Here is a 130,653-nt window from a genome sequence, read left to right as displayed (position 1 = left end):
AGTGAGCTTTGCCCCATTTTACGAGCTTGTTTGCCATAGGTAAGGACGCAGTGGCTGAGTGGCTCAGACGCTGAGCTTGTCGATCAGAAAGGTCGGCAGTTCAGAAGTTCAAATCCCTAGCGCTGCATAATGGAGTGAGCTCCCATTACATGTCCCAGCTTCTGCCAACCTAGCAGTTCGAAAGCATGTAAAAAAATGCAAGTAGAAAAATACAGACCACCTTTGGTGGGAAGGTAACAGCGTTCCATGCGCCTTCGGCATTTAGTCATGCCGGCCACATGACCACGGAGACGTCTTCGGACAGCTCTAGCTCTTCGGCTTTGAAACGGAGATGAGCACCGCCCCTTAGAGTCGGGATCGACTAGCACATATGTGCAAGGGGAACCACAGTTGTTATGGTTTTCAAAAATAGCACCATGTGCCATGCAACTGGACTAGCCATATCGGGATTTCAAAAATCTAAACTTCTAAAACCCAACTGTGGCTCTCTTTATGGCTGGTGGACTTCAACTCCCAGAATACTTGAGCCAGCAATGAGCTCCTATTCTGGGAGTTGAAGTCCGCAAGTTATAAAAAGGGTCATTGTTCCCCACTCCTGCTCTAAAACATCCCTTTGCTACTCCCTAGTGGTGATCCACATTTTTGCAGCCTAGAGAAACCATGGGTCTGAAAAAGAGAAGCCTAGATGCGTGAGAATCTGTTATCAACTCTGCTCAACTCAACTCCATACAGGCCTCATACAGGATTTCGTAGAAAATATAACCAGTTGCAGGTTCCTGCCCAGTAGCGTGTATGTGGAACTGTGTCCCCTTGCCTGGAGGTAGGGAAGTCAAAAATAATTGTGATGAAAGAAATGTCCTTCTGGGTTCGGCTCCAAGTGGGGAAAAAGACACTGGAGACATGGAGGCTGCTTGGAAAGATGGTTTATTGTTGGACAGGGCCACATGGCTTGAGCCCTGAACAGAAAAGGTGCATGCTTCAATGTTGGTGGAGAAGAAGAGAAGGGCTGAGGGAGGGGCTTGCTAGGCTTTTTATACCCTGCTTAGTCCCACCTCTCTGTTTCCTGTTCCTGTGTAAGAAATGTATTCTGATTGGTTGTCAGACTCCCTTGGGACTGTGCAGGGGCTACTCTCAAGGCTGTGATGAGTTCTCAGATGCCTTGTGGTCAGTTGAATAAAGTTCCAACATTATCATGCCTTTACTCCCATCCCCCCCTGGGGCTGCAGTGGAGAGGTCTTTATTATGTAAAGTGGCTAGCCTGGCCCTCTCAATGGCCCATTGACAAAGTGGGGATGGGCAGGAAGCTACAGGCAACTATTCTGTCTCTTAAAACATGTTTCTTTCTTTTCACATCCAGAGAAATATTCTGCCTTTTCAATATTTCCTAGGATATTTCATTTTTCCGGGAGAGGGCTGGATGATAACTTCCCACAATTGGATGTGGTAAAGATGATTGCTGGGCCTGGAAAAAAACAGCATGCTTTTGGGTGCTTAGCATGACAGCCATTTTGTGCAATAGTCATAATCACCCCCCTCCTTTCTTGGCAGCCATTTTATGGGACATTCCACAGCATCTCCCCCAAAGTCCTCAGCAAAGAAGTGCAAGTGTACAATCAACATTGTGCATGCACACAAATCGTGATGTGCACATGTGAGTCAATGCATACACTTTGTTCCAGGTGTGCCCATGAGGGCAGTCCAATAGGCCAAGATAGACCTATCAGCAAAGCCCCGCCCCTTTTATGCATCTGGGTTTTAAAATGGGAGGAGCTCTGCATGCTCATTAAAAAAAAAAGGGGGGGGAGCTTGGGTTACATGCAGTGATGCTATCTTGTTTATTATTCTGACCGAGGCTTCCCAAGAGCAGGAAGCAAACTCCTTGTCCCAACAAAAAACCCTTTTATTAATTGACTGTGAATTCTGCTCATTCGCATCCAGCAAAGTCTTTCAAGGGAGGATTTACAGTCATAGACCTTATCTGGCTTGGAGAGCTGCCAGGCCGAGATCTGCAGAAATTGGCAAGGAGTCTCAGAGAGTCCCGAACCGATTAAGCGAACGAATTGTCTCCTGCAAACTCCCCTCCCCTTTCGCTCCTCTTTTATTTCCTCTGGGAGGGGCCATTCATCGTCCACCTGTGGCTTTACTCCCAAGTCGATTCTTGTTCTTTAGCTGTTCCCTTCCTCTGGCAACTCTGTGCATGCGCACGCTGAGAACAGGCTCCAGCTGTTCATCTGCCTCACTGATGTCTGACTCCGGAGGCAGCACATAACTACCAGATGGCCCTGGCCCCCTCTCTGCCTCCGACACAGAGCCCTCATCAGAGCCTTCCCCAGACTCCAGGACTGGCCCAGGTTCCTCCCCAACCTCCTCACTGTCCGAATCTGCTGCCAGCTCTGCTGGTCACTGACGGGCCATAACATTGATATCAACCTCCTCCGTGGCACAACAAAACCGCGCTCGACTAAGCCGTGCCCGATTAAACCGCATCGCTGATGTCATCAACAGGGCGACAACAGCGAGCGCGGAGAAAGAAGGGCGCTTTAAATAGAGCTTTGAAAGCAAGCCGATTCAACTAAAGGTAAGGGTTAGGTTTAGGGTTAGCTTTAGGGTTAGCTTTAGGGTTAGGTTAAGGGTTAGGGTTAGGGTTAGGGTTAGGTTAAGGGTTAGGGTTAGGTTTAGGGTTAGGTTAAGGGTTAGGATTAGGTTTAGGGTTAGGTTAAGGGTTAGGATTAGGTTTAGGGTTAGGTTAAGGGTTAGGTTTAGGGTTAGGTTTAGGGTTAGGTTTAGGATTAGGTTTAGGGGGGTTAGGTTTAGGTTTAGGTGTTAATTTTAGGTTTAGCGTTTACAGCGTGCTTCTGTCTCCGCCCTGTTGTCGCCCTGTTGATGATGTCAGCTACGTGGTTTCGTCGAGCACGCTTTAGTCGAACGCGGTTTTGTGGTGGAACCAACCTCCTCTACGGATGCCTGTCATTTCCTCTCTCCTCAAAACTGTCTTAGGACTGCTGTGTCTGTGGCTATGTTTGTGTATCAATCCAGCAATCATGATTACTCTTGGACTCTCCTAACTGCAGCGAAAGGGGCTGTGATCTATCACAAATAATTACAGGAAGGAATATAATGTCCTTTCTCATCAGCAGGGATGGCTGGGGAATTCTAGGAGTTGAAGTCCACAGGACTTAAAGCCATCACGGTTGCCCCCCCCGCTCGCTCTACATACTTTTGGGGCACAGTTGTGATTTTATTTTTTAAATTCTCTGTATATATTTTTTTTTATTGTTTAGACAGTCAGTTGCCCGGATTCATCGGACGTCTAGAAGTTTATGAATGACAAATGAAGGCAATTGGTTTATGAATTGTTTAAACCAGTGTTTCTCAACCTTGGCAACTTGAAGATGTCTGGACTTCAACTCCCAGAATTCCCCAACTGGCTGGGGAATTCTGGGAGTTGAAGTCCAGACATCTTCAAGTTGCCAAGGTTGAGAAACACTGGTTTAAACGGTTAAATAAATGAGGAAGGGGAGCCCACTTGGATATAGCAGAGAGCTTGTTTCTGAATAAATCTGCCCCGCATTTGGCAAAAAAAAAAATGTTAATTGAATCGGAGAGTGATCCCATCCGGCATGCCTTGCCTTAATATTTACTGCTTTTCTAGATTGGAAAAAGAAAAGCATTACTCTTGAGGGGCATGTAAAAAATGCAAATTCTATGTGGATCAATATACTGACCTTGTTTTCCAGCAAGATCCATCCCAGGCCCAATTGTGGACGTACGACGAGAACTACATGTACTGTACAATCTCACTTCCCATAAATGGTCTTGTTTTTCAAGAGATAAGATGTCCCAGTGCATTCTGACTCTCTCGGATTGTTTCAATTCCTGCAAAATTTGGAGTTCTGAACTCAAGAATCTCCCAGCTGAGTATGGACGGAGGTGCTTGGACTACATTTGACTCACAATTGGGAGAAGATTGTTGGGGCCTGTCAGCCGTCGGCCCCTCCAGCAGCCGAATCAGAGGAGGAGGAGGAGGCGTGGAAGTCAGGGTCAGCATCAAGGCAACCTGAGACCTCCGAGGGGGAAGAGGGAGTGCAGGCGGCAGAGAGAGAGACAGAGCAAAGTCTGGGCTGTCCTTCAGCCCTCAGATGGAGTCAATAATCCCCAGGTCTGGAGGTGGCCGATGAGGAAGAGGAGGGACAGCTGGGTTCATTGCCTGGCACATGGATGCACAGAAGGCAGAGGAGAGGAGAGCAGTGGAAATCTATGGGCCGGTCCTGCGGACGGAAGAGCCACCACTGCTAGCAAAGCCCGCCCTAGCTCTGGAGATAAAAGGCAGGGGGTGGAAATGAATTGATGTGGCAGGCAACTATTCATCTTCTGGCCTTGTTAGCCTGTGTTGAGAGAGAAACCAGCGCTCCTAATTAAAGGAATCTTTGAATTCAGAGAGTTTGGGGAGCTAGGTTAGAACAAAGACACAGTCAATAGGGCTGAGAATGTTGTATGACAGCAGCCATTATGTTTTTGATGGGCGGGATAAAGATGCATCCGAAAGACCAACGGAGAAAGTCTCCGGGTCCTATAAACTTTCGATCCTCCAATCCGTCACGTTAGTTTAGTCTCTGATCTACTCAGTCCCAAATCTGCCTTTCAAACCCCTTTCTTTTCGTACAGAATTATAGGATAACAAAGCCGGAAGGGACTTTGGAGGTCTTCTAGTCCAACCCCTCCAACACAAGCAGGAGGCCCTGTACAATACAGAACGGCCTTATTAATTTGTTTCAGGTTTGTTCACGTGTCTCAGTTTTGCGGAGTTGTTGAATGATTCTGGGCCAGCGAGGACCTTTGGTTATTTATTTATTTATTTATTTATTTTTTAAAAGGATTTATGAGTTTTCAACTCAGACAACGGCTATTTGGACTGCATCGGTGGTGGGATTCAACATTTTTTTACTACTGGTTCTGTAGGCGTGGCGTGGCAGGCGTGGCAGGGGAAGGATACTGCAAAATCCTCATTCCCTCCCGATCAGCTGGGACTCGGGAGGCATAGATGGGGGCGGGGCCAGCCAGAGGTGGAATTTACCGGTTCTTCGAACTACTCAAAATTTCTGCTACCGGTTCTCAAGAACTGGTTAGAACCTGCTGAATACCACCTCTGCACTGTATTTCCCAGTCATATCTGCCTGATCAACCAGAGCAGGGAGGCAAGGAATGCTATATGAAGGACCCATAGAAGAAGACCCTTCTCCATGGTGACTCCCTTCCTGTGAAACATCCTCCCTGTGGAGATAAGATTGACCTACCATTCTTGATCTCTTTCCCAAGGCCTGAAGACACAGTTCTTGCCAGTGGGTAGATGTGGGACCCATCCAATGGTTTATCAGAGTGTTGCCGCCGAGGGGCTGCAGGAAGTTACAGGATTTTGTATTGGGGTTTTATCTTTATATGCCGCTCCAGGTCACTGAGAGTGAGTTGAGCGTATAAATTTTCTAAATAAATTGTGGGAAGTTATCATCCAGCCCTCTCCCAGAAAAATGAAATATCCTAGGAAATATTGAAAAGGCAGAATATTTCTCTGGATGTGAAAAGAAAGAAACATGTTTTAAAAGACAGAATAGCTGCCTGCAGCTTCCTGCCCATCCCCACTGTTAATGGGCCATTGAGGAGGCCAGGATAGTCCCTTTTACATAATAAAGACTTCTCCACTGCAGCTGCAGGGGGAAGGAATGTTGGAACTTTACTCAACTGACCACATGGCATCTGAGAACTCATCCATACCTGGATTCAAAACACAGCCTAGAGAGTAGCCCCCTGCATGACCCCATGGGAGTCTGACAACCAATCAGAATACATTTCTTACACAGGAACAGGAAACAGAGAGATGGGACTGAACAGGTTATAAAAAGCCTAGCAAGCCCCTCCCTCAGCCCTTCTCTGCTTCTCCATCAACATTGAAGCATGTGATCACCTTTTCTGTTCAGGGCTCAAGCCATGTGATCCTGTCCACCAATAATCCATCTTTCCAAGCAGCCTCCATGTCTCCAGTGTCTTTTTCCCCACTTGGAGCTGAACCAGAAGGACATTTCTTTCATCAAAATGAAATTGGGTAATCAAAATGCAAGATAAAAACAGAGCCGTTAGCCAGCAATCCAGGGTTTGATGGAACCTTTATTTGATAGAAACGCTACAGAACCTTAATTTATTTTCTGCCCTTATTATTTTTACAAATAACTCAAGGCAGCCAACATATATGCAATCCAAAGAGACATAGGAACAAGGCTGCAGAGGGAAGCAGCGATGACTTGCCCATTCAGAAATGTACCACAAACCACGCAGAAGTGGTGAATATGTAGTCCTTGGTTTGCGACCACAACTGAGCTCAAAATTTATGTTGCTAAGTGAGGCCTTTCTTACATAGGTTTTGCCTCATTGGGTCTGGTGGCTTAGCTACTTAGCCACTGTTTTACAGGTAGTCCTCGACTTACAACCACAGCTCAGCCCAAAATTTCCGTCGCTAAGTTTTGCCCCATTTTATGATCTTTCTTGCCAGTTGTTAAGTGAATCGTTGCACCTGTGATACTAGTAGCACGGATGTTGAGTGACTTTGGCTTCTCCCATTGACTTTCCATGTCAGGTTGCAAAAGGCGATGACATGACCCCGAGGGACAGTGCAACCGTCATAAATATGAATCAGTTAGCCAAGCATCTGAATGTTGATCATATGACCACGGGGATGCTACGACGGTCATTAAGTGTGAAAAACGGTCCTGTCATTTTTTTTCAGTGCCATTGTAAACCTTGAACGCTCCGTAAAGGAACTGTTGTAAGTCGAGGACTACCTGTAATAAAGGCAGCCTTGAGACGAATGTTTTCCTTTCCGTTGTTTGCATCTATTCCTGGAGTTGCTGCTTCTCCCGTTATGCTTCCCTGCCTCCAGCAACCTTATGCTTTACAAATCCCATTATTCTCAAACTGCCCAAGGAGCTGCTGATTCAGTTCTACAGAGGAATAGCAATAGCAATAGCAGTTAGACTTATATACCGCTTCATAGGGCTTTCAGCCCTCTCTAAGCGGTTTACAGTCATTGAGTCTGTCATCTGCACCTCGATAACTGTCTGGTTTGGCTCTGCAACCCAACAAGGCAGACACAGACTTCAACGGATAATCAGAACTGCAGAAAAAACAATTACTACCAACCCTCCTTCCATTGAGGACTTGTACACTGCAGGAGTCAAAAAGAGGGCTGTGAAAAAATCTGCAGACCCCTCACATCCTGGGCATAAGTTGTTTCGACTCCCACCCTCAAAATGATGCTATAGGCCACTGATGATTAACTTTTTTGGGATTGGGTGCCAAAAGCAACGGGAGCACGGGGGGGGGGCATATGCATGCATGCCCATAATGCTATGCGCGCCTCCCCAGACTGCAATAGGTTTCCCATCACGGCTATAGGGCACTGCAGACCAGAGCAACTAGACACAAGGACAGTTTTCTCCCCAACGCCATCACTCTGCTAAACAAATAATTCCCTCCCCACTGTCAAAACTATTCACCAAGGCTGCATTACTATTACTATTAGTCTTATCGTTCCTATCCCGCATCTCCTCCCACTTATGACTGCAGGACTGTGACTTTGTGGCTTGTATCCTTACGATTTATATTTTTTTAGAGTTTTTTTTTTAGAGTTTTATTGGGATTTATATGCCGCCCTTTTCCCTGAGGGGACTCAGGGCGGCTTACAACCACAAGGGAGGGGGGTGCAGTGTCAAAAACAGAACAGTATGTGAACAAAGAAAAAATAGTAAAAACACAACTTTCATTCAGCAATCAAACACTCGGGCGGGTAAATTGGGAACCTATCCCCAGGCCTGCTGGGAGAGCCAGATCTTGAGGGCTGCGCGGAAGGTCTGGATAGTGGTGAGGGTACGGATCTCAACGGGGAGGTCGTTCCACAGGGTCGGAGCTGCAACAGAAAAGGCTCTCCTCCGTGTGGTTGCCAGTCGGCATTGACTGGCAGATGGAATTCGGAGGAGGCCCAGTCTGTGCGATCTAATTGGTCGATTTAGGGAGGTAATCGGCAGAAGGCGGTCTCTCAAGTACCCAGATCCACTACCATGGAGTGCTTTAAAGATGGTCATCAGTACCCTGAAGCGCACCCGGAGACCAACAGGTAGCCAGTGCAGCTCGCGGAGGACGGGTGTAACGTGGGCGAACCGCGGTGCGCCCACTATCACTCGCGCGGCTGCATTCTGGACTAGCTGTAGCCGCCGGATGCACTTCAAGGGCAACCCCATGTAGAGCCCATTGCAGTATTCCAGCCTAGAGATCACAAGGGCTCGAGTGACTGTTGTGAGAGCCTCCCGGTCTAGGTAGGGCCGCAACTGGCGGACCAGGCGAACCTGGGCAAATGCCCCCCTGGTCACAGCTGACAGCTGGTGGTCAAAAGTCAGCTGTGGGTCCAGGAGGACTCCTAAGTTGCGGACCCTATCTGAGGGGTATAAAATTTGACCCCCCAGCCTAAGCGTTGGTGTATTAGCCAAATTATTGGGAGGGAAGCACAACAGCCACTCGGTCTTGTCCGGGTTGAGTACCAGTTTGTTAGCACTCATCCAGTTCCTAACGGCCTCCAGACCCTGGTTCATCACGTCCACCGCTTCATTGAGTTGGCACGGGGCGGACAGATACAGTTGCGTATCGTCCGCATATTGGTGGTATTTTATCCCGTGCCTCCGAATGATCTCACCCAGCGGTTTCATGTATATGTTAAATAGTAGGGGGGATAAGACCGAACCCTGCGGCACCCCACATGTTAGGGGCCTCAGGGACGATCTCTGCCCCCCGACCAACACCGACTGCGACCTGTCCGAGAGGTAGGAGGAGAACCACCGTAAAACAGTGCCTCCCACTCCCACCTCCCGCAGACGTCGCAGAAGGATACCATGGTCGATGGTATCGAAAGCCGCTGAGAGGTCAAGGAGAACCAGGATGGACGCATAGCCTCCATCTCTGGCCCTCCAGAGATCATCGGTCAATGCGACCAAAGCGGTTTCTGTGCTGTAACCAGGTCTGAAGCCGGACTGGAAGGGGTCAAGATAACTAGCTTCCTCCAAGGCCCGTTGAAGCTGGAAGGCCACCACCTTCTCAACAACCTTCCCGATAAAGGGGAGGTTGGAGACAGGACGAAAGTTGTTTAGAATGGCTGGATCTAAAGATGGTTTCTTCAGGAGGGGTCTTAAGTACGGCGGGGAAGTGCCCCTCCCGAAGGGAGGCGGTCACAACCGCCTGGATCCAGCCATGTGTCACCTCCCTGCTGTTGGCAACCAGCCAGGAGGGACACGGGTCCAGAATACAAGTGGAGGCACTTACAGCTCGAATGGCCTTGTCCACATCCCCAGAGGCAACATCCTGGAACTCAACCCAGAGATGGTGTGGCAAGTGGTCCTCCTGTGTCTCGGCTGGATCTACTGCGGTGGAGTCCAAGTCCGATCGAAGCCGAGCTACTTTGTCCGCCAAGAATTGAGCATAGTCCTCAGCTCTACCCTGCAAGGGGTCTCCCGCATCCCTCCTATTGAGGAGGGAGCGGGTTATCCTAAACAGGGCGGCTGGGCGTGACTCGGCGGACGCAACCAAGGCAGAGATGTATGATCTTTTTGCAGTTCTTAGTGCTCGGACATAGCCCTTGGTGCAGATAGTTAAAAGTGCTCGGTTCGACTCGGACTTATCGGACCTCCACAGGTGCTCTAGGCATCTCCTCCGGCGTTTCTTCTCCCGGAGCTCCTCGGTAAACCAAGGAGGCCTCCGGGATCCACTGACCCGGAGGGGCCGTAGTGGCGCAATCCGGTCAAGAGACTCCGACGCCGCCGAATACCAGGCGGCGGCCAGAGTCTCCGCCGAACTGTGGGCGAGAGTATCAGGAATAACCCCAAGCTCCGTCTGGAACCTCAACGGGTCCATAAGTCGCCTGGGGCGGAACCACCTGGTCGGTTCCTCCTCCCTACGGTGGGGGTTTGGCCTCCGGAAGTCAAGCCTCAGTAGGCAGTGGTCTGACCACGACAGGGGTATGATCTCATTACCCCTCAGACCAAGATCACACATCCACTGCTCCGAGAGGAATACGAGGTCGAGCATGTGACCCGCTGCATGGGTTGGGCCCCGAATTACTTGGGTCAAGCCCATGGCTGTCGTGGAAGCCATGAACTCCTGCGCCCCATCAGAGCGTTCACCGAGCGATGGCAAATTGAAATCCCCCAGAACTATAAGCCTGGGGAACTCAACTGCCAGCTCGGCTACTGACTCGAGGAGCGAGGGGAGGGATGCTGCAACGCAGTTGGGAGGCAGGTACGTTAGCAGCAAACCCACTTGACCCTTGAGGTCCAACTTTATCAGCAGGGACTCACACCCGACAAGCTCCGGAGCAGGGACCCTACGAGGTAACAGAGACTCCCGGATTACAATAGCCACACCGCCACCCCTTCCCTGGGCTCTCGGCTGATGAAGCACCTGAAATCCCTCTGGGCACAGCTCTACAAGGGGGACTCCTCCTTCTGTGCCCAGCCAGGTTTCAGTAATACATGCCAGGTCTGCCCTCTCGTCGACAATTAAGTCCCGGACGAGGGGAGCTTTCTGAACAACAGACCTGGCATTTAGCGACAACAGCCTGAGACCAGGGTCCTGACTGCTCGCGCCATCTGGTCTTGGAGTGGGACTCAAAGGGCCGGAAGGAGGGATCTCTGTGATGTAGCGAACCCTCCTTCCCCGGTAATGGCCAGCCCTAAAGTCCCCGCCGTATCTGCCTCTCCCTGTCATGACCGCTATGCTCCGACCCACTCCCGTGGCCGTAGTCCCCCCAACCACCCCGGTACCCCCCGCCTTCCCTAGCAGGTCCTCCGAGCCAAGCATACTCAGACACTCACACAACCAGTCCCCACGTAATTATTAAAATACACAAATGCAACAATAATAACAATAAAAGTGGGTCACTCACACACTTACATACAATCCCATATACTCAACATACTAAAGATAGAAGGAAAAGGGAGAAAAAAAAGGAGGAAATAAGAAGAATAAAAGTAGCGCAAAATTGTTAAAGTGCGAGTTCAGGGAGAGCCAAATAGTTCTCAGCAGATGGCTCTGCAACAGACAGATTCTGGGAAAATCCAGAAAGTCCAGAGTAGTTGAAGGAAGCAGGGGGCTTTCTTGCATACTGCAAGTACCCCCGCTCATCTAATGGTGGCGCTCTCTGAGGCCAGAAGTCCAGGGTGGTATCAGGTAGCAGTGGCCGTGCCAGATGGAAATGCAGTCCAGAAGCCGCGCTCAAAAAAGAGTCAGATGTCGAACAGCAGAAGGCCCTGTAGAAGGCCCTGCAGCAGCAGCAACCAGGTGGGGGGGAGAATTCACCGAAAGGAGGGGCCAAGCCGAAGGGAACAATATTGATATTGTTTCCTGATTGCTTATTTGTACCCTATGACTATCATTAAGTGTGAATGATGATCCTGATGATCCTTGATGAATGTGTCTTTTTTTATGTACACTGAGAGCATCTGCACCAGAGACAAATCCCTTGTGTGTCCAATCAAACTTGGCCTGTAAAGAACTCTATTTCGGGACACTCTGCAATGCATGGCCTCCGCCGAAGATTGCCTTGAATCCCCTTGCAAAGGAAGACCCGTATTTTTTAAAAAAAAGCATTCCAGGTACTTGCAAACAAAACATATTAAGACAGTGTTTCTCAACCTTGGCCACTTGAAGATGTCCGGACTTCAACTCCCAGAATTCCCCAGCCAGCATTCGCTGGCTGGGGAATTCTGGGAGTTGAAGTCCGGACATCTTCAAGTGGCCAAGGTTGAGAAACACTGTATTAAGAGCTGCTTCCCACTTTCATCCCAAGACTGCAGCGTCCGTAGAGCACGCGCCATACCCGGGCAAGGCGGGGCCTCGAGGCCCCGCCCACCGCCGTTTCCGTGGAGAGAGGCCCCGCCCCCTCGCGCTGCCCCAATCACCGCCTCCTCCTCCTCCTCCTCCTCCTCCTCCTGACGGGACAAGATGGCGGCGCCCTTAGCCGCGGAGTTGGAGCGTCTCCTCAACCCGCTGCCCCGCGCCCAGCCTGACCCGGAGGACGACCCCGAAGAGGGTGAGGGCCGGCGCGGAAGTCCCCTCCCCCGGGTTGGGTTTTGCTCCTTCGACTCTTAAAAGGGGTTGGGGGGTTGAGATATGTTTGGGGGGGGCGGCTTCCACGTGGCTTTCCGACGTCGCCTCTGTACACGTGTTGTGTGTGTGAGAGAGCTGGGACGGGTGGGGGGGGGGCGCCTGTTTCGAACTCTGCTTCACCCTCTGTGCCCGTGTCTTGGCCTTGGGAGAGATCGGTGCCTTCCCACTTGGGGATGAGCCAAGGGATGGATAACTTGTGAGGGTAGGAGAGGCGATGGGTACGTGTGAAAGAATAAGAATAATAGCAGTAGACTTATATACCGCTTCATAGGGCTTTCAGCCCTCTCTAAGCGGTTTACAGAGAGTCAGCATATTGCCCCCAACAATCTGGGTCCTCATTTTACCCACCTCGGAAGGATGGAAGGCTGAGTCAACCCTGAGCCGGTGAGATTTGAACCGCTGAACTGCTGATCTAGCAGTAGCCTGCAGTGCTGCATTTAACCACTGCGCCACCTTGGCTCTAAAGAAGAAGAATAACAGAGTTGGAGGGGACCTTGGAGGTGTTCCAGTCCAACATCCTGCTTAGGCAGGAAACCCTGTACCTTTTCAGACAAATGGCTATCCAACATCTTAAAAACTTCCAGCTTCTGGAAGCAAGTTGTCCTATTGATTAATTGTTCTAACTTGTCAGGAAATTTCTCCTCAGTTCTAAGTTTCTTCTCTCCTTGATTAGTTTCCACCCATTGCTTCTTGTTCTAGGCCGAAGTCAGCTGGCCAGTGTGCGCATGCGTGCTGGAGCTGGCAGGGCAATGCCTCGCATGCCCTAACAAATGGCTCCATGTGCCACCTGTGCCACGCGTGTCATAGGTTTGCCATCACGGCCCTATACCGTTTCAGACAAATGGCTATCCAACATCTTAAAGACTTCCAGTGTCACAACTTCTGGAGGCAACTTCTGTTCCACTGTCAGGAAATTTCTCCTCAGTTCTAAGTTGCTTCTCTCCTTAATTAGTTTCCCTCAGGTGCCTTGGAGAATAGTTTGACTCCCTCTTCTTTATGGCAGCCTCTGAGATATTGGAAGACTGCTATCATGTCTCCCCTAGTCCTTCTTTTCATAAGACTAGACATACCCAGTTCCTGCAACCGCTCCTCATTTGTTTTAGCCTCCAGTCCCCTAATCCTCTTTGTTGCTCTTCTCTGCACTCTTTCTAGAGTCTCCGCATCTTTTCTACATTGTGACAACCAAAACTGAATGCAGTTTTCCAAGTGTGGCCTTTCCAAGGCCTTATAAAGTGGTATTAACAGTTCATGTGATCTTGATTCTCTCCCTCTGTTTATGCAGCCTAGACCTGTGAACTTCCTTGTAAAAGTGAAATGTCTCTGGAGAGTCCCAGTCATCCAGGTCATGGTTGTCCCAAAGGTGCTTTTTTCAAGAGGCAACTGGACTTTCTGTTTTTTTCTTTCACATTTCACTTCTCTGTCAAACTATGTAGTAAAGCTATATTACTATTACTATTAGACTTCTCCTCATTCCTATCACCCATTTCCTCCCACTTATGATTGCAGGACTAACTTTGTTGCTTGTATCCTTACAATTTATATTGATTGTTTCCTAATATGATTTGATTGCTTATTTGTGCCCTATGATTATCATTAAGTGTTGTACCTTGTGATTCGTGATGAATGTATCTTTTCTTTTATGTGCACTGATAGCATCTGCACCAAAGACAAATTCCTTGTGTGTCCAATCACACTTGGCCAAGAAAGAATTCTATTCTATTCTCCAATAAGCTTCTTCAGCTCTGATTGATCCTCCCATTCCCCACCATCCAGTCAGAGCTGAAGAAGCTTCTTGGAGGAGAAGTGAAATGTCTTCAAAGAAAAAGCAGAAAGTCCAGTTGCTTCTTGAAAAAGCATCTTTGGGTGTGAAAGAATGGAATGGAATAGAAATAGAAATAATAATAGAAATCGAAAAGAAAAGAGACTAGAACAGAATAGAACAGAGAAGAAAAGAAGAGAATAGAAAATAGGGAATGGAATGGGAATGGAATAGAAATTTAGAATAGACTAGACTAGAATAGAATAAGAAATGGAATAGAATAGAATAAGAAAAGGAATAGAATAGAATAGAATTCTTTATTGGCCAAGTGTTGGACACACAAGGAATTTGTCTTTGGTGCATATGCTCTCAGTGTACATAAAGAAAAATAAAACGCATTCATCAAGAATCATAAGATACAATACTTAGTGATAGTCATAGGCAATCAAATTATCCTAGGAAATAAATAAAACAATATAAATCGCAAAGATACAAGCAATAGCAATAGCAGTAGACTTATATACCGCTTCATAGGGCTTTCAGCCCTCTCTAAGCGGTTTACAGAGAGTCAGCATATTGCCCCCAACAATCCGGGTCCTCATTTTACCCACCTCGGAAGGATGGAAGGCTGAGTCAACCCTGAGCCGGTGAGATTTGAACCGCTGAACTGCTGATCTAGCAGTAGCCTGCAGTGCTGCATTTAACCACTGCGCCACCTCGGCTCTAATGGAGATTAGAGCACAAGCAACATGGTTATAGTCATAAGTGGAAAGAGATAGGAACTAGAAAGGAAGAGAATAATAATAATAATACTGTCTTAGTAAATAATTGTTGTGGGAATTAGTTGTTTAGTAGAGTGATGGCATTCGGGAAAGAATTGGGAAACATGGACTGGAACTGGAACTAGATTTCCCCTGCTAGATGGAAGGGGCAGGGATAGGTTTCGAAGTTACGGTATTCTGCTTAAAGGACACCGCATCCCTTATTCTTTATTGTATGAAGGTTTATTTTTCAACTTTCTACCCCAGTTTTCAGAAAGCCTTGAGGTCTTCTGATAACCTAACATCCAAATATTAACCATCTTCAACTCTTAGCTTTTCTTCATGCTCAGCAGGCTTGATTGGCTGCTGCCACCTGGTGTAAAATGCTGGTCTTTGGCTAGATCAGCAGTGTTTAATTGACGGCTGATTAGATTAAAAGGTTCATTATTTTTAATTAGCAAATTGGGTAGCTGATTATCAAAGATACCTAGATATTACAAAGATAATATGAAAAATGGCTGGGTCAGGCCTTTTATTAGAAGAGGCCTCTTCTCTCTGTCCACATGAAGAAGAATGACTCTTCTCAAATCACGCTGGCTGGGACAAATGTATGTATTGTCCTTTTTTTAAATGGCATTTTAATCATAGGCTGTTTTATGACAACTCATCTGGCATGATTGAAATTAATCAGCCCAGGCTTCCCTGTTTGAGGGATATTCATACTTTACACCATTTGTGTCTGAACCAGTTAAGAGTCAATAGTACTGCCTCTCCGAAGCAAATTCTTTCTCCAGTGGTTAAACACAGTTCAGTGGTGGGATTCAAAAATTTTTACTACTAGCTCAGTGAGCGTGGCATGGCTTGATGGGCAGGGCAGGGGAAGGACACTGTAAAATCTCCATTTCCACCCCACTCCAAGGAAAGGATACTGTAAACCCTCCATTCCCACCCCACTCCAGGGCAAGGATATTGTAAAATTATTTATTATTTATTTCCATTCCTACCCCATTCCAGGGCAAGGATACTGTAAAATTTCAATTTCCAATCCCACTCCAGAGTAAGGATACTGTAAAATCTCCATTCCCACCCCACTCCAGGGGAAGGACACTGTAAAATCTCCATTCCCACTCTACTCCAGGGGAAGGATAGTGTAAAATCTCTATTCCCTCCCCTCTCCAGGGGAAGGATAGTGTAAAATCTCCATTCCCTCCTCACTCCAGGGGAAGGATACTGTAAAATCTCCATTCCCTCCCCACTCCAGGAGAAGGATACTGTAAAATCCCCATTTCCACTCCACTCCAGAGCAATGATAGTGTAAAATCTCCATTCCCACCCCACTCCAGGGGAAGGATACTGCAAAATCCCCATTCCCTCCCCTCCCCACTAACCTGCTTTCCAGCTCCGTTCTCCTGTGCAGGGCAACAGAAGAAGTCCTAGCCAATCAGCTGGGACTCGGGAGGCAGCCAGAGGTGGTATTTGCCGGTTCTCCGAACTACTCAAAATTTCCACTACCAGTTCGCCAGAACCGGTCAGAACTGGCTGAATACCACCACTGATAATGTTAGATTGGAAAGGTTTGTTATGACTTCCTTGGAAGTGAAGGGGGGAAAAATCTTACATCAGATCCAGCAATCCAGGTCAAGCTTTTAACCTTGAGAGCCATTTTACAAAGTTTTGGTAGAGGAAGTCTTTATTACAGTGAGATGGTGGCAAACAAATCTAATAAATACAGCTCGACTTACAACTTTTCATTTAGTGACTGTTCAAATTTACAACGGCACTGAAAAAAAGTGACTTAGGACCATTTTTCACACTTACAACCTTTGTAGCATCCCCATGATCATGTGATCAAAATTCAGATGCTTAGCCACTGGTTCATACTTATGACCGTTGCTGCGTCCCAAGGTCACGTGATCCCTTTTTGCAACCACCTGACAAGCAAAGTTAGTGGGGAAGCCAGATTCACTTAACAACCGGGTAACTAGTTTATCAGCTGCAGTGATTCCCTTAACAACTGTGGCGAGAAACATCATAGAATGGGGCAGATCTCACTTAACAAACGTCTCACTTAACAACATGTGATTTTGCCCCCATTTTTATGACTTTTCTTACCCCAGTTGTTAAGTTAGTAACACGGTTGTTAAGGGAATCTGGCTTCCCCCATTGTCAGAAGGTCTCAGAAGCTGATCACGTGACCGCAGGGCCTGGCAACCGTCATAAATATGAACTAGTTGCCAAGCATCTGGATTTTGTTCATGTGACTGTGGGGATGCTACAGTGATTGTAAGTATGAAAATTGGTGATAGGTCACTTTTTTCCAGTGCTGTTGTAACTTTGAACAGTCACTAAGTGAACTGTTGTAAGTCAAGGGCTACCTGTATATCTTTTTTGGGGGGGGGGGTGTCTAGCAGAGTTGGCAGGGAACATATTCAGGGATGCCGAGTTTTTTCTTTTCCTGCTATAATATTTCCATGCTTTTTTGATTGGCAACTTGGGTGCTGAATATCCCAAACCTTGGAAGATGGAAATATGCTGGAAATATTGCAGGAGTTGTTGAAGTTCACAAATCTTCAAGTTGTCAAGTCGGGAGACCCTGGGATTAGCTTGAGACTTGATTGCTACCTTTGTAATACCACCCTCAGCTTGATAATTGAATTAACCTATTTGTTCTGACCGAGGCTTCCCCAGCAGCATGAAGCCGAGTCCTCGTCCTGATAAACCCCTTTTATTTAATTGACAGTGAATTCCTCTCCAGCAAAGTCTTTCCTTTCCCACAGTCTTTCAAGATAGGTCACAACTACCAGGCTTAGAGAGGGGCCAGGCCCATATCTTTCGAAATACTTGCCAAGAATGCAGGAATAAACTAATTGTCTCCTGCAAACACCCCTCCCCTTTCGCTCCTCTTTTATTCCCTATGGGAGGTTCACTGTCCACCTGTGGCCTTACTCCCAAGTCGACCCTTTTTCTTTAGCTGTTCCCTTCGTCTGGAAACTCTGCGCATGGGCACACTGGAAACAGGCTCCAGCTGTTTGTCTGCCTCACTGATGTCTGACTCTGTAGGCACCTGATCACTGCCAGACAGCCTCGGCCCCCTCTTAGCCTCCTCTCTGCCTCTGACGCAGAGCCCTCGTCCGAGCCTTCCCCAGCCTCCAGGACTGGCCCATGTTCCTCCCCAACCTCCTCACTGTCCGAATCTGCTGCCAGCTCTCCTGTTGGGCACAACCCTTATTTTCTGGAGTTGTAAGATAATATTGCATCACAACGTATTAAATTGATGGGACCCATGGCACCCTGCTACAAGGATCTGATGAGAAAGGAGGAGATTGGATGACCCGGAATCTGAAACTCACCACCTCTCGGTTTTTCCTCTGTACAGCTACGGCAGCCAAAGTGATCGACAAATTTGATGAAGGAAACCTCGATCAAGATATCCTTTCTGTGGGTCGAATACGTAAAGGAGTTGCCTCTCAGCTTTTGGATGCTGATAAGCGGTACCAGGGGAAAGCCACAACCCGCAAAGCCTTAGAAGAAGAGTTGTGGGGCGCAGCTGAGCTGCCAGGTGAGTTGTTTGCCTGGTTTTATTTTCTAGCCAAACTGCTGTGGTTTGGACAGCCACGGGCAGGTTGCGTGACCCGTCAAAACTGCGGTCGACAAAAGCGCGCTCGACAAAAGCGCGTACCTGACGTCATCAGCAGCGTGATGAAAATTTTTTAAAAACAAATTACATTAAAATTAAAATAAAATTAAAGCAAGCCGATTCACATAAAGGTAAGGGTTAGGTTTAGGGTTAGGGTTAGGTTAAGGGTTAGGGTTAGGTTTAGGGTTACGTTAAGCGTTAGGGTTAGGGTTAGCGTTAGGTTAAGGGTTAGCGTTAGGTTAAGGGTTAGCGTTAGGTTTAGCGTTAGGTTTAGGGTTAGGTTTAGGGTTAGGTTTGGGGGGGTTAGGGTAAGGTTTTCGCTTTAATTTTAAATTTACCGCTCACAGCGCAATGTTTTCGTCGCGCTGTGATGATGTCACGTACGTGCTTTCGTCGAGCGCGCTTTTGTCTACCGCGGTTTTGTGGTGGAACCGCAGGTTGCATCTATCTTGTGGTGCTTCGGTACTCATCATTAATTGGTTCCAGGAGGTGTGAGGAGCACCAAATAATTTTTCCCCGTAGGAAATAATGTGGTCAGTCTCAAGGCAGCCGACACTGAAAAGTTCTAGCTGGTGTTGTTGAGTTACCAAGCAAACGATGACGATGAGGACCAGGAGGAAATTTTTGCATCAAAAAGCTTTTGAGTACCAAATTCAATGAGTTTCAGAGTATTTGAGTACCAAGGTACCACTGTATTTATACTGTCCTGGTTCAAAACATTTCAGGGATTTGTGTTGCATAAAGTAGCACGTGAGTCTTTTAAGAAAATGATCCAAGATTATTATTATTATTATTATTTTCAGGAAAAATCAAAATAGCTAAAGCAGCTTTATCTTACTGCTTTTAGAAAGTTAGTTAAAAAGTTTCCTTGTGTGTGCTTTCATATCCTTGCTGGTGAGGGAGAGGCACTCTGACAGAACGGTTGCAGTTGGAAATTGCTGTACAGGTAATCCTTGATTTAGTATATTGTAGTGTAATTTAGTTTTGTTTTGTTTATTGTCACTGCACATCGCACAACGAAATTAAATGCCATCTTCAGTGTACGTTATACTATAAAAATAGAAACATAAACACACATCCTTCACATGCTGTATAATTGAAATTGAAAACCCAATATTGCATTAATATTGCATTATACCATAGAATTCAATATAGTTACTGCTCTGGGATAGCTGTTTTTCAGTCTATTTGTCCTTGTTTTTTATTGCCCTGTACCGTCTGCCGGATGGCAATAGTTCAAAAAAAAAAAAAAAGGATGAGATGGATCTTTAAGAATGTTTTGAACTTTCTTAAGGCAGCGGGAACTATTAAGCTCTTCCAAGGAGGGGAGAGGGCAACCCACGATCCTCTGGGGAATGACGCTGACCCTCTGCGCTGTCCTATCTGCCACTGTGCAATTGGCAAACCAGACACCAATGCAGTAAGTTTTGCTGTACAGGTAATCCTCGATTTACAGCCACATTTGAGCTCAAAATTTCTGTCATTAAGCAAGGCAGTTGTCTTAAGCGACTTTTGCCACAATTATGAAGTGAACCATGCAGTTGTTAAGCAAATCTGGCTTTCTCCCCATTGACCTTGCTTGTCGGATGTTACCTGGGAAGGTTACAAATGGTGATCGCATGATCCCTGCGTAGGACAGTCTTCTTCAGAATTGTTTATCCAAGGACTCATGCGATCACCCATTTGTATGCAGAATCCCCCCCCCCCCAAATGCAGGATACTCACAAGATTTGGGATCTGCAAATCATACGTACGTGCCAGTTGCCAAGTGCCCGAATTTTGATCATATGGCCATGAGTAGGCTGCAACAGCCGTGAGTATGAAAAACAGCTGTAAGTCACTTTTTTCAGTGCTGTTCTAACTTTGAATGGTCACCAAACAAATGATTGTAACTCAAGGACTAACTAATTTCCTGAGCCACTTCTTAGGAATGACACAATGGTTCGGCTCATATTTTAAAATTTGCTTTCACAGGAAGAATGATGTACAGGTAATAGCAATAGCAATAGCACTTCAGACATATATACCTCCAAAGTGCTTTACAGCCCTGTCTAAGCAGTTTACAGCCTCTTGCCCCCCAACAATTTTACCCACCTCGGAAGGATGGGAGGCTGAGTCAACCTTGAGCCGGGTGAGATTCAAACTGCTAAATTTCAGGCAGCCGGCAGGCAGCAGAAGTAGCCCGCAGTACTGCACTCTAACCACTGTGCCACTGCGGCTCATCCTCGACTTGCGACCCAATGGATCCCAAAGTTTCTGTTGCTTAAAGCTAGAGATTTGTTAAGAGAGTTTTGTCCCATTTGGGCCCTTTTTTGACACATTCGTTAAGCGAGTCACCGCAGTTGTTAAATTAATAACATGGTTGTTAAGTGAACCCAGCTTCCCTACTGAGTTTAGCAATAGCACTTAGACTTATACACCGCTTCACAGTGCTTTTACAGCCCTCTCTAAGCGGTTTACTGAGTCAGCTATATTGCCCCCAACAATCTGGTTCCTCACTTTACCGACCTCGGAAGGATGGAAGTCTGAGTCAACCTTGAGCCAGTGAGACTCGAACTGCCCAAAAATTGAGCGCATGACCTTGGGACAGTGCAACCGTCGTTAATATGAATCGGTTGGCAAGCGTCTGCATTTTGATCACGTGACAATGGGGCTGATGCAATGGTTGTAAGTGTGAAAAACAGTCGCAAGTCACTTTTTTCAGTGCCTTTGTAACTTCGAATGGTCTCTAAACAAACTGTTGTAAGTCGAGGACTACCTGTTGCAAGCTATCCATGCATAAACGGCCTGGGTAGACATGCCAGCAAGAGGAATTTGGACTGCAATTTTTTTCCTCTTGAGACCTAGAGAGATGAATGCCAACGTGAGCAAATGACCAGTGGCATTGTTGGCTGGCATCTCCTGGGATTAAATTTATTCTCTTCGCTTCTGTCACCTTTTGGGGATCTGCCAAAGAAAAACACACGTTTGGCAGCCCTTGACCTCTCGATGCCATATGTTGGGGGAGGGGTGTCATATAGGGAGCAGGAGGTGTACCCCATTTATGCCCAAGTGGCTGGTATCTGGCATCAGTTCTTTCAGAGCTGAAGTTTCTTCAGGACTGTTAATGAACCGTGGGCAGCGTGAAATGATAGCTGGTTCTATCCCGTCAGACTGCTCCGCGAGTTTAAAGCAGGGGTGCCAAATTCAAGGCCCGGGGGCCGGATACGGCCCGGGGGGTGCTTAGATCTGGCCCACAGGGTCTCTCAGCGAAGGACTAGCCTGTGGTGCCTCTACAAGCGAGAATGGAGCTTGGAAGGGCCACGGGCGACCTTCCCGAGCTCTGCTTTCGCTGGCAGAGGGTTGCAGGAGGCCGTCGCAGTCAAAAACGGAGCTCGGGAGCCTGTTTTTGCTGGCAAAGGGCTTGGGCTGCCACAGCACACACGCACACACCGACACGAGTAACGTTGAGCTGGCAACGCCCAGCCCAGCCATACCCGCGCTGACCCCCTGAGGTCAAACACAATCCTGATGCGGCCCTCAGTGAAATCGAGTTTGACACCCCTGGCTTAAAGTGAGGGAGGGAAGGGTCTTCGGGGCCTTCATTAGAATTCTCTCTTTAAATATTCTGGTTTAAAACAGTGTTTATCTTCCCAGGCTCTTTAATTTGAAAAATGTCTTCTCCTGCCGCACGCCTCTCCTTGCTGCCTCGTTTTATTAATGGCGTGACTTTTATGATATATTTGAGTTATTCCTCCGATGTCGTAATATCTGTTGCATAACGGATGGTATGCAAACACTTTAAATAATAAAAGGATAACAGAGGCCTGTTTCTTATTGACATAAATTGACCATGTTATGATGTGGAGCACTAGCAGAGAGCATTCTCTCCCATGGCCCTGTTCTTTGATCAGTCACACCATACCTGCAGCCTGGAATACAAATAAAGTAAGTTCCCCATTTTTTTTCAGAGTATAGATTTTATCGTGACTGGTGCCCTGCCAGACGTTTAAAGATAAAGGTTCCCCTCGCGCATATGTGCTAGTCGTTCCTGACTTTAGAGGGCGGTGCTCATCTCTGTTTCAAAGCTGAAGAGCCAGAGCTGCCCAAAGATACCTCCTTGGTCATGTGGCCGGCATGACTAAACGTCGAAGGCGCACGTAACGCTGTTCCTTTCCCACCAAAGGTGGTTCCTATTTTTCTACTTGCATTTTTACCTGCTTTCGAACTGCTAGGTTGGCAGAAGCTGGGACAAGTAATGGGAGCTCACTCCGTTATGCGGCACTAGGGATTTGAACCGCCAGACTGCCAACCTTTCTCATAGGCAAGCTCAGCATCTTAGCCACTGAGCCTCCACGTCCCTGCCAGACGTTTGCACATTAAAAATCAAAATTTATATCTGTAGAGTCTATGCAGGTAGTCCTCAACAACAGTATATTTAGTGACCAAAGTTACAACTGCATTGAATAAAAAGTGACTTACGACCATTTTTCACCCTTGTGACCCTTGCAGCATCCCCATGGCCACGAGATTTACATTCGGATGTTTGACAACTGCTTCGTATTTATGACGGTTGCAGTGTCCCAGGGTTACGTGATCACCTTTTCTAGCTTTCTGGCAAGCAAAGTCAACGGAGAAGCCAGGTTCACCCAACAACTGTGTTACTCACTTACCAACTGCTAGTGATTCACTTAACAAGCAAAATGGGACAGAACTCACTTAACAAATTTGTCACTTAGCGGCATAAATTTTGGGCTCAATTGTGGTCGTAGGCCGAGGACTACCCGCATAGATTTTCCTTACAAATTCCAAGTAGTCCTCAGGTTACAACTGTAATGGAGCCTGCCCTTTATCGTCTTCAGTCGTGATGGTCCTAAAGGGGATCACCCATGTGACCAACCTGATTTTATATCCTTTGTGTGTGCGTGTGTGGTAGTCGTTAAGGGAATGTGGCAGTTAAGAAGTGAACCAACGGTTGGCCATGGGCTGATTTTGCTAAAAACCAGAAATAAATGCCAGTTTTTGGTAAACCCGTTGTAAAATGCCGTCACATGACTGCAGGACTCTACAAACTGGCATAATGTGGGCTGGTTAATGGGGTTGAGGACCCAGATAGTTGGGGGCAATATGGTGACTCTGTAAACCATTAGAGAGGGCTGTAAAAGCACTATGAAGAGGTATATTAAGTCTAAGTACTATGCTATTGCTATTGATGAGCACTCCAGTACTTCACAGGACCAGGGAATAGTGCTTGTTGGAACCTTGGAACTGGATTGTAAGAACTCCCAGGGAAGTCCACTGCTATTTGAAGTAGCTGCTAAGTGACCGGCTATAAGTCAAGGACTTAGTTTGCTGGTCCTTCTTTTCAGCCCAATCCTTGGGTATTTTAATTGCCGCAATGGTATCATCGGCACTTTGAGGTAATTTGGAAGAACCAAACTTCTAGCAGAAGAAAGTAGCTATTTACCGAAGATCAGTACATTCTTGGCGCAATAGTTCAGTTGGTTAAGATGCTGACATCCTGAGTTTGAGACCCTAATGCCACACGATAGCAGTAATAGCAGTAGACTTATATACCGCTTCATAGGGCTTTCAGCCCTCTCTAAGCGGTTTACAGAGTCAGCATATCGCCCCCAACAACAATCTGGGTCCTCATTTTACCCACCTCGGAAGGATGGAAGGCTGAGTCAACCCTGAGCCGGTGAGATTTGAACCGCTGAACTGCTGATCTAGCAGTAGCCTGCAGTGCTGCATTTAACCACTGCGCCACCTTGGCTCTTCGATGGCATGAGCTCCTGTCCTTGCCTGCTAGATCCTGCCAATCTAGCAGTTTGAAAGCATGAAAGTGCAAGTAGATAAATAGGTACCACTTCGGTGAGAAAGTTACAGCGTTCTGTGCGCCTTTGGCATTCTTGTGGCCCGCCAGCAGAGCTAGTGGCAGACTCAGATAGTGAGGCGGTTGGGGAGGAACATGGGCCAGTCCTGGAGTCTGGGCAAGGCTGTGACGAGGGCTCTGTGGGAGGCAGAGACCGGGCCATGGCCATCCGACAGTTATCAACTGCCTTCTGAGTCGGAGATCAGTGGGGCAGAAGAACAGCTGGAGCCTGTTCCCGATGTGCGCATGCGCAGAGGTGCTAGGAGAAGGGAACAGTTGAGGAACAAGGGCCAACTCGGGAGTAAGGCCACAGGTGAATGTGAATGACCCCTCCCATTGGGAATAAAGAGGAGTGAAAGGGGAGTGGAGTTTGCAGTATAAGATGCACCAAGATTTTGAAGTGGCAAATTTTTAAAGGTTTTGCACTCTGCAGGCCTCCCAAAAATGGCCCATTTTTTTGTGAAAACGGGCCCGTTTTTCTTCAACAAAAGGGCATGAATAGCCTTTAGGAGGCTTGTAGAGTGTTCCTGGGGGGTGGGGGGCAAAAACAAGGAAAAACAACCCATTTTTTTCAAAAACAGGACCGTTTGTTTCCAAAAAAGGGCATGAATAGCCTATAGGAGACTTATAGCATGCTCCTGGCAGCTGGGGGGGGGGAGGCAAAATTGAGCAAAAAAAAGGTCTGTTTTTCATCTATTTCTGCCCTCTCCAACCCCCAAGAGCACTCTTGAAAGCCTCCTAAAGGCTATGCAGGGCCATTTTGGTGAAGGGGGCGGGGTTTCGGGTGGCAAAAAATAATAATGCTGTATTCACGGTATAAGACGGACCCAGATTTTCAGCCTCTTTTTTGAGGGGAAAAAGGTGTGTCTTATACTCTGAAAAATACGGCAGTTTGTTTAATTAGTGTGAAGATTTGTTTGTGACTCTCAGAGACTCCTTGCCAAGTATTTCCGTTTGGAAGATATCGACCTGGCAGCTCTCCAAGGCTGATAAGGTCTGTGGTTGTAAATTCAGCCTTGAAAGACTGTTTGCTGGGGCTTTGCTGGATGTGAACGAGAGGAATTCACATTAGCTTAATCAAAAGGGGGTTTGTCAGGATTAGGAGTCTGCTTCGTGGTTTTGTGAAGCCTTGGTCAGAACAGGCATATAGCCATGCTGTGTTTGGACAATGCTGGCTCCCTTGACTAAGAAAAGGAGGTGAGCAATGTTCCAGCTGCTCAGCAGAGCGTCACACAGGTGCTGTATGTGCCATGCGCGGAAACGCCAAAGACTTAAAAAGGTTCCACCACAAAACCGTGGTCGACTAAAGCGCGCTCGACGAAACCGCGTACCTGACGTCATCACAGCGCGACGAAAAAAGCACGCTGTGAGCTGTAAAGCTAAAATTAACGCGTAAACCTAAACCTAACCCCCCGAAACCTAACCCTAACCCTAAACCTAACACTAAACCTAACCCTAAACCTAACCCTAAACCTAACCCTTAACCTAACGCTAAACCTAACGCTAACCCTTAACCTAACCCTAACCCTTAACCTAACCCTAAACCTAACCCTTACCTTAACGTGAATCGGCTTGCTTTAAAAGCGCTTTTTAAAGCGCCCTTTTTTCTCCGCAGTCGTATTTGTTGCACTGCTGATGATGTCAGGTACGCGCTTTAATCGGGCGCGCTTTAGTGGACCGCGGTTTTGTCGTGCCACACTTAAAAAGACCGATAAGGAGTTCCGGCGGGCTGGTGGGCCCTCCGGAGCACTGTAACGGAATAGTATCCAGTGCTCCGGGCAGGCTCCGGTACGCCTATACTGGGGCATACTGCCTAAACCCACCACTGATACATACAAACACACACACACACACACACACACACACACACACACACACACATGGATCTTGCAGGAACTGTATCTTTCTCATGTATAACACCTCCTACCCTCTTTATGAAGACATGGGTAAGGGAATCACTTTGTAATGCTCACCCATTATCTCATTATTCAATGGGAAAGGCTGTCAGCTAATCAATGGCTCTTTTAATCAGTCCGGCTCCTGCGGTGGATAAGCGGGAGTTTGAGATTTTAATCTGCTGGAGACTTTCCAGTGGTCCCTTTGGGCCAAAAACCCTGAGGTTGGTATTCTACGTGCCTCGTAGAGTGGAAAATGTAAGAAGTGATGCTTTTGGGACGAGATGCGTGGAATGTACCCTGTTTCCCTGAAAATAAGACCTCCCTGGATAATAAACCCAATCGGGCTTTTGCGCACATCCCCTAAAATAAGACACCCCCCAAAAAAATATTGCAATACAGCAGCTGCCATGAGGTGACCACGCTGGCCACCTCCTGTACCTCAAAAATAATAAGACCTCCCTTGAAATAAGGCCAAGTGGTTATTTCGGGGCGGGGGTGTTAAAAGAAAATAAGACCATGTCTTATTTTCACAGAAACACAGTATGTATAATTTCTTTAACTTTAATAGCCCCAAATCTCTAGAGGGTATTGTATGATTAATTAGGTTTATTGAAATTTCCAGGCTTGTCAACATTGTAAGGCAGGGGTGTCAAACTGGATTTCCTCGAGGGCCACATCAGCATTGTGGTTCTCCGTCGAGCCGGGGGGTGGGAGTGGGGTAGGAGACGGGACGAACGTCTCCTGCAGCACCCTGCCGGTGAAAACGGGGCATGAGGGGGGCCCTCGCGCAGTTCCTCTGCACCCCGACTTGGCCGGCAAAATGCTGCAAGAAGCATCCAGACTGAAAGCAGTGGGCCTCGTGCCCCATTTTGGCTGCCAGAGGCACCACGGGCCGATCCTTTGCTATTTCCAGGCTGGCCCCATGGGCCAGATTTAAGCACCCTGTGGGACAGATTTGGCCCACAGGCCTTGAGTTTGACACCCCTGTTATAAGGGAAGAAACATCTACAGTTTTTGAGGTAGGGGTTAGGGCAATTTTAAAAGAAGGTTAGATATGCAGGTGAGAATCAACTGGTAGATTTCAGCTGGCTGTTGGTATCCTTAGTTGTATATGATCCTGCAGTTGTGGTATAAAATACTCACATCTATTGTGTACAGTAATACAATACAATAGCAGAGTTGAAAGGGATCTTGGAGGTCTTCTAGTCCAACCCCCTGCCTAGGCAGGAAACCCTATACCAGTGATGGGGAACCTTTTTTGGCTCGCGTGCCAAAAGCGGGGGGAGCGCAGGAGAGTCATGCATGGGTGTGCCACACCCATAATGCTATGCGTGCGACCCAGCATGCGTGCAGGCACAACCAGAACTCCCCCCCCCCCTGCTTTTGGCACACCTTTTTCGCCCTCCCTAGGCTTCAGAGGCTTTCTAGGAGCCTGGGGGAAAGCAAAAACAGCCTCTCCCCCCCCCCCCCCCCCCCGCCTGGAGGCCCTCTGGAGGCTTCAGGAGCTTCTCTGAAGCCTCCGGAGGGTGAAAAACTGTCCTACGAGCAAAGCGGAAGTTTGTTCCCAAACTTCCGGTTTGCCCGTAGGGCCAATTTTTCGCACTCCGGAGGCTTCAAGGAAGCCTCTTGAGGGTGAAAAACAGCCTCAAAAAAAATGGCCAAAGTCAGCTGGCCAGTGTGCGCATGCACGCTGGAGCTGACAGGGCAACGCCTCGCATGCCCTAACAAATGGCTCTGTGTGCTACCTGTGGCATGTGTGCCATAGGTTTGCCATCACGGCCCTATACCGTTCCAGACAAATGGCTATCCAACGTCTTCTTAAAGACTTCCAGTGTTGGGGCATTCATAACTTCTAGAGGCAACTTCTGCTCCACTGATTGATTGTTTTAACTGTCAGGAAATTTCTCCTCAGTTCTAGGTTGCTTCTCTCCTTGATTAGTTAGTTGCCATCCGTTGTTTCTTGTCTTGCCTTCATGTGTTTTGGAGAATAGGTTGACCCCCTCTTCATTGTGGCAGCCCCTGAGATATTGGAAGACTGCTATCATGTCTCCCCTGGTCCTTCTTTTCATCAAACTAGCCATGCCCAGTTCCTGCAACCATTCTTCCTATGTTTTAGCCTCCAGTCCCCTAATCCTCTTTGTTGCTCTTCTCTGCACTCTTTCCAGAGTCTCCACATCTTTTCTACATCGTGGTGACCAAAACTGAATGCCGTATTCCAAGTGTGGCCTTACCAAGGCCTTATAAAGTGGTATTAACCCTTCACGTGATCTTGATTCTCTCCCTCTGTTGATGCAGCCTGGAACTGTGTTGGGTTTTTTGGCAGCTGCTGCACACGGCTGGCTCCTATTTAAATGGTTGTCCACTAGGACTCCAAGATCCCTCTCACGGTTGATACTATTGAGCCAGGTACCACCTATACTGTACCTGTGCATTTCGTTGATATCCTTTTTTTTTAAAAAAAATATTTTGTTTATGCAAACATCACATCTTTGCAACACATTACACTTCTTTTACATATCTGTTGTGATTCTTTTATCTGTACATACTATATAACTATAACTATATAACTATAACTATATAACTATGTATGTATGTATATATGTGTGTTTGTATGTGTGTGTGCATTTTTATACTATTTCATAAATCTTTTTTCTTCATTCTATATATAACATTCTATATATTCTATGTATAACAACCTTTATTACATTTGACTCATTTTCTATCCATTTCCTATTTTTTATTTGCTACAGTCTATTTCGTATTTCTATCTTTTAATCGTTTTCCGGTTTTGTAGTTGTTTTTTAATTTGTTGATCATTCTTCCTTTCTTGTTTTGCCTTCCTACTCCCCCCCCCCCCTTTCCTCTAGCCAATTATACCATAAATCCTATACGGAGTAATATCCAGTCCTTGATTTACAATCTTCTGAAAAGGTGGTGGGGGCTAAACCTTTTTCACCAAAAACATATTTCCTTCCTTCCTGGATTCAGAAACCAGTGCCTTTTTTGTGTTTTAATATAGAGGCAGTCCTTGACTTACAACAGTTCATTTAGTGGCCATTCAAAATTATAACAGCACCGAAAAAGTGTGACAGAACCGTTTTTCATACTTATGACCATTGCAGAATGGTTACGTGATCAAAATTTGGATGCTTGGCAATATGGTTCATACTTATGACGGTTGCCATGTCCCAGGGTCATGTGATCCGATTTTGTGAACTTCTGACAAGCAAAGACAATGGGGAAGCCAGATTCACTTAACAACCGTGCTACTAACTGAACAACTGCAACGATTCACTTAACAACTTTGGCAAGAAGTGTTTTAAAATGGGCCAAAATTCTCTTAACAAATATCTCATGTAGCAACATAAATTTTGGGCTTAATTGTGGTCGTAAGTCAAGGACTACCTGTACAAGTGTATACTTATTTATTTACTTAACACATTAATGTTACAATCGGGGGAGAAAACCCTGCTGGCATCACTAGAGTCTTTATAAAATCTAATCTCTAATAATTTGAGAGCTGGTTCATCTTGCATCTCACGTGTAGGTTATTGCCCCTGAAATAAGCAAGAAAAGAATTATAAATATCCTCATTTGTTACTTTCTGGTTTCTTAAAAATCATATTCTTGGTCAAAAATTACCTTGCAGGTTACGAGTAGTTGCAATTGTAAGTCCGTCTTTTACCAATCTTTTTGTTTTATTTATATAACATTCAATTTTCATCCGACAGTGTGTATTCTGGGTATAGTTATGTTTAAATAATCATATTATACATCTTTGTTGTCATAATTCCTTGCCATCCTATTAATAATATAATAACATAATAATATGACAATATTAACACTTAACATTTGATATCATCTTCTTGAACAACTCTCTACAATTTCCTCCAAATATATCTCCTCCTTTCAAACCTTAACCATTAACCATTGTGTTTTCTTATTGGTAGATGAAGAAACATCAGGTGAGGAGACAGGTGAAGGTGATCTTGACAGTGAATCTTTAGCTGAAGATGAGAGTCCAGAAACAGAGGAGGAAGAGGAGGAGGAGGAAGAGGCAGCCAGTGATACCGAAGAAGACAAAAAGCTGAAAAAACCAGCCTTCAGTTTCCAGGCCATTGACGATTTTGAGAAATTTGCCGACGGGATGGATGACCTTGGGAGCGAGGAGGAAGAAGAAGAAGCCAGCTCTGGAGAAGACTACGAAGGTGAAAGTGATTCACAGGAAGGCGTGAAGGAGAGCGAGGAGGAAATGGCAGAGGTCGATAGGGATCCAGAAAGCGGAATCCTCCTGACACGCTCTCAAGGCGAAGCAGCGGAAGAAGTAGCAAAGGGAAAAGCGGTGAAAAATCAAATAGGTGAGTCGGAGGTTCCCCTTTGTTTCTTAGGTGAGGTCTTTGTGGCTTCCTGGGTCGGGAGTCAATAGAGACCCCTGGCAATTCACACCCACTTTCGGCACACAATGGCAAAAAGATTAGCCATCACTGGTAGAGAGTTTCCTGCCTTAGCAGGGGGGTGGACTAGAAGTCCTCCAAGGTCCCTTCCGACTTGGTTATTCTATTCTATTCTTATCTGATTTTATGACCTTTTGTGCCAGGGTTGTTAAGCAAACACCAGGGTCATTAAGCAAAGCAATGGTTTGCCCGGGGATGGCACTTCTGGCCAAAAAAACCCAGAATTAACTACTGATTATTATTTTTTTGGCAAAACCATTGTAAAACAGAGTCACATGACTGTGGGATGCTGCAAACAGTTGTGAAGGCAGCCCCGTTGCTGAGCACCTGGTGTGATCATATGACTCGGGGGGGGGGGCAACCATTGGAAATTTGGATTTCCTCCAGGTAACTCTGTTGTACCTTCAGTCATTAAGTGACCGGTCGTACGTCGAGGACTAACATTTTCTGTGAAATATTTATTAAATGGATCACATTTATGACTTGCGATCATTCATTCTGTGACCTTTTGAAGTTACACCAGCACTGAACAAAGAGAGATGTGATAGGTTGTTCACAGTTATGAACATTGCAGGATCCCACGATCAAAATGGGAACCCCCTGGAAACTAGCATGTGTGTACGACAGTCATACTGTCCTAGGTCACGTGATCACCATTTGTAACCTTCCCCCGCCGGCTTCTGACAATCAAAGTCACTTGGGGGGGGAGCAGCCAGATTCACTTACTGACCACGTGATTCACTTAACAACCTCAGTGGTTTGCGTAACAACTACGGCAAAAAAGTGAGATAAAACGTATTTAATAACTCCTTTGTTTAGCAACAGAAATGTTGAGCTCCATTGTGATTGTAAGTTGAGGACGACCTGCAGCGCTAGGATAGGATGAATACTGTATTCTGTTAAAATTGCTGAGAAGATTTCTGTAGAAGATTTTGCGGCTGCTTTTTCTTTCCCTGCATTTTTAAAAAAAAATTTACTTCCCTTGTTCTGATACGGCTTCGTTGTTTTAACTGCCCCAGGAGTGGATTTCACCTATAATCATTTTAAATACATGAGGATGGGGTGGGATATAAATGGAAGAAAGCGAAGCTGTTTGTATTTTTGCTTGGATTGAATAAAAAGGACTACCGTGCTCGGAAAGACAGTTTCTACTTTCCCCTCCAAGGAATTTAGATAAGGCAAGGAAAAAAAATTGAAATTGTGAAACTGTTCTTTCTTTGTGAGTCATCCGCTCTTATTTAAAATTACGGATACAACAAATGAATGACGGCTAATGTTTTGTGTTTCTCTTCTCCCCCCCCTTCTTTATTTCTCCCAAAAGCCCTGTGGGATCAGCTCCTGGAAAGCCGAATCAAGCTGCAGAAGGCCCTCTTAATAGCCAACCAACTTCCCCAGCCAGATACCTTCCCTGAATTCAAGAAGAAAGGAGGGCAGGAATATTCTAACGTGCTCAAGAACAGTAAGAATCTATCTGTGATTATGTACTGTATTTTTTGGACCATAAGATGCACCGGAGTATAAGACACCTGAAGATTTTGAAGAGGTAAATTTAAAAAAAAAAGTTTTTGCCCTCCTCTGCAGGCCTCCCAAACCCTCTGCACGCCCCATTTTTTGTGAAAAATGGGGCATGCAGAGGGTTTGGAAGGCCTGTACAGTGCTTCTGGAGGTGGGGAGGGCACAAATGAGCAAAAAACGGGGCCTGCAGAGAGTTTAGAAAGCCTGCAGAGTGCTCCTGGGAGCTTGGGAGGGCAAAAACACCCCGATTTTTGTGAAAAATGGGCCCTTTTTCACTTGTTTTTGCACTACCCAGACCGAGGAGGCCTCCTTCAGGCCTCCTAAACCCTCTGCGTGTCCATTTTTGCAAAAAATGGGATGCGCGGGGCGGGGTTTCGGGAGGCCAAAAATGCTGTATTCAGTGTATAAGACGCACCCAAAATTTTCACCCTCTTTTTGAGGAAAAAAGGTGCGTCTTATACTCCAAAAATGTGGTATTTTTATATTATTCATAGCAATAATCAATAATTATTGACAGTATATAGAATTCTTTATTGGCCAAGTGTGATTGGACACACAAGGAATTTGTCTTCGATGCATATCCTCTCAGTGTACATAAAAGAAAAGATAATTCGAACCAATGTTTATTGTTACCGCATATTCGCAAGTTCCTGGTCAGTACACATAGTATTTGTCGGTTCATCTAAATCTGCAGAGGTATTTTCAAAAACATTCTAATCCGTGCAATCAAGGCAAGCCTGTAGCTTTGCCTCCTCAATCCAAGTCCTCACAGATTTAATTGTTGGTTTTGTGGTTTTAAGTCTTTGTCTGTAAACAGGTACAAGGTGAATCATGCAATGCATTATTGATAATGCATTATGAAGTTTCTTACATGGACATTTTGCATACTTAAGAGAGGAAAAAGAAAAACTGGGGGCTCCATTCATCTCAGGGTATTAGAATAGAATAGAACAGAACAGAACATGAATAACAGAATTGGAAGGGACCTTGGGGGTCTTCTAGTCCAACCCCCTGCCTAGGCAGGAAACCCTAAACCATTTCAGACAAATGGTTATCCAACATCTTCTTAAAGACTTCCAGTGTTGGAAATTCACAACTTCTGGTTGTTCCATTGATTAATTGTTCTAACAGTCACAAAATTTCTCCTTAGTTCTAAGTTGCTTCTCTCCTTGATTTGTTTCTACCCATTGCTTCTTGACCTACCCTCCGATTCTTGGGAGAATAGCTTGATTCCTTTTTCTTTGTGGCAACCCCGGAGATATTGGAAGACTGCTATCACGTCTCCCCTAGTCCTTCTTTTCATTAAACTAGACATACCCAATTCCAGCAACCGTTTTTTGTATGTTTTAGCCTCCAATCTCCTCATCCTCTTTGTTGTTCTTCTCTGCACTCTTTCTAGAGTCTCCACATCTTTTCTACATCATGGCGACCAATACTGAATGCAGTATTCCAAGTGTGGCCTTACTAAGGCATTAATACTAAGGTATTAACCCTTCACGTGATCTTGATTCTATTCCTCAATTTATGCAGCCTAGAACTGTGTTGGCTTTTTTGGCAGCTGCTGCACATGGCTGGCTCCTATTTAAATGGTTGTCCACTAGGACTCCAAGATCCCTCTCACAGTTACTACTATTGAGGAAGATACCACCTATACTGTACCTGTGCATTTCGTTTTTCTTGCCTAAATGTAGAACCTTACTCTTTTCACCGTTGGATTTAATTTTGTTAGATAGTGCCCAATGTTCAAGTCTGCCAAGATCCTTCTATGACTTAAGCTATGCCTGCCAGCTTGGTGTCATCTGCGAATTTGATGAGTTCCCCATCTATCCCCTTGTCCAAGTCATTGATGAAGATGTTGAAGAGTCCTGGGCCTAAAACAGAGCCTTGGGGTACTTCACTGCATACCTCCTTCCATGCAGATGCAGTTCCATTGAGGGCTACACGTTGAGTGCAGTTGGTCAGCCAGTTACAAATCCATCTATTAATTACACAAAATTAAATGCCCATTCCTAGATCTGCTTATTCTACATACAGTCCTCATTTAGTGACCGCTCAAAATTACAATGGCACTGAAAAAAAATGACTTATGACAATTTTCCACACGGATGACTATTGCAACATCTTTATGTTGTGCAACTGGCATGTACTTGTGACGGTTCTAGTGTCCTGGGGTCATGTGATCACCTTTTGCAACTTTCTGACAAGCAAAATCAATTGGAAAGCCAGATTCACTTAACAACTTGGTTGCTAACTTAATGACTGTCGAGATTCACTTAACAACTGTGGCATAAAAGGTCATAAAATGGGGCCAGATTCACTTAACAACTCTCATTTAAATTTGGGGCTCAATGGAAGTTGTAAGTTGAGGACTACATGTACTTAAGAGGAAAAAAAATTAAAATTGGGGGCACTAGCTTTTTTCAATTAATTACACAAAATTAAACATCCGTTCCTCCATCTGTTTATATAATTCAAGGGGTAAAAGAGATTTGAAATGAATGTAGAATCGCCCTTAACTCAACTAGTAAACCTGCTTGACCATCTTTCCAGGTGTTTTGATCATTTTATCATTTTTTAAACTCTGTTTTTAAGACCATGTCTTTAACTCTTGCCTCTTCTCAACCAATTGCCAGCTGAATTTTTTTACTGGGAAAACTGGGAAGTGAAGGAGTCAGTTGTGGGGGGGGAAGTCAAATCTGAGGGAACATAATATAGCAATAGCAATAGCAGTAGACTTATATACCGCTTCATAGGCCTTTCAGGCCTCTCTAAGCGGTTTACAGAGAGTCAGCATATTGCCCCCAACAATCTGGGTCCTCATTTTACCCACCTCGGAAGGATGGAAGGCTGAGTCAACCCTGAGCCGGTGAGATTTGAACCGCTGACCTGCTGATCTAGCAGTAGCCTGCAGTGCTGCATTTAACCACTGCGCCACCTTGGCTCTTGCCATAAGAGAATCATAAGGCCAAACACACAGGTAAGTACAGGTAGTCCTCGACTTATGACTGCTCACTTAGTGGCCATTTAAAATTGTAACTGACCTGAACGAGGGGACTCATGACATGGATTCGAAGTTCCGACAGTTAGCCCCTCCCTGTAGTCACTTGATGGCTTTCGCTTAATGACGACCACAAGAAACCTAACCCTATCTAACCTGTTTTATGACCATCATAAATGTTCAACTGTAATGGGCAGGTTCCATTTATATGTCGAGGACTACTTGAACTCCAAATTAGAGAGGAAAGTTTTGGGTTTTCTGAAAAAAGGTTTTCAGTTGAGGCACTGAAAATGACTTTAATTACCTCATGGAAGAATTTGTTCAGGGCAGCTAGAGTTTTATCAGTTTTTTGTGTGACGGATTGTGATGTAATTAAACAATTCATACAGGTAATCTTTGATTTATTGCCATTATTGAGCCCAAAACTTCCATTGTTAGCGAGACAGCTGTTAAGTGAGTTTTGCTCCATTTTATGATCTCCCTTCCCACGGTCGTTAAGTGAATCATTGTGGTTGTTAAGTTAGCAACACGGTTGTTAAGTGAATCTGGCTTCCCCATTGACTTTGTTATTTAGCATTCGGGGTCATGTCCCTGAAATGTTCACTATATGTCAAAACATTCAAATGCAAAGAGCATTGAAATAAAGGCCCATCTGGGGATTAAGGAAACAAGTTGTCCATTGCTTCTGTAATCTAAACAGCCAGGGGTTAATAAGCAATACAAGCCTAACATTTTTTGGAGTATAAGACGCACTGGAGTATAAGACACACTAAGATTTTCAAGAGGCAAATTTTAAAAAAAAGTTTTTGCACTCTGCAGATCTCCCAAAAACGGCCTGTTTTTCACGAAAATGGGCCTGTTTTTTCTTTCTTTCAAAAAAAGGGCATGAATAACCTTTAGGAGGCTTGTAGAGTGCTCCTGGGGAGTGGGCCCCCCAAAAAACGAGGAAAAAAGGCCCGTTTTTCACAAAAACAGGCCCATTTTTTGTTTAAGAAAAGGGCATGCATAGCCTTTAGGAGGCTTATAGAGTGCTCCTGGAGGATTGGGGGGGAGGCAAAATTGAGCAAAAAAATGCCCCGTTTTTCACTCATTTTTGCCCTACCCAGCCCCCAGAAGCACTCTGGAAGCCTCCTAAATAGCAATAGCAGTTAGACATATACCGCTTCATAGGGCTTTCAGCCCTCTCTAAGCAGTTTACAGAGTCAGCATATTGCCCCCACAGTCTGGGTCCTCATTTTACCCACCTCGGAAGGATTGAAGGCTGAGTCAACCTTGAGCCGGTGAGATTTGAACCGCCGAACTGCAGCTAGCAGTCAGCTGAAGTGGCTGCAGTACTGCACCCTAACCACTGCGCCACCTCGGCTAAAGACTGTGCACAGCCATTTTGGCGAAGGGGGCCGGGGTTTCAGGAGGCAAAAAAATCCTGTATTCGGTATATAAGACGCACACAAATTTTCAGCCTCTTTTTTGCGGGAAAAAGGTATATACTCCGAAAAATACGGTAATAGGCAGACAAGAAAGAACCAGAGAGAGATGTTTTGTGAAGGTTGTTTCTTTTTGGCTTAGCATCTTGCCAGAAGTTCGCGAGAGGTAAATCCCATGACCTCAGGACTCTACGGCCATCATAAATACATGCCAGCTGCCAAGCGTCCAAATTTTCACCACATAACCACAGGGAGGCTGCAGTGGTTGTGAGTCACTAAACGAATGTATAAGTATTTGTATTTGTATAAGTTTATTTATAGGCCGCCCTTTTCCCTGAGGGGACTCAGGGCGGCTTACAACTTATATAGGAGGGGATACATACAATGACATATAGCACAATACATAATTAAAAGAATAAAGCAACATTCATCATTCGGGCGGGGACAGATTATAATCTTTAGCCCCAGGCCTGGCGGGATAGCCAGATCTTGAGGGCTGTGCGGAAGGTCTGGAGGGTGGTGAGGGTACGAATCTCCACGGGGAGATCGTTCCAAAGGGTCGGAGCTACTACTGAAAAGGCTCTCCTCCACGTGGTTGCCAGTCGACACTGACTGGCAGATGGAACTCGGAGGAGGCCCAATCGGTGGGATCTGATAGGTCGCGAGGAGGTAATTGGCAGGAGGCGGTCTCTCAAGTACCCAGATCCACTACCATGAAGGGCTTTATGGGTGGTAAGTAGCACCTTGAAGCGCACCCGGAGATCAACAGGTAGCCAGCGCAGCTCGCGGAGGATAGGTGTTATGTGGGCGAACCGAGGTGCACCCACAATCACTCGCGCGGCCGCATTCTGGACTAGCTGAAGTCGCCGGATGCTCTTCAAGGGTTGTAAGTCAAGGACTACCCATAACTGCAACGGCTCCTCGGTGTTTGAAGACCTGTATCAGGTGAGACGTTTTGTGTCTGCACTGCCTTCTGCTTCTTTAAACCCTGACTCCTTCTCCCCCCCCCCCTTTGGTTTAAAAGGCAAAGTCCCAGCAACAGTAAGGCTGACCTTTTAGTAAAACGTATGCTATTAACGTATTTAATGAGATGCATTACAAACGACAGCAAACGACGTGTTTCATTACTAGTCCAAAAACTGTGATATCGTTAAGACCTTTAACAGAAACAATGGTTGACATTTTGATATTTCCCATAAGCAAAACTCAGTTATGAACATGGGGTTTAATACATAAATCCCATAAAGAGGTAGAAATTCCTATATAGGATTTTTTTTTTTTTAAGGCTTTGCCGGGGTGATAAAAAGAAGATTCTGCACTTTAGCATGGCTTCCGCTGATGATATCTTCAGCTAGTAAAGTGCTAAATATTGTAAAGGATTTAGAAATAAAATCCTCACTGGCTTAACTATCTATTTCTACCTGAGAAAGTTCTGTGTGGCAAACATAGATCTCACATAACCTTCCTTCCAAGACATTATTTGTCCTCTAGTTAATAGCGCTCAGAACAATCCACAGTAAAAACACAAATAAAACACAAATCTGTATAAATCAAAGCAAAAGGAGCATAATAAAGCAGTCAATTAAATGGCAGTGGCTAAAACAGTAGGTACTGGTATTATAGAAAGTATTATAAAGTATTATAAAAATAAGGCTAAATTTAAAGCAGATTCACAGCTATGGAAGGGGTTAAAAGGCCCGAGAAGAATAATAAAAAGTAAAACATTATAAGTTATGTCTGATGAATTTCACAGATGCGACCAGAGAAAAAATAGGGAAGAGATAAGAAAAATGAAAAAGAAAATAAAAGCTATGGATACAGGCATAGTAAAGTGCGTTATAAAATATCAAAATAATAGTGATATTAAATCTGCCTACAGGCGTGACCCGACAAATGCGTGCACGACAAAAGCACGCCGACAAAAACGCGGCACTAAAACCGCAACATCATCAACGCGGCGACAGCGCGCTGACAGAAGCGCGAGTTAAGGTTAGGGTTAGGTTTAGAGTGCGCTTCTGTCGGCGCGCTGTTGTCGGCGCGCTTCAGCGCTCATTCGTCGGCACGGTTTAGAACTCACGGTTTTGTCACCGCGGTTTAGTCGGGCGCCCTTTTGTCGGTGAACCGCCTATAGGTAGTCCTTGATTTAGGACTGTAATAGAACCTGACAATTACAATCATAAAGTTGTGATGGTCGTAAGGCAGGTCATCATGTGACCAATCTGATTTTGCAACCTTTTTTTGCATAGTGGTTGCTAAGTGAATATTGCCATTGCTAAGCCAACACATTGCTTGCTATGGGTGTTTTTGGTCGAAACCAGAAGAAGGTGCTAGTTTGTGGCAAAAACTTAAACCACAGTCACAAGACCACAGGATGTTGCAGACAGCCATAAATCCAAGCCAATTGCCAAACACCCAAAAGGTCTCGTGACCAGGTAGGAGGGCAATCATTGGACCCTTGGAATGTTGTAAGTGCCTTTAGGGGACGGACCGTTGAATAGTCGTTAAGCGACTTGTTGCAAGTCCGAAACTACCTGGATTAAAATCAAATTCAAATCAGTTGGAAAGTTTGAAGGAATTAAAATAAGTCAGCCTTAAAATTAGATTGTTATGCAATAATTAACTGTGGCAAATAGCAATATCAGCAAAATCTTTAAAAAATGCAATAATGTGTTCCTAATCTAGAAAAAAGTTGAAAAAAAATTAAAAGTTGAATATTAAAATCTAAAATTATAGAAAATAGAAAACTTTGAATGTGACATCCCATCACATTGAATTAAACACTACCGTATTTTTCGGAGTATAAGACGCACCTTTTTCCCTCAAAAAAGAGGCTGAAAATCTGGGTTGTCTTATACACTGAATACAGCATTTTTGGCTCCCAAAACTCCACCCCCTTCACCAAAATGGCCGTGCATAGCCTTTAGGAGGCTTTCAGAGTGCTCCTGGGGGCTGGGGAAGGCAGAAATGAGCGAAAAATGACCCATTTTTTGCTCAATTTTGCGCCCCCCCCCCCAGCCCCTAGGAGCACTCTACAAACCTCCTATAGCAGTGTTTCTCAACCTTGGCAACTTGAAGATGTCCGGACTTCAACTCCCAGAATTCCCCAGCCAGCATCTGCTGGGAGTTGAAGTCCGGATATCTTCAAGTTGCCAAGGTTGAGAAACACTGTCCTAAAGGCTATGAATGCTCTTTTTTTGACAAAAAAAAATGGGCCCGTTTTCACGAAAAACAGGCTGTTTTGGGGAGGTCTCCAGAGTGCAAAAACTTTTTTAAAAAATTTGCCTCCTCAAAATCTTGGTGCATCTTATACTCTGGTGTGTCTTATACTCCGAAGAATACGGTATATCCAAATTGTTTTTCAGATGCGAAGTTTGTTTTGACAGCAGCCTACTTATTTGCCATCCTGCAGTCAGGGCATAAAACAGCAGTCCAAGCAGCAGACGGAGGCAAAGACATGGGGTGGGGGTGGGGAGGCGATCTGGATGTGCTGTGCGGGACAAGGGAAAGCTGTGAGTCTGTGGGCTGGAGCGGGCGACTGGCTACAGGAGGCTCGTCTTTCCATCTTGACTTGCCTGTGGCCCCCCTGGCATATCAGAATCGCCTGCCTTTTGCCCTTTGCCTCTCCCTCTGTCTGCTGCTGGTGCTGCCATGTGAAGACGAGTTTCCCCCGGCCACCCATCCATTCCACCCACCAACTCTCGGCTTGCCCGCAAGCATGTCCAGATCGCCTCTTCCCCTCCACGCCTCTGCCTCCGTCTGTTGCTTGGACAGGGAATCAACTTACCTGCGTTTAACGGGCTGCGCAACCCCAGAGTGTGCCAACTGATAGGTCAGCAGATTGTAGCTGCTGCCGAATACCGTAGATCCCCACGTGCTTGCCGCCTCTTGTGCGTACTTTGGTTGCGGGTGCGCCTAGCCGGACTGATCACTCTGAAATTGGGTTTCCTGAAAATAAGACCTTAGTGCTTATTTTGGAGTCCGAGTCTTATTTTGGGGGAAACACAGTTCTATGTAGTTTGAAAGAACAGGAGGTTTAGAAATATTTAATAAGAAAATAACAAGCTGAAACAAGAAATCTACTTTTCAATTTGTTTTATCCTTTAATAAATTATTTTCTGAAATTGTTGAACTTGGCAACACTGCCACCAGAAATAAAGAAAAAAGAACAAAAATGCTTCTTAATTCCTGACCTTTTTAGAAAAGCAATTGCCTTCTTTACAAGCAATATTGGTTTACACCAACAGTACGAATTCTTTTTACCAGATTTCTCTAAGTGTAGTATTTGCTGTGAGTTTGCCATTTTGCCATTGATAGCCTATTGTTGACTTTCAGTTGTTCTATTTAAAATTCTGCATCTGTTTAATCATATAGTATTTTACTTCTTCACTTTTTGGACCAGATTTTAATCGCAGCATATAAATTGGCCACAATAAATTATCTGCATTTTTCGGTGAGAAATGTTTCAAACTTAATCAGATCTCTTGGAATGCCACTTTCTTTTCACAATTAATTTTGGACTGCCAATTGTTGTAGATACTGTTGTAGTATTTAGTTCTCACTATTTTGAAGAGAGACTCTTGAAGGATTTCATCTTTTTCTGATTAATAATTTTCTTGCCACCTACATGAATTATTGTCTCTTCATGAATCAATTTTTTAATGCATTCTTCTTCATGCAAATAAACAATATCATGATAAAAGATGATAAATATGGAACTTCTTTTCCTATTTATCTGTTGCTTTCAAAACACTGCTTGTTAAGTAATTCTTTAAACAATAGATTTTTTAAAAAAATTAAAAATTAATCATTTCAGAGATGTTTGTAAAAATCACCCAGGTCTCCTGTTCCTTCCATAGAAGCACTTCAGTCATGAAAATATTATAATCCTATCTATTCTCAAAATTCAGCAACTGGCTTGGCAGAACAGTTTAAAATTCGATGCTGCTCCCAACTTTTATAAAATCTTGATCTTTAATGTCGGGTATTTTCTTAAGCCTTATAAAATGGGAATGATAGTGACATGTTGAATAGAGGAATTGAAACAAATGTTGTAAGTGTGCCTTAAAAATCGGGGCGAGGAAGGCATAAAATGCTGGGACAATGTTGATAAATGATGATTATAGATGACGTAAGAAGAAATATTAAAACACTAGCTGGATACCTGTGCTTCGCGACGAATCTATATGTTGGGCTATGCAGGAGAAATTTGGTTCACAATCCATTGGCTCAGTGGTGGTCACTGATTGAAACACATAAGGGAATATCACTCCTGCCGCTTTGAATCCGGAAGCAGTTCCTTAGGTTGAAGGTGTAGACATCTTGGTGAGGTACCGACATTTAGTACTGTAAGGCGCCTCAGACTGCTCCTAAGTGAAGGAGTGGAACGTCTGCCAATTTGAACTGAGGTAATGGAATGTGAGGCAAGTGGAACAGAGTTCTTTTCAGGTGGGAAGGGGGAGCAGAACGTCTAACTCCTTAGCATCGGAGCGTGTTAATATCAGGAAACTGGCAGTTGGAATTCCCTTTGGACCAGTGCTGCAATGCAGTGGTGGGTTCCGGCTGGTATACCCTGGTACGGGCATACCGGTAGCTGCTGGGAGCAGCAGCCACCGTACCGGAACAGTGCTTTGAAGGGCCCGCCCGCTCTCCTTACCTGTATTTAAGCCAACCGGCCATTTGCGCATGTGCGCACAGCGTACGGTGCCCGCGCAATGCTCCGCCAAGCAGCTGGAGCATCGCAGAGCAATGCATGTGTGTGCAACGTGCATGCCCGTGGTGGACGCCCGGCCCTGTCGCAGCGTACTGGTTGCGCCGGGATCCGGAACCCACCCCTGTTGCAATGTGAGCACCACAGGTTAGCTCCTCTTTTATGACAACACCCAGAAACCTAAAACTGGCCACTTGCTCCACTCGGTCTCCATTGATAAGCAAGGGCTGGATGTCTGATCCATTCCTTCTATAGTCGACTGTTCTGACCCCACCCCCCCTCCGTACACCGAGGCACACTGACACAAGATTACTGCTAGACAATTTATTCACAGTAAATTAACACATCGACAAGACTTTGGCAGCAATCCAGACTTCCAAGATAAGAAATGCACACAAGAGCTTCTCCAGCGTTAGTATATTAGTTGAATACTGCAAACAGCCTCCTCCCAAAGTCTCTTCTTATATACTCTCTTGGGAGGAGGCTAATTACAACCATCTGTGTTCAATTGTCTTCTGTATCTGCGTAGTTGCTGTCGGCGCTTATCTGCCCGCCTTTGCCTGGCGTCCGGACCAACTCCTTAGCTCCTCCCCACTGCTCCAGGTCCTGACGTCAGGGACCAACTCGCTTTGGCTTTCACCGCTGCTCCATGCCTCAGGCGCCTCCTGGTGGCCAACCAGCCTCTCTGGTCCCTCCAGGGTCCTCCACATCTTCCAGAGCTGACTCGTTGGGCTGTTTGCAGCTCCAACGGCTCCTGCTGGGCCACAACAGTCCACTATAAGCTTCTTGGTCTTATTGGTGTTAAGGACCAAAATTATTTTTTCTGTACCACAAAAGCAACTGGTCCACCTCATCTTGATAGACAGACTCATCCACGACGATCGCGCAGAACATCGGAACTTCCCCCCATGCTTTTTTAAAGCATTATTTTCCTGCCTATTTGCCCGAACCGGCAGGAAAAAATGCTTTAAAAAGTGAAAAGAAAGTTGGCCATGCCCACACGGTCACATGACCTCCCCAACCAAGCCACGCCCACCGAACCAGTAGCAAAAAAAATTAGATTTCACCACTGCACGCCCCCCCCCCCCCCCCGGAGATGAAGCCAGAATACTTAACAAGGGTGTTACTAACATAACAATTGCAGTGTCCCCTTCACAACTATGGCAAGAAAGATCCTCAAATGGGGCGAAATGTACTTACCGTATTTTTCGGAGTATAAGATGCACCTTTTTCCCTCAAAAAAGAGGCTGAAAATCTGGGTGTGTCTTTTACACTGAATACAGCATCTTTTGCCTCCTGAAACCCCGCCCCCTTCACCAAAATGGCCGTGCATAGCCTGTATGAGGTTTTTAGAGAGCTCCCGGGAGCTGGGGAAGACAGAAATGAGTGAATAATGGCCCATTTTTTGCTCAATTTTACCCCCCAGCCCCCAGGAGCACTCTATAAGTTTCCTAAAGGCTATGCATGCCCCCCCTTTTTTTTACAAAAAAACAGGCCGTTTTTTGCTCATTTCTCCCCCCCCCCCGAGCACTCTACAAGCTCTCCAAAGGCTACTCATGCCCCCCCTTTTTGGGGGGGAAACGGGCCCATTTTTGGGAGGTTTCAGAGTGCAAAAACTTTTTTTTTCCTCTTCAAAACCTTGCTGCATCTTATGCTCCGGTGCATCTTATACTCTGAAAAATACGGTAACCACTTGTGTCTCGCTTAGCCACAAAAAGTTTGGCCTCAGTTGTGGTTGTGAGTCTACTGTTGCCATCCTTCTTGTGTGCAGCACTGCAAGCCTGAGAGAGACCCATATCCATGGTTGAACAAGGGGGACTGGGCTGCACACAATTTTAAACTGGGGAGGTGGGCATATGGGGGGGGGCACTCTTCCTCTCCCCCCCCCCTGTTAGCAGCCCCCCTTTTTTTCCACAGCTGCACGGCCTGGCTGTCACCGGCCTGCGGATCTCCGATTCTGGCGGATGATTTACTGCAAAATGGCTTATAAATTGAAGTAGAAAGTGTTTTGCCAACGTGGCAGCTTTCAAGCTTCGCACCCATTTGTCACCCAGCATTTCCCTTTGTGTATGGAACAGGAATTAATTAGGCTGCACTGCGGGGTGAAGAAAAAAAAAACTTTATGGCCATAATTTATATAGGATGGCTTTTTTTTTTTTTTTTAAAGAGGCAGTGTCTCTTTGTTTAGGCTTTAAACCCTTGAGAGCAGAGGGGCTGTCCACACAACACACACACACACCCCCCTCTCTTAAATGCAAATTCAGCCGGCTGTGCTGAAGAAGGCAAAGCTGGGTGGTTTCGTAAGAACAGATCGTTGTGGGTCAGCTGGAAGCTAATCATTGGATCTACACATTGTGTTGCGTTTTGCTTACCTTTGAGGTGGCATATGTATGTGGGCCAGTCATTGTAATCCTACGCACCGTCAGGCCTGGGAGTCATCTTTTACACTGGGGCATTCAGGCCTGCCACATTTTCTACTGTGGGAAAACGGGAGGCGGGGATTATATAGACTGTGGGTGAGATATAGTCAAAATAACATTCCTTTCTCAGAGAGTCAAGGACGTCTTGCCCTGCACCTCGAAGGGTGTGACTGGGAGGCATCTCCAGTTGGGACGGTGCCTGATTGGACCACGTGATGGACATGTGGGTACTGGTCAGGGGCTTGGACTTTCAATTGGGTGGGGAAAACCTGGAAGCTTTCAGATTCGGGTTTTCCCAGATGTGCCAACATGACATCTCTCATAAAATGGAACTTTGGGGAACTTTTAAGTCTCGGAGTCTTCTTTTGTTGGGGGTGCTCCTTGGATCCCTGACAGCTGCTCCCTCTCGGTCCACCTAACCTTGCAGGAAGCAATTTACAGACAGTCCTCGCTAAGCGACCAATCGCTTAGTGACTGTTTAAATTTCCTTGTTAAACTTCTGGGAGGGGGCTCCATGGTATCCGAAGCCGTTTTGTTCCATATAGCATCAGCCTTGTGAACTCTCCAGTTGACTCTTCTTTCGTTGGGGGTCTTATTGGAACCCTGACATGTACCTGGTTTATTCAACAGCCATGGTTAAAACACAACCATGGCTTGTCAGAATATAGGAATCTGTTGTGGCCCAGCAGGAGCCATTGGAGCTGCCACCAGACTCCGACAGCAAGGGGCCCTATGAGTCGGCCCTGGAGGATGTGGAGGACCCTGGACAGGGTTCCGACTCCGAGCAGGGCGCAGAGAGACTGGTTGGCCAGCAGGTGGCGCTTGAGCCTTGGATCAGTGGGGAGGAGACAAGGGAGAGTGATCCAGAAACCAACAGTGAGTTGTTCCGGGATACAGGCCATCGAAGAGCTACTGGGGTCAAGAACAATTATGTAATTACAGGAGGTAATTATGCTCAGCTGATGGTCATTAGGCTCCTCTCCAGACTATAAAAAAGACTGCTTGTGCCACGCCCTTTTTTGCAGAAGTCAACGCTTCAACTAAAGAAAAACTAACTTGGCAGGCTGGATTGCTGCCAAGGTTTGTCGGACTTGCTGCCAAGGTCCTTATCTGTTTGTTTGCTTGGCTTTCAGCCACCGAGATTCTGGTCTTGTTATTAAAAGGACATTCTATTTAAGCTTGTCTCGGCTTTCGTTACTGGACGGAGGAGGGGGTCAGAACAGGAATCCTATATATATAAAGTTGAAATGGGTTTTATGCTAAGAGGAAGGCTCAGCTGTCTCTCAGCTCTTGTTGAGGAAAGACCCCAGTTTATAACCATCACTGGATGTTTTTAAGAAGAGTCTAGTGCAGTGATGTCAAACTTGATTTTGTTGAGGGACGCATCAGGGTTGTGTTTGACTTCGGGGGCTCTGGCGGGGGAGGGCAGGGCCAGCTTGACATCACTTGTATTGGGACCGGCTGGGGTGGCCCGAGTGCTCTGCCAGCGAAAAGGGGCTCCTGAGCTCCGTTTCCTGCTGCCACGACCTCCTGCAACCCTCTGCCAACGAAAACAGAGCTCGGGAGCTGCCTTTGCTGGCAGAGGCACTGCGAACCAGTCCTTCGCTGTTTCCAGGGTGGCCCCACAGGCCAGATCTTAAGCACCCCACGGGCTGGATTCGGTCCTTAAGCCTTGAGTTTGACACCCCTGGTCACTTATCTGAAATGGTATAGGTTCCCCTGCTTGAGCAGGAGGCTGGATTAGAAGACCTCCAAGGTCCATTCCAGTTCATTCTATCCCAGTGTTTTTCAACCACTGTGCCGTGGCACACTAATGTGCCGTGACAAAGTGTAAGGTGTGCCGTGGGAAAAACACTTTATATATAGTCAATATAGGCACAGAGTTAAATTTTTTTAACATTTTCTAATGGTGGTGTGCCTCGTGATTTTTTTTCATGAAAAAAGTGTGCCTTTGCACAAAAAAGGTTGAAAAACACTGTTCTATCCTATCCTATTCCATTCCATTCCACATTTTCTATTCTATTCCATTCCATATTTTCTATTCTATTCTATTCCATTCCATTCCATATTTCCTTTTCAATTCCATTCCCTATTTTCTATTCTATTCTATTTCATTCCATTCCATATTTTCTTTTCTAATTCTATTCCATTCCATATATTCTATTCTATTCTATATTATTCCATCCATTCCATATTTCTTTTCTTTTCTATTCTAATTTTATTCTATTCCATTCCATATATTCTATTTAATTCCATTCCATATTTTCTATTTTATTCCATTCCATTCAATATTTTCTTTCTATTCTAATTCTATTCCATTCCATATATTCTGTTCTATTCTATTCTATTCTCTATATTCCATTCCACTTTTTCATTTAACAACCATTGGAAATTAGGAGGGCACTGAAAAAAGTGACTTAACAACCAGTCCTCACACTTAACAAATGTTACAGCATCCATACAATCCCATTATCAAATTTTGGATGCTTGGCAACCACGCATATTTGCAATTTGCAACCTATCTTAGGTGTCTTCCAACAAGCAAAGTCATTGGGGAAGCTAGATTCACTTAAGAACCATGTTGATTCTTTTAAAGACCATGTCAAAAAAGGGCGTAGAACAGGATGCAACTTACTTAACTGCACCACTTAGTGATGGAAGTTCCAGTCTTAATTGTAGCCATGTGTCAAGAACTACCTGTATTATAAACATGGTTTTTTTACTGCAGTTAGACTCATAATGTTCTATATAAATACAGATAGTCCTCAACTTACAACAACAATTGAGTCCGAAATTTATATTGCCAACCAAAACATTTCTTAAGTGAATTATGCCCCATTTTACGACCTTTCTTGCCATGGCTGTTAAGTGAATCATTGCAGTTCTTAAGTTAATAACACAATTAAGTGAATCTGGCTTCTCCATTGACTCTGCTTGTCAGAAGGTCGCAAAAGGGGGTCCCACAACCCAGGACACAGCAACAGTCATAAGTATGAGTTGCCAAGCGTCTGAATTTTGATCACATGATCACGGGGATGCTGCAACAGTCATAAGTGTGACAATAGTTCATAAATCATTTTTTCCAGTGCAGTTGTAACTTTGAATGGTCAGTGTTGTGACTCGGCAGAAACCTCCTGTGAGTTGTTTCGGGATGCATGCAGGAGAGGATGACAAGCAGCTGTGGCTCGTTAAGATCTCCTCCTGCGGATAAAAGACGGATGGTGCCACGTCCTGGTTGCAGAAGTCAACGTTCTCCATTCATATGCAACCATTGAGAAAAGCATTTGGATAAGTGTCTTGATTTATGTAATCCTGTTTTGTATTAGTTTGAGTGAAGACTTTTGCCAGAGCATTTTGTCTGTGTTTATTTTGGGCTCGCAGCCAGCAAGAGCCGGGACTGATAAAAACATTCCTTTGCAAGCTTTGTTTGGCTTTAGTTTCTGAACGAACAAGGTGGGGGTCAGAACAGGTCAGTAAGGGAAATGTTGTAAGTCAAGGACTACCAGTACCGTGACTGTCGTTTCCATTAAATGACAATTCTCTTGTCTAAATGTTTGACTGTAACTTGGATTATAATCTCTTTCTGCCTTTTTTCCAGTTGCATCTTCTATTCTGATATTCACATATCTCTTTTATTTTTAGCTTCCTAGTTTGCTGACTTATCCATTGCAGATTGCTTTATTTATACAGGTATTCCTCAACTTACGGCCACAATTGATGCCAAAATTTCTCTTGTTAAGTGAAACATTGGTAAAATGAATTTCTTCCCCCTCCCCTACGTTTACGACCTTTCTTGCCACCGTTGTTAAGTGGATCACTGCAGTTGATAAGTTAGTCACCCGGTTGTTGAATGAACTTGTCTTCCCCTGTTGACTTTGCTTGTGAGAGTATCTGAATTTTGATCCTATGAACATGGGGATACTGCCATGGTTTTCAATTCATAGATTAACAGAATTGGAAGGGACCTTGTAGGTCATCTAGCCCAACCCTCCGTCCAAGCAGAAGACACTACACCTGTGATGGCAAACCTATGGCACGCGTGCCACAGGTGGCACGCGGAGCCATTTCTTAGGGCACGCAAGGCATTGCCCTATCAGCTCCAGTGCGCATGCGCACTAGCCAGCTGACTTTGGCCTTCATTTTTGGCCATTTGGCTTGAAGCCTCCGGAGGGCAAAAAACAACTCAACACAGAAAACCGGAAGTTCAGGAATGGACTTCCAGTTTGCATGTTGAGTTGTACTTTGCAACAGCAGGCTGGGTCGGAGCGACACCAGCGGGGTCGGACGGAGGCGTAGCCGAAGCTTTCTGGGACGGGTAAGCAAGTATGGGGAGGTGAAGGGGAGATAGAAGGGAGAGAGCTGGGCAGGAGCCACAGGAGGGGTACAGCGGCAGCCGAGAGGGCGAGGAGATCCCGGCTTGCACGCAGCAGTGAGGGCGCCTTTAGGCTTGCAGCTTTCTCTGCGCCGTTGCAAACCGTGCAGGGACGGCGGCCCCGATGCCCAAGCACCTTCCACCCACAGCAGCTGCACCTGCCTTTGAGGGCAACAGAGGCAACCGCTTTTCTTGGTGGGGTGGCTTGTGACCCCCTCCTCTGCCGGGCCAAGAGCAGCTGGGTGCCATTTCTCGGCGTCATTTGCGGGGCTAAAAAGCTGCATGAAACAGTCTCTCCCACCCCAGCTCGTCTCTTTAATTCACGCCTCTTTGTCTCCCCCTGAAATGACCTCGTCCTCAGTAGAAAGCAATTGGGAAAAAGGTGTGTGTGTATGTGTGTGTGTTTGGGGGTGGGGGAAATAAGGTAAAGAGGAAGAACAGAGGCTTCTTGGCTTGCTCTCACCTCCCGGATAGCAGAGGTTCCTGTGTTGGGAACCTACAGGGGGGACCTAATTATTTGAGGAACTATCTGTCTCTAATTTCCTGCTTGCCTACTTACATTCGGGCACAATGGATGTTGCTCCAGGTCCCCTCACTTAAAACACAATCATTTTGTGTGATCAAAGAAATGTCCCTTTTCTTGTTGTTGCCCCCTGGGACAACATCCCCCAGAAATACACGCAGCACCCACTTTCCTGTGTTTCTGGAGGGCTCTTAGGACCTGCTCCTGTTTCCAGGCCTGGGGAGGGGTTAGTGTGTCTGTGGAGCCCTTTCTTATATTTATCGTGTTTTTATTGTTTGTATTGATGCAGTTGTTTTACGTTTGGTCCGCCTTGTCTTATTTTATGTCTTTAAAACTTTTTCTTTTTTAAATTATGTATTTGGCTACCACAAACTGCCCAGAGTGTTTTGGAAAAGGAGCGATTGTAATAAATGTAAGTAATATAATAATGTGCATTTTTAAATCAAAACATGTCCCTGTTCAGTTTTAAAATAAAGCTAGTTGATCAGCACAGTTCAGATCATTAGGGGAAAAAGGAGGGGGGGAATTACAAAATTACAGAGTTGAAAGGGACCTTGGAGGTCTTCTAATCCATCCTCCCCTTTCTCAAGCAGGAGATCCTGTACCATTTCAGACAAGTGGTTGTCCAGTCTCTTCTTAAAAACAGTATAGTTCCGGGATGGCAAACCTATGGCACGCGTGCCACAGGTGCCACGCGGAGCCATTTGTCAGGGCACGCAAGGCATTGCCCTGTCAGCTGGCCAGCGTGCATGTGCGCGCTGGCCAGCTGAGTTCAGCCTTTTTTAAAGCCATTTTTCGCCCTCCCCAGGCTCCAGAGACTTTATAGGAGCCCGGGGAGGGCAAAAAGAGCCTCCCCCTCCCCTGGAGGCCTTCCGGAACCTTCAGAAACTAAAAAAAAAACCCTGGCCCTATGGGCAAACTGGAAGTTCGGGAACAGACTTCCAGTTTGCTCGTAGGGTCGGTTTAAGCCCTCCAGAGGCTTCAGGGACCTTCAAGAGCCTTCCCTGAAGCCTCTGGAGGACTAAAAACGATCCTATAAGCCGTAGGGTCATTTTTAGTCCTCCGGAGGCTTCAGGGAAGCCTCCTGAAGGTCACTGAAGTCTCTGGAGGGCCTCCAGGGGGGCGGGGGGAGGCTGTTTTCGCCCTCCCCAGGCTCCTATAAAGCCTCTGGAGCCTGGGGAGGGCGAAAAAAGCATGCAAAAAATGGGGGGGGGATTGCCTGTCATATGCGCATGCGCACTGGGATTATGGGTGCGGCACGCCCGCACACGACCCTCCTGCGCTCCCCCCACTTATGGCACGCGAGTCAAAAAAGATTTGCCATCGCTGGTATAGGTGATTAACAGCACGTTAAGACAATACAGTAGGTTATACAGAAGTTAAAATATAAACAGTAGGATCTAAATTTTATAGTGCAACCACACCTGACTGGGGCAGACATTTTGGAAGGTTATTGAAATTTCTGCAAAAAAGTTTTAGAAATCATAGCAACCCTGCATTAGTTTGTCCTGGGAAAGTCCTAGCTCTCTCTTTCCTTCTGCACCGCCGCTCCCTTAGCGCTGAGTTTGTACCATTCAGGTTAACATTGGAGAGAATTGCATTCTTTGTCGGCTTGGGTCAGCTGCTGCTCTGTGTGAGTTGAGGGAAAGGACCACCCCCTCAGTTGGAGAAAGAAGGGCGAACAGATTTTGGGAGCCTTGAGAAGAGAGACGAGGGTAATAGAGCATACTTGCCGATAGAAAAGCGTATGTTGTAGCTCAGGGTTGAACTGTGGGGTCCTTGGTGCTCTCTGAGCTTGCTGGTTTTCTTGCAGACGTTTCATTCCTAGCAGTGATGAAGTTTCCTCGTTCGGTAATGAAACGTCTGCAAGGAGGCTTTCTTGCAGACGTTTCATTCTAGCACTGATGAAGTTAACTAGTTTGGTATTGAAACGTCTGCAAGGAGGCTTTCTTGCAGACGTTTCATTTCTAGCACTGATGTAATCTAGTTCGACAATGAAAGATCTGCAAGAAAAACCACCCAAGGTCAGAGAGTACCAAAGACCCCACAGTGCAGGGGTCTCTAAACATGGCCACTTTAAGACTTGTGGACTTCAACTCCCAGAATTCTCCATCCTGGCTGGAGAATTCTGGGAGTTGAAGTCCACAAGTCTTAAAGTCGCCAAGTTTGAAGACTTCTGCCACAGTGCACCCTTTTCTTTGCACCCCTTCCATATCCAACCCTGGCATATCCTATTCAAGAGCTAGATAGCAGCCAAGCGGAGAAATTGCCAGAGATCTGGGTAAAACTCTGCCCATTATAGGAAACATCGTCCAGCTGGAATGATCAGCGAGCTGTGTACCCAGAGAGAAGCTAAAGAGAAAGTTCCCAAAGTTTATTGAAAATAATTGAGATGATGAGAAAGTCCCAAAAATCCTAGAATACAAGTTACCTAATCAAGGTAAGCATTTCTGGCTGCAGAATAGAATAGAATAGAACAGAATAGAATAGGAGTTGGAAGGGACCTTGGAGGTCTTCTAGTCCAACCCCCTGCTTAGGCAGGAAACCCTGTAGTAGATCGGACATGGTGTCCTCAAATTACAACCATAATTGAGCCCAAAATATCTGCTGTTAAGTGACACATTTGTTAAGTAAGTTTTTCCCCATTTTACAACCTTTCTTGCCTCGGTTGTTAAGTGAATCACTGCAATTGATAAATTTGTAAGTCGGTGGTTAAGTGGGGGTTTCCCCATTTACTGTGCTTGTCAAGAGGTTATAAAGGGGGAATCACAAATGGAAGGGCTGGAAAAAACCCAGAAACATTGGTGGGGAAACCAGTGTTGTTGGTTTTTCCAAACAGTTTTTGGGAAAAAAACGGGGAAAAAACTCATAATTCACTTTTTTCAGTGCCGCAGTAACTTTGAATGCTCACTGAACAAACCGCTGTAACTCGAGGACTATCTGTAATGCCCCGGGGTGTGGGATTTCAAACAACATCTTTTCCTTTTTAAACCCTCCTCCCCCCCCCCCCAAAATGTAAACCCTGTCAATTTGCAAGACCTGACAAGGCTTAATTACCAATTCTCCCTCCCTCCCTCCCGTCCTCCATTTACAGTTCCAATCTCTTTATTTTTATTTATAGCTAATCTTCGGAGGGTAGGGTTTCAATCCGTGCTCAGACTGGAAGCCCATGCGTCATGCTGCTGGGGAAACAGCTGGGAATCCTAGCTATTTAAACAATATATAAATCATTTAATCTGCTACTGAAGGAAATGAGGATGAGGGAGATTGCTCCAGGAGTTTTGAAATGACAGTATCAATGCAGGCCACAGTCCGGATGCCCGCTGGGAATTGAAACAGCAGGGCACCTGAGGGGTTTTTCTTTTGGGGGGGGGGTCTTTTAATTTGGGGAGGTGGCAGTCAGATTTCTCAATAGGAACTTAATTTTTTTTTAATTTTATTTTTAAAAAGCAGTGCATAAGTTCATGTCTTCACTTTCGGAAGCGTAGCTGGGTTTGTTTGAACATACACACACTGATCAAGCTTTGTGAATCCCGAAGGCTGGAGGAATTAAAAAACTTGCATTAAGGAAATGGGAGATTAGCATCCTGTCTTATTTGGCCCTATTTGCATATATTTGCTTCTTCTTTTTTTTTTGGTACTTGATGGAAATGAGAACCAGCAGTTTTGCACGCTACTAAAATGCACACACAAAAAAGCAGCTGTTTTTAGCGAACCCAAAGAAGAGATTTTTTTGTAGCTCAGGGTTGAAATGATGGGTCCTCGGTTCTCTCTGAGTTCGGTTGTTTTCCTTGCAGACATTTAATTACCTGATTAGGTAACATCTTCAGTGCATCAGTGTTTCTGGAGTCCGTCTCCTTTTGTCTCATCTTCACTTCTGTCATCTGCTGCTTTCTCCAACATTCCTGCAAAACCTCAAGCTGCTGCTTCTTTTTTTTCGTAGAATGATGTGAGGCTCAAAATTAAGTGTGATTCTGTTTCTTCCCCTCACAGCAGGGGTGTCAAACGCAAGGCCCGCGGGCCGAATCCGGCCTGCGGGCTTCTTAGATCTGGCCCATGGGGCCAGCCTGGAAATAAATATCAAAGGAACAGCCCATGGTGCCTCTGCCAGCCGAAAACAGCTGGGGACTCGACATGTCCTTAATCTCTACATTATGGAATTGGGACTATTCCTGCCAGAAAGTAAATCTCCCTTTGTCTTGAATAGCTGTTTTGAATACAAAGGGGAAATGCTTTCATGCCTAAGGCGGGACTAGAGCTCACAATCTCCTAGTGAGTGACCCAAAGTCACCCAGTTGGCTTTCATGGCTAAGGTGGAACTAGAAGTCACAGTCTACTGGTGATTGACCCAAAGTCACCCAGTTGGCTTTCATAGCTAAGGTGGGACTAGAACTCACAGTCTCCTGGTGATTGGCCCAAAGTCACCCAGCGGGTTTTCATAGCTAAGGTGGGACTAGAACTCACAGTCTCCTGGTGATTGGCCCAAAGTCACCCAGCGGGCTTTCATAGCTAAGGTGGGACTAGAACTCACAGTCTCCTGGTGATTGGCCCAAAGTCACCCAGCGGGCTTTCATAGCTAAGGTGGGACTAGAACTCACAGTCTCCTGGTGATTGGCCCAAAGTCACCCAGCGGGCTTTCATAGCTAAGGCGGGACTAGAACTCACAGTGTCCTGGATTCTAACCAAGGGCTTTCACCTCTAGACTGAACTGGCTTCATTACTTCGAAATTTGTATTGTATTTCGAGTCTTACCCTACTCTTCTCCACCTTGACTAAGATTGTGAATCCCAATGTTAACATGAGATGGAGAAAAGGTTATTGATGTATTAATGTGGCCACATGTGGTCTCACTTTAAATCTGGTGATAAAACGTTCATAAAGAATCAGCACATGGTCACCACAGTAAAGAAATCCCTAGGGATGTATTGATTAGTGAGGAAAGGGGAAAAGTGGGTTTATTTGTAGTTTATTGTAACACTGTTATAGAACACAATGGACAAAGAATGTAAACCTAGTAACTATGGTGTCAAGGTTTTATTTAATGCATGGTTTGGTTTCAAATTTCACTGTGTCTACACATTTTACTTAGGGGGCACACGGTGGCTCAGTGACTAAGACTAAGCTTGTCGATCAGAAAGGTCAGCGGTTCGAATCCCTAACACCACATAACGGAGTGAGCTCCCCTTACTTGTCCTAGCTTCTGCCAACCTAGCCGTTCGAAAGCATGTTAAAATGCAAGTAGAAAAATAGGAACCACCTTTGGTGGGAAGCAGTGGTGGGATTCAAATAATTTAACAACCGGTTCTCTGCCCTAAAGACCAGCTGGGTACACGTGGCTCGGTGGTCATGTGACCGTGTGGGCGTGGCCAACTCAACATCCCTCACATCGATGGGTGCTTCGCTTTAGCTGTTACAATGTAACGAGGATTAACCGGAGAGGCAGTTTCTGTAATCAGGGCAATTAAGATGAGGCTAGAAACAACACCAGAATGTTTCCTTCCTGCCTTCCTTACAGGATTAGCCCTGTAATGTGAGAAAAAAACAGAAGGAGATTTCTTCCAACAACCGGTTCTCTGAACTGCTTAGAAAGTTAACTACCGGTTCTCCCGAATAGGTGTGAGCTGGCTGAATCCCACCACTGGTGGGAAGGTAACAGTGTTCCGTGCGCCTTGGGCATTGAGTCATGCCGGCCTCAGGACCACAGAGACGTCTTCGGACAGCGCTGGCTCTTCGGCTTAGAAACGGAGATGAGCACCTCCCCTTTAAGAAAGATTACTTGTTTATTTCCTTCCCCTGGACTTTTTATCATTAATCCAGGCAATCTGTTGCAATTAGGGTATGTACTTTATTTTTATTTTAACAAATGTGGGTAGATGGGAGGAAAACTCCCTGAGCAAGGAGAACTCCGCCCGGGATCACGTACTGCCAAAAATGACCATATTTAATTCTATCCAGCCATATTGTTGAAGAGAGAAACTTCAAACTATATAAAGCATCTAAGAGAAAAAATCTGGTCTTGCTGTTGTTGAGCACGTCTGGCTCTTTGTATTTTACATGGGCGCCTGTTGTGGCCCAGCAGGTGCTGTTGGAGCTGCCACCAGACTCCAACAGAGTCGGCTCTGGAGGATGTGGAGGACCCTGGAGAGGGTTCAGACTCCGAGCAGGGCGCAGAGAGACTGGTTGGCCACCAGGTGGCGCCTGAGCCTTGAACTAGTGGGATCCAGAGTGATCCAGAAGCCAGCAGTGAGTTGTTCCTGGATGCACGCCATCGAAGAGCTACTAGGCATCAGGAACAATTTCGCAATTACAGGAGGTAATTGCGCTCAGCTGGTGGTCATTAGGCTCCTCTCCAGTCTATAAAAAAGACTGCTTATGCACATGGCCCTCTTGCAGAAGTCAATGCATTGACTAAAGAGAACTGTTGTAACTAACTTGGCAGGCTGGATTGCTACCAAGGTTTGTCTGAGTTGCTGCCAAGGTCCTTATCTGTTGGTTTGCTTGGCTTTCAGCCACAGAGATTTGATCTTGCTAATTAAAGTACATTCTAGTTAAGCTTGTCTCGGCTTTCGTTACTGGACGGAGGAGGGAGTCAGTACAGGCGCCTAGAAATTGGGAACAGTTTTTGGGAGAAGAAAATAGCTTTCCAAAACGCTTGTTACTGTCATGGAAACCTTTACGGGTAGTCCTTGACTTACAACGACTTCATTTAGTGACTGTTCAAAGTTACCATGGCATTGAAAAAGGTGACTTGGGACCGTTTTTTCACAGTTATGAGAGCAGTACCCCCATGGTCCTATGAGCAAAATTCAGATGCTTGGCAACTGACTCACACAACTGTTTCAGTATCCCGGGGTCATGTGGTCCCCCTTTCACAACCATCTGACTAAGCCAAGTCAGTGGGAAAGACAGATTCACTTAAGAACGGAGTTGCTAGCTTAACAACTGTGGTGATTCCCTTAACAACGGTGGCAAGAAAAGTAGCAAAATGGAGAAAACTCCCTTAACATCTCACTTAACAGCGAAATTTGGGTCATAAATCGAGGACTTCTTTTATTTAGAAGCAGGAAATATACATCTCTTGAACACCAATTTCCTCCTTCAAGAAAACACAAGTATTTTTCTTGTCTTTTTTTAATTTTTTAAATTTTATTTACAAAGATGTAAAATGCACACACACACACAAAACTTAGGCGTACATCACATTTACACAATACAATGCGAACAGGAGCTTCCTGTTCTTTCTAATGGCAATTGCCAATCGATATCGCTCACCTTATGTTGTTTCCCCTTCTGTTATATTTCATTTGCATTTCACCATTCTTAACCCTCTTATCTTACTCATCTGTCTGCTATAATGGTTGATTACCTCTAGTAAATTTAAACCACTTGGATACATATATGTGTGTTAATTCTCCTTAACTACTATTTTTGGGCTTTGTTGTCTTCCTTCCTTGATCCTTGTTTCTTTCCTCCATCCACCTATACCATTTATCCCATATCTGGTAGAATTCTGATTCTTCTTCTCCCTGGATTTCTTTTGTTAATTTGTCCATTTCAGCACAGTCCATAACCTTTCTTATTATTTCATCTTCGCTTGGGATTAATTTGTTTTTCCATTTCTGGGCAAAGGCAATCCTCGCCGCCGTAATTATGTGCAATATTAAATACTGAATTTCTTTTTTTTAATATATTTTGCAGTCATTATTCCTAATAAAAAAAAACTTCAGGTTTCCATTCTATTTTAACACCTGTTATTACCTCTAGCCACTTTTTGATCTTTTTCTTTTCAGTGTAGAGTTAGTTCCCTTGTGGTGGCCAATACAAAGATAGAGGAAAGTGCTTGGGACTTTTTTCTTCTTCTGACATATAGCCGAAAGATGATGGGCCATGGATGGGAAAGGGAAAAAAAGGTGCAGAAAGCTTTGGGAATGGCGACGCTTTAAAGCAGTGGCATAATTTTCTCGGTCGCCGAAGTTAGGGGCCTTAAAATGTTACAGCTTATTGTTATTCCGAGTTGATAATCTCTCCTTTGCTTTAATAATTTTTCCTCATGCCTGGATGGTCCGTGAGTTGCACGATAATCACTCACACAGCTTTGTAATCAATGCCCAAAGTAATAGGATTCCACTGGCCAACGGCAATTAATAAATTTGTGTCTTTTTTTAAAACACTAGCAAGTCGGGCCTGAAATACGACTGACTGGCTTTTGCTCATTTGCATATTTATTGCAGTGGAAAAATTCTCGCAGAATGATTGATGTGGAGCTCGCCTCTTGAATTCCAAGCAGCGCATTATTATGAAATGAAAAATGCCGGCCATACAGTTGATTAAAGTTGAAGACAGTGGAATCAGTGTTTTTTAAGATTGTGGGAGAATTAAAGGCATATTTTAATAGATGTTGACAAGAAGTGAACTAACAAAAGCAAAGCAAAGGATTTGCTTGAAAAGATTTAATCAAACGTGTTTCTTGGGGGATTAATTGTCAGGGATGACTGGGGGGGGGGAGAGAGAGAGAGACAGAGAGAGAGGCGGGTAATGTGGGGAGTGGGCTGGCTTGGGGTTTGAACGAGGAGCATTGTTCTTGGGCCAACGTATCGAGCATTGTGTTCGACCTGTCTTTTAAACTTGGTTCTGGAGCAGTTGGTTGAAGAAGAAGTCTCCCTTTGAAAGAATACAGGTAGTCCTCGCTTTACAACAGTTCATTTAGTGACCAAAGTTACAGTAGCACTGAAAAAAGCCGACTCACGACTGTTTTTCACCCTTAGAACTGTTGGGTGATCCAAATCCAGACACTTGGCAACTGACTCGTATTTGTGACGGTTGCAGTGTCCTCTGTGTGTGTTTGTGTGTGTGTGTGTGTGTGTGTGTGTCATGTCATCCCCTTTTGCGACCTTCTGACAAGCAAAAATCAGTGAGGAAGCCAGATTCACTTAAACAACCAACCACCGCAGTGATTCGCTTAACAGTGGTGGCAAAAAAGGTCCTGAAATGGGAGTAAAATTCACCTGTCTCAATTACCAACAGAAACTTCTGCTCCCTTTTTGCTCCTGTTCAAATGTTCAAATCAGTTAGCAAGGAAGGGGAGGTGTTTTGGCCCTCAGTAACTTGTTCCGAAGGGAAGATCTGAAAGGAGCTTTGTCCACCTTTGTGATATTTCCTCAATTGTAGTCTAAAAGCAAGATATTTTTTGCCCCCTGTCCAAGTACTCTACTTAGTTATTGTGTTTTTCCCCAAAACAAGGCTGGGTCTTAAATTCATTTTTGTCCCCAAAATGGTTTACTTTTCGGTTAGGTCTTATTTTGGGGGGGGAATACAGTACTAAATGTCTGTTGATGATCTTAACTGGGGCTTATTTTGGGGGTAGGACCTATGTTGTGACTCAGCAGCAGCAACTCTTCTGTGAGTCTTTTCGGAATGCAAGATTAACGATGAAGCTGGGGCTCGTTAGGGGTCTTTGGGTGATAAAAGAACAAATGGTGCCACGCCCTAGTTGCTGGAGTCAACGTTCCTTCGTGCGTTCCTTGTTTCGGACAACATTGCTTAATCATCAGTTGTGGTTATGTAAGATACACTTGGATAAGTGCTTTGTGTTTCCTGTAACCCTGATTCAAGGCTACACTTGGAGAAGTGCATTACTTGTAAGAGTTTTTGTTTAGTATTCTATTATCTCGTTAGAGACTGTATTTATGTTATTTTTGGGCTCACAGCCAGTCGGAGCCGAGAATTGATAAAAAGACTTCCTTTTAAGTTTTGTCTGCTTGCCATTTGTTAAGAGCCGAGAAGGGGGGACAGAACAGACCTATATTATGAGCATCCTAAATGACCATCCTGAAAAATCATGCTGAGGCTTAGTTTCCAGTTGGATCTTATTTTGGGGGAAACACGGCAGGTACAGCTGATCCTTACGATTTACTAACTATGAGCCTGCTAGTATTTACAGAATGGGTGTGGGGAGGAGATTTACAAACATTAGAAACCCTCTCAGAGATACATCACCCTCCCTGCTGGAATTGAAATATCATGAAATGCCCACCCCTTTGTAGGTACAGGTAGTCCTCGAATTACGACCACATTGGAGCCCAAAATTTCTGTTGCTGAGTGAGACAGTTGTTAAGTGAATTTTGCCACATTTTACCTCCTTTTTTTTTAACCTCAGTTGTTAAGTTAGTAACATGATTGTTAAGTGGATCTGGCTTCCCCATTGCCTTTGCTTGTCAAAAGGTAGCAAAAGTGGGATTATGTGACCCTGGGACATAAATATGAACCAGTTGCCAAGCATCCAAAGTTTGATCCCATCAGGAAGGAACAGTATCTGTGTTTTACCAGAAACATAAGGTGCACAAGACTTCACTTGATGTTTTTTTTTTAATCATTCCCTGCCTAAAACATGACTTCTGCTCTATCGCAGTAGGCTGTTCCTCTGAGGCTTATTCTTAAGATAAAGGAAAGCACAAGTTAACTTGTTGAGCTTTGTGGTTAAGTGGAAACTCCACTCCTTGGTGTCAGGGTTCCAAATAGCATCCAAAAGTAAATCAAAGTCCAAGGCAAAATATTGCTCTCAAAGTTCCAATTTATTAAGAGAGCCACGTTGGCACATCTGGGAAAACCCAAATGTTAAAGCTTCCACGCCCCCCCCCCCCGCAGTTGAAAGTTCAAGATCTTGCCCCCACACCCATAAGTCCATCACATGGTCCAATCTCCCACTGCCATGCTGGCAGTTCCACCCATCCAGTTCCGGTCAGGTGCAGAGACAAAGGATGACCTTGGTTTTCTAGAAAGAATTTTGTTTTGGCTACATAGCATCTAACTCCGTCCAATCCCTCCTCCCATTTTCCCACAATAGAAAAAGGCATAGTAGAATAATAGAAAGTGTGGCAGGCCAAGAGAGATATGGCTGCAGACCTGACACTTGGTTTGCTGTGATCCAATTCCAGTATCTCCAATCACAATAAATTTCCAATTTCCCAAAATGTAAGTGAGTGAAGGTAGCATTCTGCAGAATTCCCCACTGAAGCCTGGATTGTTTTGAAGGCACCTTAAGAACTGTGAATTTTTGTTTCATGCAAATGAAAGCCAGGGGTTGCTATCAGGCAGGAATTCTGCTTTTGTTAACCCCGTTCTAACTCAGGGGTCTCCAGCCTTGGGAACCTTTTAAGACCCATTGCTTCAACTCCCAGGATTCTCCAGCTAGCAATTCTGAGAGTTGAGGTCCTCCAGTCTTAAAAGTCGCCAATGATGTACTTTCCCCCCTGCATATCTAGCACTGTGTTAGGCACAATTCTGCAAAGGGCTACTAGCTTCAGAAGTTGTGGATGGTCCATCATGGGAGGTTTTCAAAAAGAGACTGGACAGCCATTTGTCTGAAACAGTATAGGTTCTCCTGCTTGAGCAGGGGGTTGGACTAGAAGACCTCCAAGGTCTCTTTCAACTCTATTATTTTATGTCCTAGGGCAATGATGGCGAACCTTTTCGGCACTGCTGGTTTTTGGCGCTCTGGCATGTGCCGGAGCAGCTGGTGATGGTGCGCATGCCCACAGGGAGGACTCTGCGTGCCACCTCTGGCACAGATGCCATAGGTTCGCCATCATAGTTCTAGTGGAAAACAACAGCTGGCTTTTTACCTATCAAAGACATATTAAGTCTTGTTGGTTCTCCTGCTATTTTTCCCCTCTCAGCTTCTGGTTATCTCCTTTCATTTATAGTTTCTTTTCCCCTCTTAGTCTTTTCCAATTTTCTTTCTTTCCTTCCTTCCTTCCTTCCATCCTTCCATCCATCCTTCTTTCCTTCCTTCCTCCCTCCCTCCCCCCTCCCTTTCTTCCTTTTGCCTTTCTTTTTCTACAGTTCGCTCCCTCCTTCTCTCTCTCCCTTCCTTCCTTCCCCCTCCCTTTCTTCCTTTTGCCTTTCTTTTTCTACAGCTCTCTCTCTCCCTCCCACCCTCTCTCCCTTCCTTCCTTCCTTGTATTGTTGGCCGGCTTGAGATCTCACCAGCGAAAAGACTAAAAGCTAAAATGCGGTCCTCGGGGCCTTTAATAAAAGAGGCAACGGGATAAACAAAACCTTGAAAATGCAAGAGATGGAGACCTGGGAATAAAAAGGCCCAGCCGTAAAATTAAACAGCGGGACTCGCCCCGATAGATAGAACTCATCAGGCTTAGATGGGCTTTTTGAAAATTGAATAAAAACGTCCTCCTGTCAACGGGCAGAGATAACAGAGAGAAGGCTGGCTTGGTTTGCCGTTGGCAGCCGGTGTGGCATCGAGGCTGTATTCTGAATTGATGGATCTCGGCTGCCTTCGTCCCTCTTCCATTAATTCTTCTGCTCCTTTGGGTTAGGCTTCCTCTTGACACCCACACTTACCCTTAAATAACTGTGGCGCAAGGGTTATATTGTCCTATAGTGCAAGAGAAATACTTTGAAAAGGCGGCTGGGGGGGGGGGGAGGCTGCTAGGCTAAAAACCAGCTATTCTTAGTATGCAATTCCCCCGTGACGTTAACGCAAAATAGAATAATAAGAGTGGGAAGGGACCATGCAGGTCTTCTAGTCCAGGGGTGTCAAACTTGATTTCATTGGGGGCCACATCACGCGGTCAATGCATGGAGCTACTCACACGGCCTGATGGCCAGTAGGCTGGGACCAGTTGTGGATTACCAATTTTGTTACTACCTGTTCGGGCACATAGACAACACTTTTTTTGGGTTACATTTTTTTATTTTATTTTTATATAAACAAACCATTTCTCACTAACCAGCGTTTCTTCTGGGTATACATATTTTGTGCCAACATTCATATATACAATCTTATTCGTAATTTAATCTCATTTTAAGCTTAATTTTCAATACCTTAAGTATCTAATATTCTAGCGATCCCATTATAATTTATTTAAATCTATTAGTTATATTGACTATTAATGCCTTTTCTATACTTTAGATAACTTCTTTTATTATTAATTCTTATGCCTATTCTCTACCCACCGGTAAAAAGATTCCCAAAATTGTATAATACTTGTTTTTTTTTTTTTTTTTACGTTCTCTTTGATAGCCAGTGTCAATCTGTTCAATATGCAGACGATACCCAGTTGTATCTGTCCGCCCCGTGCCAACTCAACGAAGCGATGGATGTGATGAGCCAGGGTCTGGAGGCTGTTAAAGACTGGATGGGGGTCAACAAGCTTGTGCTCAATCCAGAAAAGACCGAATGGCTGCTGTGTTTCCCTCCCGCGAATTGGCCAAGTGTTCCATCTCTCAGGCTGGGGGGTCAAATTATACGCCCCTCAGACAGGGTTCGCAACTTGGGAGTCCTCCTGGACCCACAGCTGACCTTCGAACATCATTTGTCAGCTGTGACCAGGGGGGCATTTGCCCAGGTTCGCCTGGTACACCAGTTGCGTCCCTACCTGAACCGGGAGGCCCTCACAACAGTCACTCGTGCCCTTGTGACCTCTAGGCTGGAATACTGCAATGTGCTCTACATGGGGCTGCCCTTGAAGAGCATTCGGCGACTTCAGCTAGTCTAGAATGCGGCCGCGCGAGCGATTGTGGGTGCACCTCGCTTCACCCACGTTACACCTATCCTCCGCGAGCTGCACTGGCTGCCTGTCGATCTCCAGGTGCGCTTCAAGGTGCTACTTATCACCTATAAAGCCCTTCATGGTAGTGGGCCTGAGTATTTGAGAGACCGCCTACTGCCAATTACCTCCACTAGACCGATACGATCGCATCGATTAGGCCTCCTCCGAATTCCATCTACCAGCCAGTGCAAACTGGCAACTACCCGGAGGAGAGCCTTCTCGGTGGCTGCTCCGACCCTATGGAACGAACTCCCCGTGGAGATTCGTACCCTCACCACCCTCCAATCCTTCCGCGCCGCTTTGAAGATCTGGCTGTCCCGGCTGGCCTGGGGTTAAGATTCCAACCCCACCCGAATTGTGTGACTGTTGTGCTCTCTTTTAATATGTTGTATTGTTTCCATATTGGAATACTGTTTGTCTTTCCCCCCCCCTCCCTTTTTGAATTGTGAGCCGCCTTGAGTCCCCCCAGGGAAAAGGGCGGCATACAAATAAAGGAAATGAAATGAATGAATTATGCACAGTCTAATATTTTCCTAACCACATTTTCCTCTGCAGGGATCTCTTCACTTTTCCAATGCTATGCAAATACAATCCTAGCTGCTATTACAGCAGCCCAAAGGTGCTTCCTCCCCCCCCCCCCCCAAGAGGCAACTGGACTTTCTTGGTTTTTCTTTGAAGATGTTTCGTTTCTCCATAGTGAGGGGGGAGGAGTATCCGGACTGGGTTGACCTCGTCCTCTCATTGGTTGGATTGAGTCAGATAAGCTCTTTGGGACACGCCCCTGGCCGCCAGGTATTCCCCAGTTATCGACTCAATCCACTCACCGGAAGGTGCACCATTCAGGATCTCCAGCAAATCGCAAGGAATTAAAAGGAAAATATTTGGACCCGGTGAATTTTGCCTCCCTGTACCGCACACAGCCTCCTCCTGCAAGGACTGGACTGCCACAAGCCCCCTGGGGCGGCATGCTGTCCTGGCCACTGAGTGAGGCCGGAGTCACTCGGTGAGGACCTTTGCCGGGCAAGCAGGAGGAGAGGGCACAAGCCTCCTAGAGGCAAGCCCTGCCGCGGAGGCTCTACAGGCGTTGGCGCGTTCCGTTGCTCCCCTCAGGGGTTGAGTGACGAACCATGGCTTCCCAAACGCCGTGGAGTGCCCGTGCTGCCTCCACGTGGCCAGACAACCGGGAAGGAGCCAAAGAGACATTCCCTGGTCACAGCGGCGTCGGAAAGAGTCAAGGAGCGAGGAATACCTGGTGGCCAGGGGCGTGTCCCAAAGAGCTTATCTGACTCAATCCAATCAATGAGAGGACAAGGTCAACCCAATCTGGATACTCCTCCCCCCACTATGAGAAGAGGCGTATCAGGTAAGTACTAACGCCCTTTCTCATCCAAGGAGCATCTTCAGCTCTGAGTGGATGGTGGGGAATGGAAGGACCCCAGTCACAGCTGGAGAAGTTTCTTAGATGAGAAACAAAATGTCTTCAAAGAAAAACCAAGAATGTTCTGTTGCCTCTTGGAAAAAAGCACCAGAGGTGGATTCCTACCGGTTCAGACCGGTTCCGCCGAGTAAGTAGTAGTAACTCAGCTGGACACGCACCCGAATCAGTTCTATCCTCGGCTGCACCATCTTGATTTTCTGTTCTGCCCATGCGCAGAACAATCTTCATTGAAAAAAATGTATTTTTCCCCTTTTCTAATGTGCGCATGGGCAGACCATTTTAGGTGCAAATGTGCATGCACGCAGAGCATGCACCTGGCATGCGCGTGAGTGAAGCAAGCGCACACACGCAAAAAAAATTGCGCCCCAAACCAGTAGTAATGCCAGCACGTACCCGCTCCTGAAAAGCACCTTTGGGTTTCTCTTGCAAAGCTGATTCTATTCATCCATCCATTCCTCTGCTTTATTTGTATGAATCAGGGGTCCCAACGTGATGGCCACCAGGCCGCGTGAGTAGCTGCATGCATTGGCCGCCTTCAAAGAAAGTCCAGTTGAGAGAAGCACCTTCGGGACAACCATGACCTGGATGACTGAGAAACTCCATAGACGTTCTTTATATGTTTTAGCCTCCAGTCCCTTAATCATCTTGGTTGCTCGTCTACTAAGAGGACAATTTCCCCAACATCTCAGTCTGTGGGCCCATAGCCCACAATGAACAGAGAATGATAGCAGGTGTAATGCAGCAATCCCTCTCTCTTAGCTCTTTCAGAAACTGGCATCCAGGGCAGAAGTAATACATATGTTGCCATCTCTCTATATGCGCCAGTTGTCAGTGGCAGGGATGCCCCCATCCTCCCCCTTTTAATACATCTCCAGTGCCTTCACCATTCAGGAATAAACATGTAATGTGCTTGATGGGGAAAAAAATAATTCTCCCACTTTATCTCGGCTTTGTTCCCCTGGAAAGCTTGCCTGCCATTCCTACCGCACGATGATATGATGCCTTCTTTTGTGGCCTTCTTGTTGCTGGCTAAAACCGCTGTTTGGAATGAATGGTCTGGCTCTTTTTCACTTGCTAAAGCTGGCGAGAGGGAGGCAGGCAAGCACAGGATAAATGGGAAATGTGTTCTGGACTGTTTCCTTAACGCTAATCCAGAAACATGGCTTGCGGAAGACTTCTAGATTTAAATATAAAGAGACAAGTCTGCCCATTTCCCCTAATTGCAGTGTAAGGGTAAAGGTTCCCCTCTCACATATGTGCTAGTCGTTCCCGACTCTAGGGGGCGATGCTCATCTCCGTTTCAAAGCCGAAGAGCCAGCGCTGTCCGAAGACGTCTCCGTGGTCATGTGGCCGCATGACTCAAAGCCAAAGGCACACGGAACGCTGTTACCTTCCCACCAAAGGTGGTCCCTATTTTTCTACTTGCATTTTTGCATGCTTTCAAACTGCTCGGTTGGCAGAAGCTGGGACAAGTAACGGGGAGCTCACTTCATTACGCAGCACTAGGGATTCGAACTGCCAAATTGCTGATCAGAAAGTTCAGCATCTTAGCCACTAAGCCACCGCATCTCATAAGTCCTGACTTATGGATCATTATTGGGCCGGGTCAGGTGCAAGAAATCAGGAAACAAGGCAGTTCAAGTGACTGTAGGTTAATTGCATGCTAACATTCTCTGCAAGAATCTGACCTACTCAAAGATACTTTGAATAATATTTTACAAACTTTAGGAATCACTTAAGCATTATACATAAAGGAAAAATACTTTTTCTTATCTGCGTTAAGAGAAAATTAAAGAAATGTTTAGAGTTTTAAAAAGGATGTTTAACAAGAAGAAAAAAATATTCTATGAGGGTAACTTGGAGGGAGTGATCTAATTTAATAGTGAACTTTAAGGTATGCATGCTGAGAAGTTTTTAAAAAAAGATGTATTAGAAAGTTTTGATTTTAGAAGTGTTTTTAAAGAAAAGTTTAGTGTTTTAAAATGGATGGGGGGAAAAGCCATTTCTCACTTTAAGGTTAAGGAATCTGAAAGAATACAGTGAATTTTGTTAATGTAAATGATGGTGGTAGTGTATAAAGACTATTAAGTGCAAGCAGAAATATATATCATTTCCACAGCAGGGAAGATTGGTATAGAGTTTCCTGCCTAAGCAGTGGGTTGGACTAGAAGACCTCCAAGGTCCCTTCCAACTCTGTTAGTCTAAAAAGATAAAGCAGAAATGGTTAAATTGATTGTTTCATTCAAAGAGGAGAATATATTTAATACTTACCTGGCAGGGAAGATACCTGGATCACTATCAAGTAAAATTCAGACCCAAAGGTGCTTTTTCAGGAGGCAACTAGACTTCTCCACCTCTGACAGGATGGTGGGGAATAGACGGATTTAATATTCCTTGCAGACAGCTGGTCATTTGCATCCTTTCAGAGGGTCATTTGAGGACACCTGGAGGTTTATCTGTGTCCTCAGGCTCACCTGAGTGGTGCTTCTGGTTCCTGTAGTCTGCAATCTTTCCTCTGGAAATCCATCCTTACTCCCACGCCATTCAAAGGGTGTTTATCCCAAAGGGATTTTGGACCACCGTGTCCTGGAAGACTGAGAATCTCTACAGACTTTCAGGGGTAGGGAACTCTTCCCCTTCCTGCCATGCCCAACCTGTCAGGTTCTCAACATCCTTGTCTCCCCTGTCAAAAGTATGGCATTCCTTGCAGGGTCTTCTTAAGGCACTCTCTGGTTTTCCCCACAGGTTACAAAGCGTTGAAGGCTTTGCTAAGAAGCCTGGTGGATCTTCAGGATGAACTCTGGCTCCAGAACTCGGGGACCAGGCATTTGGTAGCAGGACAAAAGAAGGAGGAGAGGTAAAGAAGATAGCGATGGCGGCGACTTGGCAAGGGGCGGGCAAAGGCCACAAAATACCTTTCCAACTTCGGGGCAGAGGGCAGGACCAAATGAGATGGGGCCCATCCCTTGTGTCAGGCCTGCAGCCATCTTTTCCTTCAGATCTTCGGCCTGCCATACTTTCTATTATTCTACTATCCATGTTCTATTGTGAGAAAATGGCAGGGGGGATTGTAAGGGGTGAGATACGATGTAGCCATAACAAAATTCCTTTCTAGAAAACCAAGGTCATCCTTTGTCTCTGCACCTGACTGGAACTGGATGGGTGGAAATTGCCAGCATGGCAGTGGGAGATTGGACCATGTGATGGACTTGTGGGTGTGGGGGCAAGATCTTGAACTTTCAACTGAAGGGGAAGGGGAACCGGGAAGCTTTCACATTCGGGTTTTCCCAGATGTGCCAACATGGCTCTCTTAATAAATTGGAACTTTGAGCAATACTTTGCCTTGGACTCTGATTTACCTTTGGATGCTATTTGGAACCCTGACACCTTGAACCAACTTGCAATCACAATTGAGACCAAAATTTCTGTCGCTCAGCAAGCTGGTTGTTAAGTGAACTTTGCTCCACTTTACGACCTTTCTTGCCAATGTTGTTAAGTGAATTGCTACAGCTGTTGAGTTAGTAACACGGTTGTTAAGTGAATTGGGCTTCCCCATTGACTTGGGCATGTTTCAGCATCTGGTGGCACAACCCCGAAGCTGTAGGCAAGTGAACAGGTTAACAGGGTTGGAAGGCACCTTGTAGGTCATCTAGCCCAACCCCCTTCCCAAGCAGGAGACCCTACGCCATTTCTGACAGATGGCAGTCCAGTCTCTCCTTGAAAGTCTCCAGTGATGAAGCTCCCACAACTTCCGAAGGCAACTTCTGTTCCATGGGTTGATTGTTCAGAAAATTTCTCCTTATTTCCAGGTTGAATCTCTCCTTGTTCAGTTTCCATCCATTATTCCTTGTCTGGGTGCTTTGGAAAATAGGTTGACCCCCTCCTCTCTGTGGCAGCCCCTCAAGTATTGGAAGCCTGCTCTCCTGTCTCCCCTGATCCTTCTCTTCACTAGACTAGCCATACCCAGTTCCTGCAACCGTTCATCTTATGTTTTAGCCTCCAGCCCCCTAATCATCTTGATTGCTCTTCTCTGCTTCTGAAATCATAGCTCGCTTGCCCAGATACACACACACACACACACACACACACACACACACACACACACCCCGACCGTTCTGTCCTTTGCATTAGGCCTAAGGCTTATCCAGGGATAAGGTTCAGAACTGTCGAAAGACTTGTTCCCGTTTCATAGGGTATTATCTGCCTGTGTGATTACATGGCTTTAACGGGGGATTAGCTATTCATAGAGGGGGGAAGAAATGCAATCAGCCTCTGTTGACCATAAGGCTAAATGGAAATGCCATATTCAGGGGCAGTATACCATTGAAGGCCAAGATGATCTGAAGCAGCAAAGGATAAATCCGCCGCTTGGACAGAATAACGGAGTTGGACGGGACCTTGGAGGTCTTCTAGTCCAACCCCTTGCTCAGGCAGGAAACTCTATACAGGTACTCCTCGACTTAACAACACTTCGTTTAGTGACTGTTTGAAATCACAATGGCACTGAAACAAATTGATTTATGTCCGTTTTTCACACTGACGACCATTGCAGCATGTGACCAAAATTCAGACACTTGGCAACTGATTCGTATTTATGACGGTTGCAGTGTCCCGGGCTCGCATGATCCCCTTTTGCAACCTTCTGACAAGCAAGATTGATGGGGAAACCAGATTCACTTAACTGTTATTAACAACTGCAGTGATTCACTTAACTGCTGTGGCCAGAATGTCGTACAATGGAGCAAAATTCACTTAACTGTCTCGCTTAGCAACAGAAATTTGGGCGTCCATTGAGGTCATAAGTCTAGTACTACCTATATCAATTCAGACAAATGGCTGTCCAATCTCTTCTTAAAAACTTCCAGTGTTGGAGCATTCACAACCTCTGGAGGCAAGTCGTTCCAATAGTTAATTGTCCTCACTGCCAGGAAATTTCTCCTTATTTCTAGGTGGCTTTTGTCCTTGATTAGTTTCCATCCATTGCTCCTTTTCTGCCCTCTGATACTTTGGAAAATAAGTTGACAACCCCCCCCCCCCTTCTCTGTGGCAACCCCTAAGATATTGGAACACTACTATCATGTCACCCCTCGTCCTTCTAAATTAGACATGCCCAATTCTAGCAATCGTTCTTTATATGAAAGAGCTGAAGAAGCTTCTTGGATGAGAAGCAAAACATCTTCGAAGAAAAACAAGAAAGTCCAGTTGCCTCTTGCAAAAAACAAACAAACACCAAACAAACTAATCTCCTTGATTAGTTTCCATGCATAGCTTCAGTTTGACAGCCTTGCTTTTAGGTTGCCCTGTCACTAACCAGGTTTGGTGCTAAAGCTGTACTAAAGAGAGCGAGCAAGCTATCAGGAGATGCTTGGACAGCTCTGTAGACTAATTACGCCGCCATCTTCATTGTCAGTGACGAAGAGATCTCAAGTGGCAGCGATGAAGCCGAGGAAGAGAAGAGAGTTGTGCGGAGGCCGCCCAAACGGAAGCTGGAGATGGAGGACTACCCCGAATTCGCGGCTAAGCGGTTTGCTGACTTTCGGGCGTACAGAAACAACACTCTACAGAAGTGGCATGACAGGACCAAACTGGCTTCTGGCAAACTGGGCAAGGCAAGTATTTTTTTCTTCTTTTTTTTTCGGCATAGAAAATTTTTATTTTCCATTTTCATAGCATATAATCACATGTATACTATTACATAGTCAGTATCATGTTGTATTATTAAGTAATTACATCAATTATCTTACCATCAACTAACAAAGAAAGAAAGAAAAACCCAGTTATTGGCTTTTCTGCTCTCCATACACCATATTTATACTTTATCCGACACTTTCTTCCCCCTCTCTCCTCCCCCTTTCTACATCCTTTCTTCCCTCCATCATTTTTTACTCTACTTCCCCTTCCTTTCTCCTTCTCCTCTCTCCCCTTACCACTCCTCCGTATACACCTCATCTTCCCCCCTTACCCTCTCTCCTGTCCCTCTCTTCCTATCTTTCTTCTCTCTTCTGCTTCCCACTCTTCCTCTAATTCACTTGGTGTATTTCAGCTTCTGAGCAAACTCCCTTTTGTGTTGATGGTATTTATAATTCCATTTCAATATACATAAAAAAGAAAAAATAGCAGTATACATGTACAATCATAGTACCTTAAAATCCAATACCCCTCCTCCAACTTAGTAAACTCCGCTCCCTCCCCCCAACCCCTCCAACCTTCCCCCCTCTTGACTTCCCAGAACCAATACAAGGTATAAATCTTTAACAAAAACAGTTTAAAATATACTTAAAGGGTGCTGAGGAGGGACGCATGGTATGAATTCACCAGCAAGAAGCCTGGTGCCTGTGGGTTCTAGTCCCACCTTAGGCACAAAGGCTGCCTGGGTGGCTTTGGGCCAATCCAGCAGGAGACTGTGAGTTCTGGTCCCACCTTAGATATGAAAACTAGCTGGGTGACTTTCGGCCAGTCCCCAGGAGCCTGTGAGTTCTAGTTCTGCCGCAGGCATGAAAGCCGGCTGGATGACTTTGAGCTAATCCCCAGGTTGTGTTGAGTTGTGCCCTTGCCTTGGCATGAAAACCGACTGGGTGCCTTTGAGCCAATCGACAGGGAAATGTGAATTCTAGTCTCGCCTTTGGCATGAAAGCCGGACGGGTGACTTTGGGCTAGTCACTCTTTCTAAGCCCAACCCGCCTCACAGGGCTGTTGTTGTGGGGAAAATAGGAGGAGGAAAGAGGTATGATTGCCACCTTGAATTACCAAATTTTTCGGACTATAAGACGCACCAGAGTATAAGACACACCAAGATTTTGAAGAGGTAAATTAAAAAAAAAAGTTTTTGCACTCTGCAGGCCTCCCAAACCCTCTGCATGCCTTCTTTTTTATGAAAAACAGTGCATGCAGAGAGTTTGAGATGCCTGCAAAGTGCTCCTGTGTGTGTGTGGGGAGGGCAAAAACGAGGAAAAAACGACCCGTTTTTCGCAAAAATGGTTTGCCAAAAACAGGGCATGCATAGGCTTTGGGGGGCTTGTAGAATGTGGCGGGGGGGGAATTGGGCAAAAGACGGCCCCGTTTCACTTCTTTTTGCCCTCCCCAGCCCCCAGGAGCACTTTGCAGACCTCCCAAACCCTCTGCATGTCCATTTTTGCAAAGGGGGGGCGGAGTTTCAGGAGGCCAAAAACGCTGTGTTCAGTATATAAGACGCACCCAGATTTTCACCCTTTGGGGGGGGGGATAAAGTGTCTCTTATACTCTGAAAAATATGGTATTTATACCAGAGTTCCCCAACCTGGCAGTCCAGTGGAGTGCGTGCGTGCTCCTGTTGCTTGTGCAAGTGGAGCTGCAAGCATTCGCAAAGACGCTTGTGCAAGGACGGCCACAAACACCCACGAAACCGCGACACTCATGTGAATGGGCCATGAATGCCCACGATGCTCGCCACTAGGCTCTCGCGAGTTGAGCTACTCACGTAGTTCGGTGGCCAATAGGCCATGGCCCAGTATTGGTTTGCAGCCCACAGGTTGGGACCAGTGGTGGGTTTCAAAAATTTTTTAGAACCTCTTCTGTAGGTGTGGCCTGCTTTGTGGGAGTGGCTTGTTGGGCATGTGACCGAGTGGAAGTGGCTTGGCATTCATGTGACTGGGTGGGCGTGGCCAACTTGTAGGATGAGGTGAAACTCACTTAACAACGCTCTTGCTTAGCAACCAAAATGTTGGCTCAGAAACTCTGGCATTTGAAGCACACAAGTCTTAAAGGTGTCAAGTTACAAGACCCTTGGCACCCCTAACCCTTTAGGAAAAAAACCCCAGGGGTGTTCAAATTTGACAGCTTTAAGACTTGTGGACTTCAACTCCCAGAATTCCTCCTCTCGCTCTTCATCTTGATGATGTGCGGACGGGTGGCGGGAGGGAGCTGGAACCGGTTCTAAACAGCACTGTAGATTTGTGGAACCTAATCTATAGAAGAGGTTAGAACTGGCAGGAACCCACCCCTGGTTGGGACCCTTGATTCATACAAATAAAATAGATGGATGGATGGATGGATGGATGGATGGATGGATGGATGGATGGATGAATAGGATTACCTTGAAGAAAACTTTTCAAGTAAAACCCAAAGGTTCTTTTTTTTCCCAAGAGGCAACTGGACTTTCTGATTTTTCTTGGAAGACGTTTCACTTCTTATCCAAGGAGTGTCAAACGTGCCTCTTTCAAAATTCCAGAAAGGAAACCCCCAACTCCATTGGTTTAGAGAAAAGGTACTTTTACCGAATATGAAGTGAAAGCAGCGACAGTAAAGCAAGATCTGAAACAAAAGGTGTGAAATTTGCACCTATCAAAGCTTTACCCAAATCCCTCCCCCCCCCCAACAACCCCAAGCCGAATGTCCAATCTCCAGCCCCCAAGGGTGTCATGTGGGGGTGCATCTTCAGGTGGCTTCAACCATCTGGTATGCAGAGACGGTTGACCTCGACCAGACCTAAACGGGACCATTCAGCATGCGCAGAACATGATGAGAACAAAACTCCCTCCTCGTCCCGAGATCGATTTCCCCTCCCAAATACCGAACCCCCCTTCCCTCCCCGTTACTACGGCAGCCGGTAGCAAGCAAAGCGATATAGAGGCTGACCAGGAGCTTCTTCCAGTCGGAGCCGAAGAAGCTTCTTGAATGAGAAGCGAAACGCCTTCAAAGAAAAAGCAAGAAAGTCCAGTTGCGTCTGGGGGAAAAAAAATAGCACCTTTGGGACAACCATGACTTGGAGGATTGAGACTCTTCATATATATTTACAAGTAAAAGTAAACCCTCCCAAGAGCAAACAATGTTATCGGTGTGGGAAAGAGAGAAAGAAAGCAGGTGAGATATTCTGCTCATTGGCTGATAAAGGAAGACAAGGGGGGGGGGGGGGCTGTGACTGGGAGAAACTACAGGTGTTTTTTTCCCCTGCTTTCTCTGACATTGCTTGATGCCCTTCCAGGGTTTTGGTGCCTTCGAGCGATCCATCCTGACTCAAGTAGATCACATTCTGATGGACAAAGAGAGGTTACTCCGGCGGACGCAGACCAAGAGGTCAGCGTACAGGGTGCTGGGAAAAACCGCGTCGGCTGCTGAGGTGCTTCCAGAAACCGAGCTGGATGAGACGGTAAGGAATGACGCGGATTGGACCAAGCGGGGGGAACAAATCGACTCTTATTTGGAAGAAATTGACGTGGGGGGCTGGAGGGGGGAGCCGATCGCAACAAATTTCAGTTAGTCCTCAACCTACGGCCATTCATTTAGCGGCTGTTTGAAGTTACGACAGTGCCACACACAAAAAAGGCGAGTTACAACTGATCCTTGGTCTTGAGGGTAGGACAAGAAGCAATGGGTGGAAAATAATCAAGAAGAGATTCAAGCTGGAACTAAGGAGAAATTTCCTGACAGTGAGGACAATTAATCAGTGGAACAACTTGCCTCCAGAAGTTGTAAATGCTCCAACCTGAAAGTTTTTAAGAAGATGTTGGATAACCATTTATCTGAAGTGGTGTAGGGTTTCTTCCCTAAGAGGGGGCTGGACTAGAAGACCTCCAAGGTCCCTTCCAAATCTGCTATGTTATCCTATTCTATTCTATCCTAACCTATCCTATTCTCTTATTCTACTCTATTCTATATTCCAACATTCTATCCTATCCTAACCTATCCTCTTATTCTATCCTATCCTATTCTATTCTCTTATTCTACTCTATTCTATATTCCAACATTCTATCCTATCCTATCCTAACTTAACCTATCCTATCCTCTTATTCTATCCTATCCTATTCTCTTATTCTACTCTATTCTTTAGTCCAACATTCTATCCTATTCTATCCTAACTTATCCTATCCTATCCTCTTATTCTATCCTATCCTATTCTATTCTCTTATTCTACTCTACTCTATTCTACATTCCAACATTCTATCCTATCCTATCCTAACTTATCCTATCCTATCCTCTTATTCTATCCTATCCTATTGTATTCTCTTATTCTACTCTATTCTATATTCCAACATTCTATCCTATCCTATCCTATCCTATTCTCGTATTCTACTCTATTCTATATTCCAACATTCTATCCTTCTATCCTATTCTATTCTCTTATTCTACTCTGCTCTGCTCTGCTCTACTCTACTCTACTCTATTCTACTCTACTCTACTCTTTCCCACAGCATTAATTGTAGCAGGCCTGAAGGCCCAATGCAAAAGATGGCTTCCAGCCCTGACAGCAGCATTACCAGTTTCCTCTATGGTAAACGGCTGTTCGGTGCAGCCGGGTGACGTGCCTGTTTGAAGAGCCACATCTTGTGAACCGTCCTGTTTTGCATGCGCAGAGGGCTTCCCTCCGCCCCCTTTCAAATCCTGGATAACTAGAGTAATATGTCACCTTTATAAGCTATCATCTGATTTGAAAACCAAGGGCTTGTTTGCTTTGAGCTGTGCAAAGACTTTTTTTGATGGATGATAGTCTTCCCGGACCTTCTCACTCCATAAAGAATGCCCATATGAAAGGGGACAGCCCTGCCTTCAGTGTCCATTTGAGTGTACATATATTATAGATGAATTGTGTGTGTGCAGAAGCTTCTCTTGGTTTTGAAGTCAAAGCACGCCCCGAGATGCTCGAAACAGCTCATTTAAAGTTCAAGGCGGTAGCAAACCTTTTGAAATGGGGGAGATTTCATGGTATTTCAACAGTGGTTTTTTTTGCATATTCTTAGATTTCTGGAGCAACAAATAGCAAGGCCCGCGAGAGAGTTGGGGCCAGGTTAGAAAAGGAAGGAAGAGTAGACAGTCCAAAAAGAAGAAAAGAAAAGAAAGTGAACCTGTTGGCAGCTTATCACAATAAGCAGCAATTCAGTCCAGGTGAAGAGAAAGCGGAGAAGAAGAAAAATTACAGTATTTTTCAGAATATAAGACGCACCAATAGTTTGAAGAGCCAAATTTTAAAAAAAGTTTTTACACTCTGCAGACCTCCCCAAAATGACCCATTTTTCATGAAAATGGGCTCGTTTTTTTTTCTTCAAAAAAAGGGCATGGATAGGTTTTAGGAGGCCTGTAGAATGCTCCTGGGGGGTGTCCCCCCCAAAACGAGCAAAAAATGGCCCATTTTTTTCCAAAACGGGCCCAGTTTTTTTGTCAAAAAAAGGGCATGCATAGTCTTTAGGAGGCTTATAGAGTGCTCCTGGGGGCTGGTGGGGGGGGCAAAATTGAGCAAAAAACAGCCCATTTTTCACTCATTTCTGCCCTCCCCAGCCCCCAGCAGCACTCTATAAGCCTCCAAAAGGCTATACACGGCCATTTTGGTGAAGGGGGTGGGGTTTTGGGAGGCAAAAAGTGCTGTATTCAGTGTATAAGACGCACCCAGATTTTCAGCCTCTTTTTTGAGGGAAAAAGGTGTCTCATACTCTGAAAAATATGGTAAATTATCCAAAGAGATTCTGCTTTTATCTCTTAAATAGCAACTCAGCCCAGGTGGCAGGAAAGCTGGGAAGAAGCATTTCAATGTGTTTAAGCATCTCCGTCTTAAGGAACTCACCAGAAAGAAGGGTAGGAAATTCCTCTTAGGCTGCCCAAGATTCTCTATTGATCCCAGAGGAGCATTGAATAAAATCTGTGCAATTCTTGCTTACTTGTACCTGACTTGTAGTGTGGCATCTGACGCTTGTGGTACCTTAAATGCGAGCAAATGTATTATTGCACGCGCAAGAAGACTGTGAACCCCACAAAACTTCAGTAATAATAGATTTCTTATATTTATGGTGTTGCAAGATCTTCAGTAGTATAGAATAGTGGTCACCAACTTGTGGTCCCTGGACCACTGGTAGTCGGCAGAAAAATTATTTGCATTTTTCATATTGCACTAAATCAGGGGTCCTCAAACGGCCCACGGCTGAATATGTGCAATAAATGTTTGTGTTGCTGCAGAGAGTCTCCCCCTTCGGGGTGTTTTTGTGCGGGTCGGAGGGGGACACAAATTCTGACTTGGGATCTGCTTCAGCCTCCTGGTGTGGGGCTTTGGGCAAAGGCTGGAGGGAAGCACTGCTGGTGGCAAAGAGCCAGAGGGCCTTGTGCCAGTGGGACCTGCTGAGCCTCCAGGCGCCAGTACCTGGCCTTGCACTCCCGCAGGTCTTCCCTCTGCTTGGAAAGCCTTCTCCGGATTCCATCTGCCGGCCAATGTCGGCTGGCGACTCCCCGGGGGAGGGCCTTCTCTGTTGCAGCTCCGGCCCTCTGGAACGATCTCCCCGTGGAGATCCGGACCCTTACTACCCTTCCGGCCTTCCGTAAAGCAACTAAGACCTGGCTGTTTCGGCAGGCCTGGGGCTGTTGAAGTATCCAGCCCCACTTTAAGTTATGAATGTTGCTGTAATTTTAAATTGTTGTATTGTTTTATATATTCCCCCTCCCTTTTTTATTGTAAGCCGCCCGGAGTCTTCCGAGAGTGGGCGTCATACAAAACTAATAAATACAATAAAAATACAATACAACCACTTAGAGAGGGCTGTAAAGCACTCTGAAGCAATATGTAGGTGCTATCGCTATCTATAAAAGCCACTGTGAATCTAGATCAGTAGTTCTTAAACCATTTGACCCAATTACATTATCTTCATCCCCAACTGTTGTTTTACACAGGTTTTGGCAGTGGCATTCTCAAACTCCATCCTTGACTCACAAACAAGCAAATGCAAATAGCTCAACTGCCCCCAGGGTATGCCCGGATTACTCCCCCCCCCCCCCCAGTTTAAGAACCAGCGTTCTAGATTGGAGGTGAAACGGTCCTCACAGAAGTCTCTTTTCTTTCTCGGTCTTCCAGGAGACGCTTCCTCCTGTGATGTCAAATGTCCACCTCAAAGACCTGGATGAGGAGATCTTTGATGACGATGACTTTTATCATCAGGTGAGTCCCACTTGTGAGTGTTGAAGGAAAGCCACCTGACCATAGAATAGAATAGAATTACAGAATAGAATTACAGAATAGAACAGAACAGAATAGAATAGAATAGAATAGAATAGAATATAATTCTTTATTGGCCAAGTGTGATTGGACACACAAGGAATTTGTCTTTGGTGCATATGCTGTCAGTGTACATAAAGAAAAAATAAAAATACATTCATCAAGAATCATAAGAAACAAAACTTAGTGATAGTCATAAATTACTAATAAGCAATCAAATCATACTAGGAACAAATAAAGCAATATTAAATTTAAAGATACAAGCAACTTGGTTATAGTCCTAAGTGGGAAGAGATAGATACTAGAAAGGAAGAGAAGAATAATAGTAATGCAGACTTATTAAATAATTTGACTGTGTTGTGGAGATTAGTTGTTTAGCAGAGTGATGGCGTTTGGGAAAAAACTTTCCTTGTGTCTAGTTGTTCTGGTGTGCTGTGCTCTATAGTATCTATTTTGAGGGTAGGAGTTGAAACAATTTATGTCCAGGATGCGAGGGGTCTGTAGATATTCTCACAGCCCTCTTTTTGACTCCTGCAGTGTACAGGTCCTCAATGGAAGGCAGGTTAGTAGCAATTGTTTTTTTCTGCAGTTCTAATTATCTGTCCTCTACTGCATAGCCAGGTGTGAGTAGGGGAAATATCTCTAAAAGCACATTCAGATGTTCTCCTTAGACTCACATGCTAATGAACTGAAAAGCGGTACTAGGTACTCCTCGGCTTATTTCGTAGCGGACCACGGGTATCCAGCTAGTTCAGAATAATTGTGGCTGGTTGTTGGTGAACGCTGGTGTGTCACCCAAAACGTTGCGGTATCCCCCCTTTGACAAGTGTGTCACGGGTTTGCCATCCCTGCCTTAAAGGAGATCGTGTCAATCAATAAACAGACAGGCAATCGATCGCTGGGATAACTGAGCTGGCGAAGTTTCACAATGTTGGGGGACTTTGAATCATATTGTGCCCTCTGCCCTGAACACACTTTTAATTTGCTGTTCCCTGGCTTCAGACTTGAGAAGTGTCACAGCTGTCTGATCCCTCCTCCAGGGAGCAAGGGTGCCGAGGTTAATCCAAATTAAAGCTCAGAGCGAAGAGAACAACTGTCTGAATCGAAACACCTTCAGTTCCCGAGTGTTGCCGCCTGTTTGCTTAGGGATTTCCGACATAGAATTTTAGGCACGCAGGTCCCAACCTGTTCCCTTCCCACCAAAGGTGGTCCCTATTTTTCTACTTGCATTTTTGCGTGGTTTTGAACTGCTAGGTTGGCAGAAGCTGGGACAAGTAACGGGAGCTCACTCCGTTACGCGGCGCTAGGGATTCGAACTGCTAAACCTCCAATCTTCTGATCGACAAGCTCAGCGTCTTAGCCACTGAGCCACCGCATCCCATTATACCCAGTATATACATGTCCAAAAACCAATCTGTGACTTGATGTCATCTTTCATTCAAGGTTAGGGTTAGGGTAAGTTAAAAGTGTCTATTTTCTACAGAATGTTAAAAACGATAACGGTAAATCTCATGTCAGGGTTCCAAGTAACATACCCGTAGCAAAACGTAACTCTGAGGCAAGTATATTCCTTGAAGAATAGGTTTATTGGATATGTCGTATTGGCATAGGCTAATGAAAACTGGCTCTGAATATTCCAGCGGTTTTCACCTAATTAAAAGTAAAGGTTTGTCACTTTCTCAAAACAGTCAGTCACACGGTCCAATGAGGGTGCTTTCCAGTTGCTAGGTGACTCCAGTCCCCTCCTTCAGAGCACCTGCAGGAATATCCTTGGTTCCCACGAGAAAGCATTTTGTTTTGGCTACAACACCCCAACTATCTCTATTCCCCCCCCCCCTCTCTAGCCCTCTTCTCCTGCGTGTCAGCGCTGAAGTCCCAAAATGGCCTCAATCAGTCCAGCTTCAGCTCTGCTTCTGCCTATCCTTGCCAAAGGAACTTTTGTGCAATCATAGCTAGCAACCGATTCCTGGCGATAACGTCACAACCATATTTGTGTCTGTGTGTTTTTATACCCTGTTTCCCCCCCAAATAAGACTTCTTATTAAACCCAATTGGGCTTTTGAGCGCATGCGCTAAAATAGGCCCTCCCCTGAAAATTAGCCCTCCCTGAAAATATTGCAACATGGTAGCAGCCCTGAGGCGACCACGTTCGCCGCCTCCTATACCTCAAAAATAATAAGACCTCCCCGAAAATAAGGCCAAGCGCTTATTTCTGGGGTCAAAAGAAAATAAGACTCTTATCTTATTTCCGGGGAAACGCAGTATTTGTGAATCAGTTTGGATTTCTCTCCAGTCCCGACTCGCGGGCGTGTGGAGAAAACAGAATGAATTTTAAGTCTAAAAGCAGCAAAAGTTCTGTTCCTGCGTAGGAAAGGTCCGATTTTGCATTTTCGAGGAGCGCTGAACAAAAATCCAGCCAGCGACTGCCAGCCGATGTTAGCAAAAGATGGAGAGATATCTGACTGTATCTCTCTGCCCCCCCCTCTCCCCCCGCCCGCGTGGCTTTCTTTCCTTCTGACAAGCCGGTTTACCTTAATTAAACTGGTGAGTGATTAATATGGACAGTTGATCTCGTGGCTCTCATTAGGCGGGCGTTTAGGGTTGGGGTTTTGGGGTTGGTTTTTTTTTGCAGAAATTGGCAACGCCTGCAGCCATTGCGCAGGTTAATGGCGAGGCAGGAATATTATCATCGGCATGCATCTCCGAGAATGGCTGAGTAGATGGTTAATAGCACGTTTTAAAGCTTCGTTTGGGGGTTCTCTCTTAATAGTCTATGAAGAAAACGCCACCTTGTCAATCGCTTTGGGCAGTTAACAAGCAGGAACTGCGACCCATCAACAGTGGGAGGGGATTCCCTGCGTCTCCCCCCCCCCCTCCACGAGGTTGTTGCTGAGCTAGAAATAGATGTAATCCACCTCCAGCAGTAGAGGGGGGGGGCAGGGAGATCAGCCTTCCCGTCATCTCTATAAAGTTGGGATTAAAGAAGAAACTCCAACTTCCCGTAGTGCCTGGCTACCTGTACCCTCCAGGGAATCCAGCGTGGGATGAAGCCAATCAAGTGGCTTATTAGCTGGGGCGGGGGGTGTTATTGTATTTTTGGGAGGAATTTTTATACTGGGTTTTAACTGCCCAGAGTCCCCGGGAGAGAGTGGGCTGCCATATAAATTTTCTGGATTGATGGATGGATAGAAGAAAGAAAAGGAAGGAAGGACAGAGACAGGAAGGAAGGAAGGAAGGAAGGAAGGAAAGAAAGAAAGAAAGAAAGAAAGAAAGAAAGAAAGAAAGAAAGAAAGAAAGAAAGAAAGAAAAGACCAATAGAGGCTGGATGGTTGAATGGATAGAGGATGGATGATGGATGGATAGATAGATACATAGATAAAAGTTCAAATGCTTGGCAAACGTTTTCATATTTATGATCGTTTCTATGTCCCAAGGTCACATAATCGGCTTTTGGGACCCTCTGACAAGCAAAGTCGATGAGGAAGCCTGATTCATTTAATAACCGTGTTATTAATTTAACAACTTCAGTGATTCACTTAACAACTGTAGCAAGAAAAATCATAAAATGAGGCAAAACTCACTTAACAAATGTCTCACTTAACATGATTTTGCCCCATTCCCCACCCTATCCTATGTTCTGCCTGGGGAGGATGGGTTGCGTGTCAGTCCGCCTGCAGGAATTCTGCGCTGTGTCCTTACTTAACAATCCGATTCACGCGGCTCATTTTGAGTAGTTCTCTGAATAGAAACTTATTGAGATTAGAATTAGAATGACAATAACAAGAGTTGGAAGGGACCTTGGAGGTCTTCTGGTCCAATCTCCTGCTCAGTCAGGAAACCCTATAGTACCGTTTCAGACAAAGATGACTCGTGTAAGTGAGCCAAGCTGCCTGGTTCACAGCAAAAGTCAAAAGGTGCCCATTTTGCAGGAACCTAGGAGAGAAGAAGCCAATTAGATTTAGCAGTTACATTTCCCTTTTTTTGTTTTGTTTTAAACGCTGTAATATTATTTATTTTTTTAATGCTGTGGGTGTGATTTCATTATATTTGTCATCCCTAACGGAATATGTGTGGGCCTGGCTACATTTTTTTTTACACTGTTTTGGCTAATAAATTCCAGTCGCAGTTGCTGAGGCCCCATGAAATATTACAACTTCAGGAGGAGAACGGGGGATATTTGTTCTTCTTCCTGGTTTTTTTTTAGACACCGTACTAGAATGAAAAAAAGAGAGGACCAGTTCTTTCAGTAAATTAGTTTATCATTTATCCTGTATTTTGAGGCCCAGGCTCGGCTCTGGAACTCATCTGGGGAGTTGGGGGGGGGGGAGCTGGCTGGCTGGGAGGCCGTGAACCAAAAGGCAGAAAATCTAATTATATTTTTCAAAAAATGGAATGCTACAAGATTGCGTGTGTGTGTGCACTGTGTGCAACTATGTGCAACTATGTGCAAGCAATCTAATTTTTTCCCCTGTAGGTAACTTCCCTTCCATGCTGGCACGTTTAATGTTATTTTATTACAGATAGCCTTCGACGTATGGCGTATCACTTAGTGACCATTTGATATTACAACTGATTTACGACCCAATTTTGAAGTTACAACATCTCCCTTCAATGGTCATATGACAATATCAGGTGTCGGCAACCCCCGGCTCCAGAGCTGCATGCGGCTCTTTCGTCCCCCTGCTGTAGTTCTCTGTTGGCTGAACCCACTACTGGCTGGCCACGCCCCTTGCCCTCCCAGTCATTCCTTGCCTGAGAAGGTAAGGGCAACAGTAGCAGATGGAGACTCGCTCCATATTCTAGTGCAGAAGTGCCCCTGTACTTTCTCTCAGGATGGAGAGAAAGTTGCGTGTCTCCCCTAATGACCAAGGTGCGCGCAGCACCAACAAGGACCGGAAGAAGAGGCAAGTACAGGGGCACTTCTCTCCCACTCTGGAATATAGGACGAGATTCACCGATCTGCGTGGAGTGCCCAGCCAGCATGGACTTCAACTCCCAGGATTCCCAGCCAACATGTATTCCCCAGCCAGTGTGGACTTCAACTTCCGGAATTCCCTCGTCAGTATGGCTAGTTAGGGAATTCTGGGAGTTGAAGTCCATTCGTCTTAAAAGTTGCTAAGATTGAAAAAAAAAGCATCCAGTCTAGCATCTCTATCAAGTAGCATTTGCTGAACAAATATTACACATTAATAAAGCAAAACCATAAAACCCTTCCTCCTTAAGTTCTCTGTTTTATTCTTCCCTTTAAAGAAAAATAAATACAGCCGGCCATTGTAAAAGCATCCCACGATGGTCCTTCAGTTTATTTTACCACCAAATTATTATGACTGTAGCGCTTATATCCAGGGCCCTTAAGTGCAAAGGGACGGTAATTTTGTTCTCAAAGGCTAGGAAGAGAAGCTTGGAAACCCAACCAGCTTCCTCCCTCCATGCCTGCTCTCTGATCGATTCTCCCACATCTTCCTGGCACACAAATTTATCACTTTATCTCCTCTACTTCCTCACAGCCACTCCTGGATGCTAAATACAAGGTCCAACTCCACCCATACGCAGATGGGTAATGGAGCAAATCAACGTAAGGATAGCTGAGCTGTGTAAGCAGCAGCCCCGGAGGGCTCGGCTGAAAAGCATGGCAAAGTTGGCATCCGATACTGTGAGGCCGGGGGTCTTCAATCTTGGCCCCTTGTAAGACTTCTCAGTTGCCAAGCAACTGAATTTTGATCACGTGATCATGGGGACGCTGCAAGAGTCGTGTGAAAGAACAGTCATAAGTCCCTAATCAGCGCCATTAGTGACTTTGAACAGTCACTAAATGAACTGTTATAAGTGGAGGACCACCTGTATCCTGTTTCCCTGAAAATAAGACCTCGTTGGATAATAAGCTCCATCGGGCTTTTGAGCGCATGCGCTAAAATAATCCCTCCTCTGAAAATAAGCCCTCCCCAAAAACATTGCAACACAGCAGCAGCCATGAGGTGACCACGCTCGCCGCCTCCTGCACCTCAAAAGTAATAAGACCTCCCCGAAAATAAGGCCAAGCGCTTATTTCAGGGGTCAAAGAAAATAAGACCCTGTCTTATTTTTGGGGAAAACGTGTTATATAGCCTCCGTTCTGGTTTTACTGCCAGCAATCAACACTCAAATGGGCATAGATTAATATCCATATCAGCACTAGATGAGCAATCAAGACATAATAACCAGTCAAGGAATCACCAACACAGACAAACAAGCTAACAGTAAACAACTGTTGTGGCTCTCAACCGCCGGCCCCTCCAGCGGCCAAATCACATGAGGCGGTGGCGTGGGAGTTAGCGTCGGCAGCAAGGGGAAGAGGGAATTGAACTGGCAGAGATTGAGATAAAGGCAGAGCCTGGGCTGCCCATCAGCACTCAGATGGAGAGTCCACAGCCCCCAGGTCTGGAAGTGGCTGATGAGACAGGAGGAGCAGCTGGATCCAGTGCCTGATGTACGGATGCACAGAAGGCAGAGGAGAGGAGGGCAGTGGAAATCCGTGGGCCGGTCCTTGGGACGGAAGAGCCACACTGCTGCTAACAAAGTTCCACCCTAGGCCTGGGGATAAAAGGCAAGGGGTGGAGATGAATAGACGTGGCCGGCAACTCTACAGTCTCCCGGAGAGATGGACTTGTTAGCCTGCGGTGAGAGAGAAACTGGCTGCCGGCACTCCTAATTAAAGGAACGGGCTGCCGGCACTCCTAATTAAAGGAACCTTTGAGTTAACTTCAGAGGGTTTGACATGTTTGGGGAGCTGTGTCACAACAACAACAGCCTAACCAAGGAGCCACAAAGAACACCAAAACTGACAGGAACAAAGCACCGGTCTATAAGCAGAGAACAAGCCTCACTCCCTTCTAGCACTCATGTTATTACCTAGTACGGTAATGAAACGCCTGCAAGAAGCCATCCAAATTCAGAGAGCACCAGGGACCCCACAGTTCAGCCTTGAGCTATCATTGTTATCTCCTGTCCATTCACTGACTCAACAGATGTCCTTCTGTTAATCCAGGACACGCACATATACACACCCCATCCTCTCACTCGGGAATTTAATGTGTGTTAACTTATTTCACCCCACCAGGGAAAGAGACGGATGCTTCGCCCACCTTTCTCCCTGCCTGGCCTTTCAAAGATCTTGAGCTGATATAGACGGGGTGGATTAAACTAATCATAAAATGATGAAGGGAACGCCGCAACGCTCATTGATTCGCCTGAAATTAACTGTAGTACAATAAGTCTCCCTAATGGTGTTCTGCGTTGCATTCCCAAGTGGATTCCGCTTTCCCCATTTTCCCCCCCCCTCCCGCTTTCTGGCACATCAAAGATTGCCCCTTCCCCTGCGGTGATAAAGATACCCTCAGCATTCGTTCCTAAGCTTCCTTTCAGGGTATCTATATGACCAGGGCTGAAAGCTACCGGAGATGACAGAATACAGAATAATAAAGAGTTGGAAGGGACCTTGGAGGTCTTCTAGTCCAGCCCCCTGCTCAAGCAGGAGATCGTATCTCAGAGGGTGGGGAACCATGGCCCTTTCGTGACTTGTGGACTTCAACTCCCAGAATTCCTGAGTCCGGTTTCCCTCTTGGAAAAAAGCACCTTTGGGACAACCATGACCTGGATAATTGAGAATCTCCATAGAATCTCTGGAATGCAAAAGAATAACAGAGTTGGAAGGGACCTTGGAGGTCTTCTAGTCCAACCCCCTGCTCAGGCAGGAAACACTATACCATTTCAGACAAAGGATTGTCCAATCTCTGAAAAACCTCCAGTATTAGAGCACCCACAACTTTTGGAGGCAAGTTGTTCCACTGGTTAATTGTCCTCACTGTCAGGAATTTTCTCCTTCATTCCAGATTGCTTCTCTCCTTGATTAGTTTCCATCCATTGTTTCTTGCCTGGCCTTCTGGTGCTTTGGAGAATAGGTTGACCCCTTCCTTCTTTATGGCAGACCCTCCTTTAGGGCTTCAAGGCTTGTCTTGGATAACCTTGTATGGTGTTCCCACAGTTTAGCTTAGTTTCTCATCCACTATAAGTAGGAGATCCCATGTTTGTTCAAAACCTTGGCAGAAGATGAAGAAGGCAAGCTGGTTCTTATATCTGACATGCTTTTGACAAAACTTCCAGAATATAGAATAAACTCAGCGTAGGCTATCTATAACCATGGCTGAAAGCTACTAGAGATGACAGAATAACCTTGGAGGTCTTCTAGCCCAGCCCCCTTTCAAGCAGGAGATTCTACACCATTCCAGACAAGAATAGAATATGGAATAGAACAGAATATGGAATGGAATAAAAAATGGAATGGAATGGAATAGAAAATGGAATGGAATAGAATATGGAATAGAATAGAACAGAATATGGAATGGAATGGAATAGAAAATGGAATGGAATAGAAAATGGAATGGAATAGAATAGAATATGGAATAGAATAGAACAGAATATGGAATGGAATAGAATATGGAATGGAATGGAATAGAAAATGGAATGGAATAGAATAAAATATGGAATAGAATAGAACAGAATATGGAATGGAATAGAATATGGAATGGAATTGAATATGGAATGGAATAAAAAATGGAATGGAATAGAATAGAATATGGAATAGAATGGAATGGAATAGAGAATGGAATAGAATAGAAAATGGAATGGAATGGAATAGAAAATGAAATAGAATATAATAGAATTCTTTATTGGCCAAGTGTGTTTGGACACACAAAGAATTTGTCTGTTGCATGTTCTCTCAGTGTATATAAAGAAAAATAAAATACATTCATCAAAAATCATAAGATACAACACTTAGTAAGTGATGGTCATAGGTTACTAATAAGCTATCAAATTGTACTAGGAAATAAATAAAAACAATACAAATTGTAAAGATACAACCAACATGGTTATAGTCATAAGTGGGAAGAGATATTAGGAAGGAGGAGAGGAATAATAGTAATACAGTCTTAGTTAATTATTTGACAGTATTGTGGGAATCAGTTGTTTAGCAGAGTGATGGCCTTTGTGGAAATTTGTGTCCTTGTGTCTAATTGTTCTGATGTGCAATGCCCTATGATGTCGTTTTGAGGGTAGAAGTTGAAACAATTTATGTCCATCATAAAAGGGATCCATAGATATTTTCACAGCCCTCTTTTTTTCTCATGCAGTATACAGGTCCTCAATGGAAGGCAGATTGGCAGTAACTGTTTTTTCTGCAGTTCTAATTATCCGCTGAAGTCTGTGTCTGTCTTGTTGGGTTGCAGAACCAAACCAGACAGTTATAGAGGAGCAGATGACAGATTCAATAATTCCTCTGTAGAACTGAATCAGCAGCTCTTTGGACAGTTTGAGCTTCCTGAGTTGGCACAGAAAAAAAACATTCTTTGTTGTGCTGTTTTGATGACGTTTTTGATGTTAGGTGTCCATTTTAAGTCTTGAGAGATGATAGAACCCTTCCAGCATTGTCTTGATCTGCTCTTTCCCTTTTTCTTGATTCTAGCTCCTCCGGGAACTTATTGAACGCAAAACCACTTCCTTGGATCCAAACGACCAGGTGGCAATGGGCAGGTAAGTGCTTCAATATCGTAGGCCTTTAACAAGAGATAGAGGCTCTGCAACTGATAGCTCGCATTCAGATCTTGTTTTTTTCTAATAATTTTTATTTATTTCAAAAATAAGTTGTTAAAAAAACCACTACAGAAACAAAAATAATAATTAAAATGCACTACATACATCAAACCAATTAAACATACATTGCCCATCTTGGTTGAATGTTGATGAATATGTTTCAAATAACCCTAGCAAATTCCGCCCCCCCCCCCCCTTTCCTTCAGATCGTTTTTTGTGTGGAGTCTCTGCTTTTAATAGCAGTGTGGTCTAGTGGTTAAGGCACTAGGCTAGAAATCAGCAAACTGAGCTCCCTTAGGGATGGAAGCCAGCTGGGTCGTGTTGGGCCCAATCACCAGGAAATGGTGAGGTCTAATTCCACCTTAGAATGAATGCCAGTTGGGTGACTGGGTCAATCACCAGGACATGGTGAGTTCTAATTCTGCCTTAGACATGAATGCCAGCTGGGTCATGTTGGGCCAATTACCAGGAGATGGTGAGTTCTAGTTTCGCCTTAGACATCAATGCCAGTTGGGTGACTTTGGGCCAATCACCAGGAGATGGTGAGTTCTAGTTCTGCCTTAGACATCAATGCCAGTTGGGTGACTTTGGGCCAATCACCAGGAGATGGTGAGTTCTAGTTCTGCCTTAGACATCAATGCCATTTGGGTGACTTTGGGCCAATCACCAGGAGATGGTGAGTTCTAGTTTTGCCTTAGACATCAATGCCAGTTGGGTGACTTTGGGCCAATCACCAGGAGATGGTGAGTTCTAGTTTCGCCTTAGACATCAATGCCATTTGGGTGACTTTGGGCCAATCACCAGGAGATGGTGAGTTCTAGTTCTGCCTTAGACATCAATGCCAGTTGGGTGACTTTGGGCCAATCACCAGGAGATGGTGAGTTCTAGTTCTGCCTTAGACATCAATGCCAGTTGGGTGACTTTGGGCCAATCACCAGGAGATGGTGAGTTCTAGTTCTGCCTTAGACATGAAGGCCAGTTGAGTGACTTTGGGCCAGTCACTTTCTTTCAGCCCAACATACCTCACAAGGTGGTTGTTGTGGGGAAAATAGCAATAGGAAGGAACATCACGTATGTTCACTGCCTTGAGTTATTCATAAAAATAATAAAGGCATGGTTAAAAAAAAAACCTAAAATAAATAAAAATAAAGCTCTCTCCCACCCCCAACTCACTGAATCGTTCTTTGCTCTTGGTAATTTGCTTGTCTTTATATTTTATGTTGTTGCTATTTATTATACTAACTTGCCTTCAATATTAATTATGAGCCCCCGTCAGAACGGATGTGGGAAGGAGGCAGAGATGAATGAAGAGAAGAGAAACGGATCCAGGACCCAGGCAGCCTTTTTAAAATGGGTGGCAGCAGATGGTAGACTAGAGCTCACAGTTTGGAAGACAAAACTTTTCCCTCTTTTTGACGCAAGTAAAAAGGTGCAAAATTCAAGACGGTATTTGATTGGAGCCAAAGAAGCTTGTTGGGGCAGATTCAGACCGTGCATCCCTACAGCTGGTCACCCATAGCAAAAATGTTATCAGCTCAAGGGTCCTATCACTTCTAAACAGACCCTGCAGTTATTGAGAACAAAGAATACAAGTCAGTGATGTTGTGGCCCACCAGCGGCCCGAAGAGCTGGCAGCAGATTCGCACAGTGTGGAGGTTGGGGAGGAACATGGGCCAGTCCTGGAGTCTGGGGAAGGCTCTGATGAGGGCTCTGCGTCCGAGGCAGAGATGGGGCCAGGGCCACCTGACAATTATCAGCTGCCTTCGGAGTTGGAGATCAGGGGGGCAGAAGAACAGCTGGAGCCTGTTCCCAGTGTGCGCATGTGCAGAGTTGCCAGACAAAGGGAGCAGCTAAAGAACAGGGGTCGACTTGGGAGTAAGGCTACAGGTGGACGGTGAATGGCCCCTCCCACAGGGAATAAAAGAGGAGCGAAAGGGGAGTGGAGTTTGCAGGAGACAATCAGTTCATTCCTGCATTCTTGCCAAGTATTGAGGCTTCTGAAAGATATTGGCCTGGACACTCTTCAAGCCTGATAAAGATCAGTAGTTGTGAACTATCTTGAAAGACTGTGGGAGAGGAAAGACTTTGCTGGAGAGGAATTCACTGTCAATTAAATAAAAGGCTTTTATCTGGATGAGGACTCGGCTTCGTGCTGCTGGGGCAGCTTGGGGCAGAACAGGCGGTCCATTTTTCAGCTTAAGGCAAAGAGTTGATATCCTTAAAAAAAACAGACATCGTACATCTACAAATTGATTCATGAAGTGAATCTCTTCCTACTCAAATCAGGGAAATTGCACTTAGATTGAAATAACTTTATATTCAACCAGACATCCTGCCAACTCATTGAACCTCTGAGTTTCTACAATCCGTAGAAGGATTAGTGCAACAAATGATCACATTTTGAATTGTGTGTATTTAGTAATTTACACGCAAGGATTGGATAGTCAATTAGAAAACCACAAAAAAATAAGGAAAAGATATAAATAGAAATAGTCCTCGGTTAACGATAGCAACCAGGATCGGAATTTCTGTCGTTAAGTGACACAGTTGAAAGCACAATGTGCTAAACTGCACAGTTTAGCAACGGCACTTCCAGTTGCAGGCATTAAATGAATCCCGCAATGTGATTTGAGTGCAATGTCAAATGATCATCGTTTGTGACCATCTGCGGGCTTTCCCATTGACTGCTTGTCAAAAGCTGGCAGTGAAGTCCGCCAGGCTTCTCCATGGCCATGAGGGCACTGCAACATTGTGATTGTGAACTGGGCTCCAAATTGCCAATTGCAATGACGTGACTACAGGGACACTGCAACAACCAGAATTTCAAGGATTGGTCCTAAAAGCCATTTGTTCATTGTTTGTAAGCTAAAATGATCCCCGAGTAAGTATTTGTTAAGTGAGGACTACCAGTACGTCATAATCCACTGTTCTGACCTAGGCTACCCAAGAGCATGAAGCAAACTCCTTGTCCCGACAAAAAAACTTTTTATGAATTCACTGTGAATTCTGCTCATTCACATCCAGCAAAGTCTTTCAAGGGAGGATTTACAGTCACAGACCTTATCTGGCTTGGAGAACTGCCAGGCCGAGATCTGCAAAACTTGGCAAGCAGTCGAAACCAATTAAGTGAACTAATAGCCTCCTGCAAATTCCATTCCCCTTTTGCTCCTCTTTTATTTTCTCTGGGAGGGGCCATTCATGTCCACCTGTAGCCTTACTCCCAAGTCGACCCCTGTTCTTTAGCTGTTCCCTTTGTCTGGCAACTTGCGCATGCGCACACTGGGAACAGGCTCCAGCTGTTCTTCTGCCCCACTGATGTCTGACTCCGAAGGCAGCTGATAACTCTCAGATAGCCCTGGCTCCCTCTCTGCTTCTGACACAGAGCCCTCATCAGAGCCTTCCCCAGACTCCAGGCCCATCTTCCTCCCCAACCTCCTCACTGTGCAAATCTGCTGCCAGCTTCACTGGATCCACAGGATCCACTTAATTAAAGGCATAATCACAAAATGTAAATTGGAAAGTAAGGATCATATTAGTTTGCTGAAGTCAATACCTCCTGCATTTTCATTGCAACAAGACAAGTGTTTCACTATATTCCTTGTATCTTATGGGCATGTCTTTAAAAAAAAGTTTACTGTAAAACTTATCTGTTCTTCCTAGAAATTTCTGAAGACTAGGTGTGAAGTAAGGTTCATGAGCATCTCTGTAAAAATTGCAATGAAAATCACAAAATCACAATTTAAAGCAAAAGTTTTAACCTTTGCAGAATCCCATGGGCATATATGCTTAAAATACAATTTTACAACCACAAATGAATCCAAAGTTTCCATCGCTCAGCAAAGTGAGTTGTAAAGTGAGTTTCCCCCCCCCCCCTTTTACGATTTTTTTTGCCACCGTTGTCAAGCAAATCACTGCAGTGATAAATGACTCATGCGGTCGTTAAGCAAATCTGGTTTCCCCATTAACTTTGTCGCCAGAAAATGGCTGGGAAGGTCACAAATGGTGATCACACGATCCTAGGACACTGCAACTGTTTAAGTACATGCCAGTTGCCAAGTGTCTGGATTTTGATCACGTGACCATGGGGGCGCTTCAACAGTTGTAACTCTGAAAAACGATCCTGTCACTTTTTTTCAGTGCTTTTTTTAGGCACTGAATGAATGGTTGTAAGTCGAAGACTACCTGTATTATGTTTGCCAACTTAAAGGACTGAGGGTAAAATGTGGTAGCTAGCATGATTTTTTTTTTCTTCAATTAGAATTTAGAATAATAGAGTTGGAAGGGACCTTGAAGGTCTTCTAGTCCAACCCCCTGCTTAGACAGGAAACCGTATACCAGGGGTGTCAAACTCAATTTCATGAAGGGCCACATCAGGGCTGTGGTTGACTTCGAGGTGTGTGTGTGACCGACTGAGTAGGTGTGGCCAGCTTGATGCTATTCGCTGGGCGTGGCCCAGTGGTGGGATTCAAATAATTTAACAACCGGTTCTCTGCCCTAATGATTTCTTCCAACAACCAGTTCACCAAACTACTTAGAAAGTTACCAACCGGTTCTCCCGAAGTGGTGCGAACTGGCTGAATCCCACCACTGGCGTGGTCAACTGGGTGGGCATGGCCAGCTTGACGCCACTCCCCAAACTGCTGGCATGTTTCTTATTCACATTGGGTAGCCCGGGCTGAACCCACATTGGCTGGCCCCTTATGTTTTCTGGGACAACCCCATGGGCCAGATCCAGTGACATCACGGGCCAGATCCAGGCCTTGAGTTTGACACCCCTGGTTTGACCATTTACAAGTATTTCTGGAGCTCAGTGATAAAGGAACCCTTTGAACGTGGTGTTTCTAATTTCTTCAGAACTCAGTTTTTTGGGCTATCCTGCAAATCTCTCTCTTTTTTTTTTATTCTGGTACATCACTTTGACATTTGGGTCAAGGAGAAAAATAGGACAGATGTTTTTTAAAAGTTTCTTTTTTTACCTTCCGCGTTGCGCCAAAGAGTAAAACCGCCAAGAAAGAGGAGTTGTAATTACAAACATTTTTATTTTCAGACCCCAAACGGCACTGCTTTCATCTGATTTACTTGTTGGGGAGCCCCAGATCAGGGAGGCAAATCTCAAAATCCAATTACCGCAATCTTAATATAATCTTAATTGCTGTAATCTATTTTATTGTAAAGTCAGATAAATGTGCAGTGTAATAACTGCTTAAGTGCAGGGGGTGTTTTGGTCTCCGTCCCATTAAATTATAGTCGAGTGAAGTTACCCGAGTTATTCCAGCCAAACCACCAAATATATTTGACATCCAACACCCAAAACTCGGGCAATATTTTAACAAGAGCGAAACCATTTTGCCAATGCACCTGAGCCTTTTTTTTAATGCATCCAGTAGTACTTGTTTTTTTCCAGTAGTGAGTTGCTGTTTCAGCCCTTTGAATCTCTCTTTTTTTTTAAAATCATTTTGGGTTTTTTTTAACACATTTCCTATGCATTAGCCAGCGGCTGTTATGAAATAAATATCCTTAATTAAACACGAGGTTTTTTTTAAAAAAGGTGTATGTACCGTATTTTTCGGAGTATAAGACGTACTTTTCCCCCCGAAAAAGAGGATAAAAATCTGGGTACGTCTTATACACCGACTTCAGCATTTTTGGCCTCCTGGAACCCCATCCCCTTTGCAAAAATGGTGGTGCATAGCCTTTGGGAGGCTTCCTGAGTGCTTCTGGAGGCTGGGGAGGGCAAAAATGAAAGAAAAACAGGCCGTTTTTGCTGGTTTCCCCCCCCAGCCCCCAGGAGCATTCTACAAGCCTCCCAAAGCTTCTGCATACCCCACTCCACCCCCTTTTTGTTTTTGTTTTTTTTGCAAAAAATGAAGTGTGCAGAGGGTTTTGGAGGCCTGCAGAGTGCAAAAATGTTTTTTTTTTTTAATTTACCTCTTCAAAATCATGGTGCGTCTTATACTCCGGTGCGTTTTATTGTCCAAAAAATACATTATATTGTGCGGTTGTTGTTTTTTTCTCTTCTTAGAATTGGGAATATAGAGAATTTGCCCAATGGCACTGCATTTGTTTTTTGTTTTTTTTTTCATTTCTAATTTCTAAAAGAACTTTACTCCTCAATTTAAAACCTTTTGTTTAGTGACGGAAGTTACTAAGCGGCAGTGAAAAAAGTGGCATGGGCATTTTTCAGACCATTACAGTATCCCTGTGGTTACGTGATCAAAATTCAGATGCTTGGCAAACTGACTCTTTTATTATCTTTTAATTTATATTTTTTTAGTTTATAGTATAAAATATAAAAATACAAAAACAAACAGTAGGAAAAATAGGGGAGGGAAAAGGGAAGGGGCAAGTGCAGAAAAGAAGGGAAAAAGAAAGAAAAGGTGTTGACTTCCAACTCCCTTTGGTGCAGTAAAATAAGATAGATTTCAAGTAGCACCTCCAATGAAAGAAGACTCCAAGGCTTGAAGTTCCTCAAAGTTCCAATTTATTAGAGATGTCATATTGGCACATCTGGGAAAACCCGAATCTGAAAGCTTCCAGGTTTTCCCCACCCAAATGAAAGTCCAAGCCCCTGCCCAGCACCCACATGTCCATCACATGGCCCAATCAAAGCACCATTCCAACTGGAGATGCCTCCCAGTCACACCCCTCCAGGTGCAGAGCAAGACGTCCTTGACTCTCTGAGAAAGGGATGTTAGTAATAGCAATAGCAGTTAGACTTATATACCGCTTCATAGGGCTTTCAGCCCTCTCTAAGCGGTTTACAGAGTCAGCATATTGCCCCCAACAACAATCTGGGTCCTCATTTTACCCACCTCGGAAGGATGGAAGGCTGAGTCAACCCTGAGCCGGTGAGATTTGAACAGCCGAACTGCAGAACTGCAGTCAGCTAAAGTAGCCTGCAGTGCTGCATTTAACCACTGCGCCACCTCGGCTCATGTTGTTATGACTATATATATATATATATCCCCCATACTCCATATAGCCACCATTTTCCCACAGCATTGAATATGGCAGGCTGGAAGGCCCAAGGCAAAAGATGGCTTCCAGGCCTGACAATAGTAATATCAGACCTCAACTTTTTACTTTTACATAGTAGCCATTTCAAAGTTTCATTTTTCCCCTCCTCGTGCACAAAGTCCAGAAGCGGTTTCCAAGTAGAAATAAAATTACTTACATTTTTTCCCCCTTTTATCAAAACCTCTGCTAACTTCACCAACTTTAGCAGGCGTTCGCCCATTGTAGAAATCGAAGTGTCCTTTAATTTTTGTGTGTAAATTAATCTCGCTGCCGTCAACATACATAACCGTGAACCTATGGCACGCGGAGCCATATTTGCCGCCTCGCCAGCCCTCCACTCCAGCGCACATGTGCGTGCTGGCCAGCTGATTTCCGAAGGGCCGGGGGGGTTCCACCACAAAACCGCGCTCGACTAAACCGCGCCCGACTAAACCGCGTCGCTGACGTCATCAACAGGGCGACAACAGCGTGGAGACGGGGGCACGCTGTAAACCCTAAACCTAAAATTAACCCCTAAACCTAACCCCCCTAAACCTAACCCCCCTAACCTAATCCTAACCCTAACCCTTAACCTAACCCTAAACCTAACCCTAACCCTTAACCTAACCCTAAACCTAACCCTAAAGCTAACTTAACCTAACCTAACCCTTACCTTAAGTTGAATCGGCTTGCTTTCAAAGTGCTATTTAAAGCGCCTTTCTTTCTCCACCCTGGCTGTTGTCGCCCTGTTGATGACGTCAGCGACGCGGTTTAATCGGGCGCGGCTTAGTTGAGCGCGGTTTTGACGGGCCGGGGGAGGACGTGTTCGTCCTCCCCAGGCTTCAGGGAAGCCTCCAGAGCCTAGAGAGCGTGGAAAACAGGCCCAACGGCTCCCCTTTGGCCTGTTTTTCACTCTCCCCAGGCGAAAAGCCTTTCATCGGAAAGCCTTTGGAGACTGGAGAGGGCAAAAATCCCACCCCCACGCTGGGATCACTCACATGCGCGGGGGAGGGGTTGCTTGTGCATGCGCAGGTGGGGATCGATCGTGCATGCGCAGGTGTGTGGGCACGCATGCATGCAATAGTGCGCGCACACAATTTTGACACACTTTTAGAAAAAAGGTTAGCCATCACTGATATATAACATGAAAGTTCCAATTTTTTTCTTCAAATCTTTTTCCATTAAACCCAAAAGAAAACATTTCTGTTTTTATCTTAATATTCACTTTAAGATTCTTCTGTATTAGAATATGAATCCTACTCCATTATTATTTTTATTATAGTTATTATTATAATAATATATTATAATATTATGTATTATGAATATATTATAATATTATTATAATATATTATAATTATTATTATCACACGTCCAGCCAGCTGACTTATATGTATGACAGTTCCAGTTTTCCGGGTCACATGATCCTCTTTTGTGGTTCCACCACAAATGCGCGAATGACAAAAGCGCGCCTGACTAAACTGCGCCGACAAAACCGCACGGACAAAACCGCGCGACGAATGACCGCTGAAGCGCGCCGACAACAGTGCGCTGACAGAAGCGCGCTGTAACCTAACCCTAAACCTTACCTTAACTTAAATCGCGCTTCTGTCGGCGCGCTGTTGTCGGCGCGCTTTTGACATCGCGGTTTTAGCGCCTCGGTTTTGTCGGCGCGCTTTTGACATTCGCGGTTTTGTCGGGTCACGCTCTTTTGCAACCTTTTGACAAAGTCAGTGGGGAAGCCAGATTCACTTAACAACTGTGTCCTTATCTTAACAACCGTCATGATTCATTTAACAAACTCTGGCAAGAAAACTCACTTAACAATTGCCTCATCTAGCAACAGAAATCTCGGGCTCAATTGTGGTCGTAAGTCGAGGACTACCTGGAATTGTGGGCATAAGGGCAAGCCATCTGAGGCTGCAGATGCTGAGTTCCAACGGACCTTGAACCCACCCTGCCACAGTCCTGAGAAGGGAACACAGATAGTCCTCGACTTGCGACCATAGTGTAGCCTGCCCATTATGGTCGCAAGTTATGACGGTTGCAAAGCGAGTCACCCATGCGTCTGACCCAATTTTACCATCTCTGTTGCGACATGTCAAATGAATGCCACTGTCCTAAAGTGGACCCATTGTTCACTGTCAGCGGTTTCACCGAAAACCAGAAATAAATGCCGCTTTATAACAAAACCATCATAAAATATAGTCGTGACCATGGGCCGCTGAAAATGGCTGTAAACGCAAGTCTGTTGCCAAGCAACCCACATGCAGTCACATGACCATGGGGCGGGGGGAAGTGACTGTCACAACTTTGGAAATGGATTGTTAAGAATCCCCAAGGGAGATCCGTCATAAATTTGAAGCGGTCCTAAATCAAGGACTACCTGCACCATGAAGGCACCTCAGAAGATGGAGGCAGCAACTGATGGGCTTGCTGGTTTCTTTTTTGGATTGCAATTGTTGATTCCATCACTTTTGATAGATGTTGCTTCCGTACTGTGCAACCCAAACGCCACTCTGTCATTCTGTTTCCATGTAGACAATGGTTGGCTATCCAGAAATTGAGGAGTAAAATCCGGAAGAAAGTGGATACCAAGGCCAGTAAAGGAAGGAAAATCCGGTGAGTAGAAAGAGGCACACCGTTTTTCTGTTCTCTTAACTTCTGGATTCTGCCACTCCCTTATATGAAAAAACTAAGCATAATTCTGTTACAAACCATTCTCTTTAGTTCTTTAATTATTGTTTTTTTTTCTCTGAACGTTAGTGTTCCTTCCATAAAAAGCATGAAGCAAAGTTGGTCTTTTATTCACACGACTGTGAATTCCTTTCATTCACAGTCAGCAAGGCTTGGCAAACAGTCTTTCCGAGGAATATTTATCAACACGAACCTTATCTCACTTTGAGATCTTCCAGATAACAAGTTCCCAAATGCAGGGCAAGGCAACATTTGGCACAGAGTCTCTTATAGTCACAAAGAGAACTTTCCACTCTTGACACGACCGAAGGAATGAATTGTTTCCTGCAAAAGCCCCCTCCCCATTTGCTCCTTTTTTGTTTCCTATGGGAGGGGCCAATCACCTGCAAGGTGTGGCTGTCAGCATTCCAAGTATCATGCAGAATTAAATCAGATTCCAAGGCAAAATGATCCTTAAAGTTCCAATTTTATAAGTCAGACATCTTGGCACATCTGTGGAATCCAGATTCTGGAGGTTACCTAGGATTCCCACCCAGTTGACAGTTCATGATCTTGTCCCCACACCCACAAATCCATCACATGGTCCAATCTTCTTCTTCCACGCTGGCATCTCCACCCAGCTGGTTCCAGTCAGGTGCAGAGGTGCGGAGACAAAAGATGACCTTGGGCTTCTAGAAAAGAATGACAACAACACATTCCACAATTCTACTCCTTCCTATTCCCCCCTCCCAACTACTACACTAATGAAACAGCAAAATGAAATAAGAGAGAGTGTGGCTGGCCAAAGATCCTAAAAGGGATATAACTGCAGGCCTGACAGTGGCTTTACTCCCATGTGGACCCTCCTTTCTGAGTTGTTCTTGTCTTCTGGCAGCTGGGAATATGCGCACACTGGGAACAGGCTCCAGCTGTTCCTCTGCCTCACTGCTGTCTAGCTCCCTCTCTGCCTCCGACGCAGAGCCCTCGTCCGAGCTTTCCTCAGCCCCCAGGACTGGCCCATGTTCCTCCCCAAGTGGGCTTCAACTACCAGAATTCTTCAGCCAGGCATGCTGACGCATGCCACATATGCTGGCGCAACGGCCCTCGGCAGCTCTCAGCTATTTCAACCTTCCGGAGAGTTTTCTTCCGCCCTCCCCGGGCTTCAGGAAAGACTAGGGAATTCTGGGAGTTGAAGTCCACAAGTTGCCAAATCTGAAGACCCCTGAAATAAACAATGAAATATTTCAATTTTTGCTGGGGTTCCTCATGCTTGGAGAGATTAACACCAAGATCAGGTTTTCTGTAGACATTTTACCTCAGGTTTCAGCAAAACGACCTCCAGCACAACCATCCACATTGTTAATCTTTGTGTGGGATGCATCGTTCCAAACCATCAGTTCAAAACTTTCAAAACAACCCCCCCCCCAAAATCCAGCCCCTCCTCCACCAGATCCCTCCCCTCCCCCCCAAAAAACCCTCACAGAATTCAAGTGCCACAAGGCAGCCTCTACTTCTGGACTCATGTGAGGGTACTGATCTGGTTGATCCTGGAGAACCACAATAATATGTATAAGGCAGTGTTTTTCAACCTTTTTTGTGCAAAGGCACACTTTTTTCATGAAAAAAATCACGAGGCACACTACCATTAGAAAATGTTAAAAAAAATTAACTCTGTGCCTATATTGACTATAGGCAGGTGTTTTTCCCACGGCACACCTTACATTATGTCACGGCACACTAGTGTGCCACGGCACAGTGGTTGAAAAACACTGGTATAAGGAACCTTTCATTACCCAACTACTTTTCCAAGTATTTTTCGCAGTATAAGACATACCTTTTTTCCTCTTTTAAAAAAAGGCTGAAAATCTGGGTGCATCTTATACACAGAATACAGCATTTTTTTTGCCTCCTGAAGCCCCTCCCCCTTCACCAAAATGGCCGTGCATACCCTTATGGAAGCTTTCAGAGAGCTCCTGGGGGCTGGGGAGGGCAGAAATGAGCCACAAATGAGTCATTTTTTGCTTGTTTTGGCCCCACCCCACCCCCCCCAGGCATTCTCTGCAAGCCCCCTCCCCAAGGCTATTCATGCCTTTAAAAAAAACAACCGCCCGTTTTCATGAAAAACAGGCTGTTATGGGAGGTTTGCAGAGTGCAAAATCTTTTTCCCCCCTTTTGTAAAGCTCTTTAACTGATTGATGAGAATTACATTGATCAGGTGCTGTGCCAACAGAAACACCTACCTATCTACTGTATTTCTCTATTTTTCTCTCTCTATCCCTCTACCTACCTACCTCCCTATCTAGCTACCTACACACACTCGCTCTCCCTACCTACCTACTGTATTTCTCTCTCTCTATTTCTCTTTATCCCTTTATCTACCTACCTACCTAACTACACTCTCTCTCTCCCTACCTATCTACTCTGTCTCTTTCTCTCTCTCTATCCCTCTACCTACCTACACACTCTCTCTCTCCATACCTACCTACTGTATTTCTCTCTCTCTCTCTCTATTTCCCCCCTCTCTCCTTTTATCTACCTACCTACCTAACTACTCTCCCTCCCTCCCTATCTACTGTATTTCTTTCTTTCTATTTCTTTCTATCTATCCCTCTACCTACCTACCTACTCTCTCTCTCTCCCTACCTATCTGCTGTATTTCTCTCTCTCTCTTTCTATTTCTGTTCTCTATCCTACCTACCTACCTACACTCTATCGCTCTCTATTTCTTTCTCTCTCTCTCTCTCTCTCTCTCTCTCTCCCTCTCTCTCTCCCTCTCCCTCTCTCCCTTTATCTACCTACCTACCTACCTACCTACCTACCTAACTAACTAACTAACTAACTACTTTCTCTCTCCCTACCTACCTACTGTATTTCTCTCTCTTTCTTATCCCTCTATCTACCTACCTACTTTTTTTTTAAATTTGCCTCTTTAAAATCTTGGTGCGTCTTATACTCCGAAAAATACAGTAGGTAGCACCACCAGTGTTAAAAGGGATTTGAGTTTGCAAATTGAAGTTGTTGTAGGTAAGTAGGTAAAAGCTGAAAGCGCATCGAGGACCCTAGAGTCCTCCTCCTCTTCCTCCTCCTCCCTGCAAACCCCACTCCCTTCTAGCACTGATGATGTTCCCAAGTTGGGTCATGAAATATCTGCAAGAAAACCACCCAGCTCATAGAGCACCAAAGACCTCACAGTCCTCCTCCTCCTCCAAACCTCTTCCCTCCTAGCACTGATGATGTAACCTAGCTGGGTCATGAAACATCTGCAAGAAGACAACCAAGCTCTGATAGCACCAAGGACCACATGGTCCTCCTCCTCCTTTCCATAAATCCCACTCCCTTCTAGCCCTGATGATATTACTTAGTTGGCTCATGAAACCTCTGTCAGAAAACAGCCATGCTCAGAAAGCACCCAGGAGCCCCACAGTTCAACTCAGAGCTACAAAAACCTTCTCTTCCACAAAGCCCCTGTCTTAAAGCCCCCTTTTTCCTTGGGATGGGTGAAGCTTTTCTATCAGAACATCTCTCTTAACGCCTTCTCTTTCCCTTTCCTTCCCCTCGTCCCCCACCCACCCACCCCGGCCTTCCAGGTATCATGTCCACAGCAAGCTGTTGAGCTTCATGGCGCCCATTGACCACTGCACGATGAATGATGACGCCAGGTGAGTAAGCAGTTAATTACGCTTTCTGGAAGGGCTTTTGTGACAGCCTGATATTGACCTGTTCTTCAGCCTGTCACCGTCTCGGGTTCTTTTATATCGGCCAGCCATTTGTCACAGGCTAGGCCACCCCCTTTTTCCAGGCCGAGCCGGCTGCTTGCGCTTCCCACACTCCCGGCACCCCCGCCGCCAAATTGCACACAACGCTTTTTCCACAGTTCAGCCCAGCCGGTGCCCTTGGTATTTGCCGCTTCAGTGCTTCAGGGAGAGCTGAGCTTGTGAGCACGCCTGGGCTTTTAATTTCCCTTTTTCTTCCTCCTTCCAGCCCTGGGGGGGAGGGGAGGGGGCTAAGGATGGCAGCGTTGTCGCGCCTTTTGTGACATCTTAAAAAAAAGAGATTTACAAGGATGTAAGCGCGGGCCCCTCAAAACGCACCCGTCCAATTATTCCCGTTTAAAAGTTGCCACTGGATTCTTCCTCCCTTCTTTTCTTCTGCTGGAACAGATGTTTCTTGTGGTGATCCCTCTGGAATTAGATTATTTGAGGGGGGTGTCTTTTTTGGGGGGGGGGAGAGACAGGATATTGTTGCAAGTTCAAGATAAACATATGCGACTCTTGTGGGCTTAGTGCGTTTAATCAAAGGCATAAAATGGATTCTAGTTCCGTGAAAGCTCTGGGCACGGTGAATTTATTAGGTTTTAAGGTGCCATAAGACACTTTGCGAAAGATCAGACAATAATTTATTGGCTTAAGAGCGTTTTTTTCTCTCTCTCTCTCTCTCTCCCCTCCCTCTCCTCCCTCTCTCTGTCCTCTCTCCTCCCCCTTCTCTCCTTTCATCACTCCCTTCCTCTCTCTCCTCCCCTCCTCCCTCCCCCCTCTCCTCTCTCTTTCTCTCCTCTCATTCCCCCTCCCCCCTCTCTCCCTTCCTCTCTCCTCCCCCTCTCCTCCCTCCCTTCCTCTGTCTCTCTCCTCTCCCTCTCTTTCTCTCCTCTCATTCCCCCTCCCCCCTCTCTCCCTTCCTCTCTCCTCCCTCTCTCCCCCTCTCTTCTTCCTCCCTTCCTCTCTCCTCCCTCTCTCTTTCTCTCCTCATTCCCCTCTCTCTCCCTTCCTCTCTCCTCCCCCTCTCCTCCCTCCCTTCTTCTGTCTCTCTCCTTCCCCTCTCTTTCTCTTCTCTCATTCCCCCTTCCTCTCTCCTCCCCCTCTCTCCCTCTCTTCTCCCTCCCTTCCTCTCTCTCCTCCCCCTCTCTTTCTCTCTCATTCCCACTCCCCTCTCTACCTCCCTTCTTCTCTCCTCGCTCTCTCTCCTTCTCTCCTCCCCCCCGCTTGTGCACTCTCCCCCTATCCCCTCCCTCTCTTTCTCCCTCTCTCCACTCCTTCCCCTTCCTCTCTCACTCTCTGCCTCTCCCCTCCCTCCCCTCTGTCTTCCTTCTTCCCCCTCATTCCCTTCCTCTCTCTCTCTTCACTCTCCCTTCCCCTCCCCTCCTCCTCTTCCCCCGCTCGTGCTCTCTCTCCTCCCTCTCCTTCCCCCTCTCTCCACTCCTTCCCCCTCCTCTCACTCTCTGCCTCTCCCCTCCCTCCCCTCTGTCTCCTCTCTCTCTCTCCCTTCCTCTCCGCCCCCTTTCTCCTCCCCTCTCTCTCCCTTCCTCCCCTCTCTCTCTTCCCCTCCTCTCTCCTCCCCCTCTCTCTTCTCTTTCTCTCCATTCCTCCACCTCTCTCTTCCCCTTCCTCTCCCCTCCCCCTTCCTCTCTCCTCCTCTCTCTCCCTTCTTCTCTCTCTCCTCCCTCCCCCTCTCTCCTTCTCTCTCTCTCTCCTCCCCACTCTCTTCTCTGTTTGGTGAACTATCAAATAATAAAAGCAGTTCTTCATGAAGTCTTCCATTAACTACATTTCCTTGTTTTAGCCAACCCAAGAAACTTTGTTTAATGGTGTTTGAAACAAACCACTGTTTTTAGCAACTCCTAACAGTGACTCGGGCCTCATTTGAATATGGCTGTTGTGTTTTCAGCAGACTAACACAGCTGCTCGTCGGGGAGATTTTAAATTAAAAATAAAAATCAGCAAGGCTAAATAATGCTGGTTGCTAAACATGCACTGATCTTTTGCTTCATGATAACAATTGTGAGATCTATAGTCAGTGCTGTTGATGTCTACAATGCATGTGAAGACAACTGTCCAATTTAAAATTCTAGTTTATACCTTCCCATTCCCATGCGTTTGCGTGTGTGCGTGTGTGTGTGTGTGTTTGTTGTAATGCAAAGCTCATATATGCATGAAGGAGGGAACAGTAATAATAATAACACCGCTTTCTTTAGCGGCAGTGGAAGGTAATTTCATTGTTTGCAAGTGTGAATTACTAGATTGAAAATGCAAATACACATTTCACAGTGGTGTGATCATGCACTCAGCCTTTTGCTCCGTTAGTTTGGAGGCTTCACCCCAAAACAAATAAAAGTCTTGTACAGCGGGGAGCGCTGCATGTTTATAGTGTGAAAAATCAGAAAAACAGAGTTGTACCTACTGCCTATAAAATAAATTAATTGTACGGAGATGGCTGACAACACCGAATTCCAACTAAAGAAGGAGAACCAGATAATCTTCAGATGTAGGAGCAATCCATCTGGGACCGGAGTCCTTTGTTGGAAAACAGTCACTCATGAATGGTTCTCCCATTCTCCCAGCACAGATTTTAAACCAGAGATTGTCCCCAGAGAGTGAAACGTGGAGAAGCCGAAAAACCTATATGGGGTTAATGAACCATCTAAGCCAGGGTGTCAAACTCGATTTCATTGAGGGCTGCATCAGGGTTGTGTTTGACCTTGGGGGGGGGGGGCAGAATGGGTATGGCCAGCTCGATGTCACTCATGTCAGGCGCCCCTGTGGTGGCCCAAGCCCTCTGCCAGTGAAAATGGGCTCCCGAGCTCTGTTTCTGGCTGCGACGGTCTCCTGCAATCCTCTGCCAGTGAAAATGGAGCTCGGGAGGGTCGCATGGACAGTCCCTCACTGTTTCCAGGGTGACCCCCGCGGGCCAGATCTAACTACCCCGTGGGGGCCACCCTGGAAACAGTGAGGGACTAGTCATGTGGTCCTCCCGAACTCTGTTTTCACTGGCAGAGGATTGCAGGAGCCAGTCGTAGCCGGAAACAGAGCTGGGTCAGATCCGGCCCGCGGGCCTTGAGTTTGACACCCTTGATCTAAGCCATGATATAAATTAGACTGTTGTCCAGGGAAAGACCACCAAGCCAAACCTTTATTGCTTAATGGTGTCTTTGAGGTAGATAACTATTCTAATAGCAAAAAGCACTCTAAACACTGCTTCTCGAACCAGGCCAGTTTAAGATGGGTAGACTTCATTTCCCAGAATTCCTCAGCCATGCTGAATTCTGGGAGTAGAAGTCCACCATTCTTAAAGCATTCTGGGTGGGGTATTCTGGACGTCCAACACCTCTTAAAGTTGCTCAGGTTGACAAACACTGTTGAGCATTATATAGAACCAGCTGGATAGATGTGCTCTGCTACGAAACTATAGCAATAGCAATAGCAGTTAGACTTATATACCGCTTCATAGGGCTTTCAGCCCTCTCTAAGCGGTTTACAGAGTCAGCATATCACCCCCACAGTCTGGGTCCTCATTTTACCCACCTCGGAAGGATGGAAGGCTGAGTCAACCTTGAGCCGGTGAGATTAGAACCGCTGAACTGCAGATAACAGTCAGCTGAAGTGGCCTGCAGTACTGCACCCTAACTACTGCGCCACCTCAGAAACTATGTGATCGGGCTTGATAAATCGACACTTACAGCTTGAAAATTAATGAGTAGTTACGATCAGCCTCTCCGTTCCCCTTCTCTCCCTCACTCTAACTCCTTAGCATCAGAGTGTTTTTCAGGTGGGGAGGGGGAGTAGAATGTATAAACTTCCAGCCCGCAGGCCGGATGAGTCACGTGCTGGCTATGCCCACGCCCAAGTGGCAGTTGGAACAGAGTTCTTTTCAGATGGGGAGGGGGAGTAGAACGTCTAACTCCTTAGCATCAGAGTGTGTTAATAATAATATAAGAAATACTAATGATCTGATGATCATTTTGAAAAATCCTTTCTTCAAGTCGATAGCCCTCTTTACCCACTCAGTCCTCCAAGAAAGAGAGCTGGAGAGAAGGAGCAGCTAAAGGAGGAAAAGTTCCTCTATGGTGAAATATGTCCTGCAACACTTGATTGGCTGCAGTACTTCAGCCACACCTTTTCCTAGTGATGTAATGAAGACTTGCCAGTGTTTCCCTTTGCCAGGGCTCCTGATTTTGCAGGTTTCCTGGAAGAAATAATTAGAATATGTATTTCCCAAAGAGTTTACAATTTCAGTTTTTCCAGCACAATCCACCAACTCTGGTTACTAATAAATGTTAATAAGAATAATATGTTATGTTGCTGCTCTCCCCCCTCCCCCCCAATTGGAGTTATGGTTTAAAGCAACAGTCACCAACTGGTGGTCCATGAAAAAGTTTTGGTGGTTCACAGAAAAATTATTTGCATTTTTTATATTGCAATAAAACTACACTCCCTGGGCTGGGTACGTGCAATGAACACTTGTGTTGCTGCAGAGAATTTCCCGCTTCGGGGTCTTTTTATGTGGGTGAGAGGGGGGCAAAAATTCCAACTTGGGGTCTGCTTCAGCCTCCTGGTATGGGGCTTTGGTTGAAGGCTGGAGGGAATCGCCACTGGTGGCAAAGAGCCAGAGGGCCTCGTTCCAGTGGGACTGCCTCATGGCCTGGAATTGGCTGACCATCTCAACCTGCTGAGCCTCCAGGCGCCGGTACCTGGCCTTGCACTCCCGCAGGTCTTCCCTCTGCTTGGAAAAACTATGCTTGTAGTCCTCAGTGAGGTGTTTCTGCTGAGCCTCCTTCTCGGTCAGATCCAGTTTGAACTGAGCTGTTTTGTCAACTCTTTCTCATGGAGGCTGCTTAGCTCCAACAACTGCTTCCTCTTGGGGCCCTAAGGAGCCTGGGCGGGGAGGCGAGGAATGGCTGGCAAGGGAGGGGTGAGTAGAGGCTGGCGAGGTGCCCCTCAACGTGAATGACATTGAGTTGACCACGCCCAACCAGTCACATGACCACCTAGCCATGCCCACCCAGCTGGTCATTAGGAAGATCATATTAGTAGTCCGCGGGATTTAAAATTATGGATTTAGTGAACCCTGAGGTCCAAAAGGTTGGTGACCCCTGGTTTAAAGGGCAAAAGATACAAAAGGCATTTAAATGGGAGAAGCTGTAACAACCAAAAACAGCGGAGATAAAAAAAAGCCAATGTAGTGATGAAGCACGGAGATACAATCACTCCTCAGCTGCCTGAGGGGTCAAAATCACTTTAACCTGGGACTTTAAAGCAGGCTGGGCCTCACAGGTGAGAATTCAGAAGTCTTTCTCCCCCCCCCCCCCCCACAAGCCCCGGATGAGGAGAGTGGCACGCTGGCTTCTGGATGCTGCTTTATATATTTAAAAAAGGGCGGAGGAGCTCTTGAATGGCCTTAGTTTGCAGCTGTTTTAAATCATGGCTGGGCAGAAGTCAGTTCTGGATCTAGGGGACTGGAGACTAAAACCTATGAAGAACGGTTGCAGGAACTGGGTATGTCTAGTTTAATGGAAAGAAGGACTAGGGGAGACTTGATAGCAGTCTTCCAATATCTCAGGGGTTGCCACAAAGAAGAGGGAGTCAAGCTGTTCTCCAAGGCACCTGAAGGCAGGACAAGAAGCAATGGGTGGAAACTAATCAGGGAGAGAAGCAACCTAGAATTAAGGAGAAATTTCCTGACATTAAGAACAATTAATCAGTAGAACAACTTGCCTCCAGAAGTTGTGGCTGCTCCAACCCTGGAAGTTTTTAGGAAGATGTTGGACAACCATTTGTCTGAAGTGGTGCAGGGTTTCCTGCCTAAGCAGGGGGTTGGACTAGAAGACCTCCAAGGTCTCTTCCAACTCTGTTATTCTATTCTAGCCTCAGATTTGCTAGGTGAGATGCAGGAAGCTGGTGTGTGTGTGTGTGTGTGTGTCTGAATCCTCACAGCTTATCAATCATGCCAACGGAAATGACCCTCTTGTGCTCCGAATTCTGCTTTCCCATTTAAGGTTGGGGATCATGAATGTACCCTGAAGGGCCGAGATAGAGAGGGCTCATGGGCAGAATCCGTGGCAGGAGAAGGATTTTAGCTACACCACCCACTGACGGAGCACGGTGGTGCCAATTGAGGTGGTCCCATTTTTAAAGTGGGCGATTCTCCATTGTTTCTCTCTGGTTCTTTCACTGTAAAGCAGAGGTGTCCAAGCTTGGCAGCTTTAAGACTTGTGGACTTCAACTCCCAGAATTCCCCAGCTAGCCATGATTGCAATGAAATTTGATTTTAATGTATGCTGATTAGTGTACATTCAAAGTGACAATGAAGTTATTGTTCTGTTCTATTCTATTCCATTCCATTCTCAATAAATATTCTATTCTACTCTACTCCATTCCATATTCTATTCCATTTATTCCATTCCATTCCATATATTCTATTCTACTCTACTCCACTCCATATTTTCTATTCTATTCCATTCCATTCTCAATAAATCTATTCTATTCTACACTACTCCATTCCATATTCTATTCTATTCTATTCCATTCCATATATTCTATTCTACTCTACTCTACTCCACTCCATATTTTCTATTCTATTCTATTCCATTCCATTCCATTCTCAATAAATATTCTCTCTCTCTCCCTCTTTCTCTTTTTCTCTTTTTATTCTTTCTCTCTATCCCCACTCCCCCTTTCTTCGTCTCTTTTTTCTGTATCCCTCTTTTTAGTCTCTCCCTCTCTCTTTTCTCTTTTTATTCTTTCTCTCCCCCACTCCCTCTTTCTTTGTCTCTTTTTCTCTGTATTTCTCTTTTTATTCTCTCTCTCACCCCCCCTTTAGTAAAAATCCAGCCATAACGTTTGCCAAACCCCTTGTTTCATTAGCGTGATTTCTATCCTTTAAAAGCATGAAAAATAAATAAATATGAATAAAATAAATAAAAAGCTAACCTGTTTTAAGAACAGGCCGACATGATTTGTCATCTTTTCCCAGTGAGACAATTTGTCATCCCTTGCCTGGAATCTGTTAACAAAACAGTCAAGCTGTGAAAAGGAGAATTCATCCCGGACACAGGGGATATTAAAGTACACAAAGGAAGGTGCTTCTCTCTCTCCCCCCCCCCCCCCTCCTTCTGCATCTCTTTAGACATGGCCGTCTCTTTACAGTGATTAATCTATCCAAATTTCAGTGCAAGGGAAGGAAAGGGAAGGAGAGAGAAAAAGAAGTCTCTCGGGGAAGTACAGGCAGTCCTCGGCTTACGACCGCTATTGAGCCCAAAATTTACCGTTGCTAAGCAAAGACATTTCTTAAACGAGTTTTGCCGCATTTTGTGACCTTTTTTCGGCCACCGTCGTTAAGTGAATTGGCTTTGCCATTGAGTCTGCTCATCAGAAGTTTGCAAAAAGTGATCACATGATCCCGGGACGCTGCAACCATCCTAAATATGAGTTGGTTGCCAAGCATCTGAATTTTCCCTCGCATGACCGTTGGGATCGTCAAAACTTGGACATGTGAAAAATGGTCATAAGTCACTTTCTCAGTGCCGTTTTAAGTTCGAACAGTCACTAAATGAACTGTTGTAAGTCAAGGACTACCCCGTGTTTCCAAGTGACAGCTCCTTGTTTGGTATAGGTCAGGACAAAGGCAGATCCTTGCAGGCCCAGCCAAGGGTGATTAATTTCTGTATTCTATATAGCAGTGATGCTCGTGCACAACCTGCGCCCCGTTTTGGGCCTAGTAGGCCTCCCTGCAGCCTCCCAGGAGCAGAAACAGGCCGTGAGGGGGCCGTGCCACACACCCCACCCTCCCCACAACTCGTAAAGGGCCTAGTTGGCCCCCTTGTGGCCTCCTGGGAGCAAAAAAATGAGCCAGGGGCAGGCCACACCACCACCATCCCCCGGGCCCCATTTTGGGCCTAGTAAGCTTTCCTGCAGCCTTCTGGGAGCAAAAATGGGCTGCACCCTCCCCTCTCTCCTGTGCATGTAGAAACAACTGCCGCACGCACCCTGCCCTCTGCGCATGGACGGCAGAGACCTGAAAGTCAGTTGGTCAGGGGGAGGCGCATGCGCGGTTTAGCTCAACTGGGGCGACGACTCACATGTCCGCAGAGAGGGCTCTGCGTGCCACACGGCTATATAGATTAGTGTGGTCTAGTGGTTAAGGCACCATAAATGCTGTCCCCCTCACACACATGTACACATGACTGTAGTTTAGTGGGTTTATTAATATCCGCCCCCCACAACTCTGAAGGCAGCTGATAACTGTCAGATGGCCTTGGCCCCCTCTCTGCCTCTGATGCAGAGCCCTCATCAGAGCCTTCCCCAGACTCCAGGACTGGCCCATCTTCCTCCCCAACCTCCTCACTGTCCGAATCTGCTGCCAGATCCGCTGACAGGCCACAACAGGGGGAAGGAAGCGGACCGACAGTCCTTTGCTTCAGTCTCCCATTTCCCCCAGGAGCCCCCCCCTCCCCAAAGCAGTGAAAAGAAGCAGACAATTTTAAGAATGGCCATGTGCTGAGTCTATAATTAGAATGGGATGGCAGCTCAGGTGCCCCGTAGCCCAGCCGGCGGAGAGATCATAGCTCTGGGGCGGGAGGAGAGACACGTTGGAGGGTGAAAATGCATGGAGCGTGAAGGGCAACGGATTGGGGGGGGGGGAGGAAGCACTTGGCATGAGCAACCCTTTGCGCATCGTCATTGGAATATAAGGGTCCCCTCCCTTTCCCCCGTTTCTCTTTTCACAGGGCTCATATCAATCTTATTCTTCATCCAGGCAGGAGGTCTGGACAGTCGGAGTTCAGGGCTCCACTCTGGGGATCTGCAAGAGTAGATTTGTATGGGGCCAGGAAGATCAGCCTTCCCTTGGGAAAGCTAGAGATTCCCATAGGGCTTGGCAGGTTTATGGATTAATTTACTGCCCATGTTTTGACCACATTCTTCAGTGGATTTCTCCTGTGAAATGTGTATGCATAGGCTTCTAACATTACCCCCACCCTTTTTTTTGGAGAGTGTGTGTGTGTGTATGTGTATGTATTTTTGCAGCTGCTGTGGCTTCATGAGGGTGAGATTGCCACCTAGTGTTCATTTCCTTTTCTTTTCAACTTGGGCAAGACAGGTGAATTGGAAACAGGTGGAGGAAAATTTACTTCATCCCTTATGTGTTGGAGGTGTCCTTACCACTGGCTGAGACACAGGGCTTAGCTTGGCCTGGCCCAACCCAACCCAACCCAGCCCACCCAACTCAACTCATCTTATCTTTAAGCATGCATGCCTGGGGGATTCTGGGAGTTGAAGTCTACCCATCTTAAAGCTACCAAGGTGGAGAAACAGTGCTTTGGGTGGTGAACATAACTAAATGGCTTTCACTTAGGGTCCTGCTGACAAACTGGGGCCATCCTTGGCACCCATGAAACCAACCTGATCTAGTTTATATTTAGGAATCATAGGAACCTAGACTTACTGGTGAATTTGTGAAAAATTGTCCGTTGTCATTATTTGGGCTATCCAGGTCTGGAAGAGAACTTGGAACTAAGGGTTAACCAGAGTTGGAGCACCCACAACTTCTGGAGGCAAGTTGTTCCACTGATTAATTGTTATCACTGTCAGGAAATTTCTCCTTAATTCCCAGGTTGCTTCTCTCCCTGATTAGTTTCCACCCATTGCTTCGTGTCCTGCCTTCAGGTGTCTTGGAGAATAGTTTGACTCCCTCTTCTTTGTGACAACCCCTGAGATATTGGAAGACTGCTATCATGTCTCCCCTAGTCCTTCTTTTCATTGAACTACCCAGTTCCTGCAACCGTTCTTCATATATTTTAGCCTCCAGTCCCCTAATCCTCTTTGTTGCTCTTCTCTGCACTCTTTCTAGAGTCTCCACATCTTTTCTACATTGTGGTGACCAAAACTGGATGCAGCATTCCAAGTGTGGCCTTATAAAGTGGTATTAACACAGTGATTCAATGTTTTTATAATATATAATCCTAGACTAGAGATGACAAACTACATTTAAAGCTACATTTTTTAATATAGAGAGTTTAATTTTAGCTTATATTAAAATTTTGACAGAGAATAGATAAATTCTAAACATAAAACAGAAACAGCAATTAATGATCTAAATATAATCTAGAATAGCAAGTGAGATAAGACAAGTTTCAAAAAGTTTTAATCTGTCTTCTCTAGCTTGGGCAAGCAAACTAAGTTCTCTGTCTGTCCGTCCATCCATCCATCCATCCATCCATCCATCCATCCATCAAATTTCTGTCTGCTGCCTGTCACACTTGCGTGAATTGTGGCAGTTTGCAGATAAAATGACAAAATGATATAAAAGCCAAAGTTAAAAACAAAATTAAAACAGGGTTAAAAAGAATAATTGCAAAGTTAAAAGGCCGAGGGAGTATTTTTTGCACATTTTCCTTTCCAAGCATAGCAATCATCACTGTCAGTGTTCCTGTCCCATGTTATTTATTTCATCTTGAAACTTGGCTTCTGATTTGCGTTTAACGAACTGAATCCCCAAATTAAGATACACAAACAGAGGCATTCTGCCCATGAGTTGAACAAGAAGCCAGGTTCAGTTAATCATTGTTCCCTAGTTCATTTGAAGTGGGAAAAGGTGTGGGAAGTTTTCAGAACAGACCGGGGTTTATTAAACCACAGTTGGAAGTTGGCTTAATCATCTGCCTTGTTCCAAAAGTATGGGAACATAACGGCCTAAGTTGGGCTGCTAAGGATTCGCAGCGGTTCGGAAGAACCTCTAGCTAAGATTCTGTGCAGTTTGGAGAACCTCCAAATCCCACTCCTGGCTGGCCCCGCCCACCCCACCCATCCCAGGAGTCCCCATGTGGCCCGTTTTGGATGCAGGTAAGTGCAGAGCGGGCGCAGAGTCTCGGGGAGGGCAAAAAACAGGCCTACCAGCAGTTCAGGAAGGGGGTCTCCGGAGCCTAGGGAGGCCGTTTTCGCCCTCCCGGAGGCTCAAGGAAGGCCTCCAGAGCTCTGGGAGGGCAAAAACACTCCCTGCAGTGGTGCAGGAGGCCGACTAGGCCACGCCCACCCAGCAACTGGACAGAGAATCCTTTGCTAAAATTTTTGAAGCCCACCCCTACCTAAGAATTGCTAACAAATCAACAACAACAAAAAACAAGACCCGTCTCCGTTCGCATTTTTAAAATGTGTAAAAAAAAAACTCATCCCGAGTAATAATCGAAAGTCTTAATTGCCTTCTGTGGGTGTGATGATTATCCCAAGCCGTGTCGGCAGATGAAGGGACGCCGCCTCACGCACATGCACATTCTGCAAGTGGAGTTCGGTGCGTTCCCAAGTCTTTATGCCCTTTGTCTGAAAATGCAAAGACGAAAGGAGATCAATGAACCAGAGGATTTATGGGAAGGAATAGATTTAGGCCAGAGCCTGGATATAAATTTCAAGAGATGGGAAGAGTCCAAGCAGAAAGGAAAACGGAAAGTAAGCAGATTGTATTCCCGAGGAAGAAAGTCTCCGCTTTGTCTGAACAACATTTAAAATCTGAGGGAGAGGAAATCCACAAAAGCAGCCAGCTTTAGAAAACTTAGAAAACAGATAGTCCTCAAATTATGACCACAATGGAGCCCAACATTGCTGTTGCTAAGCAAGACAGTTGTTAAGTGAGACTAGAACTCACCATCTCCTGGTGATCGGCCCAAAGTTACCCTGCTGGCTTTTATAGCTAAGGCAGAACTAGAACTCACCAGCTCCTGATTTCTAGTCCAGTATCTTAACCACTACACCAAACTGCCTTTCAGTTTCCTTGCTAGTTTCCTAAATTGCTGGAAAACTTTCCCCTCCTTTAATCTCTCTACATCCTCTCTTTGCTGTGGGGCATGTCAAGAGTGCCTCTATGCAGGTAATTGGTCCAATTTTCTCCTCTGTCTTTTAAGAAAGGCATAAATCAGTGTTTCTCAACCTTGGCAGTTTGAAGATGTGTGGACTTCAACTCCCAGAATTCTGGGAGTTGAAATCCACATGTTGCTGGCTGGGGAATTCTGGGAGTTGAAGTCCACACATTGCTGGCAGGGGAATTCTGGGAGTTGAAGTCCCCACCTCTTCAAACTGCCAAGGTTGAGAAACAGTGACATGAATAATTAAGCCCAGGCACTCACTGAGTTTTACAGCCAGTGGCTCACGATAACTTTCCCCGCCTCTCCTTGAAACCAGGTTTTATGATAATATAATAAAAATATTAAATTAGAAAATGCCTCACTCGGGGTGATAAAACCTTCCTGCAGTGGAAATAGGTAATTATTCCCAGCTCAGCCTAAAATGACAGTTTAAAAGAAATAAAAATGTTACTGCTCATTACTTGCTTTCGCAGATTGTGATAAAGTTAAATTTTAATTCAGGCGAGTTTCTCGATTCAACCCCAGGCCTTCCACCCAGTTGAAAGCCCCAGCAATTACAGATCTTGTAAGTTACTCCTGGCCTTTGGGTGATCTTATTACTCCTGCTTTTCTTCCTCCCCTCACCCCTCCTGGCTACTCATGATCCCCTACCCCTTTATTGTCTGGACAGGAAACGATTGGCAAATGGATGGAGGGGACCAGCCACCTGCCCCCCCCAAAAAACTAAAAACAAGTGAACCATTGCTAGTCTTATAAGCTAGTTAAAGGTGCAGTCCTGCTAATAAATCAAAGATTTGCTCTCCGTATGGGTAGAACACAACTTATGCCCGGTCACTTAGCAACTGTTTGAAGTTACGACCGATCTGAAAAAGAGGACTGACGATCCTGATTCGAAATTCTGATGGTTGGAGCTCTTTTGCAGTCCCATGACTGAACTTCGGCAACACGGCTACATTTATAACCATTTGGGGGGAAAAACACCACACACACACACAAAGAACAAATCGTAAAATTGTGCTGCTCGGGTGACCAACCCATTTTGAAACCGTTACGACATCACAGCCATAACGGACAGGGCTCCGTTATGGTCGTATGTCAAGGACTACCTGTATGTAGTTAGAAACAATTGTTTCAGTTGAGTGGTGGGTTCCCCTCCCCGTCCCTACCGGTACGCTGCGCACGGGGCCGGGCGTCCTGGTCGTGCCCGCATGCGGCACGCATTTGAGCACTCCACCGCCCCTACGACACCCAACTGCTTGTCGGAGGTCGTGCAGGTGCCATATGCTGTGCGCATGTGCGCAATTGGCCGGTTGCCTTAAAAACAGGTATGGAATGCAGGCAGGTGGGCCAAACGAGCCACCGTACTGTTACAGTGGCCGCTGCTCCCGGCTACTACTGGTACGCCTGTACCAGCCAGAACCCACCACTGTTTCATCTAAGAATGCAATAATTCTGCTGATTCAGACCTCACTTAGTTTCCTGCCCTGTGTATTTCTGACATTTTGTAAACCAGAATTCAAGGGGAATGTGAAGGATGCGTTCTTTTGTTTAATTTCTTTTATAGTTTTCTTATGTGTGATGTACACAGAAGATGGCATTTAATTTCCTTGTACGAGGTACAATAACAATAAAGTAAACTTAACTTAATGGGTGGCTGTAATCCAGGGGTCTCCAACCTTGGCAACTTTAAGCTTGGAGGACTTCAACTTCCAGGATTCCCCAGCCAGCAAAGCTCTTCCAGGCTTAAAGTTGCCAAGGTTGGAGACCCCTGCCCTCATCCATTAAAATACAGGCAGTTTTTGACTTACAACCATTTATAGTTGCAATGGCGCTGAAAAGGGGGACTTATGTCAGTTTTTCAAACTTACGACCGTTGCATCATCCCCATGATTGTTGTTAGTTGCGAAGTTGTGTCTGACTCATCGCGGCCCCATGGACCACGTTCCTCCAGGCCTTCCTGTCCTCTACCATCCTCCGGAGTCCATTCAAGCTCACGCCTTCTGCTTCGGTGACTCCATCCACCCACCTCCTTCTCTGTCGTCCCCTTCTTCTTTTGCCCTCCATGTTTCCCAGGCTCTTCTCCAGGGAGTCCTTCCTTCTCATTAGGCGGCCAAAGCATTTGAGTTTCCTCTTCAGCATCTAGCCTTCTAAAGAGCAGTCAAGGTTGATCTCCTCTAGGACTGACCGGTTGGATGGCCTTGCAGTCCAAGGGACTCAATGCAGGAGTCTTCTCCAGCACCAGAGTTCAAAGGCCTCCATTCTTTGGCACTCAGCCTTTCTTATGATTCAACCTTCACAGCCATCCATTGCAACTGGGAAAACCACAGCCTTGACAATACACACTTGGTTGGCAGGGGGATGTCTCTGCTTTTTAGTATGCTATCTCCATGGACACATGATCAAAATTCGGACGCTCAGCAATCAGCCTGTATTCATGACGGTGGCCGTATCCCAAGGTCACGTGATTTCCTTTTGCGACCTTCTGAGTAGCAAAGTCAGTGGGGGGAAGCCAGATTAATGTTAGTAACTTAACATCAATTTAAGTGATTCACTTAACACTTCTTGATTTTTCAGAGTTTTGTACTGTTTCCTACAGGCCTATAAAAGGATTTCTCCTGCCACTCAGCATATAGCTGAGTCTTTTTGCAACTGTAAAACAACTGGAAAATATTTAACTATCATAAAATGTGTTCAGTTTCTTTCTCTTCAGGGAATGAAACACGAGGGCTAAATTGTGCCTCAAAGAAACACGTTAATATTCAAAGATTCCCAGTTTATGATTGTAAGAAATATTGCTGCTATCAGCCCAGATTTAAAAACCTTTAGATATCCAACAGGTTGATCTAGACCTGTGATTGCAAACCTATGGCACGTGTGCCACAGGTAATACGCGGAGGCCTCTCCGTGGGCACATGTGCCATCGCCAGTTGCTCTTCCGGCTTCCAGAGTGCACATGTACACTGGCCAGCTGATCTTCGTGGGCGCTGGAGCTCCTGAAAACAGCCCCCCAAATGGCCCAAAACCAGGTCAGTTTGAGGACTTTTTCCGGCCATTTTTCAAGCCATTTTCATGCCATTTTTTGTGGCCTGAAAAAGGCCTGAAAAATGGCCAAAAACAGGCATGCACAGACCAGAAACCTGAAGACTAGTTGGCTGGCACACGCATGCTCACTGGCCAGCTGTTCTTCAGTTTTCCAGCACATGCATGTACATGCACGCATGTTCCTGTTTGGGCACTCCATCACTAACCTAGACTAGAATTTCATAATTGTTACCTTGGACTTGATTGAAGAAGTTAAAGATAAAGATATATATATGTACATGCATACAGAAGATCCCATTCTTTCTTTTCCATATCTCCCTCCCCCAATATAATCCCCCTATGGTTTGGTTTCTTTTTTAATCTTCTTAATTTTAATTGTTTTAGTATTATCTTTTTGTCATTTTGTAAGCCACCCAAAGTCACTGCAGCAGAGAGAGGGCAAACAAGCAAACATAGAATTCTTCCTTTCCAGATTCAGTTTGGAAACGGGAGTTGCCTGCAAAATAGTGCTGTGGCCCACCAGCAGTGCTGGCAGCAGATTCGGACAGTGAGGAGGTTGGGGAGGAACATGGGCCAGTCCTGGAGTCTGGGGAAGGCTCTGATGAGGGTTGTGTCAGAGGCAGAGAGGGGGCCAGAGCCATCTGACAGTTATCAGCTGCCTTCAGAGTCAGACATCAGTGAGGCAGACGAACAGCTGGAGCCTGTTCCCAGTGTGCGCATGCGCAGAGTTGCCAGACGAAGGGAACAGCTAAGGAACAGGGGTTGACTTGGAAGTAAGGCCACAGGTGGACGATGAATGGCCCCTCCCAGAGGAAATAAAAAAGGAGCAAAAGGGGAGTGGAGTTTGCAGGAGACAATTAGTTCACTTAATTGGTTCATGACTCTCCGAGACTCCTTGCCAAGTTTTGCAGATATCGGCCTGGCAGCTTTCCAAGCCAGATAAGGTCTGTGACTATAAATCCTCCCTTGAAAGACTTTGCTGGATGTGAATGAGCAGAATTCACAGTCAATTAATAAAAGGGTTTTTTGTCGGGACAAGGAGTTTGCTTCACGCTCTCGGGTCAGAACAAATAGAGGATTTTTCTCTCCTTCCTGCACCCTTGTTTATTTTTTAAGTTGAGAGGATTGGGTCTGTTCACATTTTTTTTAAATTCTAGCATTGCTGCTCTGAGTGATTTTGGAAGTACCTTGTATCCAGATTTCATTAGCTTTGAAATAGAAAGCATGCCTTGTTTGCGCAGTATGTCGTTTGGTTTGTTGGGGATTGCTTCCTATGAATAATGTTTGAATTATTCTCGGCAAATGGGTGCACCTCTTTCCATGCCACGATAAAACATACAGACCAAGTACTTGCAATGGAAGAAAACATTTTTAGGAAATGGAGGATTTGAAAACCAGGATCGGCTAAATTCATAAATTCCTGAAGATTATTGACCTTATGCGTTGCAAATTATCTGTGGGCTCTTTAGGAATTTTGGACAGCTATCCCAAGTTGGAGGCGTCCCAGCTTGGTTACTTTTAAGACTTATGGACTTCAACTCTTAGAATTCCCCAGACAGCCAAATGTCGGACTGGTGGACTTCCACTCCCAGAATTCCCCAGCCAGCTGTCTGGGGAATTCTGGGAGTGGAAGTCCACCAGTCCGACATTTGGCTGTCTGGGGAATTCTGGGAGTTGAAGTCCACAAGCCTTAAAGTCCCCAGGCTTGGATACCCCTGACCTAAATAGTATCTCCAATTGTATATTTATATGTTTAGCATCTGTGATACCTGCACAACTGTTGTTTTTCCGAATCTGTTCTACAGTACCTTCCTGGCCCTATTCGGACCTCTGACCATTTCTTTATTGCACGTAACTTTCTCCTCCCCGCCCCCTCCAAACAAACCAATTTTTATTTTAATTCGGCGAGCAACATTCCGCTAGTCCAAAACCGCAATCAATTTGAACATCGTTGCGGGCTTGAGTTGATTGTCTCTCCTTCAAGTATTATGTCAGTCTCAGGGAAGAAAGGAAACATATATGAAAACGAAATTACAATCCCATACAACCTGGCTGATTGAATCGCCCGTCCTTTCATCGCCCCGGTTCTCATACATTCCTATTAAAATATTCAATCTTGTTCCTTCCCTGAAAAGCCTTGTTTGGAAAGGGCAAACTTCGAGGAGGAACAAAAAAACCCTCAGTCCCCAGAGAGATGGGATCTAAGGCTCGTGTCGTATTTACATATTGGGAGGCCGTGTGTGTGTGTGTGTGTGTGTGTGTGTGTGTGTATGAGAGAGGGGGGAGAGAAAGGGAGAGAGAGAAAGAGAGGGGAAAGAGAGACGATTGAGAGGAGAGAGAGAAAGAGTGGGAGAGGAGAGAGAAGGTGAGAGAGAAAGATGAGAGAGAGGAAAGAGTGGGAGAGGAGAAAAAGGGAAGAGAGAAAAGGCGTGTGAGAGGGGAAAGGGAGAGAGAGGGGAGAGGGAGGAAAGAGTGAGAGGAGAAAGTGAAAAGGAGAGAGAGGAGAGAGGGAAGCAAGTGAGGAGAGAAAGAGAGTAGAGAGAAAGTGAGAAAAAGAGATGAGAGAAAGTGAGAAGGGGGAGAAAAAGTGTGTGAGGGAGAAAGAGGAATCAGTGAGAAAAGAGAGGGAGAGAGGAGACAGAAAAAGAGAAGAGAGAAGGGGGAGAAAAAGTGTGTGAGGGGAAAGAGGAATGAGAGTGAGAAGGGAGAGAGGAGAGAGAAGGGGGGAGAGAGAAAGCGGGTGAGGGGAAAGAGGAATGAGAATGAGAAGGGAGGGAGGAGAGAGAAAAAGTGTATGAGGGGAAAGAGGAATGAGTGAGAAGGAACAGAGGAGAAAGAGAGAGAGGAGGGGGAAAGGGAGAAAAAAGTGTGAGGGGAAAAAGGAATGAGAATGAGAAGGGAGAGGGAGAGAGAAAGGGGGAGAGAAAAAGCAGGTGAGGTAAGAGAGGAATGAGAAGAGAGGAGAGAGAAAGTGGGGAGAGAAAAATTGTGAGGGGAAAGGGGAATGAGAGTGAGAAGAGAGAGGAGAGAGGAAGGAAGGAGAGAGAAAGCGTGTGAGGGGAAAGAGGAATGAGAGTGAGAAGAGAGAGGAGAGAGGAAGGAAGGAGAGAGAAAGCGTGTGAGGGGAAAGGGGAATGAGAGTGAGAAGAGAGAGGAGAGAGGAAGGAAGGAGAGAGAAAGCGTGTGAGGGGAAAGAGGAATGAGAGTGAGAAGAGAGAGGAGAGAGGAAGGAAGGAGAGAGAAAGCGTGTGAGGGGAAAGAGGAATGAGAGAGAGGAGAGAGGAAGGAAGGAGAGAGAAAGCGTGTGAGGGGAAAGGGGAATGAGAGTGAGAAGAGAGAGGAGAGAGGAAGGAAGGAGAGAGAAAGCGTGTGAGGGGAAAGGGGAATGAGAGTGAGAAGAGAGAGGAATGAGAAGAGAGGAGAGAGAAAGTGGGGAGAGAAAAATTGTGAGGGGAAAGGGGAATGAGAGTGAGAAGAGAGAGGAGAGAGGAAGGAAGGAGAGAGAAAGCGTGTGAGGGGACAGAGGAATGAGAGTGAGAAGAGAGAGGAGAGAGGAAGGAAGGAGAGAGAAAGCGTGTGAGGGGAAAGGGGAATGAGAGTGAGAAGAGAGAGGAGAGAGGAAGGAAGGAGAGAGAAAGCGTGTGAGGGGAAAGAGGAATGAAAGTGAGAAGAGAGAGGAAGGAAGGAGAGAGAAAGCGTGTGAGGGGAAAGAGGAATGAGAGTGAGAAGAGAGAGGAGAGAGGAAGGAAGGAGAGAGAAAGCGTGTGAGGGGAAAGGGGAATGAGAGTGAGAAGAGAGGAGAGAGGAAGGAAGGAGAGAGAAAGCGTGTGAGGGGAAAGGGGAATGAGAGTGAGAAGAGAGAGGAATGAGAAGAGAGGAGAGAGAAAGTGGGGAGAGAAAAATTGTGAGGGGAAAGGGGAATGAGAGTGAGAAGAGAGAGGAGAGAGGAAGGAAGGAGAGAGAAAGCGTGTGAGGGGAAAGAGGAATGAGAGTGAGAAGAGAGAGGAGAGAGGAAGGAAGGAGAGAGAAAGCGTGTGAGGGGAAAGGGGAATGAGAGTGAGAAGAGAGAGGAGAGAGGAAGGAAGGAGAGAGAAAACGTGTGAGGGGAAAGGGGAATGAGAGTGAGAAGAGAGGAGAGAGGAAGGAAGGAGAGAGAAAGCGTGTGAGGGGAAAGGGGAATGAGAGTGAGAAGAGAGAGGAATGAGAAGAGAGGAGAGAGAAAGCGGGTGAGGGGAAAGGGGAATGAGAGTGAGAAGAGAGAGGAGAGAGGAAGGAAGGAGAGAGAAAGCGTGTGAGGGGAAAGAGGAATGAGAGTGAGAAGAGAGAGGAGAGAGGAAGGAAGGAGAGAGAAAGCGTGTGAGGGGAAAGGGGAATGAGAGTGAGAAGAGAGAGGAGAGAGGAAGGAAGGAGAGAGAAAGCGTGTGAGGGGAAAGAGGAATGAGAGTGAGAAGAGAGAGGAGAGAGGAAGGAAGGAGAGAGAAAGCGTGTGAGGGGAAAGAGGAATGAGAGTGAGAAGAGAGAGGAGAGAGGAAGGAAGGAGAGAGAAAGCGTGTGAGGGGAAAGGGGAATGAGAGTGAGAAGAGAGAGGAGAGAGGAAGGAAGGAGAGAGAAAGCGTGTGAGGGGAAAGGGGAATGAGAGTGAGAAGAGAGGAGAGAGGAAGGAAGGAGAGAGAAAGCGTGTGAGGGGAAAGGGGAATGAGAGTGAGAAGAGAGAGGAATGAGAAGAGAGGAGAGAGAAAGTGGGGAGAGAAAAATTGTGAGGGGAAAGGGGAATGAGAGTGAGAAGAGAGAGGAGAGAGGAAGGAAGGAGAGAGAAAGCGTGTGAGGGGAAAGAGGAATGAGAGTGAGAAGAGAGAGGAGAGAGGAAGGAAGGAGAGAGAAAGCGTGTGAGGGGAAAGGGGAATGAGAGTGAGAAGAGAGAGGAGAGAGGAAGGAAGGAGAGAGAAAGCGTGTGAGGGGAAAGAGGAATGAGAGTGAGAAGAGAGAGGAGAGAGGAAGGAAGGAGAGAGAAAGCGTGTGAGGGGAAAGAGGAATGAGAGTGAGAAGAGAGAGGAGAGAGGAAGGAAGGAGAGAAAGCGTGTGAGGGGAAAGAGGAATGAGAGTGAGAAGAGAGGAGAGAGGAAGGAAGGAGAGAGAAAAAGTGTGAGGGGAAAGAGGAATGAGAGTGAGAAGAGAGAGGAGAGAGGAAGGAAGGAGAGAAAGCGTGTGAGGGGAAAGAGGAATGAGAGTGAGAAGAGAGAGGAGAGAGGAAGGAAGGAGAGAGAAAAAGTGTGAGGGGAAAGAGGAATGAGAGTGAGGAGAGAAAAAGGGGGGGAGAGAAAAAGCATGTGAGGGGAAAGAGGAATGAGAGTGAGAAGAGAGGAGAGAGGAAGGAAAGAGAGAAAGCGTGTGAGGGGAAAGAGGAATGAGAGTGAGAAGAGAGAGGAGAGAGGAAGGAAGGAGAGAGAAAGCGTGTGAGGGGAAAGAGGAATGAGAGTGAGAAGAGAGAGGAGAGAGGAAGGAAGGAGAGAAAGCGTGTGAGGGGAAAGAGGAATGAGAGTGAGAAGAGAGAGGAGAGAGGAAGGAAGGAGAGAAAGCGTGTGAGGGGAAAGAGGAATGAGAGTGAGAAGAGAGAGGAGAGAGGAAGGAAGGAGAGAGAAAGCGTGTGAGGGGAAAGAGGAATGAGAGTGAGAAGAGAGAGGAGAGAGGAAGGAAGGAGAGAAAGCGTGTGAGGGGAAAGAGGAATGAGAGTGAGAAGAGAGAGGAGAGAGGAAGGAAGGAGAGAAAGCGTGTGAGGGGAAAGAGGAATGAGAGTGAGAAGAGAGAGGAGAGAGGAAGGAAGGAGAGAGAAAAAGTGTGAGGGGAAAGAGGAATGAGAGTGAGGAGAGAAAAAGGGGGGGAGAGAAAAAGCATGTGAGGGGAAAGAGGAATGAGAGTGAGAAGAGAGAGAAAGGGGGGAGAGAAAAAGTGTGTGAGGGGAAAGTGGAAAGAGAATGAGAAGAGAGAGGGAGAGAGAAAGTGTTTGAGGGGAAAGAAGAGGGAACGAGGGAGAGAGGAGAGAGAAAGGGGAAAGAGGAATGAGTGAGAGGAGAGAAAGAAAGGAGAGAGGAGAGAGAGAAAGAGTGAGAGGAGAGAGAGAGAGAGATGCCATGCAAGGTCTCTGCAGTCCTGATGTTTATTAATAAAAGATGCATTTTTAATTATCGGGTGGCCCTTTTCCTTGAAGAACCGGATGACATCCATGGCAGGTCCTGCCTTGTATAAAATTGTCCTTGAGAAGTTACTTTTCCTGCCCCCCCCTCCAATCCCTTCAGAAGGCGCCTACAGCAACAGGGTTTCAGGGGGCTGGGGGCTGTGTTTATTCATGTCAGAAGCATCCCAATTAAAATAAGGGCATACCATATGACATAAACATTTAAAATACAAGATTAAAATAGGTACAAATTAAACAGCTCTTGCCCAGAAACCAGCAACATTTAATTGTGTTCCGTCGCACTGCCATGAATTCCTCAAGTGTACACTGATCGGGGCGCTAAGACCAGATATACGTACATAAGTGTCGTTGTCACCACAATCGCAAAGGGCAGAAGCCATCAGATAGCCCCATTTGTTCAGAATGTCTCTGGATCTTGCCCTGCCAGTATTGGTGAAGGTGTGTATATATATTTTTTGTAAAATATTTTCTCCTTGGTAGTCTTTTCATTAGGGTTTTGTTTTCTGCTTGATTGTTTGCCTGGTGTTAATCCCTGCTTATCTGGGAGAGAGTATAGTCTCCTCTTGTTGTTTTCTGCTTAGCTCTTCCCTTGTCTCTTCTTGACTGCCATTCTTCTTTCATTTGTCCAACTAGGAAGCAACATAACTCAACCTTGGCTGATTCCTGAAGAGTTAAGTAGGGTTAAACATGGACAGTATTTGAATGAAACCACAGTAGAAGGAAAGTCTATTGTTATCTGGAAAATGTTTTGGGAAATTACATTAAAAAAGAAGAAGGAAATGTCATAGAATATAGGAACTGGAACTTGCCCTCTTTTACGACCGTTCTTGCCGCAGTTGTTAAGTTAGTAACACGGTTGTTAAGTGAAGCTGGGGTCAGTGCAACCTTCATAAGTACATGCCTGTGGCCAAGCGTCCAAATTTTGATTGCATGACTACAGGGATGCTGTAACTGTCATACGTGTGAAAAGCAGTCATAGGTCACTTTTCTCAGTGCTATTGTAAAGCGGTCACAGAATGCATTGTTGTAAGTCGAGGACTGCCTGCATAGCCTCTGCATAAGAATCTTCTCAACTAACAGTCAGCACTTGGTTACGTGGCACGACATAACCGCAAACGTCAAAAGCGCGCCGACAACAGCGCGTCGACAACAGCGCGCCGACAGAAGCGCGATTTAACTTAGGGTAAGGTTTAGGGTTAGGTTTAGGGTTATGTTACAGTGCGCTGTTGTCGGCGCGCTTCAGCGCTCATTCGTCTCCGCGGTTTTGACGGCGCGGTTTTGTCACCACGGTTTAGTCACACGCGGTTTTGACATACGCGCATTTGTGGTGGAACCCTTGGTTAGAGTTACAGGTAGCTTGTTATCCCAAAGGTGCTTTTTCAGGAAGCAACTGGACTTTCTTGTTTTTTGTTTTGAAGACGTTTCACTTCTCATCCAAGAAGCTTCTTCAGCTCTGACTGGATAGTGGAGAACGGAAGGATTTATATTCCTTGCAGACAGCTGGTCATTCCCATCCCTTTAGAGGGTCCTTGAAGCACTTGGAGGTTGATCTGTATCCTCAGGGTCACCTGAGTGGTGCTCCTGGTTCCTGTAGTATGCACTCCCCCCCCCCCCGGACATCCATTCCTACTCCCACACCATTCAAAGGTGTGTTCATCCCAAATTGTATACTGTATTTTTCGGAATATAAGACGCACCTTTTTCACTCAACAAAGAGGCTGAAAATCTGGGTGCGTCTTATACACTGAATACAGCATTTTTGGCCTCCCGAAACACGCCCCCCCCCCTTCACCAAAATGGCTGTGCATACCTTTTAGGAGGCTTGCAGAATGCTCCTGGGGGCTGGGGAGGGCAGAAGTGAGTGAAAAACTGACTGGTTTTTGCTCAATTCTGCCCCAGCCCCCAGGAGCTCTCTATAAGCCCCCTAAAGGCTATGCAGGCACTTTTTTTGACAAAAAAAGCACCAGTTTTTGCGAAAAACGGGCCATTTTTTGCTTGTTTTTGCCCACCCCAGGAGCACTCTACAAGCCTCTTAAAGGCTATTCATGCCCTTTTTTTTTTGAAGAAAAAATGGGCCATTTTTGGGAGGTCTGCAGAGTGCAAAAAGCTTTTTTAAAAATTTCCCTCTTCAAAATCTTGCTGCGTCTTGTACTCCGAAAAATACTGTAGCTAAAAGTCTGTGGAGATTTTTAGTCATCCAGATCCAGGACAATATCCTTCGGGACAACCATAACCTGGATGACTTGAGTGTCTCTACAGACTGTTGGTGCATTTATATCTGGACGATATTTTGATTGTTCAATCTTGCCTCTGCAACCCTGGAAGGTTGCCGAGAATTTGAGCAACAAGAATTAACCAGTTCCAATCCTGTTTATCCCACATATAACGGGGCCAGGTGCCGAAACCTCTGGAGACCTTTCTCTCTCTTTCTCCTCCTTATTTTGTTGACTTCATTTTGTTGCTTTTCTTGCTTTTTCCTGGCTCTGGAATGAGCTAGACTTACCAACTTGAATAACTTCTCATGACTTCAAATTGTTTGCCTTTCCCTGCCTCTTGTCTCTCCCTCCCCTCCAGGACAGAACTGTATCGGTCGCTGTTTGGCAAGCAGGTCCGCCTAGAAGAAGGACATCAAGCCTAGTGATCCAAAGGACACCTTGGCAGGTTCTGGAATGTGGGAGACCTTCTCATGCTCGGATAGTCCCACCACCCTACAGACCTCACTCAGGGGAGTCAAGGTGGTGTCTGTCCATTTGATGGAGAAGAACCTGAGGAAGCTGCCATCCATGATCACATTGGGACACAGGACAACATTTTTCTCCTACTCTCCCCCCCCCTCTCCTTTCTGAACTTCCCTCAAGATGAGCCATGTTAATTCCATCAGGCTCTTTCCTCTGGGATCTTCAAGGACACAGTGGGCACGAAGTCATCATTCTGGCAGGGCAAGACTGTTGCCAAAGATCACCACTGACACTGCATCCCGATGGATGGACGGATGGGATGGATGGATGGATGGATGCCAAAACAATTTGCTTGATGAAAAAAGGCTCACCACTGGCACTGCATCCCAATGGATGGATGATTGGATGGATGAAAGGATGGATTGGAGGGAGGGATGATGGATGGATGGAATGGATGGATGATGGATGAAGTGGATGGATGGATGGATGGATTGGATGGATGATGGATTGGATTGATGGATGGATGGATGGATGGATAGATGGAATGGGATGGATGGATGATGATGGAAGGATGATGGTTTGGATGGATAGATGATGGATGGATTGGGTTGGATGGATGGATGGAGGATGGATTGGATGGAGGATGGGTGGATGGATCAGAGGGAGGGAAGGATGATGGATTGGATAGAGGGATGGATGGATGCCAAAGCAATTTGCTTGATGAAAAAAGGCTCACCACTGGCACTGCATCCCAATGGATGGGTGATGGATTGGATGGGTGATGGATGGATTGGATGGATGATGGATGGATTGGAGGGAGGGATGATGGATGGATGGAATGGATGGATGATGGATGAATTGGATGGATGGATTGGATGGATGATGGATGGATAGATGATGGATGGATTGGGTTGGATGGATGATGGATGGATGGATGGATGATGGATGGATTGGATGGAGGATGGGTGGATGGATCAGAGGGAGGGAAGGATGATGGATGCACTGCATCCCAATGGATGGATGATGGATTGGATGGGTGATGGATGGATTGGATGGATGATGGATTGGATGGATGGATGGATGGATAATGGATTGGATGGAAGGATGGATGGATTGAATGGATGGATGATGGATGGATGGAATGGATGGAGGATGGATGGATGATGGATGGATGGATGGATAGATGGATGAATAGATGATAGATGGAATGGGATGGATGGATGGATGGATGGATAGATGATGGATGGATTGGGTTGGATGGATGATGGATGGATGGATGGAGGATGGATGGATTGGATGGAGGATGGGTGGATGGATCAGAGGGAGGGAAGGATGATGGATTGGATAGAAGGATGGATGGATGGATGCCAAAGCAATTTGCTTGATGAAAAAAGGCTCACCACTGGCACTGCATCCCAATGGATGGATGGATGATGGATTGGATGGGTGATGGATGGATTGGATGGATGATGGATTGGATGGAGGGATGATGGATGGATTGGATGGATGATAGATGGATGATGGATGGATTGGATGGATGATGGATGGATGGAATGGATGGATGGATGGATGAATAGATGATGGATGCAATGGATGGATGGATGGATGATGGATGGATGATAGATTGGATGGATGGATGATGGAATGGATGGATGATGGGTTGGATGGATTGGGTTGGATGGATGATGGATGAGATGGATGGATGGATTGGATGGAGGATGGATGGATGGATGGATCAGAGGGAGGGAAGGATGATGGATTGGATGGATGGATCAGGGATGATGGATGGATGGATGGATTGGAGGGAGGGATGATGGATGGATGGGTCGATGGAATGGAATGGAATGGAGGGATGATGGTTTGGATGGATGCCAAAGCAATTTGCTTGATGAAAAAAAGGCCTTCAAATTTCCTGAAAAAAAAACTTGATGACATTTTGCCTAAGTGAATGTGGAATAAAATTGGATTATTTTTTTTAGAAAAACAGTGGTGTCAGGAATTAATAAACAAATTAATAAACAAATGGCGCTGTGTGTGTGTGTGTGTGTGTGTGTGTGTGTGTGTCCATGTGTTTCTTACAGAGAAAGAGCTGCCAATCTCAGTGTGTGCTCCAGGACATCCGTTAAGCCCTATGCTGGCTGGAGAATTCTGGGAGTTGAAGTCCACAAGTCTTAAAGTGCCCAAGTTTGACGACCTCTGCTCTAAACTGATAAACACTTGTGAACTTTTAGTCCAGAGCTTTTAATATATTATTATAATTATTTTTTCTGGTAGGGATTTGAAGAGGCCTGACATCCCATAGAATTTAGGTCCAGGATAAATCTAACAAAGGGAAGACCAATTCACTTGTTTTTATTCAGGAGATCATTGGAAATTAAAATCCCATCAAGTGGATTTACTAGCATGGTGTGCTCAGTCTTCCAGCGGAGGTTATTTTGTATAAGTAACACGTGTCCGTGTATGTAATAATACAACATGCTATATTCATTGTCTTGGAACCATCACTCACAAATGTGTGCAAACACACACACAAATGTAGTCAATAAAATAGAGACTTATGCCTTTGTATTTGTGTGTGATGTCATACGTGTAGATGCCTTGAATGATAAACACTTTTCTATATAGATTTATTGACCTTAAAAATTAAAGTAGTGTTTCAGTTAATAATTAAAGAGCTTTCCATAATAGATATTTAAATTAATTAAGAATGATAACTGAGCATATACAGTATGTTGCGAGGATTGCAGCGTTGATGAAATAGATTGTCAAAGAATATTTTTTTCATTATTTATTTATCAAATTTAGATGCTGTCCATTTCACCATCAAAGCAACTCTGGGCAGTTTACAAACGAAAGTACATTCGGAGGTGAAATAACAATGTTGAATTAGTAAATTCAGTGACAAAATATTCAAACTAAAATTACAAGTGAATTAGAGTAATCTTTTATATTTCAAATTGACTCAATAGTTTTTCCACCAGTGTATGAGATTTCTTTTTTATAAAAATAAAGATTAGAAATATTAATTGCGGCTGTTGTTTTTTAGCAATAAGATTAGCATTGTTTTGGTGTTTTGATGCAAGAAATATCAATACGGCTAAGTCCTCAACATATGACCATGATGAAAGCTGCCCATTATGAGTCATATGTGCTAGTCATTCCTGATTCTAGGGGGCGATGCTCATCTCTGTTTCAAAGCCCCAGCGCTGTCTGAAGACGTCTCTCTGGTCACGTGGCCGGCATGACTAAATGTTGAAAGCGCGCAGAACACTGTTACCTTCCCACCAAAGGTGGTTCCTATTTTTTCTACTTGCATTTTTTCATGCTTTTAAACTGCTAGGTTGGCAAAAGCTGGGACAAGTAACGGGAGCTCACTCCATTACGTGACGCTAGGGATTCGAACCGCCAAACTGCCGACCTTTCTAATTGACAAGCTCAGTGTCTTAGCCACTGAGCCACCACGTCCCTATATTTTGAGTCATAGCAGTTGACAAACTCTGAGTTATTTTATAGCCTTTTTTTTGCAGCAGTTGTTAAGCGAACACGGCAAAATGGCTGCCACAGTTGTTATACTAACACCGTGGTTGTTAAGCAATTATTTGCTATGGGTGCCAAAATCGGAAGTACCAGTTTTCAGAAATTATCTCAAAAAGCAATCACGTGACCACAGGATGCTATAAATGACTAAAAAAGAAGCTACACTGTGAGAGCGTGAAGATCAGTCATGTGACTTTGGAGGAGGAGCTTAAGTGTTGAAATTTCAAATCCTGGTCCTAAGAACCCCTCAAGGTAGATCTGTGATAACTTCAAATGGGTGTTAAGAGCTGTGATGGTCCAGTGGTTAGAATGCAGCATTGCAGGCTTAACTCTGCCAACAGCCAGCAGTTCGATTCCTTTGATCCTGACCGGCTTAATGTTGGCTCAGCCCTTCATGCTTCTGAGGTCAGTAAAATGAGGACCCAGATTGTTGGGGCCAAATGCTGATTATTTAAACCATTTAGAGAGGGCTGTAAAAGCACTGTGAAGCAGTATATAAGTCTAAGTCCTATTGCTATTGCAGTCTAACTCTGCCCACTGCTAGGAGTTCGATCCTGACCGGCTCAAGGTTGACTCAGCCTTCTATCCTTCCGAGGTGGGTAAAAGGAGGCCTCAGCTTGTTGAGGGCCATATGCTGACTCTGTAAACTGCTTAGAGAGGGCTGTAAAAGCACAGTGGAGCGGTATCTTAAGTCTAAGTGCTGTTGCTAAGCGACCGGTCATAAATCAAGGACTACCTGTGTTGTCACATACCTAAGCTCTACATCTATGCCAGATCACACACCTGCAAACACAGATGACCTGTAGGCAAAATATAATTAGTGATAGAAAGCAGAAATTCCAAAGCTACTTTTAGATAATGAAATAACGATGCGTGAATTCCCATCAAGGCATATTCTCCAAGGGGGTGGGGGGGCACATAAGGGCAGTTACACCCAAACATACCCCCCCCAAAAAGGCCAACATTTTCTAATTTTACCTCCTGCTGGGATGCAGAAAGTATCTGTGTCAAAGTGGGTATTGAATTTTCTCTTGGAAAATGTATGTAGCATGGACGAATATATCTTTTGGTGCATTTGCAGCCCAGCCGTGGCTGTAGATCTTGGGAGAAGTGCATTGATTTTTCTTCATCATCTTTTCCTTTTCATCCATCTTCAATTCCTTTCTTTCCTCTCTCTGTGTGTGTGTGTGTGTGTGTGTGTGTGTGTGTGTATCAAAATAGTCCCAAGAGAAGCTACTTTCAAATGTTGCCCTTCACAGTGTGCCATTTCTCCTCCTGGGGTCTGGCAATGTTATGGCCCGCCAGCAGAACTGGCAGCATATTCGGACAGTGAGGAGGTTGGGGAGGAACCTGGGCCAGTCCTGGAGTCTGGGGAAGGCTCAGATGAGGGCTCTGTGTCAGAGGCAGAGAAGGGGCCAGGGCCGTCTGACAGTTATCAGCTGCCTTCAGAGTCAGACATCAGTGAGGCAGACGAACAGCTGGAGTCTGTTCCCAGTGTGCGCATGCGCAGAGATGCCAGACGAAGGGAATAGCTAAGGAACACGGGTCGACTTGGGAGTAAAGCCATAGGTGAATGGCCCTCTCATAGGGAATAAAAGAGGAGCGAAAGGGGAGTGGAGTTTGCAGGAGACAATTAATTCATTATTGTGGGTGTCTGAAAGATATGGGCCCAGCCACTCTCCAAGCCTGATAAAGGTCGGGAATTGTGACCTATCTTGAAAGACGGTGGGAGAGGAAAGACTTTGCTGGAGAGGAATTCACTGTCAATTAAATAAAAGGCGGTTTATCAGGACGAGGACTCGGCTTCGTTCTGTTGGGAAGCCTAGGTCAGAACAGACAAGGAACAATGGATGGGAACTAATCTAGGAGAGAACTAACTTAGAACTAAAGAGAAAATTTCTGACAGTGAGAACAATTAATCAGTGGAATGACTCTCCTCCAGAAATTTGGGGTGCTCCAACATTGGAGGTTTTGAAGAAGAGACTGGACAGCCACTTTTCTAGAATGGGATGGGGTCTCCTGCTTTAGCAGGGGGTTGGACCAGAAGACCTCCAAGGTCCCTTCCAACTCTGCTATTGTATTGTATTGCATTGTTTGTGATTTTACCAATCTCAGAATCCTCTCCCTCTCTCCCTCCCTCTCTTCATACAGGTACAACCGTTCAATTAGTGACCATTCAAAATTAAAACAGCACTAAAAAAAATATGTGACTTGTGACCATTTCTCACACTTAACAACCATTGTGGCATTTTCCACATTCACATGATGAAAATGCAGGTGCTTGGCAACTGGCAGGTATTCTGGGAGTTAACATCTACAGGTGTGATGACCCAGGGCAAGGCACGAAGGCACCACAGCTAGCTGATAGTTCAAAATGCCCTTTTATTGCTCCCAACTTTCCCCCAAACGCTCCCGGAGCAAAGCGCTCACACACACACACACACACACACACACACACACACACCAACCACCACCACCACCACCAGCCTCTGGCTATAAGTAATCCAGCACAATGGTGTTAGCATGATGGCTTCAAGTCAAGAAGTCCAGCGGGTCAAGAGAACCAGTCAAGTCCAATGGAGCAAAGGGACAAAGCAATGAGTCCAGGAAGTCCAGCAAACTCCAGATGTTGGCAAAGGCACACCAAAACTCCATGAATTCAATGTTTGTTCCTGACAAATTCCCCTCCCCACAGTGTCTCCTTAAGTCTCAGTCCCTAAGTGTGCCTTGTGAAGAGGGGCGGGGTGCTCTCCTCCCAAGTTGTCGGGTCAGCCTGCGCTGTTCCCGGCTCCTCTCCACTCTCCTTGCTCAAG

At 45.6% G+C, this 130,653-nt stretch overlaps 1 protein-coding gene across 2 annotated transcripts; it reads left to right on the top strand.

The window, feature by feature from the left end:
- The first annotated feature begins 12,001 nt into the window (after positions 1-12,001).
- Positions 12,002-124,767, top strand: AATF (apoptosis antagonizing transcription factor). 2 transcript variants are annotated; one of them, XM_032216582.1, is made up of 12 exons: positions 12,002-12,121; positions 18,095-18,277; positions 30,058-30,465; positions 31,883-32,020; positions 67,272-67,383; positions 69,937-70,135; positions 73,486-73,650; positions 77,332-77,415; positions 86,972-87,039; positions 96,634-96,714; positions 100,356-100,427; positions 124,200-124,767. In XM_032216582.1, the coding sequence occupies exons 1-12, from the start codon at positions 12,034-12,036 to the stop codon at positions 124,261-124,263; spliced, it is 1,662 nt and encodes a 553-aa protein (XP_032072473.1). In that variant the 5' UTR covers positions 12,002-12,033; the 3' UTR covers positions 124,264-124,767. The 2 variants fall into 2 exon arrangements, with proteins under 2 accessions (XP_032072473.1, XP_032072474.1); XM_032216583.1 differs by lacking the exon at positions 124,200-124,767 and having other exon boundaries at positions 100,356-100,431.
- The last annotated feature ends 5,886 nt before the right edge of the window (positions 124,768-130,653 follow it).

Source organism: Thamnophis elegans, chromosome 4 (genome assembly GCF_009769535.1).
Source record: "Thamnophis elegans isolate rThaEle1 chromosome 4, rThaEle1.pri, whole genome shotgun sequence".
NCBI classification, from domain to species: Eukaryota; Metazoa; Chordata; class Lepidosauria; order Squamata; family Colubridae; genus Thamnophis; species Thamnophis elegans.
This window is presented reverse-complemented; position numbering and strand designations above follow the sequence as displayed.

Bases quoted from the DNA above. Each gene is read 5' to 3' on its own strand.
- AATF (XM_032216582.1), top strand. From the start codon at position 12,034: ATGGCGGCGCCCTTAGCCGCGGAGTTGGAGCGTCTCCTCAACCCGCTG. The intron at 18,278-30,057 runs GTGAGTTGTTTG...TCTTATTGGTAG, and splicing joins GGGCGCAGCTGAGCTGCCAG to ATGAAGAAACATCAGGTGAG. The intron at 67,384-69,936 runs GTAAAGAAGATA...CTTCATTGTCAG, and splicing joins GGACAAAAGAAGGAGGAGAG to TGACGAAGAGATCTCAAGTG.